General features: G+C 42.1%; 2 long non-coding RNA genes across 5 annotated transcripts; one reads left to right on the forward strand and one right to left on the reverse strand.

Annotated features, from left to right (window-relative positions):
• Positions 1-27,745: 27,745 nt before the first annotated feature.
• Positions 27,746-116,078, reverse strand: LOC310707551. 2 transcript variants are annotated; one of them, XR_014526571.1, is made up of 4 exons: positions 74,159-74,233; positions 69,262-69,304; positions 39,138-39,209; positions 27,746-28,140 (listed from the first exon to the last, which is right to left on the reverse strand). It is a non-coding gene; the product is annotated as an uncharacterized lncRNA (long non-coding RNA). The 2 variants fall into 2 exon arrangements; XR_014526570.1 differs by lacking the exons at positions 69,262-69,304; positions 74,159-74,233 and adding an exon at positions 115,969-116,078.
• Positions 94,462-108,855, forward strand: LOC310707615. 3 transcript variants are annotated; one of them, XR_014526618.1, is made up of 5 exons: positions 94,462-94,508; positions 94,603-94,681; positions 95,117-95,161; positions 108,110-108,202; positions 108,775-108,855. It is a non-coding gene; the product is annotated as an uncharacterized lncRNA (long non-coding RNA). The 3 variants fall into 3 exon arrangements; XR_014526620.1 differs by lacking the exon at positions 95,117-95,161 and having other exon boundaries at positions 94,470-94,508; XR_014526619.1 differs by lacking the exons at positions 108,110-108,202; positions 108,775-108,855 and having other exon boundaries at positions 95,117-95,279.
• Positions 116,079-144,179: the final 28,101 nt, after the last annotated feature.

Here is a 144,179-nt window from a genome sequence, read left to right on the forward strand (position 1 = left end):
AAGATATATTACTACTTATTTGTCATTTATAGATGTAACAATATATAGCTCTTTGTCCTCCATATAAGGACAGGAGGATATGGGTGTATCTTTTGTGATTGGTTCTAGCAATCAGCCAATAGGAAATCCAACCAGGCTGATTGGACAAAGGCAGCCACAGGAGGAGCAAAGGGGGCTGGATTAAGGGAATATAAGGGCTGGCCATAATGGCAGGAGGCCAGGCCAGAGCTTGGTAACCATGTACCACTGTGCCTCTCATTTATTTGTCTGACAAATAAATAATTATTTTAATTTCTCTATTGCTGCGTTGAATATTTCATTCCAGCTAAGCGTTAACCACAAGCAGGGTGCTACATTTTATGGTGCGCCTGTGACTCGGATAAGTGGTCTGCTGGAACGCAGCCCCTTCGCCCTATTGGGCAGGGTACAAGAGAGAGGATCTCTAAACTGCTTACCCAGCGCGCACTGGGAAAAATTTTTCCAGGGGGAACGCAGAAGTCTCGTCTGTCTGATACCCTGCTCACTGGCGGCGACGGACCGGGGGGAAACGGAACCAACCAAGGGTAAGTGCACAAAGGGATTTTTGGCCCTCCAATTAATTGGGAGGAAGAGAAGTCTTGATCAAACTTCTGCGTCTCAGTAAGTGGGAACTGAGTACGCTAGGTGGTTGGATACATCAGATGGTGGTCTGGTGGGGGAAAAGGAAAGTTGGGAGGTAGAGTGTGTGGTGAAGTATCTAGCGCATTGTATGTGTGAGAAAGTACAGAGCAATCTGTAGCTGACCTGAGTGTGGAGTGGGCAGTACTTCGGTTCCTAGTAAGGCGACTTCACTAGGCAAGGAAACCCACGAAGCGTGTGTGTGAGTGACTGAGTGGATACTTCACAGGGCCATACAATGGGAGTTGGGGGTTCAAAAAGGGAAAATACACCTCTTGAATGTATGTTAAATAATTTTAAGAAAGCCTTCTCAGGGGCGTATGGAGTCAAAATGACGCCAGAGCGCCTGAGAACGTTATGTGAATTAGAGTGGCCGAAGCAAAATACTGAATGGCCATCTCAGGGAACCTTTGATATAAATTTAGTAAGCAAACTTTGGTCTAACATCGCCAAAGAAACTGGAGGGTGCCCAGAACAATTTTCATATATAGATTCCTGGCTGAGCACATTAAATAAAAATCCTCCATGGATAAGGGAATGCAAAGTCCAACGATGCAAATTATTGGCTGTAAAAGCCGAAGCTAGGAAAGGAATCTTGCCAAATAAACTCAAACCCATTTTTGAGGGACCAGAGGAAGAGCTGCTTCCACCTCCACCCTATGCTCCACATCGAAGGGAGCCTAATCCAAACACTCCACCAGTTGTAACCCCAAGGCAAGAAAGTGGAATGAATAATGGGGCTGGAGTCACAGAACTTGATTCCTTGATAGATTATGAAAAATATCTTCAGGAGGCATTGGAGTCCTATAATAAAGCCCAAGCAGAAGTGGTTATTCCATCTGTGAGTCCCAGTAGAACTCCATCTACAGTCTCTTTTAGTGAAACAACTGATTGCCTACCCCAAACTCCTGTACATCCAAATCCTAGAGAATTATTACAGAAGTTACAGGGAGACCTTAATCGGTCAGCAAGCAATACAGCCAGGCGTATAAGGCTGCTAAAAGAACGCCTTGGGACAAATACCATCCCCTATGATTTGAGGCCCCTAGAGCAAAGCGAAGAGAAAGATCACGTAGTAGCCCCTCTCAGAAGAGTATTTGATGCACTTGAGGAGCCTGTGCTGGTTAACGGGCAACTCGGACCACGGCCACCTCGAACTTCGACCCTCCAGTACATTCCATTCACAACTACGGATCTGATGAATTGGAAAACACACACCCCATCTTTTGCAGAAAAACCTCAGGCTATGATGGACTTGGTGACTTCAATAATAAATACTCATAGTCCTACTTGGACAGATTGCCGCCAGCTCCTGAATACTCTGTTCACCACTGAGGAAAGGAGAGACATAATTGAAAAGGCACAGATATATTTGTGTGAGCAGGCCAGAGTGGGAAATATTTTTAATATTGACCGTCATCTCCAAGACAACTTTCCCTTGGAAGATCCTAATTGGGATCCAAACAATGCAATTCACCTGGCCAGGCTTACCACCTATCGCCAGACGCTTGTGCAAGGTATCCGCAGGGCATGCCAGAAGCCCACTAATATGTCTAAAGTCTCAGAAGTAGAACAGAAACCAAATGAGAGTCCAGGAGACTTTTTAGAGAGGCTGCAAGAAGCCTATCGTATATGGACTCCTTTTGACCCTGAAGCCCCTGAAAACAGCAGAATGATTACTGCTACATTTGTGGCCCAGTGCGCTTCTGACATTCGTAAGAAAATTCAGAAATCAGAAGGATGGGAAGGGATGCTGATGAGCCAAATTATGGCCATTGCACGCCGAGTTTATCGGAATAGGGATGAGGCTGAGAAACAAGAGAAGAAGAAGTGGCAGAAGGAAAAGATGGTAATGCTAGCCACAGCAGTGAAGCAAGACTACCGCCCCTTAAATGGAGGAAGAGGGCGGGGAAGGAATCCACCACTGGGAAGGAATCAATGTGCGAATTGCAAGAAGGAGGGTCATTGGAAGCGGGAGTGTCCTGAACCCCTGAGGTTGGAAGAAGTACGCCCAGGCCCAGGCCCAGGCTCCGGCCCAAGAAACCAGGGACGGGGACGGGGAATGATCCGAGATGGAAGATATCAGAGACCTGGACAAGGACGGAGTAGGGACAATGTCATTGGACTGGCAGAGGAGGATTTTACCCAAGACTAGGAAAGACCGGACTCCATAAAGTTAGGCTTCCAGGAGCCCACGGTCACGATTCAATTAGGAAGCCATTTAATAGACTTTATGATTGATACTGGGGCTGAATACTCAGTACTCCCAGAACTATTGCAGAAAAAGGCATCCAAAAGTGTAGTCATTAAAAGTGCCACTGGTCAGTCAGCTAAGAGGTCTTTCCTCCAACCTTTGGAATGCCAGATTGGGGGACATCGTTTAACCCATCAGTTTTTGTATATACCTGAGTGTCCAATACCTCTCTTAGGTAGAGATATGCTGTCCAAATTGCAGGCCCAAATCACCTTCACTCCTCGAGGTCCAGAAATGAAACTGCCATCAAAGGCAGCAGGAATAATTTCCCTCTCAGTACCTAAGGAACAATCATGGCGCCTAATGTCAGCCCTGCAAGTCCAACCCACATTGGATACAGAGTTAAACAAGCTCCTCCGAACTCTACAGGTGCCACCAGGAGTATGGGCCGAAAATAGCCCACCAGGAATGGCCAAGAATATAGCTCCAATTGTAGTAACCTTAAAACCTATGGCTACCCCTGTATCTGTAAAGCAATATCCTTTACCCCGGCGAGCAGCAGAGGGCATCCAGAAACATTTGGACCGCCTATTAAAATATGGTCTGCTTAAGCCCTGCCAATCAGAATGGAACACACCCCTTTTGCCTGTTCGAAAACCTGGGACAGATGAATACAGGCCAGTGCAGGACTTGAGGCTCGTAAACCAGGCTATCGAGACCTTGCACCCAAATGTACCAAACCCATACACCCTGCTGAGTTTGATCCCACCAGAAGCAACATTTTTTACTGTATTGGACTTGAAAGATGCATTCTTCTGTTGCCGGCTGGCACCACAGAGCCAACCTATATTTGCCTTCCAGTGGGAAGACCCTTTGACAGGAACAAAAGGCCAGCTAACCTGGACGAGATTGCCCCAGGGATTCAAAAATTCCCCAACTTTATTTGGCACTGCCTTGGCGAAGGATCTAACAAGTTACCCCTCAATACCTGGAGAAAAGGTGGTTCTGCAATATGTAGATGACCTTATACTAGCAGCAAAGGATTTTGAGACCTGTAAAGAAGGTACAGAGGAACTGCTCCACTTGCTCTGGGAAGCTGGCTACCGAGTTTCCCAGAAAAAGGCACAGTTATGTTTAGAAAAGGTCAAATATTTGGGCTTTGACATCTCACACCAACAACGAGCATTGAGGCCAGAGAGGAAAGAAGCTATTTGCCTTATCAAGGAACCTACCACAAGGAAACAACTCAGAGGATTCCTGGGAACAGCAGGGTTTTGTAGACTATGGATACCTGATTTCAGCAGTCTGGCCAAACCCTTACATGAAAGCACTCGAGGTGCAGAAAAGGACCCATTCGTATGGGGACCTGAGCAGCAACAAGCCTTTTTAGTTATCAAACAACGACTTATGGAGGCCCCAGCCCTTGGACTGCCTAATTCGGAAAAACCCTTTCAGCTGTATGTACATGAACAGAATGGGATTGCAGCGGCAGTCCTGACCCAGAGATTAGGAAGTTGGAACCGTCCAGTAGCTTATTTGTCAAAACAGTTGGACTCAGTAGCAAAAGGATGGCCTCCATGCCTAAGGGCAGTAGCGGCCACTGCAAGCCTTGTCAAAGAAGCTGATAAATTTACCTTCGGCCAGACAATGTATGTGAATGTACCTCATGCTGTTCTGACACTCATGGAATATAAGGGTAGTTATTGGCTAACGAACCCAAGGATGGCTAGGTACCAAGGCCTATTGTGTGAAAATCCCAGGATTCATCTACGAGTAGTGAATATGCTCAATCCAGCGACTTTGCTGCCCCTACCAGAGGTAGATGATGAAGAATCACATGATTGTCTCCAAATAATGGATGAAGTTTATTCCAGTAGACCCGATCTGAAAGATGAACCATTGAAAAATCCAGATGTTGTATATTATACTGATGGTAGCAGTTACCTGCATGAAGGTGCCAGACGAGCAGGATATGCTGTGGTCACCAATGAGGAAGTTGTGGAAGCTGAAGCTTTGCCTGCTGGCACCTCAGCACAAAAAGCTGAACTTATAGGTTTAACTAGAGCTCTGCAATTGGCAGCCGGATGTAAGGCAAACATCTATACTGATTCTAAATATGCCTTCTTAACCCTGCATGCACATGGTGCTCTATGGAAAGAAAGAGGTCTAATAGGAGCCCACGGGAAGGCCTTGAAATATGGACCTGAAGTAGAAATCCTGTTAGAAGCAGTATGGGCTCCAGAACAGATTGCTGTAATGCACTGCAAAGGTCATGGACGAGGAAGGGATCCAATAACCAGAGGAAATCATGCTGCTGACAAAGCAGCCCGAGAGGCAGCCCAAAAGCCTGTGGGAGGATTTATAGCAGCCCTCATACCAGAGGTAGTTCCAGAAGAAGTTAAACCTCACTATACCCCAGAAGAGAGGAAGTGGGCTGAACTGGAAGGAGCAGTTGTGAAGGACGGTTGGATGATCCTGCCAGACAATAGGATTTATGTACCTCATCATCTAGCAGGCACAATTGTAAGAAATTATCATGAATCTACTCACCTTGGCGGTACTGCAACCAGAGAGAGTCTCAGTCGGAAGTTGTATATTATTAACCTATCACAATTAGCAACTTGCATTTCACAGAAATGTGTTCTTTGTGCTAAAAACAATCCCAGGCAGGGACCGGTACAACCTCCTGGAATCCAACATGTGGGATATGTCCCCATGGAAAGCCTAATTGTGGACTTCACAGAGCTGGTCCCTTCTAAGGGATTCAAGTATCTCCTTGTGTTTGTAGATACTCTTACCGGATGGGTTGAAGCTTTTCCCACCCGAACTGAAAAGGCACGAGAGGTAACTAAGAGACTCCTCACTGAATTGATCCCGAGGTTTGGATTACCTAGATGCATTGGAAGTGATAATGGGCCAGCGTTCATTGATCAAGTAGTACAAGAAGTATGTCGAGTCCTACAAGTGAAATGGAGACTGCATGCAGCCTATAGGCCTCAGAGTTCAGGGAAAACTGAAAGAATGAATCGGACTCTGAAAACCCAATTGGCAAAATTAACCCAGGAAACGGGATTGGGATGGGTAGATGTGTTACCCATAACACTGTTTCGTGTTCGGTGTGCACCCACAAAAAGACTTAAGTTGTCACCTTTTGAGCTCCTGTATGGGAGACCGCCCTCCTTTGTTCAGGATATTCCAGCTGATCTTAAACAAATAGGAGACCATGTGACACAGGGACAAGTGCAATCTCTCTCCCGTGTTTTTGTTTCTCTTAACAGGTGGGCCCTCGAGCGCACGCCGTGCAGCATTGCCGAGCCGATTCATCAGTTCCAGGCTGGCGATAGCGTATGGGTGAAAGAGTGGAAACGTGATCCACTTGCACCTAAGTGGCGTGGACCTTACACCGTCTTGCTCTCTACTCCAACAGCGGTGAAGGTAGCTGAGGTGACCCCCTGGATTCATCACTCCCGTTTGAAGAAGTCCGAAGGCAGTTGGACGTGCAAAGGTGACCCCTCTAATCCTCTTAAACTGACTCTCTCCAAAAACCCCTGTATCTAGCCCTACCGGGAACGGGCTAGGTCACGGGCAACATTAGACGACCGGCCTGCTGCAGCCACAACCTGGAAGCTGGCTGACCTGCGCACGCCTGAAGCTTGAGGAGCATCTGAACCAGCGATTGTGAAAGGAAAGATTCTCTTATACAATTAATTGAATGCCCCCCCCCCTTGTGGAACAATTATCAGAGATATTACTCATTGGGGATCCTCGGGATATATGTTTTGGTCTTGGTGGTTCCCCATTCCTGTCATTGGGGGAATTATATTGGGACTAATATTTATTTGCTATCACAATAAGGTAATCTTTTGTGGAAGGAATGCATATGCTAGACATCAACATGATTTTATTATTAATCCTGATCCCTTGGGAAGGGGAAGGGTCCTTGAATCTGGCCAAATTGACTAAATATGGATTCCGCCATGACCACAATATGTGGGTAGGTTTAGCTGAAATGGTAGCCAATGTTGCAAATAGGACCAATTGCCTTGTTTGCTCTCTTGGGCCAGATGATTCAGAGGGAGGTATGCCCTTATTACCGATACCATTAGATGCCATTGGTATGGTAAGCGAAATACCACACCAAACAGAAATACAGAATTTCCCCGGATGGAACTCAACTAAACCATTACGAGTTATACCTGTACAAGGGGAATTCTGTGTACATAAATCATCAGATGCAGCTGATTCTACCATGATAGGCTCTTCTCATTGTCACTATACTTGGGATAATATTAAGAATACCTGGGCACACGATACTACCTATCGAACTCGGAATGCCTTGCCCTGTGCACCTCCTTTTATTCATGCATGGAAAGTGGTATGGAACATAACTGTGACAGAAAAAGGCAATCTAACATACTGCACTGTGAACTCTCTACCTCTTCTGATATTTCGCCTTCTGTACTCCACATACCAAAAACCTCAGACCCGATGGTTGTGGTGGATATGTGGAGAATGGGCATACAAGAAACTCCCCTCCAAATGGAGTGGGACTTGTTTCCTGGGATGGGTATTACCACCAATGTGGATTATGCCTACTAATTTGGCCAAGCGTACACGAAGAAACACTGATATTTCTCATATAGCAGGAGGAAGTACCCAAAGTTGGAGCGGTACTGATGATTGGCCACCAGAGCGCATTATAGCCTATTATGATCCTGCCTCCTGGAATCCTGGTGAGCTCATACAAGGGGCACGGGATCCTATCTATAATCTAAACAGAATAATTCGATTGCAAGCAGTAGTGGAACTTGTAACCAATGCAACGGCCCAGAGTTTGAGACTTATTGCACAACAGTTGGATGAAAGTAGAGCCGCCATTTTGCAGCTGAAAATGGGAATGGATTATGTACTTGCCAAGCAGGGAGGCCTATGTGGAGTCTTGAACTTAACAGGGAATGCCTGTTGCTTTAACATTTCAGATAATGGTGAGGCAATCCGTGTGTTGGCCACAAAGATGGAGAATATAGCACATGTCCCAGTACAAACATGGGAAGGATGGGATATGGGATGGCTCACCAATTGGTTACCTAATGTCACAGGACTCAAAGGGATATTATTGTCTTGCTTGTTTTTCTTGACAGTAGTGGTAATGGTTTTATGTATGATGCCATGTATCATTTCATGTTTTAGAAGTACAATTAGCAAGATGGTTTCAAATGAAACTCTACCTCATATCATGGCCCTATACAGAGCTTTACCTCAGGAATATGATGAAGGTCAAGCTATCAAGGACACTTGGGACGAAGGTCCTTGAGCTTGAAAGGGGGGAATGAGGCATCAGGCATAAGCCTGCATTTTATTAATGTTTGATCAGGACTTGTATATTAAAGAGGGCTTAGACTTTCAAAAGTTTCATGCCAGGCAAGAAGGCTAGCTGCTTAAGAAAACACTGGCAATGTTTTTCCTAGACAAAGGGGCCCCTTGATTGATAGCAGAAAACAATTCTCAAAGTCGTAAAAGCTGAAATTACAGACTGAGTAAGGACACTGACCCTACATGTTATAGAAGATAAAAAAGGCAGAGATAAACATGATTAGGAATGAGTAAATAGTAAAATAATGCCAATGTGCCTCCCAGTAAAATGAGCCAGATCTTCTAAGGTTAAAAAGGCCAAGACCAAATGGAGAAGCATCTAGCTGGGAAGTCTTTTTAAAGCTGAGGGCAATAAATGTTGGGAAGAGCTAAGGGGAAAGCAGCTGGCTGAAGGGGGGGGATGTAAACTAAAGAGGTTTCTTCTGAAACTGCTTTAAACTGAGTTCCCTTTTCTACTTCTACTTTACAAAGGCCTTATTCCTTTTAAGAGGCTACCTGTGTTGTGTATTAAATATATTGTCTTAAATGTAATTATGCAAAGGATTTAAGAAATGCTAGATTTCATATAGTTGTAAGAGTTGTATTTTGAAATTAAGTCAGCTACCAGTCTAAGCCCCCCTGCTAGACAGGAAGACGCCATCCAAGCGGTCCTGATATATGGCTGTCAGACATTTGTTTGGAAACCTTCAAATGAAGGAGATCTTTCAATGTTGATGTGAAACTCAAGATCCTTGACATATGTTTAAGATAAAAATTTAAGATTAACCATTTGTTTTAGAAGGCAATAGGGCAAGGAGGGCAAGAGGTGAGCTGGTAATTAAGATTCCTTGTTGAGACACATGTAAGATATATTACTACTTATTTGTCATTTATAGATGTAACAATATATAGCTCTTTGTCCTCCATATAAGGACAGGAGGATATGGGTGTATCTTTTGTGATTGGTTCTAGCAATCAGCCAATAGGAAATCCAACCAGGCTGATTGGACAAAGGCAGCCACAGGAGGAGCAAAGGGGGCTGGATTAAGGGAATATAAGGGCTGGCCATAATGGCAGGAGGCCAGGCCAGAGCTTGGTAACCATATACCACTGTGCCTCTCATTTATTTGTCTGACAAATAAATAATTATTTTAATTTCTCTATTGCTGCGTTGAATATTTCATTCCAGCTAAGCGTTAACCACAAGCAGGGTGCTACACAACCAATGGATTTCCTTAGTGCTGCTCTTCTCAGGTCAAGTTACTGGAAACCATTTTGAGAGCTGCTGCGCTCATTAGGGTTTTTGTAGCCACATACCTTCCTGAGAAATGAAGCACGTGCTATACATTTAGGAATGAAATATTTGAATTTCTTTGAGTAAGGCTTGTAAATTGTGCAATAAACCCTGACAGGTATATAAGTACAATAATTCATATGGAGGTTTAGATTGTTGAAAAATGTCTGGCTGTGGTGATTCAGAGACGAAATACATAAAACAGATTAATACAGAGAATGTAAACGAGCTCAAGTTATGTGGTTTGATCAAACTACAAACACATACATATAAGCTTTTTGGAAGCAATCAGGGCAGAGAATGCAATTTTGAGAATCAGATATCTGGGCATTGATGGAAAAGAAACCAAGTTTGATTATCTGTGGGAGGCTTGCATGCAGGTGCCTCTAGAAAGGCCAATAGTTGTGTGGTATAGTGTGTATTAGAAGATCCAGACATCTTTGCCTAACTTGGTTCATCTTCTGTTAAAACATGAAATTTAATCCCTATGTCATTATATCCTTAGAGCACATGTATGCTTGTCTGTTGCATTATCAATAAAGAGGGAATATATGTCAAGAGTGGAGAGCCTCTCCAGATGTTGTTGGACACCATCTCCCATCAGCCCCAGTCAATATGACCAATGGTAAAGGGTTCCATTAAACCCTGTATGTAAGTGGTCCTCTTGGCCCTTTCTATCGGCCCATATGAGACCAGCATGGGTGACCAGCCTGGTGAATATTTAATATTCCTAACTTCATGGCTGTGATTTGTGGGTTGGCCACTTAATTTTATTCTGGTTTTATTGTGATTTTGAGCTGTGTTTTCATCAATTGTTTGATTTTGTGTTTTTAATGTATTATATATTTGGTGTTAGCCGCCCTGAGCCCAGCCTTGGCTGGGGAGGGTGGGGTATAAATCAAATTTATTATCTATTATTATTATTATTACTATTATTATTATTATTATTATTATTAGAGATATAGTTCAAGAATCTTTGGAGGGCCATAGGTGTTCCATCCTTGACATATGCACTATTAGGGTTTGGAGTTAATATTAATTATTTTCTCATTATTTGCATGCTAGGCAACATGACATTTTGAAACATGAATTTCCTCTGCCATTTTTCATTGTCCTTTCCTATTTATACATCAGTGCATCAGGATTCTCTAATAAATGCTGGCTTTCGCCATTTCAGAAGTCTTCACATACAATTTCAAACAATCAGGTTAAAATTGATTTTTAGCTATCCCCCCACCCCCTTTGAGATTTACGTACTTTCATCATGTGCTATGGGTCATTCAGTTTTGAGAGGAATAATTTAAAAGTTCTATTGAATGCCAATGTTAAAAATAAGTTTTGCCCTGATATCTGTTTATTCAATGTTTGAGAGCTGCATATTTATTTTTGCACAGCATTATGTGAACCTTAACAAGTGAGCCTGCAGTTCTAGAGGAAGAATCCCCCAACCATTTTCTTTGGGGTTTTGATATTTAAGACTTCCAGTTCAAGGTTACTGGGGAGAAAGGTAAAATATTTGTCTATGCTCTTTTTGTACAGTTGGTTCAGGTTAAGAATTTCAGTTGCCAAGTCAAATCTTCAGTGATCTCTGCATGAAAAATTATTGCCTAGAGGTGTCTATGAGCTGTGCTGAGTTTTTTTCCCTGCTAAACATGCAGGTTTCATTTTTAATTTTTTAAAAAAGAATGCAACTTGGGAATACAACATTAAGGCACCAAATATTCTGCTCTTTTCTGATTCACTGCCAGGGTTTGGTAGTTGACTCATTGTTGGAAAATATAACAAATCTTGTGGCGAGAGAGAGAGAGTTGTAATGGCTAAAATGCTGCCAGAGAAATGGCAACATTCATCTCCATAGAACAGAGATATGACAATTATTCCTTCTTTTCTTCCCAACTGCACATGGCTGCCTGTAAAAAACAACAACAAAACGTCCTAGCTTTGAGCAGCATCAAGCTTTTGTGGCCTCAGCTGGGTGAAAGAATAATAGCTTTTGATCAGCCCTAACAACCTTCAAACTCCAATAGATAAAGGATACCAGGATACATTGGTCAAACCACAACAAGTCCAAGAGACCCAATCCTCTTTACAGTCCACTTTCTCTGCTGCTCTATATGCTCAGGGCAGCTTTGGGGGCTGATGGAAGCCCTGCCACAAATCCTTGTTTCTGTCACCAAGTCAATTTTGGAAAGAGGAGAGTAGCAGGGAAGTTTCTCTTGGCCACAATATGCTTCTGAGTACATCTCTAGGAATACAAGGGGCTTAGGTTCAGAACACACATGCATTTAAATGATTTAATTCTTCACATCCAACAAACGCAAGGCAAATTAAATACTTCTACCCATCCCATCCCAAATTGGATGGTGGGACTTTGTAAATCACTACCCTCAAGATCCACCAACACCAGCCACAACATTTGAACCAACTTTGCAGAGCGGAAGACAGCAGATGCAAGCTGTGTGGGCAGTGAGAACTTCAGAAACAGGAATTTCATAGAAGATACATATAATTAGAATCTTTGCCAGGAATGCTAGAAAGGCACTGCTGGTCTGTGTAGATGAATGACGGGAAAACTGTATGAATCTCTAGATGTTGTCAAATGCCAATATCCGTGACCACTGGCTATGCTGCCTGAGGCTGATGGGATATGGAGACCAACAACATCTGAGGGGGTTACAAATTCTTCATGCCAGAGACAATACTGAGCTAGATGGACTAAAGGTCAAATTTGGTACAAGGCAGCCTCTCATTTTCCTAACAGAGCTGTCGTATGGCAGTAATTAATAAATTCTTGAAGTGTTTTCCCTCATATATTCAAACTCACCTTCAGTTCTTCAAGAGGATTGTTTGTGACAATTTCTTTTGCTCAAACTTCCACCCACAAGTAGCAAATATCTGAAACTGAAGCCTACGAAGTATGACTATACCAACTATACCAACTAATGATATCATCATTCCTCTACTAAACATTGTCAGGTGCAAACAGAAAAGGTCCTTATATTCAAGAATCTTCTCCCTTGCAAGGCCGGGTCTTTTAAGGGGGGGGGGGATCTCAATTGAGTGAAGAATGAGCTTACATTATTTGCTATACAACTTGTCTGTTGACTCTATTGAATGATAATTACTTCTATAAACTCCCCAGCTGTTTTCTAGTTAATAGCTGCATGTGAAATTCAGGTGGTTCTCAATATGTTTGCTTGGCTGACTCCACTCCACCTGGCTAATGAAAGAGCTCTTGTGTAGGAGAGATAACTCAGCTAGAATATGAAAAAATTGATCATTTCAATAGCAATTAGATTTGCCACAGAGACTCCTACGACACAAATTCACAGTACAGTACTTCTTAGGCTGAAACGCTTTCAAAGGGGAAATAGTGAGTAATTGTGAATTTATGCTCCATTAATGCAATCAGAAATATTGTACCAAACCACAATCTCAAATATTCTGTACCGGGAGAGGGTGAAGAAGGTACAACATCTACAAACACTGAATGTTGGAGCTGGTTTCTAAAGAGGACGTCATGATGAAATTGAGATTTTCATCTGTATACCCCCCTCCATCTTATTTTGTTCTTGAAGTTCATTTTACATAGCACAAGATCACACTATTATATTCAGAGATGAAGGTTGAATCAACAGGTCTAAAATAAATCCAAAACTTCTAAATAAGTCAACTTTCCCCCTTGTTCTTAGCAGGAGATTTTAATTGTTGTGCAATAGATGAGTTTAAACCAGGCATAGGCAAGCTCAGCCCTCCAGATGTATTTGGACTTCAACTCCCATCATCCCTGACCACTGGTCCTGTTAGCTAGGGATGATGGGAATTGTAGTCCCAAAAATCTGGAGGGCCAGAGTTTGCCTATGCCTGAGCTGGACACACACGCACACACTTTGTGGCAAATTAGATGAGAAATATTGTGCATAGTTTGGCCTTCAAGGTGGCAGTGTTGAAGCCAAATCTGTGATTGGCACAAAAAAGAAGTGTGTATACAAACAAACGCCAAACCCCAAATTAAGCTTGATGTGGACCTAATGAAAATTCCATTATCTGCTGTCCATTTTCGTGCAATTTTCTGAAGATTGCAAGAGCTTGCCAGGAGGCGATAGCATTTTCATCCCAAGTGCACAACTTCCCAAGAGTTGAGTCTCAGCAGTTTGTGAAACATCCACACATGAGTGTGTAAGACCAAGACTGCCCTTTCTACCTCCGCATATTTCCCAGTAATTTATTAGTATACAAGGGGCAATGGACGGCTGCAGACTCAGATGGATTTTGAAACGTATTTTAGCAGGAGAGGGGCAAAATGCAAAGCAGAATGTGCTGGTGGAAGATAGTAAAATAAATTGAAGTCACTGAGGTACAAAACCTCAGTGAAGTATTTAATTTCACACTATAAAAGGCTGTGCTTAAGTGTTACCACTAAGCTAAATTAGCTGAAATGTACAATCTGCCTTTTTTGTGCTGATGAAACATTTAGCTTTCCTCTGACACTCTCATCAGTCTACATATAGAAGAGCAACTTGCCTCATTGTTGATCATAATAAAAGACCAATGTTGCTCCTTTACGATGGAAAATCACTTCCTTTATATAAGGAGTGTTTGCAATTAGGGACTGGAAGGTGTTTTTTATATTATCAAAAGAGCCAAGTTTCAACAAGCTGCACAAATAAGGAATGGTATTTGATGGTGTTCATTCCAGTAACGGAAGATCTCTGTCAGAAAAACTAAGAGGGAAGTGACTTTGGGTGAGTCTCTCTGCCCTGCAGGCACCATCTGCTCCAAGGTTGTGAGGAGCTCTCCAGAGCAGATTTTGGTGGGCAACATTGGGCAGAGGAATTGCTGGAAACTGTCTACCTGTTCTGCTTTCCATCAGTGGAAGTAACAGCATTGGGCACAAAACATTTCTCGTGGAAGTGGTAAACGTACATAGGATTTTAGGTTGCAGACTGAGATGGCTGCATGGTCCACCAGTGGCAATAACACCATTAGATATTTCCCATTTCTCACTGAAGTTATCAAGCTGTATACCAATGTAGGCTTTGAGGACTTATACATACAGTGGTACCTTGGGTTACAGCCGCTTCAGGTTACAGATGCTTCAGGTTACAGACTCCGCTGACCCAGAAATAGTACCTCAGGTTAAGAACTTTGCTTCAGGATAAGAACAGAAATCATGAGGCGGCAGCACGGCGGCAGCGCAGCGGCAGCGGGAGGCCCCATTAGCTAAAGTGGTACCTCAGGTTAAGAACAGTTTCAGGTTAAGAACGGACCTCCAGAATGAATTAAGTTCTTAACCCGAGGTACCATTGTATACATTCAAGCTGTTTCATTTTGCCAGCAACTACCCCTCTTCTCTGAGATCTGTAACTGATAAAAACAATTCTTGCTTATTTTAGCGCTTGTGGAAATTTTGGAAGATACCATTTGAAAAAGTTCATTAATGTATTTTCATGTGCGCCAGAACACACTCATTCCTTTTCTTTATACTCCCCATGACTAGATAGCACATGCTGAAGAATGTTTTTGAATTTCAGCTCTTCTATAGCAAGTACAACCAGATTCATTGTGATAGTAAACATCCTAATGTTATATGAAGACTGAGGTCTCTTTTTCAGTGCCATTTATCTCCTAAATGTGTGTGTATGGAGAGATATTCAGAGGCTTTCATGGGGTGGGTGCATATAAAGACATTTCTTCTTACCTTTTTAAATATGAGGTGGCCAAGGATTTTTCTCCATTTGTTTTGTTTTGTTTTTTTGTCACACTGCATTACTATTCCTGGGACAGAATGCCTCTGGCAACTCTGCTAATTCAGATTACTGAGCAGGTTGTTGCAGCATTAATGAATAAGTATATTGCAGGCAGAAGGACAACTTCAGCCATGTGTAATGTGTGTGGCAGCGAGGCTCTGATAGTGATTGTTAGTGTGAAAAACAGGAGTGTAGAATGCTGGCAGATGTTCACGATATAGAAGAGTTTCTCCACATCAAATACTAGATGTCAGGAAGAATTGTTCTAGCGTAGATTTCTCCCTGATATGCTATTCTTCCAAGCACAAGAATTTCACTGGTGTGCATAAACTAGTGTGCCTTGGACAGCAAAATTGGTTCAGCTTCTCTGTATCCTTGTTTAAAGGACTTAACTCACCTTCATTGGCAAATATTTCTCCATACTTGACATGTGCTTGCTTCTGAATATGGAAACCACCCCTTAAGACAGTATATTCCCCCCTTCATCTGTTAAAGGTCCATAACAAATTCCAGTTTCATATAACTTTTAATAGATGCTGCTGGTGGTGTGTTTATTTTTAAAGGAGAAGTTTATAGTTGGGTATTCACATGGGCAGTCTTTAAATGTCATGGAGAAAAACAAAATAATGTTTTTCTACTATGAGAAGCAAGCAATGCAACTTGATTTTTTTGGTTTAATTCAAAAATATACTTTGTATGGTCTTTCTTTAAAGATTAACACACAGAGAGAGACAAAAGGTTGGCTCTTGTCACAACATGATCTGCATTGTTAAGTAGTGCAGCTGATTTCGATGCTCTGTAAGTATTAGTTCCTATTTGGATCATAGAAATATAGCCACGTTTTCATTTTACGGGAAACTTTATTTGACACTGACATCCGCCAGATAAAAGGGAAATCGAGAGTGCACATTTTAAATCTGTTTAAAATGATATGTCTTTCAAGGAGATCTAGGGAAACTGTCCTGCAATAGAATTTTTATAAAGATATTTTCACCAAAGTGATATGGAAGGCAAGCGGGAGTGGAAATTAGCATTTAGATTGAGACATATTGAGGAATAGGGAATATAGCAATCCTGGAGCACTCTTCTTTGTCATTGTGTAGATGCAGAGACTTCCCTGATGAAGGTATGACGGCTGCCTCTTTAGACATAAGCAAGACAAAGTAAGCAAAGTGAAACATTTTATAGGGTGTGCATCTTTTAGCAGGTGTCGGCAAGCCTCTTGAGACTCTCCTTTAAAGAGGTATAAAGGGGGAATTGAACTTAATGTTGGCTAGACATATCTTATGAATCCAGGAATAACACAAACAGGGGAAAGACTAATATTCAGTGCCAAGGATATAGGAAAATGGGGGCTAGAGAACATTTTTTGGTACTTCTTAAGAAGAATTAACCCAGGATCTTGTAGCAACTTAAATACCTACGATGTTTTGGAAGACGATAATCAGGACCTACGGTGTTTTTGTGGTATATTTTCATAGGTTAGAGTTTATTTTGGCAGATATATGAAATGATAGCCAGTGGCGGACTTTGGGCTCTGAAATTTCAGCGGCAACCTGTGTGACGCTAAAATTTGATTCTTCCCTGCGACTTGTGCTTCGTTCTACAGCATTGTTGTGGCAACCCCTGCAATGCAGTGACCCACTGCAACCACACTGGTCATGCTACCTTAAAATCATCACTGTGATTGCCTCAGTTGTCAGAATAATAAATAATAATAATAAATTTTATTTATATCCCGCCCTCCCCAGCCGAAGCCGGGCTCAGGGCGGCTAACAACGATCAAAATAGTTTAACATTCTAAAACATTCATTATAAAATTAATTAAATCAAATTAAAATCAAATTAATGGCAACCATCAAGCAAAATTTTGTGCAGATTGCCAGAGGAGGGGGTCAGGCTGTGCCCTGACAGAAGGCCTGGTGGAACAGCTCTGTCTTGCAGGCCCTGCGGAAGGATGTCAGGTCCTGCAGGGCCCTAGTCTCTTGTGACAGAGCGTTCCACCAGATTGGAGCCGCGGCCGAGAAGGCCCTGGCTCTAGTTGAGGCCAGCCTAACCTCTCTGAGGCCTGGGATCTTTAGGGTGTTTTTATTTGCAGACCATAAATTTCTCTGTGGGACATACCAGGAGAGGCGGTCCCGTAGGTACGAGGGTCCTAGGCCGTATAGGGCTTTAAAGGTTAAAACCAGCACCTTAAACCTGATCCTGTACTCCACCGGGAGCCAGTGCAGCTGGTACAGCACCGGATGGATATGATCTCGCAGCGAAGACCCCGTAAGGAGTCTCGCCGCGGCATTCTGCACCCGCTGGAGTTTCTGGGTCAGTCTCAAGGGCAGCCCCACGTAGAGCGAGTTACAATAATCCAGTCTGGAGGTGACCGTCGCATGGATCACAGTGGCTAGGTCAGGGCGAGAGAGATAAGGAGCCAACTGCTTAGCTTGGCGGAGATGAAAAAATGCCGCCTTTGTTATAGCTGTAATCTGCGCCTCCATAGAGAGGGAGGTATCGAAGATTACACCCAAACTCTTCACGGACGATGCTGGCACTAATTGCACCCCCGCAAGAGATGGGAGTTGCCCCCTCAATCCCATATCGCTCCGTCCCAGCCAGAGGACCTCTGTCTTCGAAGGATTTAACTTCAACCGGCTCCCACGTAACCATCCAGCCACAGCTTCCAGACATCTGGTCAGTGTATCTGGGGCCGAGTCAGGATGGCCATCCATCAACAGATAGAGTTGGGTGTCATCAGCATACTGATGGCAACCCAGCCCAAAACTCCGGACAAGCTGGGCGAGGGGGCGCATAAAGATGTTAAAAAGCATTGGGGAGAGAATCGCACCCTGAGGCACTCCACACACCAAGGAGTGGCGCGATGACAATTCCCCCCCAAGCGCCACCCTGGAGAATGTTGACATGTAATAGTGTTGAGCAACATGTGGCCTTTCAGATGTTGTTGGACTCCAATTCCAATCAAGCCCTGGCCAGCACAGCCAAGAGTTGAGGATGGTGGGAGTTTCAGTCAAGCAACATTTGGGTGGCCACAGGTTCCCTACTCCTGAAATATATGTTAATTGGATGAGTGACAGCTGGGAACAGTGGAGTCTGAAGGAAATGAAATACAAAAGTTAGCAGTAAGTGTGTGACCTTAGAAAGCTTATTTCTGGAATTCAGGCATATTTAGTCTCCAATAGTTTTATATATGATTAGCACAATCCAAAACTTCAACCCTCTTGCCACTGTATTGGCAAGAACTCTTTTGCTTCATAACAAGAAGGTGGCTGAGATACCTGACCTTTGCATAAATCAATGAGATAATGCTTTGTACAAAGAAACTCTCTCCCCAAGGTTACATTTCGTAAAGTTTCCTCCATGAACAAGGCAACCCCCCCTATTTTTAATAAAGTTTTTGATATCACACAGCTTGCGTTGTGCATTTTTTTCAAAGGCAGAGGGTAATTTTAGCAACTGTAAGCTATCTTTCTTTTCTTTTACTTTCAGAAGAGTAGTTCATAACTGAGGTTTCATGCACATTAGTTGAGAAGAGCTATCTGCATTTGCTCTGAAACCATCCAGATACTTGTATGCAGGTGTTACACTCCTCTTGTTTGTCAATTTGTTGGCACACATAATGAAATTATATCAGACTGCAGTGGAAATGTCCGTGTGCTTCTCCCCCTCCCCACCTTTTTTCAATACCCTGAACTTCTCTGTCAGTGCAATTTGCCATAATTTGGCTTAAGGCATTTTTTTCAAAACCATCATTATTCTGTGTACCACCTGCTAAACTTGAGAAACTCAAGAGTCCTATTTGACTGGATTCTGCCTTTTCTCCATGCCAACCTCTCCCCCAGATTACAACATGAAATGCCTCATTTTGAAAATGTTTTTGTCTTTGTTTGATCTGGTGAGGCTTTGCTGTAGCCTGCCAGGAGCTCATGCTGTTTGTCCGCAAAAGAAGGGTTGCACTCTCATCTATAAGTAAATGAAATGGTTTTTAGGCAATGTACCCAGTATGTTAGTAAGAAAATATAGGTTTACTAGGGGCTGTGTCCACCCCCTCACTAAAGCCACCCCTCCCTTTACACCTCACCAAAACCACACTCTTACCTTTCCCCTTGTTGTTTAGTCATCTTAGTCGGGTTCGACTCTCCGTGACCCCATGAACCAGAGCATGCCTTGGAAACTCTCACTTTCTTCTCAAAGCTTCTCCTTTTTTATGTCCATGGAGTTTTTCTTGGCAAAATACTGGCATGGATTGCCAGTTCCTTCTTCAGGTGGATCACATTTAGTCTAAACTCCCAGCTATGACCTGTCCATCTTGGATGGCCCTGCAAGGCATAACTCATAGCTTCTCTGAGTTATTCAACCCCTTTGCCATGACAAGGCAGTGATCCATGAAGGGGACTTCTCCCCTTAGACCTCACCAAACCTCTGCTTGCTTATGTGCTTGGGCCACGCACTCACTCACTGATGTCAACTACCTGCCTGCCTCTGTCTCCAGTTCTTTCCTCTTCACTCTCTGCCATTGCTGTCACACTGTAGTTTATAGCGCCACATGCTGGTGGCCATGTGAACTGTGGTATGATGACATCCTTAGGAAAATATATATTAGGAGATAATCTGATTTCAGTGCCACTACTATTTCTGATGTTGCTTTTGAATCATTAATCAATCTTAAATCAAAAACCTGGGTTTAAGTAACAAGCCTTTAATTGAATGATTTCACCCGTGCTTCCTGTTTTGCCTTATGCAACTGCTAGGGGGTCTGCCTCTCTCTCTTTTAAATTTCTATTATCTGTATCTGCTCATGTATAAATTACATGAGAACTCTCAGTGGGCCAACCTCAAAAGGAAGGCAGAAGCTAAAGAGCCAGTATGTCACAGTGTAAAAAAGGAAAATGTCCTTGGTGGCTTGTCCTTCCATTTTATTGTTTAATCAAGTCCCATATAAAATCACTATATAACTTTTTAAGTCATAGCCTCACATGTTCACTCTCTGCCTTTTTTTTCCATTTTTCAACTCTTTAAATCTTTCATTTGATGTAGTGTATTCCATCTTTGTAGGTTACTTTCCAGACAAAGTGTTTTGCTACAAATAGTATTAGCAGTAGTACTAGTACAGAATACTTCAAATATTGTGAGTTGTGGATACACAATAATTATAAATATGCCCAAACCTTTTGAATTACATTTGGAAATCTCAAACTAAAATGCAACCTGCCTGAAATTCTTTCACACTATTACTTTTTCATTCTGGATACAAGATGCTCTGTATATTTTATATAGGAGCTATGAAATGCCATTCTAGGAGCATTATTTGGGGAAAGGCACAATATAAATGTAAATTGAGGTTATTCTGACTTTTCAGAAGTCTGTTAGGCCTTCATTAAAAGGTCTACTGTGGTAATCCTTCATAAATTGCTTGATTTTCTTTCCCGAATCCTTAGTTTCATTGATCTGAATCTTTGTCCTCTGTGTGGTTTAGTTAATAATAACCCTTCTAAACTGAGTTTTCAAAGGCTCAGTTATATTAGCAGGGCATATATTTTGACAGTTGATAGAGAAGGGGGAAAGCAAATCAGTTCATTTCCAATTTGTTGTAAAGACTTAGGCTGATTCTTCAAAAAGTCTGGTTTAGAGTAGAACACAGAATACAGGGATATGACATATTCAGAAATGTTTACGCTTTGCCACTCTACCTCCAGCCTGATACCAGTGGTAAAATGATGCACGCTAAGGGGCTGTACCTGCACAAGAGAGTCATGTGCATGTATTCTGGGATCTCCAAGTAGGACTGGAAATGACTCTCATCTGAAAGCCTGGAAAGTCGCTGCCAGTTATTATAGTATAAGCAATACTGAGCTAGATGGACCAATGGGCTCAGTATAAGGTAGCTTTCTGTGCCATCCTACCACCGTGATGGTTACTATATTTATTTTATTTCATTAAATATATATGTATCCCACCATTCACCATATAGGTTCCAAAGTGGCTTGTAACAGTAAAATATACAAACAGTAAAACATAAATTAAAACTCCTGAAATAAAAGTACCTGTCTAACTTTCTAGAGAAGGGAGTTCCATAGAGTTGGGCCCCCAACACTGAAAGCTCTGCTCCTTGTCATTGAGTTGTGCTTCTGGGCCATAAGGAGCCACGAACAGTTCTCCCTCAGTGACCTCAGCATGACCTGCACAGGGTAAAGCAGTCCTTAGGGTGTTCCAGACTTCCAAGTGTCCCTCTCTTTCAGGGACAGTCCTGGATTTACAGAATCCACCCTGGTTTCTGATTTGATCCTGGAATGCCCTGCTTTTCCTTAGGACGTCCCTATTGTCAATGAACGGTATGGAGTTATGGGGCCCCTGGGTCAAGTAGATAAGTAGCCATACAACCTTTAGAAGACATCTGAAGGCAGCCTTGTATAGGGAAGTTTTTCAATGTATTGCTAGTTTTCTGTTTTCAGTCTAGCTTCAGCATTCTGCGCTAGCTGAAGCTTCCAGCCAAGATTTAAGGACAGGCCCACCTAGTACACATTATAATAATCTTGTCATGAGATTACCAGTGCATGGAATACAGGGCTCAGGTTATCTCTGTCCACAAATGGTCATAACTGATGTACTAGCCAAAGCCAACAAAAGGCAGTTTTAGCCACAGAGGCCACCTGAGCCTCAAGGGACAATGATGGTTCAAGGAGTATACCCAAGTTATCTGTCTGTTTCTTCAGGAAGACCACAACTCCATCCAGGGCAGGCAACTGACCTATCTCTTGGGTCAGAGAACCACCCACCCACAAGGCCTCTGCTTTCTCATGGTCCAGTGGTGGACTGACCCTCATCCAGTCCACCACTGCATCCAAGCACTAATCCTGGTCTTTTACAGACTCTCCTGAATCAGATGTAATGGAGAACTAGAGCCAGCTATCATCAGTATACTAATGACATCTTGCCCCCAATCTGCTCCAAACAGCGTCATGTTGGGGCAAAATAGTTCCCTGCAAGACCCCATTACATAATTGCCATGGTCCCAAGAAACAGTCTCCCAGTGCTACTCTGTGGACATGACCCTGCAAATAGGAAAAGAACCACTGTAAAACAGTGCTCCCAATACCCATTCCACAGAGCTGGTCCAGCAGGATACATTGGTCAATGGTCTCAAAAGCTGCCAATAAATCAAGGAAGAGATGTAGGGTAACACTTCCCATGCCTGTTCCCCCAATAAAGGTTATCCATCAGGGTGACCAAGTCTCATTTAGTCTCAAAGCCGTGTCTGAAAGCAGATGGAAATGGATCTAGATAATCCATCTCTTCCAGAAACACCTTTATTACCTTCCTCCAAAATGGTGTGTTAGCAACTAATCGCTGTAGGCCAGACATGTTCGACATGGTCGACCGTGATCGACAGTTAGATTCCCAGGTGATCCTGGTTGATCGTGTGATCCTTATTGATCGTGCAATTAAAAAAACGGGGGAATGAATGTCTCTGCTCCTCCCCCCTCTCTCTGTTCCCCTGTCGTGTCAAGTGGGTGGTCGTTTGGCATTTGTTGATGTCGCTTGGGGATACGATGGTTGGCTTTAGCGCTGTGTGCGTTTGTTAGCTGTGGATTTTTCGGTGAGCGATGTATGGCATTTCCCCTTAAAAAAAGCTCAGGAACCCAGTTCTATCTCCCCTAAAAAGCTCAACAACTCTGGTCAGTCCTCCCCAAAGAAAACTAAACAACTCTGGTCAGTCCTACCCTTCCACACACACACCCCACACATGCTCCTCCTTCCTCCAATGACAATGGGTAGATCACTGCCAGGTTTTTTTTAATACTGGGAGTAGATTGCAGTCTCTCAGGAGTTGGACATGTCTGTTGTAGGGCATTGGGTTCATGGTTGGCTTTTGGGGGAGTGGACACATTACCACCTCTTCTAGGATAGAAAGCACCACCCCATCCCACAATGAAGGGTCTACCATACCCTGAACCCAACTAGTCACACCAACCCACTGGTTTTCACCAGCCATGATGGGCAGGGATCAAGGGGGCTTATGGTCAGACACAAAGCCACAAGTATCCTGTCCAGATCATCAGGCCGCATAAATTGAAAATGATCCCACAAGACAGAGGGAGTGCTTCAATTTTCTTCACATTGCCACTGCCTGACACACAGCATGAGTCTGTCCCAGAGAAGCAAGCTTCTTATTTCTTGCACATAAATTCATAATGTATAAAGGAGAACTCTTTTCTTATGAAAAGAAAGTATATCTGTAGACGAATGGAAAGAGTAGCTGCTGAAGAGAAGCAATGCATTTTGGCTACAGCTTGACGTCTTTTCAAAGCTGGAACAGTGAGCTTAAAACGATCCCAAGATTGAGTTGAAATTTCAAGCAGTTCCTGAGATATTGGCATTTAAGGAGACATCAGCATTTTTTGAAGAAAGGGAAATTGAGTTACAGATGGCATACTTTGAAATGCGCTAAGCTGGGAGAGATGGAGATTACTGAGGACCCATGCAAGCAAATTGAAAACTATAAAATCTTTAAAGAGCCTAAGATCCCCTTTCACTCTGGAGAGAATGTGTGAGATTACTCTGAATGTGTCACAGAGTTTTGTGTATAATTCACACTGCATACATGACCACTTACTTTCAAGTGGGATTCATTCTGCACCTGCAAAATAAAATGAATGCCAAGGAGCCAGTTAAAGAGGTGGTGAACCTTCTTTATGAGCGTGAGCCCATAAGACACTCTTTGTGCAAGCTGAAGGATTTAATTGACCATTTAAATGTTTCGTGAAAAGGAAAGGAAAAAGACAGAAAAAGTTAGCATTTGGTCAAATGTAAATTATTGCCGTTCCTTTATGAAAACACTGTGGAGATTTGGGTTTGTTTATATAACTCAGGAAACAATATATAATAGAGAGCAAAATAACCAATATTCATCTTCTTATATGTATTTGAAGATTGGACTTCTCTGATGCATTATCTGGTTATTTGCCCTTGAAAAGCACATGGACATTTTATACTTTATATCTATTTATTATTTTATTTTATTAGAAGATTTATGACGTGTACAAATGAAATTGGACATAAAGCACAGCTAAAATCCATGGCCCAATTAAAAACAAATATACAGAATACCATCACCATTAAATAAAAATAAAAATTGCTCCTTGGGCTGTGAGCAGTGTAAGTGTGGGGTTTGGTGCCGGCCACAAAATTCACCATCCTGAAAATAGAAGCATGTCTACAGCCCTTATGACTCATCATATAGGCTTGAAAGTATGTGGGTGATGTCTGCAATTATAAGCCGATATCTCTAGCAGAATTCTTTAGGCATATATCTTATGGGAACTATTCAAGTGATATATATCCTGGATAATGTAGCTACCTCTTGATCATTGTAAAGCTCTGACTTTTCTTTTCTTTGGTGGATAAATTGAATTGTAAGCCTCTTCCTACAGACAAAAGCCTTGAAAGTATAAACCTATTAGCTATGATGAAAAGAAAATGTACAGCTTGATTTCCAGGCTAACAACAGAGAACTAAAAAGCCTTCTTATTCTTTAAAAAGAATCCCTTCACCCAGTAATTTTCCTTAAACTATTTAGCACAACATATTTCCTAATATTACCAATATAAATATCTTCATATGCCAATGCTTTCATCATCGGGTTAGGCCCAATATCATCCAAAATGTGCATCTGGATACATTGCACTCAAAACACAGGATGAAAATATCAAATCACCTCGATTTCAATGCATTCTTCCCTTTGACCGCACTAATAATACATATGGAATCATTTTGTTCAGCAATATGACAGAGTTGTTGAGGTTCCACCACAGAGCAATCCATCAGTGGAATGATACATGATACTGCATTGGTTGGTTTGTATTGGTCTGTTGTGGAACTTCATAAGCCAATAAGAGGAATCATTGGAGGATGCAGCAAAGTTACTGTGCAACCCAGCCAATGTCTGCTGCCATAAATTTCCACATCATGTCTGAGATTTCTCCAAAACACCTTCCTTCATGACATGACAGTCATTAGTGATCTCCTAGGGTTCCTACAGAGTTCTTCAGAGAAGTATGGCTTTTTTGTAATACGAGTACATTTGCAAGTATATACAGATCAAAGAGAAGAGATAAAGCAGACACTACTAATATTTAAGGTAGCATTACTTCATTCTTTTTAATGTATGGTTGGAGCATGCCAAGCAAACTCTGCTGCCCTCTAGCAGAAGTTCATGAGATCAGGCCTTTTATGTGGTGGCCCCCCATTTGTGGAATGCTCTCTCCAAGGAGGCTCACTTGACACCTTTGTTACATATCTTTAGGTGCCAGGGAAAATATTCCTCTTTAACTTCATCTGGAGAGCCAGTGTGGTGTAGTGGTTAAGAGCAGTAGTCTCATAATCTGGGGAACCGGGTTCGCGTCTCCGCTCCTCCACATGCAGCTGCTGGGTGACCTTGGGCCAGTCACACTTCTTTGAAGTCTCTCAGCCCCACTCACCTCACAGAGTGTTTGTTGTGGGGGAGGAAGGGAAAGGAGAATGTTAGCCGCTTTGAGACTCCTGAAGAGGAGTGAAAGGCGGGATATCAAATCCAAACTCCTCCTCCTCTTCTTCTTCTTCTTCTTCTTCTTCTTCTTCTTCTTCTTCTTCTTTTACAGGGGGTTGGCAAATTAAGCAATCTGTGGCCTTTTAAACAGGGGGGGGGGAAAGTATTGCTTTATGATAACACTCGTGGCCACCTCAGAAACACCAGGTTAGTTGGACCCCACATCCACCAAAATTCTAAATAAATTCTAAAGCAAATGAGACAGCAAAATGGAAACCTCTTTCACAATGAAAGAAAACCTCTGAGTACAGTGGTACCTCGGGTTAAGTACTTAATTCGTTCTGGAGGTCCATTCTTAACCTGAAACTGTTCTTAACCTGAAGCACCACTTTAGCTAATGGGGCCTCCCGCTGCCGCCGCGTCGCCGGAGCACGAATTCTGTTCTCATCCTGAAGCAAAGTTCTTAACCCGAGGTACTATTTCTGGCTTAGTGGACTCTGTAACCTGAAGCGTATGTAACCTGAAGCGTATGTAACCGAGGTACCACTGTATTGCTCACCGAAAAATCCACAGCTAACAAATGCACGCAGCGCTAAAGCCAATCATCATATCCCCAAGCGACATCAACAAACGGCAAACGACCACACACTATTTCTGGGTTAGTGCAGTCTGTAACCTGAAGTGTCTGTAACCTGAAGCGTATGTAACCCGAGGTACCACTGTATAGGTTTTGGCACAAACCTCTCCAAAGCCATGGGGCAGTGGAGGGAAAGGGGCTGCCATCTCACTCTGGGAAACAATTCATTATTTGTTCTTGCTTAATTACATGTCCTTGAATGGTGTGACTAAGGCCTCAATCCAAGGCACAAGCTTCAGCGCACTAAACTGAAAGCAGTGGACTTTACTTCTGAGTAAACATGCTAAAGTTTGTGATGAGCAACTTCTTCTTTTGTAACTAAAACAGATGAAGTTAATGTAGCACTCAAAAGTGAACAAGGGGTTTTATTACTTTTATTGACTTTGTGGAAAGCGTTACTTTATTTCAAAGAAATAACATGATATCCACTTGATCAAACTACAGGGAAATTCTTCTTGGCTAATTTTAATTGCAATGATCATTATAGCAATCTTAACAGGACACCTTCTACCTGTAAATCAGAATTTGAAAGTCAGTTTTTTTAATAAAGGGCACTTCAGAAACCCTAAACCTGAGAAGCGTTCTGCGAAATTAACTTTTGTCTGCTTGCATTGACACAGCTTCTATAAAGGGGCTGAAGCCCACAGAAGACAATTAAGGCAAATCCCTTTCTTCAGAATAAACATGGTTCAGTTGTTTTTCTGCCCTGTTGAAAGTGAGTGGGATGGAAGCAAATGGATGTAAATCTGAACTCCAGTTTTCTTGCATTGGACTGCTCTTTTATTCTCCGTCTTGGACTGGGGTTATTTCCATTTCAAGCATTAGCAATAACAGAAGGCAGTATGGGGTGGTGGTGCTCACTTGACCTCTAGTCATCTGCATCACTGCTGCATTCAAGGACAGAGGTAGGAGGGGCAAGGTCGTTGTTACATCAGTGTGGTGCAAACCTTCTACATGTGTGGCGATTTCCTGCTTAGGTATAAAGCCTGAGTAGCACTCAGCTGAGCTGACTGAAAAACATTGTGTTTGAAGTAATGCTTGAAGTAATGATTGAGGTCTTATCTTTGTGATAGTTCATGCACTCAACTATCACCCCATGTTGCAGTCATCAAGCACTGGAAATGTATGTGTGCATGGATGATCAGCCTGTTTTTCTGGTCTGCGTCAAGTTCTCCATATGTTCAGTCCTAAATCCATTCCATCCTGATTCTTCATTAAACTGCTTTTACTTTTCTTTTTACAAAATAAAAATAAAAGTACCTCCCCCCCCAAATTGTGTATAAATATGTATTGTTGAACATATTGCTATAAAATATGCATATCTAGATGCATTTTATCCTGAAATATTTATTTATTCATTCACTTTAGATACTATTAATCAACAAAAAAAACCTCTAAGCTGTTCACATAAAGCGATATAAAATATTCATCAAAAACACTGATAAAATCAAATTTAAGCCATGCATTTCAAAATGCACATATCAGTGAACAACCACATCACAAAATTCAGAGTGGTGTAGGATAGCTGTGCATTGATCTGCACTTGAGTTCAGGAGGTGCCGATTGGGTCAGTTCATATTGGAATTTGCAAAGAATGACTTTTTTTCAAGCATCCCTACTGTGAACCAGCTCTGAGAAATCAGGAGATGTGCATTCATATGTGAACCAGTCACTAGAAGTGACACAAAGTCATACCAATATACCTTCAAAGTAAGATACAGCCTGTAAAAACAAAAACAAAAAAAAAGATCAGTCACTTGTACACCCGGGATTCATCCTTTCATCCCTGAAGCATATTGTACAAAATACCAAGGAGAAAAACAAATGTCTGCTACATACAATATATCCACATTTTTGGTACATGAGTTTATCCTTGAATTACTTGCACATTTTACTTATATTTATCATGCCCAAAAGGAATCCATTTAAGACAATTTCCCCCTGATAATGTGGTCAATGTGGGTTGACTTATCAGCCATGCAACCATGGCCACATGCCTCTTTCAATAAATACTGAACTGTGTATGAATCAGGTTGGCAGTGCACCATTTTGATCCTGCCCATTTGCCTGAATCAAGCCAATGTGAGTAGCACATGTAGTTTGGATGGGCCCCTTTAAGCTTGAGCATGGGTCTATTTGGGGTAGGGAGTGATGTGGCTCTCAGCTGCAGCTTCTAAGAACATGCACGGTGTGTGGTGGATCAGAATTTTGGGCTCTTAATTTTTCATCTCATACACAGTGCTCAGTACACTATAAACCATCAGTATTCCTTTCATGTTATTGGTTGCACAATATGGTCCTGAGCACACTAAAGAAAACATGGTTTTCTAACTACCTCAGGAAAGATGTGACCTTTATGGTTATTTTACAAGTTTGGTTTATTGATGCTTCCTTTTGCACATTGAAAAGTTTACTCACTTGTTGCAAGTCATTTCTTCCTTTATTTTTAAATCTACCATTATTAAGCAAGATGATCTAGCTGAATTGTTAATTATTAACAAATGAACATTGGATCTAAAGTTTGTGCCTAAAATTCTCCATCCAATTTGTAGGTGAAGATGGAATGGAGGAACACTTTACTGGACATTCTACTGGGGAGATGAAATGCACCATTGGTTTGGGGATTGCAGTTATAATTCCCAGAAACTGGGATACATATTGTCTACAACACTGGAGTTGGTAGATAGCCTTCATGACTAGCAGACATTGAGGGTGTTAGCCTCCAAGACTGTGTTGAATCCATTTTTAAAGTCATCCACGTTGATGGTCATTGCTACATATTATTTGCTCTGTCTGAAGAAGTTTTTTCTTTTGCCTGCCTTGAATCTTCCAACATTCAGCTTCACAGGTGTTTCAAAAGCACCCACCTCGAAACCTTTCTCAGGAGGAAATGGATAAACAGAGATCTGACCATCTGTGGACATTCTTTTACATGCTATAGACCAGGCATAGGCAAACTCGGCGCTCCAGATGTTTTGGGACTACAACTCCCATCATCCCTAGCTAACAGGACCAGTGGTCAGGGGTGATGGGAGTTGTAGTCCCAAAACATCTGGAGCACCGAGTTTGCCTATGTCTGCTATAGGCACCCTCTCTCTTTGGTGCCTATACTAAGCTGGGGGCAGTGGACAAGGATGCTAGGAGAAATGGGGGTACTGTCCCTGTGGACCTAGCACCACTCTCTTCACTGATCATTTCCATTTTGGTTCCTGTTTAAATGGCAGCAAGTTGCTTTGGTTTCTTTTAAAAAGTAATCACTTGCATTAAATGAGTAAGCTCTGCAATGTGCAAAAGGAAAACATCAATAAACTATACTTGTAAAGTAGCCATAAAGGTCACACTTTCCCTGGGGAACTTAGAAAACAATGTTTCCTTTAGTAAGCTCAAGAGAGCCATGTCTACGTGCCTGTGGTGTGTGCGGTTGCTAACCAATAAAGTGAAAGGAAATGCTGACGGTTTCAAGTTTGTGGTCCTGAGCACTGGCCCATAAAGTATAATGAAAAACCAAGGGAACATGAGCACAGAATTATTCAGTGAATCATAGATGACAAGTAAAACAACTAAATTGCTTTTATGAGGAGGGGGGAGGCTGGTAAAATATATTCCAATGCTTCTCAACCCCCCACCCTAATTAAAAGAAATCACTTTGGGGGTTTTCTTGTCTTGTCTTTCTACGTGGATATGTGCACTTGTGAATGATCACAAAATAGAACATTGCAGAATATGGCATTGTTATATTTTGTCTGTAATACTGAGCCCTAAGAATTATACTTCAGAGGAATAATAATAATAATAATAACAATAATAATAATAATAGTAATTTTTATTTGTACCCCGCCCTCCCCAGCCAAGGCCGGGCTCAGAGCGGCTTACAAGCAATAATAATAATATAATAATAATAATTTATTATTTATACCCCGCCCATCTGGCTGGATTTCCCCAGCCACTCTGGGCGGCTTCCAAAAGTATTCTTTTTAAAATACTGTGATACATCAAACATTAAAAGCTTCCCTAAACAGGGCTGCCTTCAGATGTCTTCTAAAAGTCTGGTAGTTGTTGTTCTCTTTGACATCTGGTGGGAGGGTGTTCCACAGGGAAGGCGCCACTACCGAGAAGGCCCTCTGCCTGGTTCCCTGTAACTTGGCTTCTCGCAGTGAGGGAACCACCAGAAGGCCCTCGGTGCTGGATAATAAAACAAGTTGAATGATTACAACTTAAAAACAAAATTAAAATACAACATTAAAATATTGAAACATTAAAATATTAAAATGTAGCCTCCTCGCAGGAGGAGAAGGAAAAGAAAAAAGAAAGAGAGGGAGGGAATCAAATTGGCTCCAAGCCAAAGGCCAGGCGGAACAACTCTGTCTTACAGGCCCTGAGGAAAGAAATCAGATCCTGCAGGGCCCTGGACTCATGAGGCAGAGCGTTCCACCAGGCCGGAGCCAGAGTTGAAAAGGCCCTGGCTCTGGTTGAAGCCAATCTAATGTCCACGAACTTGTTTCAAAACGGTTTGCATGGACCACAGAAGAAGAAAAATGTTGCAGGCCAATGTAGATGGGTGTCACTGGATCTTTCCCTTGTCTCCCCAAATGCTAGGGGCAGTAGAAGCTGGTCTATTGGGGCAAATGGGGCTCTGCTCAACCAACCTCAGTCTGCCATCAGTTAGAACCCACCTTCCTGACATCTGCCTGCCATTGGCTCTGGCTCCACCTATTGCTGGTCTCCCTGCCTTCTGCCTTACTGGTTGGGCAAGCCAACTCCTGCAAGACCAGGTTCCCGCTCTCTATCCAATCCATTTGCACCAGACCTGGGAGGGTGAGGCACAGACTGGCTCCAGGTAAAATGGCTGCTTCTGCTGCTCGGGGTGCTTAGAGACTATCAAGGTGAGGTACTGTTTTGGGGTATTTGAAAAGGTTATGGAGGTGGGCATTTAAAGATGAGCGTACCTAATTTGCATGTCCTGAAATGATACACATACTGAAATGTAGACATCCTTTTATATTCTTACATATCTGAATTTTACAATACAGTAATCCGGCCATGTAATATGTACAAAATGCATATACAGTGCATTTGGGTTACGAACTTAATTTGCTCCGGAGGTCCGTTCTTAACCCAAAACTGTTCTTAACCTAAGCTGCGCTTTCGCTAAGGGGGCCTCCCGCTGCCACAGAGCCGCTGCGCGATTTCCGTTCTCATCCTGGGCAAAGTTCTCAAGCTGATGTAGTACTTCCAGGTTAGCGGAGTTTGTAACCCGAAGCGTTTGTAACTGGAGGTACCACTGTATTAGCGTAAAATTGCATTAGAATACATATATTAGTGAAATTAATATACACAAATTAATTATATTAGGGAAATATGCAGCAGCAGCAGCAGCAGCAGCAACAACAACAACTTATTATTGTTATGATATTAGCTGCTCTGAGCCCGGCCTTGGCCAGGAAGGGCAGGATACAAATAAAATATGTTGTTGTTGTTGTTGTTACTATTTGCACCCTGCTCATCTAACTGGGTTATGTATGTATTAGGCAAAATTGCATGCAAAAGTATGCATATGAGAATTTCACACTAAAATACTGAAAATACTAAAATGAAAACTGTTGTGGAAATGTGGAGAACTGAATTTAAGATTGAAAAATAAGAAACTGATAAAATCTAAAACTGACTGATTCACCCACCCCTATGTAGAAGTATGGGTCAAGATATACTGTTGTCTGGATAATATTCTTGCCTTTGTATTCTTAAACCCTTTTATGAATAATCAGTGGGTTGTTTAAATTTATTGCACATTTACAAGTATGAAATAAGATGATTATCCTGTTGTTTATATGACTATTCAAATTCTGTATTGCCTTGCAATTCTTAGTGAGTTATCTTATGAAAACCCTTTGATGCTGTGAGCTGCTTTGGTAACAGTTTACCATGGAAAAATACCATACAGCAGTGATTATCATGTATTTATTTCTCATTTATTACATTTATGTCCTGCCCTTCATCCCAAAGGAGTCCTGAGGGGATCGTGATAATACCAAGGTGGCAGTGAGTCCTAGCAACTGCTCCTAACTCCCCACAGATACAATAGTCAGTTGGGGAGGGTCCCACTCTGCAAGGGAAGGGAAGCTTGCAATGCAGTGATGGTAGGATAGAGCCAGCCTTTAGAGGAGAATTACTAACAGGAAAAGAAGGAGAACCCAAGCTTAGCCTAGTCTGAGACCTGGGCCAGACAAAGAGCAGCAAAGAAGGTGAGCCCCCTTAACTCCTAAAAGGGATTGATATTATTTAATCCCATTTCACAGGTAGGAGGTGAAGGCCAGGAAACCCTGGGGTTAAGCAGCTGCCCCTTTCCAGGAAAACAAAATAGCAGTCACTTACTCAGTCCCTACACTTATCCAATCAGTCCCAGCAGTAAATCACCTTTCACTGCTAGGGGAACTGTCATCTTGCTCCGCGATATCTCAAGGATCAAATGGAATTTCAGCAGTGTCCTGTCTGCAGACCAAACCAGCAGACAAAGTCTGTAGTATGAGGCATTCAAAGCAAGAAAGCAAGAGAAGTAGCCTCAGTAAAGATGGATATCAGGAATCCAAAGGAAGAGGCCAAACTGAGCACCTGCAGGACCTTGGAGAGCTCCTAGGGCTCTGTTGGAACAGCTATACAGCTTCTTCAGTTTCTCATTTTCCCAACTTTAAATCCAGTTCTTTGCATTTCCACATCATCAGCATTTTATACCAATTTCTCCTAACACACACATTTATGGGTGCAGTTTTCCTTAATATATGTATTTTCCTCAATACAATGCATCATGTAGCTTATGTTCACTACTTGTTCTTGTTTAGTCGTTTAGTCGTATCCGACTCTTCGTGGCCCCATGGACCAGAGCACGCCAGGCACTCCTGTCTTCCACTGCCTCCCGCAGTTTGGTCAGACTCATGTTTTTAGCTTTGAGGACACTGTCCAACCATCTTGTCCTCTGTCGTCCCCTTCTCCTTGTGCCCTCAATCTTTCCCAACATCAGGGTCTTTTCCAGGGAGTCTTCTCTTCTCATGAGGTGGCCAAAGTATTGGAGCCTCAGCTTCATGGTCTATCCTTCCAGTGAGCACTCAGGGCTGATTTCCTTCAGGATGGATGCGTTTGATCTTCTTGCAGTCCATGGGACTCTCAAGTGTCTCCTCCAGCACCATAATTCAAAAGCATCAATTCTTCGGCGATCAGCCTTCTTTATGGTCCAGCTCTCATTTCCATACATCAATACCGGGAAAACCATGGCTTTAACTATACGGACCTTTGTTAGCAAGGTGATGTCTCTGCTTTTTAAGATGCTGTCTAGGTTTGCCATCGCCTTTCTCCCAAGGAGCAGGCATATTTTAATTCGTGACTGCTGTCACCATCTGCAGTGAGTTCACTACTTATATTTGCATATTTATGCACAGTTTACCCTAATATGTGCATTTTTGTACACATTACTTAGTTGGAGAACTGCACTGCAGAATTAGGAGAAGTGCAAATTCCAAAGCATGTCTCTCTTTTGGCTTGCATGTTTCAGAAAGTGCAAAGGAGGTAGGTTCACCTTTAATTGCAAACTTAATCAAAAATTATTCCCCCACCCACCTACTTAGTTCAGACTATAGGCATATAGAAGGACAGTGCCAGAGCCATACTCTAAACTGGGTCATCACTACAAGCCTTGGATAAATAACTAATATTTAGCGTGTCCCCACTGTATGGAATATTCCACAGACTTCTTTCATGTACGAAAGCCTGTTTCTGCATATGCAGCAGCTTTGATTGTGATCATTACGCTAATGCCATGCACAACATGCTCAGAAATTATTTTAAACCTCTACACCTTTGAAATAGCTGACAGATTCTGATAGGAGCAAATATAAATGATTAAGTCTTCAAGGCATTTTCCTCAATTTGTCATATCAGCAAGTGTCTTAAAGCTCTTCACATTTTCCAGACCACTGAGCAGCAATAATCCGTTTATTCCAAGTAGGCATATTCCATATGAAACAATCAGTGGTAACAACTACTGATATAGGCTGGAAATGATTGCAAAGAGGAGAAAATGGGACCTGCTTAATTCTCAGATTGAAATAAATGGGACATTGAAGTATTTCTGGTTGGTTGGATCATGCACAAGAATTTTCACATGAATGCAAGACTTTTTTAAAAGGCAGCCTTGCCCAACCTGGTGCATTCAAGTTGATTTTGATTATAATTCCCATCTTCTCCAACCAGCATGGGCTGCAGTTTGAAACATCTGGTGGGTACTAGGTTGGGGAAGACAATGTAGGGGTATAGCTATAGGGTGATATCCATCTAAATCATGTCCAGAGGAGACCCATTAAAATGAGTGGTAGTATTCAATTAAACTGTCCCATCATCACAAGCAATACGGATAACGCAACATGACTTCACCCCTTTCCTCCCTCTGCACACGTTTGTGATAATGTATTCACACATACAACAAAGCCCAACCATTACATACATTAATAATCCATACATTCAGTTTATTTCCCCCCAAAAAATCCTCAAGAACATTCATCTGCATTTTTATCTGCTGTTTCGACCAATGTACACATTTTTGCAAGTGATTTTTCCTAATACAATGCCCTCTGTATGTTATTTTCACTATCTTCATTTTTCTGCATAATTTCCATTAATATGTGAATTTATGTAAACATTGATTGGGAAACAGCACAACAAAATTTGGATAATTGTGATTTCTGAAGGATAGCTGTGTGTCGGTTCACATATTGTTTGGGGAATTGTGAATGAGATAGATTCCATTTTAAATGCAAATGGAATTGAATTTTTCCTCCATCCTTAGACTCAACAGATTTGGATTTCAAACTGTCTCTGTCCAAGCTGTGTTTTCTATGGCCAGATTCTCAACTCCAGTGTTCTGCCATACTTTCTTTCCATATCTACCACTGACTTTTGTAAAACACAGCCTATTTATTTCCTTCTCAATTCCTTGAATGTCCAAGTCTTCTGCTTGTTTTATTTTATTAATTGTATCTTCTATAAAAATGCAGAGCAGGAAAGGAGACAGTGAGCACCCTTGACAGACTCCATGACTAATTTTAGCTCTTGGATCAATGCAATTTGCTCTAATTGTGCTTTCCTGGGTTTTGTAATTTTGTGAGTTCATTATCTGATTACTGTGACTTCAGCTATCGCTTTGGATTTTCCTTGCAACAATGCTGGATCACAGTTTGGAACAGGGCAAAGTGCTAAACTTTGAGTATCACCAGGGCCAGACATACGTTTTGCAGGGCATCTTCCATTGCAAGGAGCCCATTCTCAACCCCCAGAGCCTTTTGGCCCTGCTTCTTCTCCTTTCTGTGACTTCCTGTACAGTTGTCCTCTCTGGGCATGCAAGCATTGGCAAGAGTGAGAAAATGGAGCAGAACATCTCACTTGCTTTCTGGTGTCCCTCTAGACCAGCTTTTCCTAACCTTGGATCTCCAGTTGTTCTTGGACTACATCTCCCATCATCCACAGCCAGCAGGCACAGCAGTCAGGGACGATGTGAGTTGTAGTATGACAACATCTAGGAACCCAAGATTGAGAAAGGTTGATCTTGACAGTTGAGTCCAGAGGAGAGGGCTATGAAATGGGCAGCAGTGGTACTGACAAAAAGCATGGGACCCCACTGAAGGCATCTTGTCCAAGTCCCACAAACCCTGAAACCAGTATTGTATGTGACCTCTGGCTCCAATTTGAGATTTCTCCAGGGAATCTAATGTTGGGATAGCAGAATGACAGTCCTGCAAGGAGTAGTCTGCCTCTTTCATTATTCTATACCTTTATTTGCACATAAATTAAATTCCTCACCAGCTAGGGAAGAAGAGAGCACTGAACAGCACAAACTATATATTTCTCTATCTAATGTAAGGGGCTATTGTGTGATGGTAACTTATTTTGATTTTGCCTTCTCAGAAGCCTGGCCTGACAGTGCTTGCTTAGTCCACATTGTTTTGGCTTGCAGATAGATTTGTGCAGAAAGGTGCGCAATGGGGAACATTTTTCAATCTTCTACATTTAAGTTTACTAGCACCTGTATGGCACTTTAAATGAAAAGCCCAGTACTTAATTGAACTTTGAATAAGGACACCCTGCTCTATGATGACATCTACAAAGCCAGGATCACTCAAGGAAATATAAATGTATTTATTTATAACATTTTAACAGTCTTACTAACTTCGTGTGTGTGTGAGAGAGAGATGAAATCCTGTGATTATGGACTGAGAATTATAAAGATCTGAAAAAGAAGAGTTGCAGCAAAATATGTGCACTTTGAAATGAAGTTCCAATTAGATACTATTTTTCAAAGATTTTCTCTCCTTTCTGAATTGGTATCCACTGCTTTTATGCTTTTGCACTCCTTGCGGTACAACCTCATTCATGCAGAAAATCCTTTCAGGGCATGAATATATGTGCTGAGCTCTGTTTTACGGAAACCACCATGCTAATTTAGCAAACCTGCATAAAACCGTGTGTGTGTGTGTGTGTGTGTGTGTGTGTGTGTGTGTGTGGTTTCTGTCTGTTTTCCTAATTAAATTCAGCTGACCCTAGGAATAAAAAGTCCCATTTGCATGTAAACACAAGGCTTTGGACATGCATACATGAAGATAGCTATGAGTGAAATTAGTTCTGGGGAAGCAGTGTGACTTTGCGGTTACTGTCAACACATTTACTGACATCATTATTTATCACTTAAGCTGAAATCCTCTTGTCACCTGGCAGCACTTTATGGAGCTGAGGAGTCATCGCAGCATCTGCAGGCCTGGCATAATGGGCAAGATGGAAGGTGGGGCAGGGGGCTAGAGATGGAGAAGCCCTGGTGCTGTCATGTGATGGCAGATTGACTGACTTAGGATCTGATGGATCCCAAGATGTGTGGGAATGTTCAGGGTGGCAGGGGAGGATATATTGTTTATTAATATCCTTCCTAACTTGCACTAGCAAGTTAGTAGAGTTATGTAGCAGAGTTACATTCCCCTTCTCAAGCACAGCAGAAAGCTGGTTGCAGGCTCGTTAGAACCTCTTACTATTATGCAATTCCATCTGCCTCAGATTGAATTGTACGTTCCTGGTAAGTTCCCTTGAATCCCTCTTAAAAGAATAAAGACGGAAGGAGATGGGGGGGAGGGAGGGAGGGAGTGCTGTGTGACTTGTCCTTTTGTTACCTGGATAGGTAAGGTCATGCCCATCTCTGGTCATATGCAAAAGGAAGGATGCTCCAGGCCAGAAGGAACAGGAAGTTTCGACTGGCTGGACCAAACATTCCCTTGCATGTCCACTCTAGCATTGCAAGGAATGTTGTACTTGACTGCTACCCGTGGATCACATCCCACAAGCTGGCTCAGCCATGCCCCTTCCCTGCTCCCAGAAAGCTCCATTTGGAAGGTGGATGCCTCTGGCAGGGGTTCCATTGATGACACCAGCCTGCACATTCAGGACATAAGAATTTATGAAGAGCGGCTGGATCAGGTCAATTGACCATTCTGTTCTCACAAGAGCACTCTCCTCTCAGCACTCTCCCTTCCTGTGGTTTCCAGCAAATGGAATTCAAAAGCATTTCTGCCTTAGACCATGGAGGCAGAACATAGCTATGATGGCTACTAGCCACTGATAACCTTTACCTCCATGAGTTAATCTAATCCCCTTTCAAAGCCATCCACCCTGATGGCCATCACTGTCTTCATTGGGAGCAAACTCCATAGTTTTGCTTTCTCTTGTCTGTCCTGAATCCTCTAACCCATAGGTAGGCAAACTAACACCTGGGGGCTGGATCCAGCCCAATGGCCTTCTAAATCCTGCCCATGGATGGTCCGGGAATCTGTGTGTTCTTACAGAAGAAGAAGAGGAGTAGCAGTGGAGGAGGAGGAGGAATTTGGATTTGATATACCGCTTTACCACTACCCTAAGGAGTCTCAAAGTGGCTAGCAATCTCCTTTCCCTTCCTCCCCCACAGCAAACACTCTGTGAGGTGAGTGAGGCTGAGAGACTTCAGAGAAGTGTGACTAGCCCAAGGGCATCCAGCAACTGCATGTGGAGGAGCGGGGACGCGAACCCGGTTCACCAGATTACGAGTCTATCGCTCTTAACCACTACACCACACTGGCTCTCAAGAATGTGTCCTTTTATTTAAAATGCATCTCTGGGTTATTTGTGGGGCATAGGCATTCGTTCATCCCCCCCCCCCAAAAAAATAGTCTGGCCCCCTACAAGGTCTGAGGGACAGTGGACCGGCCCCCTGCTGAAAAAGTTTGCTGACCCCTGCTCTAACTTTCAGTGTGTGGAAGAGGGAGCTCTACATCAGCATCTTAAAACATGTTTATGTAATCCAAGAACTAAAACAGAACATTTAGGAAGTGTGCAAGCCAGTGGGTAATGATGTTCTGATCTTCACATCAGTCTAGGAGCTATACATCAGGTCAGTTGGTATTAGTTATTACAGAGAAATCCAAAACCCTTTGCTGGGTTGGAATATTCAGTGCTCTCTCTTGGTCACTTTGTATGTAGAGAGTCAGATGCACACAGCAGAAAAAATGTACTTGGTGACCATATTGGAATATCTGAAGTAATACCTTATTTTCTATTGCATTCACATTTTAATTAATTTTGCAGAACTTGTATTTCAGAATAAAACAGGGACAAAATTACAGAGCCCAGTGATTTTCAAGCAAAAAAAAAAAATGCCTCACCAGCTGGTATTCAATGTTCACCCCATCAAGAGTGTCGAAGCAGTTCTTCGGGACACTGTTTCTATCATCATCCTGGAACAAATACAGGTAGATAACAACCAGCATTATCTGGAAGGTCAGGAACAGATGAAGTAAAAGATTGAGGCTGTCAGTAGTATAGATTATGCTCCAGAAAAGAACACAGTTGTGTAAAATATTATATTGATTTAAGGATATTATTGTCAAAGTCTTGTAGGTGAGATGAGATCCATTTACATGCTAATGACAGCATGTTGTCTTTTGTATTCAGGAGTGAGTAAATCATAGCCTCTAGAGATCTCCCATCCAGCAAAGTAGATAGTTATCATTCTGCAATGTTGTTCCATTATTATTTTTATCTATGAAAAAATACCAGTTTTGTGCACTAGCATCAAGGGCAAGAGTGGCAACTTTGTCCAGTCCTCTCCTCCATGACAGAGCAGGTTACACGTGCAATTCATGGTTCCAGTCAATTAAACATTATCTGTGACTAGGCCCCATTAAAAACAATAGGACTTAATATTAGTTTCAAGTCCAATTGTTTTGAATGGGCAAAATAGACTAAATTTAGATAACTGGGAGAATTACTCTCAGCAGAGAATTGAAAGTTAAATCTATCAATGGCTACTACTCATGGACTTCAGACAGGAAAGATGAGAAAGTGAGAGTAGCAAAAATCACTAGATAAACCAGATATTGAACCTGGAAATTTTGCTTACAAACCATGGACTCTACAAGCAAGCAATGGTATTGGTGGCAAGGGAAAAAAATAAGTCTAAAAAAAGAATTCCTGGGTGCAAAAATTTGGTGAGAGACCCCTAGCTGAGATTTAAAATCACAAAATATGCAGCAAAGCAAAATATACAAATATAGACTGTTAGACCTTTAAAACATGCCCTTCTGAGTTCCTTCTAAAAGTTCCCTCTTCCCCTAGCATAGAAAAAAGAACTTTCCCAGGGAGGTAGTTCCAAGGTCTTGGAGCAGCCACTGGAAAGGCCCTCTTTCATGTCCCAACCAAGCATGCCTGTGAGGGTGACAAGACCAAGAGAAGGGCCAAAGATCTCAGAATCTGGGCAGACTTGTATGAGGAATAGTCTTTCATAGTCTGGGCACCACAGTTCAAGAAGCACACTGACAAACTGGAACGTGTCCAGAGGAGGGCAACCAAAATGGTCAAAGGCCTGGAAACGATGCCTTATGAGGAACAGCTAAGGGAGTTGGGCATGTTTAGCCTGGAGAAGAGGAGGTTAAGGGGTGATATGATAGCCATGTTCAAATATATAAAAGGATGTCACATAGAGGAGGGAGAAAGGTTGTTTTCTGCTGCTCCAGAGAAGTGGACACGGAGCAATGGATCCAAACTACAAGAAAGAAGATTCCACCTAAACATTAGGAAGAACTTCCTGACAGTAAGAGCTGTTCGACAGTGGAATTTGCTGCCAAGGAGTGTGGCGGAGTCTCCTACTTTGGAGGTCTTTAAGCAGAGGCTTGACATCCATATGTCAGGAGTGCTCTGATGGTGTTTCCTGCTTGGCAGGGGGTTGGACTCGATGGACCTTGTGGTCTCTTCCAACTCTATGATTCTATGATTCTATGATATAACTTGGACCTAAGTTGTCTATATATATTTATTCATGCAACATTCAGCACCCCATTCATGAGCAGAATGGTCCTTCAGCATGTTGAAGGATTCTTTTTTATGCAAACCTTTATGGGTATATGGCAAATGAAGGAGACCCCAAGTTGGTTTAGACGGATATAAATAATTGCATAATCCAAAACATCTAATCTAAGGAAGTGGGGAAAGAAGAAAAGTCATCCATGTTTCTCATTAAAATGGAGAAAAGTGGATCAGAAAGAGGAAACTTTGTCACCTTGAATTTGTTCAAAAAAAGTTGAAAGGCAGCCTTCACAGATGGTAAGCTGTCATTAATACACGCAGTGCACTCTCCACCACCACCAAAAGAGTGGTGATTTCAGCAATCCCTAAGTCTTTCTCAGGAGATGCTGCTCTGTGAGCTTTGATCATTTGAACATCTAAAGAGGAAAGTAAAGGATGATATCCCTGGAGCATGGAAAATTAAGAATGATTGAAACAAGTATTTTATTAAGATGATTTTTTTCTCCCTTTGTCCTCTAAGATATTTTATATATATATATATATATATATATATATATATATATATATATATACACATACACACAATTTTCTCTCTCAGAAAAGAATAACTTTATCAGGGCTGTATGTCAAATACATGCTTATGGTTTAGCAACTGCCACTTCATAATGTATTATCAAATGCCAGCAGTGCCCTTCAGCTCTCTATATTGGCCAAACCCTACACCAAAGGATAAAGTTACCCTGCCCGTACAGGCCAGTCGTGTCTGACTCTAGGGTTGTGCGCCCATCTCACTTAAGAGGCCGGGGGCCAGCGCTGTCCGAAGACACTTCCAGGTCACATGGCCAGCGTGACGAAGCTGCTCTGGCGAGCCAGCACCAGCACAGCACACGGAAACACCGTTTAACCTTCCCGCTATAAAGCGGTACCTATTTATCTACTTGCATTTAAGAGTGCTTTCGAACTGCTAGGTGGGCAGGAGCTGGGACCAAAAGACAGGAGCTCACCCCGCCGCAGGGATTCGAACCGCCGACCATGGGATCGGCATGGTCCTAGGCACTGAGGTTTTACCCACAGCGCCACCCGCGCCCCTCAGGATAAATGGACCAAAGGATAAATGGACCTAAATCTGACACCAGGAATCACAAGACAGAGAAGCCAGTAGGAGAACACTTCAGTCTCCTAGGACATTCAACACAGGATCTCAAAGCAGCTGTCTTATTACAAAAGAATTTCAGAAACAGACTTGAAAGAGAAGTTGCTGAATTTACGGCATGTAATGCCTTAAGAGAGAATATTATGAAAATGATTTACAGGTGGTACATGACCCCAGTCAAGCTTGCAAAGATCTATCATTTGCCCGATAATAAATGTTGGAAATGTAAAGAAACTGAAGGTACTTTCTTTCACCTTTGGTGGACGTGCCCGAAGATTAAAGCCTTCTGGGAAATGATATATAATGAAATGAAAAAGGTACTTAAATGTACCTTCCCTAAGAAACCAGAGGCCTTTCTCTTGGGCATTGTCGGCCAATTGGTGTCAAAGAGGGACAGAACATTCTTTATGTATGCTACAACAGCAGCAAGAATACTCATAGCAAAGTATTGGAAGACACAAGACCTACCCACCTTGGAAGAGTGGCAGATGAAGGTGATTGACTACATGGGACTGGCTGAAATGACTGACAGAATCTGAGACCAGGGGAAAGAGACGGCGGAAGAAGATTGGAAGAAATTTAAAATTTATCTTAAGAAATATTGCAAAATTAATGAATGCTAAAATGTTGTGGTTATATAAAGCAAGGGATTACAGCTGTTAAAGATTAAGTAAAAGTAAAGAAAAGGAAAAAAATGGATAAAATCAAGGGGAAGGATTTGCTGATATAATTTTGGGAACTGGAATGCAGAAAAGGGAGGTATGGGAAAGTCGATGAAGTAAGTTTAAGGGGGAAAAAAGGAGTGGAAATTATACGTGTTTGTTTGTTATTGTATGTACCGTATTTTTCGCTCTATAGGACGCACCAGACCATAAGACGCACCTAGTTTTTGGAGGAGGAAAACAAGAAAAAAAAATATTCTGAATCTCAGAAGCCAGAGCAGCAAGAGGGATCTCTGCGCAGTGAAAGCAGCAATCCGTCTTGCTGTTCTGGCTTCTGGGATAGCTGCGCAGCCACCATTTGCGCCATAAGACGCACACACATTTCCCCTTACTTTTTAGGAGGGAAAAAGTGAGTCTTATAGAGCAAAAAATACAGTATATTTTTGTATTGTGTGTATTGTATGTCTTTTTAAAATTTGTGAAAACTTAATAAATATTTATAGAAAAAAAGAAAAAAAGAGAAGTTGCTGAATTACAACTTATCACTAAATATTGGATTCCTGTCTCATTACATATGCTAATCATCTGCATACTATCCCTTGCTTTTTTCTGTAGGACTAATTGCAGCCGTTAACAGTCATCAACAGGTTTACCATACCCAATGAGTCAATCACCCATCCCCTACTACCCTTCTGAGAAAAACCCCACTCTACCCTCCCACTATATATAAGGGTTTGGTGACTTCTGTTTCAGTGTATCTGAAGAAGTGTGCATGCATATGAAAGCTTATACCAAGAACAAACTTAGTTGGTCTCTAAGGTGCTACACACACACACACACACACACACACACACACACACACACCTTTTCAGAGGGAGGATAGATTCTTTTCCCATAGGTCAAGCAACAGAATGTAACAGTTAACCCTATTACTGATCTGAACATTGTTCCAGAAATGAAGTGGAGCAAGACACGAGGAGGCTGCCCTAACAGGGAACCGATTTTACTGGACTCACCAAGGCTGACAATGGAGTTCAAAATGCCACCAGGACTTGGACATGTTAGGCTTCTTGGCACAAGTGAAAGAGGCAAAACCTAAGAGTATGAGTTAGAGCACACATTCATGCTCCTGTATATATAGCATCAAGTGATCGTCTGCATGGTCAACCAACATGGAATGTCTCGGTCACTCAAGGTCAATTCAGATAAAACTCTTTACAATGGTTGAAAGTCATCAATCATCAAAACATCAAGTGATGCATGAATCAGTTATCAGACTGTGACAGGGGCTCAGTTTAAAAGAAGGGAAATTGACAGGATGGGAGGGGAGAATCTTGAAACTGCTAACCAATCAGAAGCCCAAACACTACCAGAAAAAACCACTAAGAGCTGATAAGACCATCAACCTCTTGCAGCACCTAGAACATTCTGCACAGTCCTTGTAGTCTTTACCTAGTCATAGAGCCAATGGAGGGCCTGATCTAGAGCTGAAGAGGCTGTGTCTTCTTTTGGTGACCCAACCCAAGAAGCTCCATGTCTGCCTGTGGGCCATATGATACATAATGAATGCTGCAGTCCTGCAGTACCCAATGGGTGAAAGGCGTAAGTAGATATAATCTGGCAAGTTTTTGTTGTCTATCAACACAGTTGTGATGTAATTATTGATGATATTGTGATGCAATTTCTTGCAATATCAAGGAATGGCAACAACACTGGGACAAAAGGAATTGCTTGGATGAATATGTGGGTAAATTGTGCAAGGACTCTGGCCCCCCAAAGTCTGGATGCTCACAATCCCATCCCACATGCAGCAATATGCCCCTGATGTTGCAATCCCTGCAGAACATGGACAAGAAAGGTCTATTAATTTAATGTGATGCTTCCCAGCAGCAGTGAGGATGGAGATCAGCCAGCAATGGAAAAACAAAAATATATCGTGGTAATCAAGAATATAGAGCATTGGCTCATTGGAACAATGTATACAAGGAGCTTAGCTAATGAGGACAATTTCTTGACATTTACATTCCATTCCTGTTTTTGTTAAGAAGAGTGGGGCGAAAATGAGATTGCCACTGGCTTATGGTTAGAACTATGGGTAACCACCTTCTGCATGTCTGTCTTTGACTGCATTTGAATGTTAGACATTTGCTCTAGACTTTTTATTGCTGTGCCACTGAACCATCAAGAATCTTCTCTTTGGGATCCACATAGAATATGCTTTTTTATTTTTCAGTTGCTGACTGTAAAAGCAACCGGTAATGCAATTACATTTCAGTGCCAAGGTAGACCACTCTCCTCAAAAGAGCCATCTGTTTCCAGTTTCCACTTCTTGCATCTGATATGCATCCTGTCACTGATTTGGAGAAAAAAACACCCTTATTTTCTTGACACCAGTCTTGTTACATTTTCGCCCAAGGCCAGCTCAAGGGTTTTTTATAAACACATACAAGATGGACCGCATCCAAAGGTCTCCTTGCTACCTTTGGGGCTGGCCTTAACCAAACCAAATGCTCAGTAGAAATCTTGAGTAGATTTCTTACATCACTGAACCACTGTTGTTTTACTGGCACAGTTTTCAATCAGTGTAATAATTGAAAGCACAGGGAGAGGAGACCAAACACTGATGTTCTTTTACTAAGTTCTATAGAGTTTGTTGATTTTTTTATTTTAAATAAAGTGGGCTCATTTCAGTATTTTGTAGCACGCATTTTTGTTTCTTTTCCAAGTTCTTGTCATCTGCAAGGACACCGAAGGTGCCTATCAAAGGGCAGAAGCAGTAGTTACTTAGCTGTAAGTTTTGGATCGATATGATCTAAATTATAATGCATTCTGCTATTGCAGTGCTGAAACAGTTGGAGGCATGCCAGCTTTAAATTTATTATACTTTTGCCATGTCCACTATAATCTTAATGATTGGAGGGCCTGGAAAGAAGCATGCCCACATGTTATGATCTGAGCACAAGCCAACATTCAAATGCATATAGGGCTGGTTCTACACAGCTGCTGCTTCTGTATGCCATAACCCCCTTCCACGTTCTCTTTGTTCAAATGTTATCAGAAGAGAATGGATGGCAGCTGGATTTCCTCCAGGTTTCAGGAGGCCTCTAGCAAAGGACCATCTTATGGGCTTCCTTCAGTATCCAATCCAATGGATGCCCCTAACTTTCAAAGGTACCCATTGACTAGCGCTGCCATATGTCCAGATTTTCCCAGACGTTACCAGGATTTCAAAGGCGAAATTGACATCCAGAGGGAATTTCTGAAATGTGGTGCTTTGTCCTGGATCTCAGGCAAGTCAATTGAAAAATCACACTCTTTGGGTGTTTAAAAAAACTCAACAACTTTGGGGCTTTTCTAAAAAAAAGCTCCCCAACAAAAGTGTCCCGAAATATAGCAATCCTAGGCCCAAGAAGCTGGTGTAAAGCAACTTGATGTAAGTTAAGCCAGTGTAAAGTTACAGCAGATTCAATCCCTATTCAGCAGTAAGGCTGCTGCTGCTCTGTCCAAGCCTAGCAGATTGAAACATAAGTCTTGGAGGCTTTTAAACAGAGGTTGGATGGTCGTCTCTCATGGACGCTTTAGCTGAAATTTCTGCATAGCAGGGGGTTGGACTTGGGATCCCTTCCAATTCTACAATTCTATGTTTCTACGATTCTATGTTCTGTGCCGGGTTGCCAGGTCGGGTGACCAAACTGAATTGGCTTCAGGTAAAGCCTAAGCCCCCATTTCCTTGTCATAGAATCATAGAATCATAGAATCATAGAGTTGGAAGAGACCACAAGGGCCATCGAGTCCAACCCCCTGCCAAACAGGAAACACCTTGTCTTGCCCAGCCATGCCCCCATCTCCCCTCAGCCAGTTTTCTACACCTTCCTCCTCCTGTGGTGACCCATGGGAGAGTTTTCTCCCATGGGCCTATGCAGGGATCATGAGGTCTCCATTTGCTTCTCATTGGCCCATGCACCACCAGGCAAATGCATCAAAGGGCCTAATTTGGCCCAGAATGAGGCTTGTCAGTTAAGCAACTATTGCAATAGCAGCAGCTGCACCATCGCTTTCCCATCCAGTTCACAGCATCCCTGTTTCATTAAAACCTTTGTGTTATTAATCTATTCTTTGTCCCCTAAACTGCTCTGCAAATCCATCTAGTCATGGAAGAACTAGATTATACATTCAGATTTCTTGGTTGGCTGTAACTTACTAGTAAACCCACAGGTCCCTTGTTGACTATGCATCTAAAGAAATCTCTTGTGTATTGTTTATGCCCCAAAGTGTGTGAAATATCATATACTGTGGGGGAAATTCATCACAGCTTCTGGTATAAAAGTTTCTAATAGCTTTCTAATGCAAATGTTGTGTTTCTGACGCAAACGACCAAACACCCTGAATTCATCTGGGGCACATAGGAATTTCCAGGGTATAACTAATAATAAAATTGAATATTATGTAACCCCCAAATGCATATGTTATATGTAATAAAAAGCAAATTAGGAATGAACAGCGTTCTGTTTGGATAAAATAAGTATGAATCAAACGCCTGTTCCGAAGTTCCCTTGTTTCATTTGTCAGTACATGAAATCTCTCACATCTATAAAAGCTCAAGGTTTCTTTTTTGCTTTTGGCTACTGTAACATTTATCTGCAACCAAAGTAAAAATCAGTTCACACTGTAGAAAGGTGTTTGTTGCGTATGCACAAATGTTAGAAGCTGGAAACAACACAAAGGGCGAAGTAGAAAAGTGTGTTGATAAGCGTGCAATAATCTTATGTGTAGGAACCACAGTCAAGCAGAATATTTCTCATGCAGAAGATTTCCATGCGTTTACAAACACACTTTTCTAACTTTTATGGAAAGGGCCTGAGACATTTTGGTGACTGGGACAGAAACCCCAAATCCCACCCCCACCCCCGAGTGTGAAACAATCTTTATTTCTGTTTCTGATGTTCAGGCTAGGAGGGCCTTTGCTTATGCAGCCAAACAGCGCCCAGAACACACATGAGGGAGGTATTAGCATGCAAAACTAGATAGGGGAGAGTGGAATAGTGTAGCTGAAATCCGGAACTGCAGAACTCTGCGCTGCACCATTTTGTTGCAGTTCCCCCTTGTCTTTCATAAAAGTCAGTATGGTGCAGTGCTTAGAGTGTCATGCTAGACCCTGGGAAATCAAGCTACAAACACCCACCCAGGCATGAACCTGACTGAGTGACCTTGGGCCTGTCACTATCTCTTAGCTTAATGTGCCTCAATGTGAGGAAAAAAAATGGGTGGGGGGGGGAGCCTGTGCACCAACTTGAGCTCATTGGAAGAACTGTAGGATAGATGTTTGCCAACAATTAGATTCACTTGCTCCTCGGGACTATGAGGGAATCTTGCCTGTGGCAGGGCTATTTATAACAACACTGCTTCCTGCCTCCAGCATGTGTTTCCTAGCACAGACCTTTGCTATTAGAGGAAGAAAGGAACCAACAGCATAATCCCGGCCCCCACCAAACATCTCGCTGCAAAACCTGCCCATCCGAATACTTCCAAGCCAGAGCACGCTATCCATCTCTGTGAATTGCTCTCAGTCCCTAAGGTTTATCCAGTGAATTATGTAGGCTCCCTTCGTGTAGAACTTTATTAATAGCTTTCTGACAATTCAAATAAATTAAATCATGTGAACTGTCATTATCACTCTTATCCATAACCTCCTCAAAATGTCAAGGAGGTTAGCCAGGTATGCTCTTCCTCCAATTTAAATGGTTTCAAATTACATTATCACCACTCCATCCCATATCGCCCTTCACTGTGGGCTTCATTATTTTACATGTCATAAGACCAGAACTGGCTAGTCCAGGTATTGTTTTAAGCTATATCATTAAGACTAGGCAGGTTGAGACTGCCAGTTCCTTTGTAAATCCATTTTTTTAAAACCCCATAAGTTTCTTTCCTTAACTTGTAAACCACTTAGAAGCTGCTTCAGCCATTAAGCCACATATGCATTTAGTAATAGTAATGCTAACAATAGTTTCTTGTTTCTTTTTTAAAGCCTCTTTCTATAACAATAAAAATGGCTCCCATTTATGCAGAAAAATAAATCAAATTTGCTATTGCAAGATGTAGTGATGTGCAGTATCTGAGACAGCTTAAAAAGATTGGACAAAATTCATGGTTGATAAGTTTATCGATAACTATGGCCAATGTTTTGTTGTAATGTACAATGTGCTTTCACCAGTTTTTTGCCTATGGTAGCCATTTTGTGCTGGCATCCATTGCAGTTTTATCAAGTTGATCACTGACATGTCAGTTTTTACCAACAAGCACTGGCTCTATGAAACCTCCATCTTCAGGGACAGTATTCTGTCTTTAATACCTACATGTGACCTTCCTAGAGTCATGTGACTAGCCACTTGAGAAGTGTGTTGCCAGACTACATGGGTCTGATTCAGTACAGTTGTCCCAATCCATATTGAAAACACATAGGGTCTCTTTCTTTTGATGCGCACAAAAGCTCGCAATGCCACAATGAATGTGTTTCTAAGGTGCCGCAAGTCTATTTCTGCAACAAATTTAACTCACCTATATTCTTCTAGATATAGGTATTTGAAGTTCAGAACAGTAGAACTCATTTCATGTTGTTTACACTCAACAGATAGGAGTTGTTGAATAGGATGTAAATAGAATTCCATCTGCAAACTGAAAGGATTTACATTTGGAAGCAGTTCAGAAAAATTGCACAAACAATTGCTCCATGTTCAGTATAGTTGAGTATCTGCAAAGCCTATAGACTTTTCTCTTTAGATTGCAGTTGAGCAATCAAATGTGAATGCTATCAGCAACCAGGCATACTTCCTTTCTCAATCCAGCATAAGTGGTGGTGAGTCAAAGCAAAACACTGCGTTTAGGAACATGCAAGGCAATTTAAAGAAAGGTTTGGATGCCCTGACCACAAACTCATGTAGAAGTTTTTAGAACATAATTTGTGTGGCGTCTGAATTGCTCCCCTCACATGTGCAGCCATGTTTTGATGGATGAGACCAAAAAAGGATTCTTGGCCTCACGTCTGACACAGTTGGATGGGGGTTTCTCCTTAGATCTTAGCAAATATTAGCATATTTAAACCCTGCAGAATCTGGACTGTGAATATTTCTCTAGCTTTGATCCCAGAGCAGTTTGAATGTGCACAGAGATTCTATGTCACTACATCCACTTAGTCACTACTTTTTAGATGTGCAACTGTCATGTGTGCAAAATGGCATAGATTTGATTTTTTTTTCTGCAAGCAAATTTGATTCCTCCTCAAATTAATTTCTGTTCCTCACACACAAGAAATACCTTTAAACTTATTGAAACTTTGCTTTTCTCCTAATTCCTTCATATTTCCCAAATCAGATAATCTAGAGATATATGGAGGACCATTTCCCATCACCTCAAGACATTGTACTACCCCTTTAAATTATTTGGGATTTCTTTCCTATATATATTTAAAGAACAACAATGGTTTTTTTTTCAAGATAGCAAAGGTGAAAATCAACAATTTCAATAGGTAAACACAGCTGACTACCACCTACACAACTGAATGCCCAGGCCCTGGAAGGAGAATTCCGGAAAAACTTTGGAAATGGAACTGTGTAGTTATTGCTAACAGAATGCTTATTTCTTTTAAGAACTCACATCCAACTCTCCCTCCCCCCCCCATAATCACTTTACAAAAGTTAATAAAGGCTGGATTAAGCTACAGCTTTGAAGAACTCATCTCAAAAGGAACCCTGAAACACTGTCTAAAAGCAATATTATCGGTATTAGAAGCTGAAAAATTATGCCAAAAGATCTAGGTCAGTGCTTTATATATATTCAAAACAATAGTACTGATGCCAAAAATATCCAGTGTCCGAAAGAAGCCTCAGATAGTCTGAGGGTCTTTCAGTCTCCAAGATTTATGTAAATGTTCATCCTTCTATGTGAGGTTTGATTCACAAGGACTGCTGTCTTAGCAGTTTGCAGTGAGGATTCAGTGCTAGATAAAACCTGTAAGAATCAGGAAATGTATTTTCCTTTGTCTGTATTAGGGGTGTGTACCAGTCACAAGATTTGACTTGTGTCTGTGGGCTTTGGGAGGGAGCTCATTGTTTTTTGGAGCTGCTTTGTTTCTTTCCAGTTTGTCTCATTATTCAGGACCAAATTAGGTAAATTTAATGTAAATCTCCCTCCTCCACATACAAACCCTTCACTCTAAAAGGAAATCTAAAAATGGTGACATTTTTCTCCTTTTCACAGAAGTAAATGAAATTTGCAGGCATTTGAGTATCTCCAGAGTTGAATAAGCTTGCCAAACTATAGGCCGATGCTTCCACACTTTCTTATTCTTATTTATTTTCTGCCAGGCAGTTTACAATGTGTATTTGTAGTTGCCTCCATGTGCGGGCATGAAAACTGCTAAATTTCAGGATGATAGCTATAGTAGTTCTTTGGCAACAACAGACATTACCATTCTGAGGCAGGGTAGATATAATAGGATTCATAGGGAGCATTTAAGCTATAGATATCTGGGAAAGACTGGGATGTGGAACATGCCATTCTGCTAGCAAGAACCCAATACCTCAAGAGTCGTGGGGTGAGGCTTCTTCTCCCCACTACAGATATTTTGGAGGTATTTTTCCTGCTCCTCAATTGACTTGCACAGGAGAAAGAGTAGTAGTGGGAGAAAAAAAGCATAGAACACCATGAAAAACAAACTCAAATTTTAAACCTTTCCCCAAATCACTGTGACTGGAGAGGCCACTTGGAAAATAATTCACTTTCATTTGCACAGTACAAAATGAGAGGCTTTTTACCTTTAAAGATGGTACAGAATATGCTAAATAAATAAATAAATAAAATATTGGGGCGGGGCATAAGAAGGGAAGAGCCAAAAAACAACAGTCCAGTTTGATTTCAGCAACCTATCTAGCCATGGAATGCTGATCATCTGTTGGTGGGCAGAATCAGAAATCAGCAGGGGACTAAAATGGCTCAAATCCTGAACATAAGCATTCACCCTAAATGGTCCCATACAAATATTGAACTCCATATATACCAGGAGGGCAATTAGATAAAGTAGAGGATTTTGCTAGTCCTGAAGTTAAGTAGCCCTGCATTTTGTGGCCCTGTTAGAAGCACAGCACAGTTGTTAGAATAAGATCAACACCGTAAACTGAACTGTTTAAATCCTCCTTGTGTTGCATTCTAGGTTCCTGAACACCATATGAAAAAGAGGGACAGCATGGCAGTGATGGCAATGTATATGCTTTAGGCCAATATATGTTAATGAATAATTGACCTGCCATGATATGCAATTACAGCAAAACTCCATGCACCATTGTATAATGGCTCTTCCATTAAAACGTCTCTGTCTTTTCTGAATGATGCATTGCATTGCTTCAGACACCACTTGTCTTAGAATCTTTGCAAACTGTTCTGCTGATGATACCAATTTGTGTCCTGAATTCTTTGTGGGTTGGGGTTATCATTAATGCATGACCAACCAGTGATGACCGAGGAAGGGCTTGGAATCCAATTCAGCACATGACAAACAAGCACTTTGCCTACCAGGTTTCCTAGATGCCTTCATTGTGTATAGTGCTATACACAATGCGTCATTGTGCTATAGTGAAGATTAACAAATTATTTCTGTCAGAAATCTTCTAAAGGAAAAACTAAAAGTGCTATCGTAGACATGTTGACTCAGAAGTAATATCCACAGAGTTCAGTGAGGCTTCCTTCAAGAAAAGTGTACATAACATCGCAGCCCAAGTCATCTTCCCACAAGTATAACACATTAATACATGCTAATGGAGGAGTGTGCAACCTCCAACCTGTGAGCAGAATGAGGCCCTCAAAGCATTTCTGTCTGGTTCTTAGGACTCTCCCCAGGTCACGACTCTCAGTGAACAGCTGTGGGATCTTTCTGAGTGATGTTATCTGGCTAGAATGTGTCCTTGTGGTGTGGTAATGCATCTTAGATTCCTAGATGAAGGACAGAATCATAGAATCATAGAATCATAGAATCATAGAGTTGGAAGAGACCACAAGGGCCATCGAGTCCAACCCCCTGCCAAGCAGGAAACACCATCAGAGCACTCCTGACATATGGTTGTCATGCCTCTGCTTAAAGACCTCCAAAGAAGGAGACTCCACCACACTCCTTGGCAGCAAATTCCACTGTCGAACAGCTCTTACTGTCAGGAAGTTCTTCCTAATGTTTAGGTGGAATCTTCTTTCTTGTAGTTTGGATCCATTGCTCCGTGTCCGCTTCTCTGGAGCAGCAGAAAACAACCTTTCTCCCTCCTCTATGTGACATCCTTTTATATATTTGAACATGGCTATCATATCACCCCTTAACCTCCTCTTCTCCAGGCTAAACATGCCCAGCTCCCTTAACCGTTCCTCATAAGGCATCGTTTCCAGGCCTTTGACCATTTTGGTTGCCCTCCTCTGGACACGTTCCAGTTTGTCAGTGTCCTTCTTGAATTGTGGTGCCCAGAACTGGACACAGTACTCCAGGTGAGGTCTGACCAGAGCAGAACACAGTGGCACTATTACTTCCCTTGATCTAGATGCTATACTCCTATTGATGCAGCCCAGAATTGCATTGGCTGTTTTAGCTGCCGCGTCACACTGTTGGCTCATGTCAAGTTTGTGGTCAACCAAGACTCCTAGATCCTTTTCACATGTACTGCTCTCAAGCCAGGTGTCACCCATCTTGTATTTGTGCCTCTCATTTTTTTTTTGCCCAAGTGCAATACTTTACATTTCTCCCTGTTAAAATTCATCTTGTTTGTTTTTGCCTAGTTCTCTAATCTGTCAAGGTCGTTTTGAAGTGTGATTCTGTCCTCTGGGGTGTTAGCCATCCCTCCCAGTTTGGTGTCATCTGCAAATTTGATCAGGATGCCCTTGAGTCCAGAGAGGTGTGGAGAGGTGTGGAGGGGGAGTACAGAAAGCCTTGACATTTGGGTGGATGGACTATTGTCTAATCATGCAGGGGTCAGCAAACTTTTTCAGCAGGGGGCCGGTCAACTGTCCCTCAGACCTTGTGGGGGGCCGGACTATATTTTGAAGGGGGAAAAAATAATTCCTACGGCCCACAAATAACCCAGAGATGCATTTAAAATAAAAGGACACATTCTACTCATGTAAAAACACGCTGATTCCTGGACTGCCTATGGGCTGGATTTAGAAGGCGATTAGGCCGGATCTGGGCCCTGGGCCTTAGTTTGCCTACCCATGGTCTAATGCATACCAGACAAGTGTCCTGGAAAAACTGAGACATCCCGTTTCCCCCCACAAAAGCACGGCAGCCATTGGGGATGCTGTGATATTGTGCAATTTCATGCCAAGAAATTGCCCTGAAAAATAGTGCCCCCCCCCCCAAGGCCACAATCTCACAGTTCCCCCAAACACACATTTAGGGGTGCTGTGAGAGAATGCCCTCCCCAAAAGCACATCTTCAGGGCTCTGTGATCTTGCATGGGTCATGTGACAGACGTGGGAGCATGAAGAGGAAGATGTGCACCCCAGTTTTGGGACTCAACATGTTGGAAGGTTTGCTAATGTAACAAGGTGAAAATTGCATTTCTGCTTGCAAAATGTGAAAAACTGGATTTAGGATTGGAAAAATGAGAAACTAATATAATTAAAATTGATAGATCCTTCCACCCTTATTTGAGATGTACAAGAATGAGAGATGGGATGGGAAAAAGGAGGGAGAAAAGAAGAGAGTAAGGCAATGGGTAGAAACACTAAAACAGAGATACCCTCTGAAATAAGAGAAACTTCAGAATTTAGGAGTTTATTTTCATCCCTTCTACAGCACACTTAACATTGCTTATTTTTCCTTTAAAAATAGCACACAAAAAGAACAATGACCAGAAGCTAATCCATTCATTTTAAAATACCCTCAAGAAATATATTTTCTGCAGCTTTACATTTGCCTCTTTTTCTTTTTGCTAAGGGAAGCAATTTCTAAAAGAAGGAGAAATGCTTAGCAGGAGAACAACAGTGCCTTGAAAAGCTTATACAGAGATAAGTATTTATTATGCCTGTGGCAAGATGATGTATCATTTTGGACTAATGTCTAATTTCATAAAGAATAAAAATGCATAGACTGATACTAATCCGAAGACTGATGGCAGGTATTTGGACATCTGACCATGTAAGCAAAACTCATGGTATAAAGAAAATAGCATGAGAAGATGGTTGTATGTCAGGCTTGCCTATAAGGATGGTTGGATGGATGTGTAGAGCTGCCTTCTACTGGAGACATTCTGTTAGCCTTGGTGAAGATCCCCCACCCCCGGCCAGTGTGGTATAGTGGTTAAGAGCGGTAGACTTGTAATCTGGTGAACCAGGTTCACTTCCCCGCTCCTCCACATGCAGCTGCTGGGTGACCTTGGGCCAGTCACACTTCTTTGAAGTCTCTCAGCCTCACTCACCTCACAGAGTGTTTGTTGTGGGGGAGGAAGGGAAAGGAGAATGTTAGCCGCTTTAAGACTCCTTAAAGGGAGTGAAAGGTGGGATATCAAATCCAAACTCTTCCTCCACATGCAGCTGCTGGGTGACCTTGGGCCAGTCACACTTCTCTGAAGTCTCTCAGCCTCACTCACCTCACAGAGTGTTTGTTGTGGGGAAGGAAGGGAAAGGAGATTGTTAGCCGCTTTGAGACTCCTTAGGGTAGTGATAAAGCGGGATGTCAAATTCAAACTCTTCTTCTTCTTAGTCATTCTCCCAAGCAGGGAGCTCAAAATTAATTTTGGAAATTCTGACAGTGAGTGGGGCTGGACCTACCAGTAGGCAAAGTGGTGAGACTGTTTCAAAGTCATCATCATTACTTGTAGGAAGTTTCCAATAATAATTATCATTGGAAACGTCCTCCAAATAAGGGGATTGGTTAAAAGGAAGTTAAAAGGCAATGTCAAGAGAGTCAACTCACTCCAAAATGCTTGTAGGTTGTTGGAATAAAAAATATTGGAAGCTCAACAGCTGTGTGTAGCACAGATCAGAAAAAAATACCACAAGGGTCAAGAGGATGCCAGCATGGTTAATCAGCATGGTTAATGAGTCAAAAAGTCCCAAGCTAAATTGGGGCCTGAGCTTTGAGTTGGGTTGTGACATCTCTTGGTTTCCCCTGGTCATGTTTGACTGACCAGGGTGATCTGGGGCTGTGAGGTGTGGGGGGTAGATTGGTGGCAAAGTTCCCAAAGTTTCCCCCCTCCTCTGCATGGTTACATGCTCTGGCTGCATCTACACAGCTAGAAGAAAACTCTCTGAAAACAACCGTTGTAAAGCTCACAATGGAAAATTTCATCGAGTTCCCATTTCAGCTCTATAGCACCATCTGCTGACACAATGAGTCCTGAGAGCCAGTGTGGTGTAGTGGTTAAGAGCGGTAGTCTCGTAATCTGGTGAACCGGGTTCGCTTCCCCGCTCCTCCACATGCAGCTGCTGGGTGACCTTGGGCCAGTCACACTTCTTTGAAGTCTCTCAGCCCCACTCACCTCACAGAGTGTTTGTTGTGGGGGAGGAAGGGAAAGGAGAATGTTAGCCACTTTGAGACTCCTTCGGGTAGTGATAAAGCGGGATATCAAATCCAAACTCTTCAATCAAAGTTTCAAATCTCCTGCGGGCTGTGTGTGTGGAGATGCTCCCTCTCCAGTCCTTAAGAAGATACAGCAGCTGTCTCTTAGCAGAGAAATTATACAAATGGTAGCTGACAAGGGTTTTTCCTCGGGTGCTGTCTGAGCTTTTACCTTTCCACAAGGATTCAGCATGGAATTCAGAATGGATGGCTAGAGTTCATTCTTCCCATTGTGAGCAAAACAGACAGTTAATCCTATCAGGAGAAAAGAGGTTCTTGTTTTTAATGGTCTTCAGAGGGATTTGGTGTCTGACATCTCGGCAGAGCTTTGCTTTGTAATGGCTGTCTTAGTTCATTGCAAAGTTGGACGTTTGCAAGACTGTGACAAATTAGCTCAGTGTACACAGAACTTTGATCATTTTCTGTACGGTACAGCAGGAAAGACCAGAATAGGGTCATTCTAAGTTCTTCTGATCCAAGAAGGAGAACAAAACACACTGGGGGTGTTTTTAGTGGCAGGATGGATTTTGTCAGTTCAGAAATGCATCTCACTTATTTCTTCATTGCTCTCAACCATAGCTGCCATGGGAGGTCAACTAAGTCACACCAGAGGGCATCTTTTATCATATGATGATATGATATTTCTGCAAATTGGGCAATTTACGGTTGCTTGTGAAAATGGTCATGTGGTGTACATACTGTCCACAACAGTGGAAGCAGAGTATAACCCTAGGGCTAGTAACCATGGATAGGCCTATACTCCATGATTTCCCATGCTCCTCTTTTAAAGTCATCCAAGTTTGTGGCTGTCACTCTATCTTGTGGGAGCAAAACTGGGGATTTGTGTGGTCAAGTTTGCACTTTTCGAACACAAAGTCCTGGATGTTTCATTCACATTCAGTTGAATCATAGCTGCCAAATTTAAAGAATCCCTCATCTGAATTCAGGCTATTCTAACTTGACATGATACTACAGTGGTACCTCTGGTTACGAACTTAATTCGTTCCAGAGGTCCGTTCTTAACCTGAAACAGTTCTTAACCTGAGGTACCACTTTAGCTAATGGGGCCTCCTGCTGCCGCCGCCACACAATTTTTGTTCTCATTCTGAGGTAAAGTGCTTAACCCAAGGTACTACTAACCCAGAGTGTTTGTAACCCAAGGTGTTTGTAGCCCAAGGTACCACTGTATAAGCATCTGTGAGAATATGAGACAAAATCCCAGTTTCCCCACCCTAATCAGCAGGTTTCCATGATAAATCTGCCTACTTACTTCAGTTTTAGCCAGTTTCCAATAAATGTTTTCACATCTGATTGTTTCACAATGGGTCCCTATGGTTCTGCTGCACTGCATGAGTTGTATAGCTGTAAGGCTAACGAAACATTTTTCTTGTGGGTACAGTTTTTACTTATTGCATTTGACATGGGTTAATAGGAGACTCTTGAGAGTCCCATGGACTGCAAACCTATCCATTCTTAAGGAAATCAGCCCTGAGTGCTCACTGGAAGGACAAATTCTGAAGCTGAGGCTCCAATACTTTGGCCACCTCATGAGAAGAGAAGACTCCCTGGAAAAGACCCTGATGTTGGGAAAGATGGAGGGCACAAGGAGAAGGGGACAACAGAGGATGAGATAATAATAATAATAATAATAATAATAATAATAATAATAATAATAATAATAATTTATTATTTGTACCCCACCCATCTGGCTGGGTTTCCCCAGGCACTCTGGGCGGCTTCCAACAAAGATGAAAAATACACTAAAATGTCACATATTAAAAACTTCCCTGAACAGGGCTGCCTTCAGATGTCTTCTGAATGTCAGGTAGTTGTTTATCACTTTGACATCTGATGGGAGGGCATTCCACAGGGCGGGCGCCACTACCGAGAAGGCCCTCTGCCTGGTTCCCTGTAACTTGGCCTCTCGCAGTGAGGGAACCGCCAGAAGGCCCTCGGAGCTGGACCTCAGTGTCCAGGCAGAACGATGGGGGTGGAGACGCTCCTTCAGATATACTGGAGATGGTTGGATAGTGTTCTCGAAGCTACCAGCATGAGTTTGACCAAACTGCGGTAGGCAGTGGAAGACAGAAGTGCCTGGCGTGCTCTGGTCCATGGGGTCACGAAGAGTCGGACACGACTAAACGACTAAACAACAACAACAATAAAGAGGATGCTAAACAATTAAACAACAACAACAATATGAAATGATTACCATCAGAGATGCTACAGAATAAAACACAACTCTGCTCGCCACCCTCCATGGCGGGTTTCGTTGTGCTGCCAGTGTGGCAGACAGGAGGAAGGCAATGAAAGCTGCAGGATCAGTGGTGCTGCATCATGAACTGGCTGTACCAGCAACAGGTGATGGGGTGGTGCCCAGGTCTGGAACTCTCCTCTACAGTGAACTGTGGGCATACATAAATTTCAAGTGAAGCCACGGTGCAGCCTCAGTGTTTGCTGTGACTTCCCTTCCTCCTCCTTCTGTTAGAAACATCCTTGCAGTGGGCAATGGACAGCTGCTGGTTCACAAGGATGGATAATTTTTTAAAACCATGATAACTGTCAAACACGTGTTAAGGTTTTTGCCTTCCTCAAAGCGGCATGCATAATTCTGCTGGAATTGTTCCTGTGTCAAGTTCTATCACAGCTTCAGGAGTTGGCAGGGAATGGAATTGGGCATAATCTATAGAGGCCAGAGGTAAGGATTCCCCAAGGCCTTGGCTCCATCTCAAGGGACTAAGGCTGGTGGCATTATACCCAGGTTGTGAGTGGGGGCTCACCAGAATGGCCTGGGCCAAAGTGGACCCCTTCCAGACACCCAGCTTCTCCTTTCTGGTCCCCAGCTGGGGGTTAGGAAAATAGGTTTGCTTACCCTAAATGAATCCACGTGATGAATGACAAACCTTATCTACCCTTCATTAAAACAGTCTAAGAATGCAAACAATTGGGTGCAAAAATGATAACATATTACACTGCTGATGGTTCAGCACGAGATATTTGGAATACTATGAAGATGCTAGTTAGAAGAGAAAGCTTGTCAGAGTCCTGAACACCATTGAATTTATGCCTTCTCAATTTCAAAATGGAAACATCAGGGAACATTCTCTTCTGCTAATTTAATAATCTGGAGGCTCGGTTTAGCTAGAGAGCAGCAGAAGAGAGGCTTGGGAGGGGGGAACACACTGATAAATAATGCTAATAAGCTTGTCCATTGCTCTAAGAAGGTCATGTTACTCTTGATATGCACAAATCAAGTTACTCATCTCAGATTTAAATTGAAGATGGAAATAATCAGATATGTTCTATTTTGTGTCCACCGGTAGACTTGTAATGCCATTGGAAAGACAATACAAGGTGACAGAAATACATATTCCGTTTAGATTAGGTCATTATTTTATCTAAGTATTCACAGCACAGGTCATGTGAAATGAGATTTTGCAGGGTCAAGGGGACTGAGAGTAAAATCAAGAAAATTACAGGAGACTGGGAGATTAGTGGGCAAAATTGCATTGCTAAGAACTATGATCAAAGTTTCTGACAAAAAGGAAGTGTGGGAACAGTACATAAAATGATTGCTCGGGGAGCGTAATGGCAGGCTGTGCAAATTTCTTCATCCAAATGTCATTTTTAACATAGTGTAATAAAGGCAGCAATCCTATGGCAAGATCCACCAGGATGAGCTGCTCAGAATGCAGCAGAACTCTGGCTCAGACAGCTGATTCCCGGCTCAGCCAGCACTGAGTCCCCAACCCTGGCTCAGCCCCCCCAAAATATGCTGGTGTAATTTGCTCCTCCTGGCTCAGCTTGGGCTCAGCCTACTAAACTGAAGCTGGCTGAGCTGAGGTCTGTGCTAGTACCAAAAAGAGGGGGGGTTGGGGTGTGGCAGAGGTGGGAGAAGCGCGTGTGGGGTTATGCTGAATCCTTAACCCATTCAGCTCAGTCACGTAACCTTGCAATCTGACATAAAACACTATTTTAAAGGCTTGTTCTCCCTCTGCCAGGTTTATGCAGCCTAGCAGCAGTTAGCTCCATTACTGAACAGGTTTTCAATCTGGTTTAACTGTACGCTGGCTTGACATACAAGAGCATCCTTTATACCAGCTACCTGTGCATAGTATTGCTAACTTAGTGGCACCACTAAAATATAATTCAGTCCCTTAAATGTGTTTTCCAGGAAATCCAGCTGATGGGTAGTGTTGGGGGAGAGGCAGACTCTGGTGGCTGTTAGAGACTCATGAAAACAAATGAGATGGGTGGAATTAAATTTGAAGGAACACTTGTATGCTTTCTGTCCTACCTTGCTCATAACTGAGATCCAGTGCCAAGGGCCTTCTGGTGGTTCCCTCATTGCGAGAAGTGAGGCTACAGGGAACCAGACAGAGGGCCTTCTCGGTAGTGGCACCCGCCCTGTGGAACGCCCTCCCAATTAAATGTCAAAGAGATAAACAACTACCTGACATTCAGAAGACATCTTAAGGCAGCCCTGTTCAGGGAAGTTTTTAATATTTAACGCTGTACTGTTTTTAACACTTGATTGGGAGCCGCCCAGAGTGGCTGGGGAAACTCAGCCAGATGGGCGGGGTATAAATAAATTATTATTATTATTATTATTATTATTATTATTATTATTATTATTATTAGAGAGAATAGCTGACATCCTGTCTCCAACAAAAGTAGAGAGAGCCGCAGCAATAATTTTGCAGAATTGAAAGGAAAGGTCTCTTTATCAGTTTCCTGAAGAGAAACTTTGACTCCAAACAGAACAATGACACTCAATTTTTGGATACATTTATGACTTGGGAACAACAGTTGGGTTGTAAGCAAGCCCCTTCCCTTTCCACATAGGAGTCAGTAAAACTCCAAATATCTTTAAACTATAGATTTTGCCCAAGCAAATTGGCACATGTGCCCCATCTTCCTTCACATCACCCTCAAGGTTCATCCCTACCCCTTGCTGGATGGGAACAGGTAAGAGATCTCTGTTGCTTGGCGGGTATAAGATACTTGGGGAATTCCACTTTCTATATCTCTCCATTCAGAGAACCGTCCTTATAATTTTGGTTTCAATTAATACTGTTCAGTTCATCAATCAACTAGATCTCATATGATTAATTGACTTAAATGATTAGACTCAACAGGCCACTACCCTCGGCATTAAATGCATTATGCGAAGACACAACTTTATCTACATTTCTATCCGTGTCTCGCCAAAAGTTGTGAATTAATAATTGGTTTAAATTTCTGTTTTCAAGTATTTTGCAAATATGCATTTTCTTTGGTGGGGGAGACATTATTACTCATAAAAGCTTATATACAATGAAATGTGAAACTCATTTATATATGTCATCCATAAATTTAATGATTTTCTTTGCCTTTTCAAGCAATTCAGTAGATGCCTTAAGGTTACCTTGTCCTTCTGGGAGGCTCAGAATTTCCTCTAACTTATAATTGCTCATGATAATAAAATATAGCAGCTGAAATATGGAGCAAGCTCCTAATCTGAAATATCAAAAAGTGATGCAATATTGTTCCTGAAAAGGGATGGATGATTACAGGTATTGGTAAGATGGTATATATTTAGTCCTCTCTGGACCCACATGTGTGGGTTAGTGAACAGAAGAAAAATGACTGGTGCCTGTTTTTGAAAACCATGGCTTGCACATAAAGAGCCCCAGTAGCAGAGTTTAAATCCCACTGTTAGGCGGATTTAGGAAGCACAGGAGTAGGCCTTTAAACCTTCTTTTAACATTTTCCAGCTACTTGAGGCAAGTGGCCCCCTTTTCCTCTGATGCAGAGAAACAGGCTACACGCTGAAGTACATTTAAAATATACTTTCCTTACATTGTGCTTAACAGCAACAAAAAAATGCAAGTAAATGTTCTTAGCTGAAAAATATAGCAAAGGCAGAGTGATCTGTTGAGGCATGTCTAACCCTGTCATTTACAGCATGAAGGGAGAGGGAGGGAGAGGGAGAGAGAGAGAGAGAGAGAGAGAAACTGGAACAGTGGCCATGCCACTGAGGCAGTGAGCAAAATCAAGAAGACAAGACTATCAAGGGGAAAGTTATTTTGAAAGTAATATGCTATAACTGTGAACTGCCCTGAGACCTTATGATGAAGGGTGGTTTATAAGGAAAGAAAGAAAGAAAGAAAGAAAGAAAGAAAGAAAGAAAGAAAGAAAGAAAGAAAATGAGGTGAATTATGTTCAAAAGTTTATAAAATTGCCACTAAAGATAATATGATGGTTTCAGAGAAGGTAAATTTTATACTGAGTATCCTATTGGCTTTATTAACTAGAAGTTTTGGCCCAAGTGTTTGTGATAGGCAAGCTCAAACCAAGGGTGCACTGAGGTGAGATGAAAGAAAACTGTATGGTACCTGGAGGGTTTGCTCCACAGGTCAAAGAACAGCTCCAGGGTAGGGGGAATACTAAGGTAAGGCCATGCATGAGAGTTCTACCTTCACTGTCTATGACAGGTATAGGCAAACTCAGCCCTCCAGATGTTTTGGTACTACAACTCCCATCATCCCTAGCTAACAGGACCAGCGGTCAGGGATGATGGGAGTTGTAGTCTCAAAACATCTGGAGGGCCTAGTTTGGCCATGCCTGGTCTATGAACAACTGGGAATCACAGGTGAGCAGACTTATTTTGCACTCATATCCAGTGGCTGGGAAAACCCAGCCAGATGGGCAAGGTGTCATAATACCCAATAGACATTTGTAAGGATGCTGGACTAGATGGGCCATTGGCCTGATCTAGAAGGCCCACCTTCTTATGTACTTAAATTATTAAACCATAATTCTTCAACCTTCTTCAACCTTGGCTCTCCAGACACTACTGGGATTCAACTCCCATCCCTGAGTCATGCTGGCTGGAGGTGATGGAGGTTATTGAGCAGCAACATTTGGAGACCCAAATATGGGGAAGCATAAGTTAAATTCCTAGTGTCACAGCAATTTCTGCTGTTGCCCCTGTACCTTGGGCTTCCCTTCCCTCTACCCTATGTGAAGCAGCAGTCATCAGACTGGACCACACTTTACTTGTTTGAATCCTCTGGTTTTCCATTTTTATCCACTTACATATACTTTTCTCTGTTTTTCTCTGTTACTGCGTAATTGGTTTTAGGAATTGCTTGTTTATTTTAGATTGTATGCCACTTAGATTTTTTTTTAAAAAAAATATTAAGTGGTTTATAAATGTTTTTAAATACTTAAAATATACCTGCCCTAGATGCACTGACTATTACAACACCCACAGGTGTACAGGGTGTCTGAGCTTAATATCTCATCATCTCATCAAATTCAACCCAAATAAAATTTCGCCCTCTCTCTCTCTCTCTCTCTCTCTCTCTCTCTCTCTCTCCACACACACACACACACACACACACACACACTATCAGGGTCTGGAAGACTATCACCTTTATCCCTGTACTGGTTTTGCAACCAATATTGATACACAAAGCATAGTGTTACATGTACAATAAAACAACATCATAGCTTGCAGACCAAACTTTCCACCAGAAAGTAGCTGTAGAAATGTGTGTTCCCCACACCTTGTTTGTGCATGATAAAAAGCAAAGGTTTCTTGTCTACTTCTCTTGGACACAAAGATAATCAAACATCCCAATTCTTCTTTGAGAATGCTCTCTCTACAGTATGCAGGAATCAGCTGCACCTCCAGGGATAGCAGCCGTGATTTATATTTATGAAAGAGCAAAGAACCAAAAAGGAAGGAAGGAAGGCAAGAAAAAGTAATCCAAATACAGAGGAATCCCACATTGGGAAGCCTATAACTATTCAGGGGTGTATAATGTACACAGCTTGCATCCAGTAACAGATGCCGCTGCACTTACAATTACACCATTGCGCCAATTTATTGGATTTCACAATACATACAAAATATAAGATTACCCGCAGTTCTGCAACCACTGAGCACAACGGAAAGAGTTATGTTCGAGGCAGAAACCCTAACAATCCGGATTTCCTTCCTGAAGGCCCTTTAAATCAAGTCCTTCCTATCAACATCCTTCATGGGCTCTAATTTGTTTATTTATTTAATATATATTTCTTTGCTGAGGGAAGAGACAAATGAGCTCAAGTAATGACTCCCTTACACGGAGGAGCCTCTTTGCAGAGGGAGGGAGGAGGGAAAGCTCTTCAGCTGCTCTCTTTATTGATCAGCGGCTAGAAACCTAATGTATTTAATGTATGCCTTGGAGAAATCATGTGTCTGGGAAGCAAAAGAATGAGGCTCAACATCTGCTTAAAGTCTTTAAGAAATGCTCCAAGTGAAGCGGCGAGATGCTTTGGAGGAGAAGGGGGAACAGAGGCATGCTTGCTCATCCACAAAGGGGGCAAATTGAAGTAGCCTTGAGAAATGATGCAAAAAGTGCCTGGTCCTTCTAGCAATTTTAACAATGTGATGAATGTAGCCCCTAAGCCTGGTATAGCTGGTGTAGTGCTTCCATCAGCCCCAGCCAGCATGGCAAATGATCAATAATGATGGGAGATGTAGGCCAACAATATCTGGAGGACACAAGGTTGGATAGCCTTGCCCTAAACACAGGACCAAGCAGGAAAAAACCTCACAGAGTGAGAGTGAAAAGGATAGCCCTATCAGAGTCAAGCTGGGCTGAAATGCACCCCTATTTTCTGTAGGAGCAACAGGGGTTAGGGGACATTCTGAGACTTTCAGGGCAGGCAGATTTTTTACAATTTTCAGGGGGAGTGATTTTTCTTTTCAATATAAAGATTATAGGAAACTGCCTATAGGAAGTCCATCGAGTCCTTCCATGTTGCAGTTATTAATATTGTGCAGCTTAAAGCAATTGGATGCATTAAAAATGGCTCCTTTTAGGATAAAAATTGCCCAGACCCATAAATATTATTCAAAGCTTTACTAACCAGAACTTCTTCAAAAACACAGGTACAAAACAATCAAGATACTCCCAGAAATTTGTATAAAGCTTATGCTTATCCAAGCATAGGTTCTTCTTAAATATATTTAACATAATTATGATCAGAGTAAAAATCAAATTTCTGTCCCTTCCATCTCTTGTGTGCATCCAGCCTAAGGCTATGCAGCTCCAGGAGAGAGCTTCATTATCACATCCTTTGTTGTCTCTGTGGCGTCCAAAGAAAGATTAACAGGCAACTTCCTTCATGATGGCAAATTTGCAATTGAATACCTTATTCATATGGTCTAAGGTTAAACACTAAGTAGACCTACTGAAATTAGAAGACCTAACATCATCAAGTTCATTCATTTCAATAGTTCCACTCTAAGTAAAACCACCCAATATTTTAGAAGTTCTTAACTGTATTTAGAATACCTTTTTTAAAAAATGTAAATTATTGATGTGCTTGCTGTGATGGGCTCCTTTGGGAGGAAGGGCGGAATGTCAACAACAATAACAGTACTAATAAACTGAGTTCAACATGTTATGTACAAAGCAGCCATTTTCATTTAAAATTCTTCTTTTGAATATTTTTGGAAATCTGGTTACATAATGAGCATCATTTGAATCATCATTTTTCTGCTTTGTGTAAAGAACTGTTGTACGTTTTATCACAGAGGAACACTCAGACCCCTCCTCCTGAGAACATGGCTTTTTCCACATGAGATATTATGGGTACAATATTTTTAAGAGAACACAATCTAGAGATCTGTCAAAGCCTCTTGAGATATGCTGCATTTTGTGGCACTGAGCATTTTTTTGACTTCCTGAAGGATTCCTACAGAAGTTTTACCTCAGCAGAAAGACTTGCCTCAAATTAGCTTTAGGCAAAATATTGTTTCAACACTTGCAAAAGAAAACAAATCAGATTTTTTGGGATGTGTGTTGTATGAAGTTATGTTAAAGAGCTGTGGGAAGTTTTATTCAAGGGCTCCCTAAACATCTAGAACATACAAACAGCCTGATGAACCAGACTGATGGACCATCTAATCTGGCATGATGTTCTCACAGTGACCAACCAGATGTTTCAGTGAAGCCCATAAGCAGGAGCTGGGCACAACAGCACACTACTTATGATTCTCAGCTACTGGTTTTCAGAGACATACTTCCTTCAATGTCGGAGGTAGGGCAGGCGTATTCTAGATATTATTGGATGGCCATCATCTCTGACCACTGGCCATGTTGGCTGGGGCTGATGGGAAGTGGATTCCAATGATAGGTTCCACAGTCTTGACCTAGGGTCACCCATAACTGCATCAATGCTGAAACAACAACAACACCCACTTTGTGGCATCATGGGGGGCTACACTGGGCAATTGCCACAGCAATTTTAGAGGCTATGGTGCTAGAAACAGCCAGCTGAATTACCCTGCAGTGCCCAGCATCCCATTACACGAGATAAAACCAGGCAGTGGACTGTCAACATCTCTGGCCAGCACACAACCATTTTCCTAAGTGCATCAGGCTATCCATTAAATAAATGGGACAGCAGGCAAAGCTTTGTGAAGGTCAGTATGACTATGTTCATGGTGCTATATTTATTTGTGTGTGGTACAAGCAGCAGGAGCACACTGATCTTGACCAAAGATAATAAGCTATTGATTAGTGTAGGCACAAAAAGCCTAACAGAAAAAAAGGAAAAAACTTCATTCCAGAGAATTAAAATGAAAAGGCTTTCTTTAAAGATAGTTGTCCTTTCCTGTTGTTCAATTTAAGGCATTTTTGCTTCTTGTTGTTGTTCTTTTAACTCCTGGTGACATTTAGATGGATGTAAGATCAAAACTAATTTTAAAAAGTGGGCACGTTACCTGCTCATTTATCCAAAACAATGTGTGTGTTAGCACTTTTGTAACTCAAGGGTCAAAATATAGTTTTGCCCTGTTTTTCAGTCCACTATGTGCATGGAATAATAAATTATAACAAATTCCATTTTGGTCCCTGTACGTAATGCTTATGCACTTCACACCCACATTGTTTCTTGGGTGTCTGTTATTAAAGAGCCTCATATATCTCTGCAAGCGAATCCTGATCCATTTGGAGTAGTGATGGGGAAAGTTTCCAACCTGGGGGGCAGATTGTTATCTCCCTACCTTTTGTGGCCAAGGCTTGATAGGTGGGCAGAGCTACCCGCCTGTCAATCACCTGATGCCACAATGATATCAGATAACCTTTTTTAGTGTGCCTGTGGAGTCTTCAGAAACTCCTCCCAAAAAAATTGTTTGGCTCAGTACTTTGAACAGGTTTTCAGAAGACCTGATAACCAGCTGATTCTGATAAATCAAAATTTTAGAGAAACAATGCTGTTTCTCTATGTTATCTTGGTGGGCACCTCATGGGCCTCTGTTTGGCTACTGTAGAAAGAAAATGGACTAGGTGGATCTGTGGTCCAAACCAGCAGGGATCTTCTTATGTTCTTAATTCTGCTCAAAGGGGAATTTGACTGATTTGAGGTACCACACACCACAAAACCATCAACCACAAACTGCATTTACCAGAATCTGGCAAATTAGATTGCAGGTCCAAAAAGCATTGACCTATAGGACAATGACACCATGTCATGTCGAACACAAAAAACCTATTTGCGCGGCCTACAAAATCCAGAAAATCTCCTGCCTGGGAAGTTTGTCAATGAAATGGGTGGATTTGGAATTCATAGCAAATTTCAGAATAGTGGGGTGGGGAGCTTTATTTAAGAGTTGGAAAATAAGCCTATAACATTGATTTTCATGGATCTGCTTTGAGTATTGACTAACATTGAATATCACGCCATGCCTCCTGAACCTTTTTTTCTGAATGGAAATACTGGGTATCTCCATTCATTTCTACTGGAGAAGTCGTGGGAAATGTGGCTGAATTAGCCACTGGACTTCTTCCCATGAGTTCAGGTAAAAGGATAATCAGCATTGTTTTTTTAAAAAATGCAAATGCTAAGGTGCTTTATTGAACTTAGGGTAGCCTGGATGTTGTGGGCATAAACATGTACATTGTAAGAGGAAAATGCTGAGTATCACTCAGCAACAAGACTACGTTTGGATTCCAGCACTGGTTTAAGGGGATGAATTGGTCACTTAAACTGATTTCAGGAGACTTACATTGCATTCTATAAGCCTTTGTCTGAGCACAGTAATTCAGCAGCCCATGTAGCGTTTAAAGTCTTGGACTAAGGCACGCGAGAGTAATCTGATCCAGCAAAGCAGTTGTTATGGGGGTTTATTTCAGGGAAATTTGCTTCCAGTGTGCTTAGGATTGTATCCATATAGGGAGAACTTTAATACTCCTTTTCTGTTCAGAAAACTGGAACATCTGTTTCACCCATGATGGTTTTGGTTGGGCTGAGCATATCTCCACTTTAGCAATTTCCCCTCTGCAGAAACAAGGCTGACTTCGAAGCATTTGGAAAGATTATATTCTGTTTTTATGATTTCAGGCTTTTTTATTTCTGCTGTCCTCGATAGAAGATGAACAAATATTACAGTGGCAGATGGACTACATCTGTGTATGCTTGGCGTTGGGAAACAAAGTCTACATTTCCCCCTCAAGTGAACTTTTTTTTGCCCTCTGTTGGAAATTGGGTGGGTTGACTCTTTGTCCCCAAATAAAAAGCTGATGGTGGCTCAGGAAGCAGAATTGTAAAACTGTAGCTTTTAAAGTTGTCTTTCAGCTTATGTTGTAGATATAAATTTAGCTGAGTGAAATATAATGGATGATCCATTTGAATAAGTTCTGCAACAGAAGATTTTTAGATTTGCATTTTAAATACTTGCTGGCTCAATCACTAATTGTGTCACGAACATGTGTAATAAAAGATAGTGTGGTAGGGTGGAGATGCTTACCTGAGCAGGGGAAAAAAGCCTGAAATCATAAAAACCTGACCTCCGAGTAGGTAAGTCACTACTGGAAGCAAGGTTAGGACCATCCAAACGCACTGACAGAAGTGCTGGATTGACTCTACTGCTGTATTATCACCCCCACCAACCTCACCACTGCCCCAATCCTTCCCCTCTGGGTTAGCAGCAGCATTTTTTAAAGAAGCAAAACCAAACTACAAGGCCCTGGAGCAACATTACATTATTATGCAGCATCAAACGGAGTGTCATTGAATTTAATCTAATTTTTACTTACTGTATTTGTATTCCGGCTTTCTGCCCCATGGTGCTGAAGGCAGCTAATGACAATAATACAAATATAATAAAATATAAGTTTACAATAAAAGTAGAAACATAAGACAGACAAACATCAAAAACAACAGTCAGCTAAAACCAATCACAACATATTTTGAAGTGTACATCTGTTGTTTCCCTGGTTCTTTATTCTAAATAATGGCAGCAGCAACAACAACCATTGCTATACCATTTAATTCCCAAAACTGGCTTTTAAGTAGTCTGCAGGTATAAAAACCAATAAAACAATCATTAAAATTGTATGCCAAATAATTCCACCAAGTCCTTTTTTAGCCTTACTCTCCATTTTGCAGAGGAAGTAAATTAGATATCATATAAAAACTTGGTTCTGTTCGTTTTGGTAGTGGCCATAGCCCAGCACTGGAATATTACACTGAATGATATGAAGTCTGGATTCCTGTGTTGCAAGAAAAACTGACCCAACAAAGGAGACTTGGAGGGCAATCCTCGGGCAAGACCTGCTGGGACAAGCAGCTTAGGATGCAGCAGATTTTTGACTCAGCTCAGCCGGGGTCAACCATGTTTCAGCCAGAGATACACTGACATAACTTGTTCACCCCAGCTCAGCCAGGGCTCGGCCAGCTCAGCCAAAGCTGGCTGAGCCAGAACCAGTGTAAGTCCCCAAAAACGAGGCATGGAGGAGGCGGGATCAGAAATCAGGGACCTGCATCCTAAGCCTGTACAGCTGTATAGCCTGTTCTTGATGCAAAGTGCAATTTCAGCAACATTTCGGCTGAATCTGAATTCCAATGGGCTTTGAAATGCAAGTACTCATCCATCACACCTCAATGCACAAAAGGTCCTGAATTCTGAACCCTTCAGTCCACACTTGGTTCTCTAGCCTCTCTTGAACTGCTGTAACTGCATCTTGTGCAGAAATGGTGAGATAACATCATCCTTCCATTTGAACTTGTTACCCTCTTCAGTGCAGCAAGTCAAGCAGGCAATATGTGAGACAGGAAGCACGTTTGAACTTGACCTCGCGATGGAAGTTCTGCAGGCTTCTGCCAAACTGTGCTTCAAACGTCATTGTAAGAAAGCCATTTAAAAAAAAAAACAAAAAACCTCATTCATGTTGATCTAGAGGAAGACTATTGGTAAAAACTGTGGAACGCACACATCTGGGAAGGATGTTTATATGTTGCATGATGTGCAATCACACACTGATGAGCCGTTGCAGCTTAGAGTTGTGCATGTCTAAAGCTCTGTTCAAGCTTTTGGCTGAATGTGTAAGGGCAGAATGTGTGAGGATATGGGACTTTATGCTCCTGAGTCACCTGTTCTAAGCTTCCTGCATTAAGCAGAAAGGTAAAAGATAAAGGTAAATGTAAAGGACCCTTGGATGGTTAAATCCAGTCCAAGGCGACTATGGGGTTGTGGGACTCATCTCGCTTTCAGGCCGAGGGAGCCAGCATTTGTCCAGAGACAGCTTTCCAGGTCACGTGGCCAGCGTGACTAAACCGCTTCTGGCGCAACGTAACACAGTGATGGAAGCCAGAGTGCATGGAAATGCCGTTTACCTTCCTGCTGCAGTGGTACCTATTTATCTACTTGCACTGGCGTGCTTTCAAACTGCTAGGTTCACAGGAGCTGGGACAGAGCAACAGGAGCTCACTCCGTCCTGTCATGGAGATTCAAACCGCTGACCTTCTGATTGGCAGGCCCCAAAGGCTCAGTGGAGTTAGGGAAATTCAGGCCGAGGAGCCATATGCAACCTTCCAGGCCTCTCCCGCTGGCCCTCAGAACACTTCCAAGTGTTCACATCCCTCAGTGGCACCTCTTTGCCCCCTGAGTGCTTTATGCCTGGCTGAAATGTATCCTTGAATTCTTAACAACATCTCTTCCTTACCTAGATGGAAAACAGAGAGGTGTGTGGAAGGGTATGTAGAAGCTAACCTGTTGTACAAACGTAAAAATGTACATTTGTTGTTTTGTCCACTTATGCTTCTGACCACCATTGGCAGCTGAACCTCAGAAGTTTGGCCAGCAATGAATGAAGCCCTCAGGCTGAAAATGTTTCCCTACCCTTGAGCTACACAATGACCTGATTCAGGGCAATGTCAATGAGCAAGCGTACCTTTTCAGGAGGAGTTGGGAAAGTGTTATTCAGCACTGCCGAAAATGTTCACAGAACGACTGAGTAATTTCAGCATCAGCTTTCGTGATTATACACGTACCTGATTAACTTAACTAAGTGCAGCCGAATGTTCACTGTGAATTGCAGACTACATTTATTTCCAAATGTCTCGGATGATAGATGTTTAAAGTTACAGCAATCACGTTAAACACAGCCATTGTTTTTCTTTTAACACTAGCTGTGAAAGAACACATATTGTTCTTTTTGCAGTTATTATACCATCTCCAGGGAGTTTTGTCACACATTGCAACCAAATAAACAAAAAAGTGCACATTACTTAAGCAGCCACAAAAACTTTCTTCAATCCATTATACCACTTGTTTAACCAATGCATGGCCCATCTAGGCAGGTGCCTGTAAGCATTAATTCAGTAAGTATTCTTCAGAAGAAGGACACGGGTGGCGCTGTGGTCTAAACCACAGAGCCTAGGACTTGCCTATCAGAAGGTCGGCATTTCGAATCCCCGTAACAGGGTGAGTTCCCGTTGCTCGGCCCCTGCTCCTGCCAACCTAGCAGTTCGAAAGCATGTCAAAGTGCAAGTAGATAAATAGGTTTCCGTGCACTGGTCTGGTTCGCCAGGAGCGGCTTAGTCATGCTGGCCACATGACCTGGAAGCTGTACGCTGGCTCCCTTGGCCGATAAAGCGAGATGAGCTCCGCAACCCCAGAGTCAGTCATAACTGGATGGACCTAATGGTCAGGGGTCCCTTTACCTTTATTCTTCAGAAGTTTATTCTTCTCCTTTAGCTGTCAGCAGCTGGAGTCAGGAGTAGGTCAGCAATAAAGGACACTGGTGTCAATGAAATTAACTCTTTATTCAAAGAAACCAAAACAGTTCAGGTGTAGTCATCACAGCAACTCTTGCCCCACTTGTGAGGACCAAAGGTCCCTGCCTTCCCACCACTTCCTTCCCCAGCAGCCTAAGGCTTTGTTGTCTTGTCTCTCTTTACGCCTCCCATTTCATTTCTCTCTGTGTTTGGGGAGAGCAGGGGGAAGGGGAGCTGGCCACAGCAGGAGAGGGAGATTCCCTGGATTCTTCAGCAGCCTGCCTACACTCTTGCCTCCTCACTCCCCTCCACTGCTGCCTCTGAGTCTGGACTGCCCTCTGCCACACCCTCTTCCTGCTCACGAAACCCTGTTGCCTCTTCAGCTTCCAACACGTCCTCCTCCCAGTCTGCTCCCTCTTCTCCCTCTGATCACAAACGTCATCCCACCACCAATCTCCTGGCTCTGAGCCAGGTTCCCTTGGGGGTTCCCCAACTGCTGCCTCCTACCACTCTTCTGCATCCAGCCAGTCCATGGCATTAGCCGTGTGTGCGTGCGTGTGTGTGCGTGTGTGTGTTTAAATTTAAGTGCCAAGCCAACTCTGTCCTTATTACAGTTGCAGGAAACCTTAATATAATTCAAAAGACATTGTAAATGTCTGGGTCTAATTAATTTCGTAAATGTGTGTACATCTGCATGTACACACACACACACACTTTGAAGAAGTAGCAAATTGGTTCCTAAACCATATTAAGCTGAGTAAATCAGATCCCCATCTGTGATAGAAAGCATATTGAATAATACAGATTAAATGTAAACCATATTGAGCTGCAGAAAAGATGCCATATAGCAGATTTACAGTCTACAATGTGCGCAGAGAGCCTGTTAATATAGATCACTGCTGTCACACATCACAGTTTGCTTGTCTTCCCACACCTCGTCCCCTTTCAACAAGAGCATAAAGAGCACACCACACCATTTTTTGATTCATTTGGCAAACTCTGCTCCCCACAGGTCCTAATTTCATGTGGCGAGGATTAAGGATGAGAATGAGAACTCTCTCACAGACATTTTGCCATTGCAATCCATCTAATAGCAGTGATCAATTTTAAGTCTTCACATAAAGGGAACTTACAGCAAACAAAAGGCTGCAGGTTTATGGGGATAGACTGGAGTTTCCCACAGGAAAATATGTTTGCGTGACAGTTAGGAATTGAGACTGGAGTAGGTCGCTGACTGGATGCCTGGGGGATGCAATTTAGTTAGCCAGGGTGGGATTTAGCCTGTGTGTAACCATCCACCCCTAGCCAAATGGCAGGCATTCAAGGAAAGGAGTCATATCATTCAAGGTCTGGCACAAAAATGCCAGAGTAGGCCAGTTAATTCTCCATGTGTTATATAAAGACATCCAGGGTTCCTTGCTGGTCTGACCAATGAGACCTTATTGCCTCGCTCACCCATTACTGCATGGATGAGGATCCTGTGAATTTACTGAGAATGTCGTTAGCATGTTCTGATTGGTTCCGATGTGCAACTGAAAGTAAACAAACAAGAAAGGAGATTCTGACTAAACATCAGGAAGAACGTTCTGGCAGTAAAAGCTGTTTGACAGTGCAAGAGACTCCCTCGAAAGGTGGTGGACTCTCCTCCACTGGAGGTTTTTAAGCAGAGGTCAGATGGCCATCTGTCATGGATGCTTTAGTTCAGATTCCTGCATTGCAGGGGGTTGGACTAGATGACCCTTGGGTCCCTTCCGACCCTACAAATCTATGCTTCTATCAAAATATATCATTGTTTCTGGAATACATAACCTTAACATCTGTAGGGTCAATGAACACTAATATTTAACTCTTATTGGAGCACTGAACATTGATAAAACGACTTCCCTTCCTTTCACATATACTAATGCCACTGAGGTCATATTTATGTACACCCACAAGTGGTGTTGAAATCATTCCACAGGAAAGTGGTTCCCAATGCTTCCAGTCCTCACTCACAACTGACTTTAGGACAATGGCAGGTGGGCAGTGACATTCGGTTTCATGATGACAGGGGTGCTAAGAATGTTCACCATTGTGAGTAATGTCAGTATAAGCAACACAAGTGATATCCAGTACCGGTTCTTATTTGTTCATGGCTTCATTTCCACCAAATTACAAAAGAGGAGTGGCTTGTGGTATGTGAATAGGACAGGAAGAAGAAGAAGAAGAAGAAGAAGAAGAAGAAGAGGAGGAGGAGGAGGAGGAGGAGGAGGAGGAGGAGGAGTTTGGATTTGATACCCCGCCTTTCACTCCCTTTAAGGAGTCTCAAAGCAGCTAACATTCTCCTTTCCCTTCCTCCCCCACAACAAACACTCTGGGAGGTGAGTGAGGCTGAGAGACTTCAAAGAAGTGTGACTGGCCCAAGGTCACCCAGCAGCTGCATGTGGAAGAGCGGAGACACGAACCCGGTTCCCCAGATTACGAGACTACCGCTCTTAACCACTACACCACACTGGCTCCCAGCTGAGGGACCCTGAGCTGAGGGACCCTGTTCACCACCCTTTCTGTTGCCCTAGCCCTACCTTGTTCCTGTCACTTACTCATTGCCATGGGCTATTGAGTTTGGTAGGGCATGCTGGCATCATCTTATCAAGCACACCAGCAAACAGAACATCGCTTTATGGTGTTCATGTATTTTATATAGGGCCAGGAAAGGGCAGAGAGGTAGTTCATGCCAACAGATCCACTACTGATTGGCAATGTAAACTGAAGTCCCTTGGGAGTTGTCCCTGCTGCCCAGCCAAGTCCACTGATTGAGCAATTGTTACAACCTGCACTGGAACAACTCCAGATTGTGGTATGTTGAAGCAACCACAGAACATGAAAGCAGGAATCTTGTAGCAGGTTCATAAACCACAATGGGATGTCTTAGAGAGGCCACATGTACATCTGTGTGTTCTCACATTAACATCAAAACCTCAGTGCTGATGTCAACTGGCGGGCATCACAAATGGTAGGAGAGGCAGCTGGCGGCAGCTGGTGCCCAGAGAACTCCAAACTTGCAACGGGAGCAGGTTTAGAAAGCTCTGAGCCAAAACCCACAGCAGCACAAGCAGTCCTAATTTATGTGTTCCAGATTCAATAAACCTATGAGTATCAGGCATGATAGCAAACTGTGCAGGCTATTCACTGTGCTATAAATAAAAGGGGCATGCTGTCGCCGTTCAGTGAGTGACAAATAGTATCCAAAAATCTCCAGTTTGGAAAATGATATGCCATCTGCTTGTCATTCATTTCTAAAGGCTTTTCTCCCTTCTCCCCCCACACTGGGAGGGGAAGAGATCTGATATAAATGATTATGGCCCCGTGAGCGGAAAAATACAGAGTTTATCCTTTTTAGACAGACAGGTGACAAGCTTCCATCTTTGATCTTAACCAATGCATACAGATTTCAAATTCTAAATAAATGCACTCTTCTCTTTTCGGTTGCTGATAGCTGTCAACGGTCAAAAGACAAGCCATCCTTTGAGGAGTCTTTCAGGCTCATCAGCGCCATCGTGCTAACCAAGATGATTGCTGATGACCAGGCACTTTGGGGTTCTGACGGCATGGTGGTGATTGATTAAAAGGCAGGCTAAGGGACAGGGAGCTTAACTGCTAAACAATGGAGTGCCTGTGCCCTTTCCATTCAGATTCCTTTCTGGAATAATCCATCCTTAAGTCTGTTTTGTTCCAAAACACAGGAGATATGAATATTGCATCGAACTGTTCAACCATTTAGAGAAGGCATTGGGAACCTCAGATATATCTGGACCTCAAAACTCCAGATCACACCTCAGGTTACACCTATCTTTGCACCTGGGTGTTGTTGTTTTTCCAGGGTGAGGACTGAACTGAGTCCTTGAACTCTTGTTTGTCTGGATGAAGGTTAGGGGTGTGTGTAAATATGAGTAGAAACTAGCCCACTGTACAAAGGTAACCTTTACATCCACTCCCCCAGCTCTGGTCTCACCCAGGTGATTCATATACCACTTCATATTGGGGGGAGGATATCTAAGCTGTTTACTGCAAATGAATGTCAAATGCAAGAAAAAATACAGTAAATAATAAAAAAACTAAAACATTCTGTAGTTTAGAGCAGCACAGTTAAGAATTAGTTATACTCTTAAAGAGCAATATAAATGCAACCAACTAACATATGTGGACCATAATAATTACCAGCGTATCCTAAATACAGACAGTCAGCCATACCCAACAGATATACAAGCATGCATGCATAGAGGTAACTGTCGCGAATTCCTCGCGGCACTTTAGCAGAATGCTCAGAGTCCCAGGTTCTTTAGTGCAGTATTTATTATTGTGAGCTAAATATATATACAAATATCTACAGAAGCAGTTCATATAATCAGACAGAGTACCTGCACCTTGAGGCAAAAGAAGACTCCACACTCATCTACACAACCATTACTATTGGACAGGCTTTACTTTTAAACTGGTCACAGCCAATCACATTACTGCTGAGTCATTCTGACCCAGCACTTCCACAGAGAGTATTGCATCAGCCTGTTGCAAACTGAAGCCTGCAGACTTACTTACACAGCATCCTATGAATCCCAACAGTAACAGCAGTACTCTGACCTCTGCTGCTATCCTATGCCATATTGACATCCTAAAAGTAAACATATAGGGAGGGTGACTGAAGGACTAAGGCTAATCTCTTGCCATAAGTTGGTCCTATGAAAAGGACCAATGTATATGTAATTAATTCACACCAATCAGTTCAATACCGGATCATATTGCCATGTTGTGGTCCTTTACACCACCCACTGTCCCACGCATTTTCAAGTTCATTTCTGCAATCATGTAGAATAAAAAAAAGTTTCCATTTATTTATTTATTTATTTAACGGCAGAATATAAGAAAGGCTTTATAACAGTATGTCCACTCTTCAGTTTTCAGAAATCTGTGTTGTTTCCATGAAAATAGCAAAGCATTAGTAAATGATATTGTTTTTTTTGGGGGGGGGGTTACTTTCAAGGGGATCAAGGCAGAAATGAAACTTTGGAAGCTTGCGATTCACCCAGATTTATACACAAGGATATTGTTGCCTCCAGGTGCAGCACATTTATTAGAAAAGTTGAACTGCATTTTGTGCTGACAGTGAAAACATTTGCTTATGAATTTTGGGACGCAGAGAGAGGAGGAGGATGTTGTATCCAAACAAATTGATTAATGTTGTATCCAGAAAGTAAATGAGATGATGGAGGAATGTAGATGGCAGGTGGCATTGTTGTAATGATAATAATGATAATGATAATGATAATAATGCTTTTATTATTTATTCCCCTACCCATCTGGCTGGGTTTCCCCATTCACTCTGGGCAGTTCCCAGCAGAATAGTGAAAACACGATAAAACATCAAACATTAAAAACTTCCCTAAGAAGGGCTGGCTTCAGATGTTTCCTAAATGTTATATAATTACTCATCTCCTTAACATTTCATGGGAGGGCATTCCACAGGGTGGATGCCACTACCAAGAAGGCCCTCTGCCTGGTTCCCTGTAACTTTGCTTCTCACAGTGAGGGAAGCAGCAGAAGGCCCTCAGAAGAGGACCTCGGTGTCTGGGCTGAAAGATGCGGGTGGAGGCACTCCTTCAGGTGTACTGGGCTGAGGCCATTTAGGGCTTTAAAGGTCAGCACCAACACTTTGAATTGTGCTTGGAAACACTCTGGGAGCCAATGAAGATCCTTTAGGACCGGTGTCTCTGAGGTGAAAGACAGCACATCAGTAATTAGGAAGGATGGAGAGATCAGTCTACTCCTGGTTCATGTAAGTTTTGCATGTGTTTGTTCATAAATCATTTGAGTGAATCCAAAGTGAATCCTCCTTAAAAGAGATCCACTGAAATCAATGGGCATGACTAACTTAGAACCATTATTTTCAACATGTCTAACCTGGACATAACTTAGTTCAATATAATCTGTGAAATTGATTGATTGTTTGGCGTAACCCTCGCTAATTGATTTACGATCCCCAATTAGCTCTTTATGGCAGATCCGGCAGGTCCGGCACACTTCCTCTGCGCGCCTCTGCTCCTTCTGCTGCTCCAGTCACGCCGTAGCAGAGTTTACACAGCAGGAAAAGCTATCACGTCCTTTTGACAAACACACAGAGTACAGGTTTGTCTATTTACAGTTGTTTATTCCAACAAATCTCCGGAAAATCCAGGACTACTTGCAGCCATGCCATGACAAAGCTGCTTCCTTTCCCCTCACAGCACAGAGAGAGAACTGAAAAACTCCTCCCAGCTTCGAAAGCTGACGTCAGAATGTTGTGGCATCATGGGAACAACTTAACCTGTTAAGTTCCAAACCCAACACCCCCTCTTGCCGCAAATTCTGACAAGACCTTTTTGAGTTCAACACCTTTCCCTTTGCCTTGTGCCTCTTTCCGGCATTGTTCCCCGGCACTTGTTGAACCCCTTCAACATTCCCAGAATCACACTGTGTGAATTTTGCCCACGCACTTGTGGCTTGGTACCTTTCAGGTGGAACGCCCTTTGTTGTGCGACTAGACCTTCTGGTCACAAACTCAGATGTTACCTCTGTCTCACCGCCACCAGAAAATGTGTCCTCAGCATCACGGGATTCCCCCTCTGACTTAAAGCGTTTTCGAATCCTCTCCATTACACTCACAGGAGAACTGGGCTCGCTTTTGGGTGTTCCCTTAACATCTTGTGGAGAAACTACAGATACCTCCTCCTGTTCCTGACTTTGGTCAGTTACCTGATCATCATCATTGGATTCTGAATCCTGATCTTGGACCTGGCCCTCATCACCGGGATCAGTCTCTGCCTCCCTTTCCTCCTCAGAATCAGATAAACATTCTGAGAGCACATCACGCATGACAGCAGGTTTTGACCTTTTATCCTGCTCATAGAACTCAGCGTGTTTACTGATCAGTAACTTACTCTGATCACCTGATGGAAATGCGAACCTCCATGCACGTGCTTCTGGCTCATACCCGCAGAAGATCATTTTCCGGAACTTGGATCCATCTGGCCCCTGCAAAGCAGTAGGTACTGGCACAGATGCACCTGACCCAAACATACGCAAAAAATGAATCTGGGGTTTCCTGCCATGCAACAACCTAAACGGTGTGTCACCTACCATGGAATTGTAGGTACGATTCCAGGTGAAGCTCACATACTTGATTGCCTCCAGCCAAAACCTTGGAGGTAACCCAGAATCTTTCAGCAACACCTGTGCAGTTTTAACCAGAGCCTGACACCTGAGCTCTGACACCCCCCTCTGATTGGGTGAAGTCACTGTGTGACGTATCCCTTTCTTGTGAAAGAATTTCTGCAAAGCAGACCCTGTAAACTGAGCTCCTCTGTCACTTGTGACAGCTTGCACTCTGGTGGAAAACCTTTGTTCCACCCCCTCAATCCAACCTTTGATCAGCTGTGCTGCATCATCCTTGGATTTGAGACCATGGGTCCATGTATTCTGCGTAAAATTATCCTGCAGCGTCAGCAGAAACCTGGCACCTCCCAGACTTGGTTCCTTTACGGGACCCCACAAATCTATGTGAACCAGTTCAAAAGGTCTTGTGGTTACCCTCTCCACTTTTGGATAACTGCATCCTTTTACCTTTGCCAGTTTGCAAGTTTCACAATTCACAGCATATCCACATTCTGAAATTTGACAACCTTTGGAAAACTCAGACAGCACCTGTAGTTCTTCTAGAGAACCATGAGCTGTTCGTGCATGCCACGCATGGGCACATGACACATGATTGTTGACTTCAGCACGTAGAGCCTGTGCTTTCCCAACCTTCCCCTCACCCTCCAGAGGTGATTTAAGAATAAATAGTTCATTCTGCCCCTTTTTAACCTTGGCAAGCATCCTCCCTCCTTTGGAGATTGTGCAGACAGCATCTTCGAAACAAACCTTAAACCCCTTTTTCAACAAATAAGGCACAGATAAAAGACAGTGGTGCATCCCAGGAACGGTACAACACTCCAACGTCTCCTGTAAAATAGAAAAATGCACATGTACAGAATTAGTTACATTCTTTTTCTGCCCATTTGCAAAGAGAACAGTTTTCCCAGCCGGGATTGCCTTGCAAGTCCACCTCTCGACAGCAGGAGTCTCTGGAATCAAATTGCAGTTTGCTGCAGAGTCAATTACAAAACAAAGCTCTGAGCCTGTCCCACAGCTGTCTTCAGACAAAGCCAGACTAGCTGTGATCTGATACGTCCCCTCACGTTGTTTTCCACGTCCTTCTCTTGCGTTCCCACGCTGGCCTCCTCTTCCAGACTGGTTCCCATGGAAACCCGACTGATTCCCATGGAAGGTGTCCTTGAAGCCTTCCTGTGCAGCTGCCCTCGCTTTCTGTGGGCAGTCTCGACGTACGTGGTCAGCTGACTTGCAAATGTAGCAACGACGAACTTCAGTGGAAAAACACTGCCCGGGGCTCTTTTCAACTGGCCTGGCCCTCCTTCTTCCGGAAAAACACTCCTTGCCAGATCCGCCCCCTCTGAACTCCACTCCAGCACGCACAGTGGAAAACTCTTTAAACTTGCCTTTGGAACCCTTCGCCCCCCCAACTTGCTCACTAGCACTCCTTGAGGCTAAACCATCAGGAACAGGGGCTCCAGCCATCTCTCGGCTTTCAGCTTTCCTCTGCCCTTGGCCTCCTGCTGAGTCTTCACACAGACGTTTCAGCACTCGCCAGGCCTCACACGCAGATTCAACACTTTTCAGGTGATGTTGCAACTTAGCATGAACACCTGCCTTCAACATGCAGATCTCAGCTCTCACAGCTTTCTCTCTCTGCATTTTCTCCTCCAGAGAAACAGATTGCAGCGTCTCTGCATCTCTGTCATCTCTGTCCACCAGTTCCACTGGTTATCTCTGGGAAATGTCCCAAATTTCCGTGGCTAAAAACCACGCTCTCACCCTTCTTGCCCAGGTATTCCACGCTTGGGCGGTGAGTTCTTCAAGCTGTTCAAACGGAGCTTGAAACACCTCCTGGCTATCTGCCATGGTCTCCCGTTCTCCCCAGGCGCCCCAAGCTGTACTCACAAATCACCAGCTCCCCTGGCTCCTGTCCATGGAGAAACGATTCCTTGCTGCTCTCAGCTCTCAGCTCCGCAGCAACACAGGCAAATCTCTGCGTCTTTCAGCTAGCCGCTTGCCTCCGCCTCCTGCCGTGCTTCTCTGCTATAAACCGCAGACTTCAAAGCTCCCGGCATATCTTTAGTGATAGCTTTACGATCGGTGATTAAGCATCCATAACCTGTGAAATTGATTGATTGTTTGGCGTAACCCTCGCTAATTGATTTACGATCCCCAATTAGCTCTTTATGGCAGATCCGGCAGGTCCGGCACACTTCCTCTGCGCGCCTCTGCTCCTTCTGCTGCTCCAGTCACGCCGTAGCAGAGTTTACACAGCGGGAAAAGCTATCACGTCCTTTTGACAAACACACAGAGTACAGGTTTGTCTATTTACAGTTGTTTATTCCAACAAATCTCCGGAAAATCCAGGACTACTTGCAGCCATGACAAAGCTGCTTCCTTTCCCCTCACAGCACAGAGAGAGAACTGAAAAACTCCTCCCAAACTCCTCCCAGCTTCGAAAGCTGACGTCAGAATGTTGTGGCATCATGGGAACAACTTAACCTGTTAAGTTCCAAACCCAACATAATCTGTTCTGCCCCATTCCCTTATTTAAAAAGAACACCATGTGAACATTGGTATTTAAATATTGGCATTTAAATGCATAACCTTGAAATAGAGTCTCTCATTTCAAAATGTATTATATCCTTTAAAAAAACAAAAAACCTTTCTGGTGTATTTTGGTACATTTTTGAGCTGTGAGCTTTTCACAAAGTTCATAAAGTGCCAAATCGGAAGACTAATTTCATTCTGATTTGCACATTAGTTCAGAAGGTGTGGAACAAGTCAGCTCCCATCAGAATTTGCAAGGAACAAATTATTCAAGCATCCCTATTAGAGAGACTCAATAATTTCTATGTCCCCATCAAACTCTAGTCACTTCATACAGGCTATTTCCATTAGGCACTACAGAAATATTCATATTCCCAAATTATCCACATTTTGTCCAGTTCCTTCCGCCAACCCGGACCGCACTTCTATCCAAATGTCCAGTTTGGAACACTGCAAATTTTGTATCTGAATGTAAGGGAATCCTTCTATCAATGAGCAAATAGCACAGGGGCTCATCCAAAAATCAAAAATCGGATTGTACTCCTAGGGGCATGTTGTATTACCAAGTAATAAAGAAACCAGAAGAAAGAAATCCTTCTGAGCTCGTAGAATAGTTGGATGTATTTAGATAAAAAGAGGAATCACATGTGTATACAACTTGTTTTCAAAGCTGGGATGATCCACTAGGGTTGTTAATCAGCTTCTTGTGGCAAACCAATGATGTTTAACCCTGTGAAGATCAGATGGGCTCATGTATTTTAATGTATTTTCAGAAGAAAATGCTTCCTGCTGTGCACTACAAATTCAAAATAGCATGGATCTAGCAATGTACACCTGCTTTTGGAAAAGTATTCACTTTGCACTGATGGAAAGAGTTCATTTTAAAACCTCAGTGCTGGGTGCAGCTCCTGTAAATCACTAACAATTTTCCTTAAAATGTAGTTACTGTGCTTGAAAGAAACAGAGAGTTGGAGTGGCATTGTGGCTAAGAGACTCATTTACAAATCAAGGCATCTGTGGGTTAAGCCTTGCTTCTGCAACAAATCCAAGAGCAGTTCTTAGACAACCCACTCACTCTCAGCTTCAGCCCACCATCTGCAACGTGGGGATAATAATACTCACTTGCTTTACAGGATTGTTCTATATATATAGATTTGTACATTTGCAATGTGTTCTGCCTGAATTGTGAGGTGAAGGGTGCTTTGGGTGAGGTGTTCATATACCTGAGTCAAATTGCACCATTAATCAGGTGTTTCAAGTCATACCAGGGACTCCCTGAAATGGCAAGTCACTCTGTGCAAAAGCCCCACTGAATTTTGTCATCTGAAGCAGAATGGCAATTGCCTTTTTTTAACAGCAAAACAGAGCTGACTAGGCAAATACCCTGAGCAAAACTGGGGAGGAAAAGAAGAGATGGAGAAATAGAGGCTCTTTTGTTTCTGTGGACTGGCCGAGCATTCGGTTACAACAAATTATGTTCCCAGGGCACTCCAATCACAGTGTTTTCTGAGACGGATCTTTCCAAGCTTCCATCAGAGCTCACTCCCCCCTCCCTCGATTCAGTTGTAGGAATTTTCACATGACTCCTTTGTTTGTTTATATTCTAACCCCTTTCTCATTTTCAATAAGTAACACCTACTTTAATTGTTTATCATTCTGTTTATTTTTTCTTAGGTTTGTGCAAACAGCTCCGAGGGTCTGCTTGTCCATTAAGGAAACTCCCAGGTGTGTTCATTACCAGCCTATTATTATCCTTCTGCAGGGAACAGCACAGAAAGAAGCACAATGGCACACCTGCGTCAGCACAACTGGATGCCTTCATCTGCCCCAGCTGCAATGAAGCATATCTCTCCTGTATTGGTCTCTACAGCCACACCATGCCCTGTAACTCTCCAATGGTTTAACTACACCCCTAAAGGTGCACTCTTCCACTGATTCCCAATACAGATGGATGCAGACAACAACAACTTTTATTGCCCACTTATCCAGGGGCACATTCTCCAGACCACTGTCCACAAAGCACTAGGGGAGGTTAACCCATCCCCACTGGCAGAGCTTCATGCTCCAGCACTGGGCGGGTGGGGAGGAGAGCAGGCGGGGCATGGCTGGCACGCATCCTGGGAGTGTGGTGCACCACCTGCAGGGGCATGGTGTGCGTCCTGGGGCTGTGACGTATCACCTGCAGGGGCGTGGAGCCCAGCGCAGGCAGGGGGCAGCCGTGATGGCACCCCACCGGTATCACGCTGCCAGTGCCCATCCCCAAATGGTTAGCTACTGTAACTCAAATAAAACAGCATCCTTAAATGTTCAGATACCGTATTTTTTGCTCTATAAGATTCACTTTTTCCCTCCTAAAAAGTAAGGGGAAATGTGTGTGCGTCTTATGGAGCGAATGCAGGCTGCGCAGCTATCCCAGAAGCCAGAACAGCAAGAGGGATCGCTGCTTTTGCTGCACAGCGATCCCTTTTGCTCTTCTGGCTTTTGGGATTCAGAATTTTTTTTTTTCTTGTTTTGCTCCTCCAAAAACTAGGTGCGTCTTATGGTCTGGTGCATCTTATAGAGCAAAAAATACGGTATTCATTTAGGAAAACACCAGAAGGTTTTCTATTGGGAACAGTACCACGAAGTCTAAAGGAAGAAGACAAGAGTGGCTTGCCAAATTATTGGAGTATTACAATATATCCAAAACAATGGGAGGAATGGGAAGGATCTCAAAAGAGAAGATAGACAGGGACTGGAAGGTGTTTAAAGGATACTTGCAAAACCATATTGAAAAATCAGAACTCCTATTAGAATAAACAAGTTCTGTTTTAAATACTGAAATACTAAATAAGATGGATAACAATGTGTAACAGAAAAAGGAGCATGAAATTAGGTTAAAGGTGTGTGAAAGAAAGTAATAGAAGTGGAAAGAAATTGCAATTGAGTAGATTGGAAGTCTAACACAAAGGTGTGGTGAGGGGTGGTGGATGGTGATGGGAAAAAGGAATTATCTGTGGGATTGGGTGTAGGTATGTTTGAACATTTTTAAGAACTGTATGAAATGTATGTTTGTATGCTTGTATATTCGCAATATATGTGTACTGATGCTGAATTATTTTAATAATAAAAACTTTTTAATTTTGTTTTAAAAAAAACCCAGCATCCTTAGCTGATAAAATGATGGGGCAAGTTCATTCTTTTTACATTTAGCGACTCAGGTAAAGGATGAATAGGCAAAAAGGGAATTCATTTATCCAGGTCATGTGTGCATTTAAAGTAAAGGACTGGGTGCTTGAGACATATCCTGCTTACTCCCATTTCTCCTAATTTTATTGCATTATTGGTTTGTGTTTCAATACTCTTGTGATTGAAATTTGCTTGCCTGCTGCCATGAAATCCAATTTGGGATGAAGGGCATTTTATACATCAATAATTGGCTTCTGGGCACATTTCTTAAATTTGTAAGATTTAAAGGAAGCGGAGGCTTAGCCTTGGGCCTTTCATCTCAGTTGCGTTGCAACTCCTGCCATCATCATTACCTGTATCCATTGAACAGAACATAGACTTCAGGTCAATTGGTTTTCTGAAATACATTAAGTCAACCTTTGGCTGACTATTGCATCTAGTTTTAGGTTGGGCTTTTGCGGTGCAAAACGAAAGTCCTCATCTCTGTCTGTGACTAGATGCCAATACATAATGAAAACCACCTGTTTACACCTTAAATGTGCAGTCGACTCTAGAGAGAGAATACTACTATAAAGGATGTGGTCATTTCAGTATATCTGAGATGGGGAGGAAGGCATAATAAAAGATAGATTCATAAATTATGCATTTTTTGACATTTGGATACATCACAGACACTATCAATGTGCCTCTCTTCGATATTGCAGAGCATAGCTTTCAAAACTGGCTGGGTTTATTTGACAAAGTTTATATATTTCTTAACCCAGACTACCCTAGCCAATCTCATTAAAAGCTCCAAATTAGCTAACTTTCCCAAAATGTACTTAATCTAATTCAACTTTTATTCAGCAGCCTTTGGATTAGAGATATCCATGTTATTATGGCATTACAGTTGAACCTACCTGCTAATATTTCATTGAAACTGGAACTCCCACAGTGCCTTTGATTTTTAGGAGTTTGGCAGTGGTTCACAAAGTGAAAAGGTTAAAACAACCTTTATTAAGCAAGCAAACAAACTGGGGGTTTTCTGAGCTAGAGTTGGGAGGCTGGTTGATTTGCATGTAAAATACTAGCAACTATTTGACCACACTGGAATATTCTCTGAACCAAAAATAACTTATGTAGTTGGTGTGTTTAAACACATACAAAGCTCACTATGCCCTGCGGTACTATAACCATAACTGCCTTGAACAATCTTTTTTTTTATCAACTGATATATATGTGTTCTCTGTTCAGTTTCACTGTAAAAGAAATTTATTTTGGCAATCAATGGCATTCAACGTATAGGTCTAGAAGAACTGTTCAATTTCTCAAATGTTGTTCACATATATTTGCATAAATACTAATTGTGACAATAGTACAAAATTACTAATGCAATAGCAAGTGTCCAAGTGTCTCTATTTTCCAGGGACATCCCTGATTTAGAGAAGCCATCCCAGTTTCTGATTTGATCCCAGAATGTCCCGCTTTTCCTTAGGATGTCCCTATTTTCATTGGAGAAATGTTGGAGGGTATGGAGTTATCCAACCCCGAGCCGTCTGAAGGCAATCCTGTATAGGAAAGGTGTGGTTTTTTTTAATGTTTAATGTTTTGTTATGCTTTTACTACCCAGAGTGCTGGGGCAACCGAATAAGATGTGTGGGGTATAAATAGTAAAATTATCATTATGGAATGGGACGTCACTATTGTCATCAAAGAAATGTTGGAGGGTATGCAATAGTATGCAATTGGACTAGTGACTATAACAGTTAACTAAATTGGATTTGTGTGTGTGTGGCTTTTTTGTGTGTGACAGTAGCAACTGGTACATATTTTTCGTGCCAATAGCAGCCATTTTGTCATATTTCAATATGTGCCTCCCGGCACCTCACTGTTTACTCCAGAATGCACCACATGCACCCTTGACTGTTATTTGACAGTATTTGTCTCATATTCCATATTTGGATCAAGATAATCTGGCCACTCTAGTCCCTGCATTGCTAAACCTGAGAATGGATTACCCGGCCGGGGTCAGCAAACTTTTTCAGCAGGGGGCTGGTCCCCTGTCCCTCAGACCTTGTGGGGGGCAGACTATTTTTTTTGGGGGGGGGGAATGAACGAATTCCTATGCCCCTAACCCAGAGATGCATTTTAAATAGAAGGACACATTCTACTCATGTAAAAACATGCTGATTCCCGGACAATCCACGGGTCAGATTTAGAAGGCGATTGGGCCGGATCCGGCCCCCGGGCCTTAGTTTGCCTACCCATGGATTACTGCAATGAGCTGCATGTGGGGCTGTCCTGGTCATGAAGTTCCAGGTAGTGCATCTAATGTAGTGACTAGATTGCTGATGGGGGCAGATAGCCAACATCATATTTAACATTGCACTACCAGGGTTGAGGGAGAAATTCAATTCAGTTTTCATTTAAAGGCAGGCCTAACTAATGCCATGCTTTCCAAAACAATACATGGACCAAAAGCCTGCCATTTGCATTTCTCCGAATTTTGCAGTATCGTTCTCCAGCTCAAGTTTGCATGAAAATACATCTGCAAATGTACAAAAATGTGTATATTAGGGGAAATTGCATAAAATGTATACATATTAGAAGAAATTCACATTTACCGTACTTTTCCATGTATAAGTCTAGGTTTTTTTTAAATAAAAAAAATGTTGAAAGGGGGGGTAAACTTATACATGGGGGCAATCTCCCCACATTTTCTTAATTTTGAGTCCCCCCAAATATCTTATACACGTGGGTGTGCTATACACAGAAAAATACGGTATATGCTGGTGAATTTTCATGAGAACTTAAAAAAAAAAATTGCAAACTGATAAGGACATGTCTAGATCTGAACTTTTTGGGGGAAAGTGAGATTTGCCCATCGCTAAGCACTAGTTCCTAAGACTTATTAAAGCATCCAGAAAATATGGGGAACTATAGACTGCACAGTCCCAGAATCCTCTGAGCATGTTCAGCAGCAGCCAGGGACACTACATTTCATATTGGTCCCCAACTCCCTGGACTCTCCAGCACTTATCAAGTCATAATTATACCCAGAGAAAATGTAGAGCCTTCAAGTTTGCCAACCTTACTGTTTTATGAGAACAGAGGAGTGAAACAATGCTTCATAACTTTATAGATTGCCTCGTCCATAGTCTACATATGCTGCTCCAAACTTCCTTTAATGTATGACAACACAAGAGAACGGAAAGAAGGCTGCTGTTATTGTCACCCATTCACAATAAGTGCAATATATTAGCTTAAACCTGTTGTTACAAACTTCTTGAAAATCCTTTGTGTGATGAAGCACAGCAGCCACAAAAAGTGTCCTTAGACTTTGCCATCATTTTTCCTCCTGTGACTCCAGAACATGTTTGATCTTCAATTTAGGTCCCTATTTTTCTTCCCAACAGAGATTTAATGACTACCGCATGCCGGTTAACAACCTTTATGTATTGTGTTCCTTGCAATGTCACTTGTGCTGTTAAATTCCCGATGATGGCTTGAACAGCAAGCAGTAACCTTGAGTGGAAAACCTGTATTCCGTTACACACAAAATGGTGAATATGTAAGGAAAACAGAATAACAACTGGGCTGCCTGGAGTGTTTTTTTTCCAGACAAGAAAAACAATAACAATCCATAATTAGGGAGAAGGTCAGGTTCAGAGTGGGACAAGAAAAACTTATTTGAAACTTTTAGTTTTGGGGTAGAGTTCTACTTACCTTAAGTCTGAAATGAGGTGACAATATTTATTTCATCTCATTTTTGTTTTAGGTACAAAATATCAAAGCAATAGAGAGGATCTTAAAATAGATACATCTTCATCATGCAGCAAAAAAATAGTGTATGTAAGCAGTGGCGTAGCGTGGGGGGTGCAGGGGGGGGCGGCCACACCGAGCGCAACATCTGGGGGTTAGGGTTAGGGGGCGCAAATCCATGGGTTAGGGGGCGCAAATCCACGGGTTAGGGGGCGCAAATTACTTGCCTTGCCCCGGGTACTGACAACCCATGCTACGCCACTGTATGTAAGGAAGGTGCCAGATATAGCTCTGCAAAGCGGGTGTTTCAGAGCTTAGAGCTGCCACTGAGAATGGCCTCCTCTCCCAAACTTCTGAGGGTGGTGGAACTACCAAGAAGGTCCCCTCTACTGCTCTTAACATCTGAGATGGTCTGTAGGGAAGGAAGCAGTCTTTCAGATATTTGGGGCCTTAGTTATTAATAGCCATTCCATAGTTATCTTACGTTGATAAAATTAGCAAAATTTCTTGGCCATTCTCCAGATGCAAGCAGTCTGCAAAGCATGCACAATCCCAGTGTATGTTTGCTGTTATATCAGAAAACCTTATTATTATTTTTATAAAATCATACAGTGTAAGAAAACACGGAAACCATTTGAGCAAAACAAAAATCAATTAAAGAAGTACACCATCACTTCTGAAGTGTGGTTTATTTTTTGCTCAAGGACACAGATAAAAGGATTTGTAATCATATTATTATTATTATTTTAAAAAAATCCCTTTGAATGGAAGCTCCAAAATGATGGTTCTGAATTTTCTACCCTCAACCCCATCTTGCCACCCTATAATCCTAACTTTAATCGCATCTATTGTGTGCTTTCCACTTATTTCAGTCGTGGGAGTGATGAGGCATTTTGTCCTGCTTGTGATCATGAAGATTAATAACATTAAGAAAGCTGGCTGTTAATATTTGCACTCATTTAATTATTTTTCTAGAATTGTAGAAATCCCATTATAATTAGGAAAGGGCATGAGGGAATATACACCAGGGAATAATCTGCCGCTGACAACAAAATGAGTTCAGTGACCCAATTAGGTCATTTCCATTGCTAATTCCACTGATTCTGAACATTATGGGGGAAATTTCTTCAGCGACAATCTATTAAAAACAAGATCACCCTCACAGGGTGAGTATGGCCTAATATTGATTAATTTTCTCTTGCAGAAAGGCGAAGTTGTGGCATCATATCATAAAACAATTAAACACAGTGGCAGCAAACGCCTTTCTTACTGTTTCATGTCAACTGAACCAGGAAAAAAAAGTTGCAATAAAATTAGAGATGTGTTCAATTATCCATAGGAGATTCCAGGACATTATTAGCCTATTCACCCTAACACTTATCTTCAGTTGCACACAGCAGCAAGAGAAAGGATTTAGGTTACATTTTAGTAATCCTAAATCTTTTGCGTAGTGGGTTTTATCAAAAACTGGAGCACTTGTTACTATAATTTAGCTACAAAAATATACAGCGTTTTTTAACCTGACTTCAATGCAGAAAAGCAGCTTTTAAGCAGTATGAGGAAGTTTGGGTTGTCAGATGAGATTTCCAGCCTCGGTTGTGAGTTTCACTGATTTTGGGTGGATTTGTCAAATATTAACGTTGCTTAAGTCCCCAACACCGCCCTTTTCTCTTTTTCTTTTTTCTTTACAAAAATAGCATCTTAGGCTGCAGCCTTAACTACGACTGCTCAGAAGGTACTTCTTATGCAGTTCCTTGGTGCTTACTTACAGGCAAACAGAGTTAGAATTGTAGCCTAATGCATATATAAGAATTTCACACTGGTGAGAGACAGTGTGGTGTAATGGTTAATGTGTTAGGAGACCAGGCCTCCTAAGGTAACTGCCACCCAAACACTGGGATAGTTCAGTCACTAGAGTAAGGACTCAGCTACATTAGGAAGAAAAAAACCCAAAACAAACAGTGCTTTGAATGTGTTATAAAGATGCAACACCAGATGGCGATGGAGAGCAAAAGAAAAATCTTTGCGGTTTTACATAGAGCTTTCCCCCCTTTTGTTATAACAATTTATGACTTTATAGCACCCCCCCTCCCCCCGGGTGTGTAGATTCATCCCAAGAGACTCTTAATCTCAGGATCATTGGAGGTTTTTAAACAAAGGTTAGACGGCCATCTGTCAGGGATTCTGTAGCTATGATTACTGTATTGTAGGGGGTTGGAATAGAAAATCAGGGGTTAGCAAACTTTTTCAGCAGGGGGCCGGTCCACTGTCCCTCAGAACTTGTGGGGGACCAGACTTTTTTTTGTGGGGGGGAGGAACAAATTCCCATGCCCCACAAATAACCCAGAGATGCATTTTAAATAAAAGCACACATTCTACTCATGTAAAAACATGCTGATTCCTGGACCGTCCACAGGCCAGATTTAGAAGGTGATTGGGCTGGATCCAGGCCCCAGGCCTTAGTTTGCCTACCCATGGAATAGATGGATTCCTACTCAATAATTATATGACTCAGTATATGAACAAGACAGGATATTGCTGTTTTACATGTTTCCCTTTGCACTCAGCCTTTGCTGTGAGTCTTTTCAGAGATCTGAATAAGGAGCTCTGTTTTTGAAAATATATAAAAGCAGAGTAAAATTCCACAAAGGGTTCCACTTTTACATGAAAAGGAAGCGCTGTACTGCTGAGCTGAACCCACTCCCCAAACCCGCAACATGGATGCACCACTTTATGAAAACCTAACGCAGAGCCCAGCGTTTATACCAAGCACCCTGGAGCCTCTTTTCCATTTCTGTATGACGAGTCTTCTCAATTTCCTCATTTCAATGTAAATTTTGTGTGAAGCATCACTTTGTAAAACCAGGTGAAAGATCTGGTGGTTTGTTGTTTTCTTGTCACGGGGATGGTTGCAGTCTATTACTTCCCGTTCCGAAGCAAAATAACATGTTTTTTTAGGAAACTGTGCTTTCAGATTTGCCAGCTGCTCAAAAAGCATGTCAGTTCTGATACAACTCCAGGAATGCATACATGGTTTGGGGGGGAAATTTATTCCATTGTAAACAGAATGCTAAAGACAAAAATCTATGAACCTTGAGACTGTCTGTTATGCACCTGCAGCTAGGGAAGCTGACTTCAAATGTTAAGGCTGGGCTAAAATCTCCCAACCCAGTTTCATGGGTGAAAATATTCTTCCTCTGTGAAAATGGGGCCAGGGCAGTAATTTTCTAGGGATTTCCTGGAATTTTTTGGGTGGCATTAGTTGCTTGTCTGTACTTTGCATGTACTTTACATGTATTCATGAGTAATCAGGATAACCAGGGTGGCTATCTAAAGAACTTTTAACTGAGTTAAGATTAAAAAAGGATGTGTACAAAAAATGGAAAAGGGGGGAAACCACCAAAGAGGAATTCAAACAAATAGCCAGCACATGTTGACACAAAGTCAAAAAAGCTAAAGCACAGAATGATCTCAGGCTTGCTAGAGAGGTTAAAAGCAACAAAAAAGGCTTTTATGGGTATGTTCGTAGGAAAAGGAAGAACAAAGAAACAGTGGGGTCACTCAGAGGAGAAGATGGTGAAATGCAAACAGGGGACACAGAAAGGGCTGAACTCCTCAATGCCTTCTTTGCCTCAGTCTTCTCCGATAAAGAAAACAATGCCCGACCTGAAGAATTTGGAGCAAATGATTCAGCAGAGGAAACACAGCCCAGAATAACTAAGGAGATAGTACAAGAATATTTGGCTAGTTTAGATGTATTCAAGTCTCCAGGGCCAGACGAACTGCATCCAAGAGTATTAAAAGAACTGGCAGATGTGATCTCAGAACCACTGGCAGTCATCTTTGAGAATTCCTGGAGAACAGGCGAAGTCCCGGCAGACTGGAGGAGGGCAAATGTCCCTATTTTCAAAAAGGGGAAAAGAGAGGACCCAAATAATTACCACCCACTCAGTCTGACATCAATACCAGGGAAGATTCTGGAGCAGATCATTAAGCAAACAGTCTGTGAGACCTAGAAAGGAATGCTGTGATACCAATAGTTAGCATGGATTTCTGAAGAACAAGTCATGTCAGACTAACCGTTTTTTGACAGAATTACAAGCCTGGTAGATGAAGGGAACGCAGTGGATGTAGCCTACCTTGATTTCAGCAAGGCATTTGACAAGGTGCCCCATGATATTCTTGTAAAGAAGCTGGTAAAATGCGGTCTTGACTATGCTACCACTCAGTGGATTTGTAACTGGCTGACTGACCGAACCCAAAGGGTCTTCATCAATGGTTCCTCTTCATCCTGGAGAAGAGTGACTAGTGGGGTGCCACAGGGTTCTGTCTTGGGCCCGGTCTTATTCAACATCTTTATCAACGACTTGGATGATGGACTCAAGGGCATCCTGATCAAATTTGCAGATGACACCAAACTGGGAGGGGTGGCTAACACCCCAGAGGACAGGATCACACTTCAAAACGAACTTGACAGATTAGAGAACTGGGCCAAAACAAACAAGATGAACTTTAACAGGGAGAAATGTAAAGTATTGCACTTGGGCAAAAAAAATGAGAGGCACAAATACAAGATGGGTGACACCTGGCTTGAGAGCAGTACATGTGAAAAGGATCTAGGAGTCTTGGTTGACCACAAACTTGACATGAGCCAACAATGTGACGCGGCAGCTAAAAAAGCCAATGCAATTCTGGGCTGCATCAATAGGAGTATAGCATCTAGATCAAGGGAAGTAATAGTGCCACTGTATTCTGCTCTGGTCAGACCTCACCTGGAGTACTGTGTCCAGTTCTGGGCACCACATTTCAAGAAGGACACTGACAAACTGGAACGTGTCCAGAGGAGGGCAACCAGAATGGTCAAAGGCCTGGAAACAATGCCTTATGAGGAACGGCTAAGGGAGCTGGGCATGTTTAGCCTGGAGAAGAGGAGGTTAAGAGGTGATATGATAGCCATGTTCAAATATATAAAAGGATGTCATATAGTGGAGGGAGAAAGGTTGTTTTCTGCTGCTCCAGAGAAGCGGACACGGAGCAATGGATCCAAACTACAAGAAAGAAGATTCCACCTAAACATTAGGAAGAACTTCCTGACAGTAAGAGCTGTTCGACAGTGGAATTTGCTGCCAAGGAGTGTGGTGGAGTCTCCTTCTTTGGAGGTCTTTAAGCAGAGGCTTGACAACCATATGTCAGGAGTGCTCTGATGGTGTTTCCTGCTTAGCAGGGGGTTGGAATCGATGGCCCTTGTGGTCTATTCCAACTCTATGATTCTATGATTCTATGATTCTATTCTATGTAATCACTATTGCCACATTAAACTGCCATAGCTCTCTCCCCAGTTCTTGAGAACTGTTAAGGGTGTTGAGAGTTGTTAAAAGACCTCTGTTCTCCTCACAGAGCTGAATTTTCAAGAGTGGTTTCCTGGGAACTCTGGGAATTGTAGGTGTATGGTGGTGGTGGGGATTGAACGGGGTCTCCTAACAATTCTCAACATCCTTAACTCAATGCACTTTCCAGCATTCTTTGGCAGAAGCCACAATTGTTGCATCATAGTGCTTGAAATGTGTCACACAGATGGGCCTTCCAATCTAGTCTATCAATTGTGCATGGGATTAGACTGATTGCACCTATCAGTACGCATAGGTTTATCCTAGGGATGGAGGTGAATTTCATTTCATTTCACATTTTTTAAAGGAAACAGACCTAATGTCCACCTCCCAAATTAATACACAAATTGTTGTGTGATTATTCTTCAGATTTCACATGCCTCTGAATTTTGTAATCCACTTCCCATCCGAAAAAGCTTTTGGAAATGCATTTAAAATGCATTTGAAGGTAAAAATGCATGTAGAATGTGCACATTATAATACATATTTTAATGCATATTTTAATATGAATTTGTAAGTTCTTGCATTGTTGTTGGGTTTGTTTGTTTGTTTGTTTTTTAAAAATAATATGTAGAAATGTATGATGCAAAATTGATAGTGGCTGTTTTCTTATGTTTTTATATATAATGGAAACCACCTAGAGTAGCTGGGGCAACCCAGTCAGATAGGCAGAGTATAATAATAATAATAATAATAATAATAATAATAATAATAATATTGACCTTGGGAATGGTACAGCATTTCTCAATTGAATTTCCTGAAACCTATTTCCATAAAGAACAATTGAAGAGTTCCAGTGAAAATGAGCAAATTATATATTCAAAAAGGATGCCTGGAAATGATGCCACTGTATTCCTAGTTGTACTTTCTCTCCTCTCCACAGCGTTCTAACAGTCTCCTCCCTAATTATTGCTGAAGAGAAGTTACAGTAAGGATCTCTCAATTAATAGGAAACCCAGAGAATGAGTGGACTGGCTGCCAAGCAAGGCCATGTCTTCCAGAGCTTGCATTCATTAATTGGCACCACCTTTGATTTGAGCCATGTATTATCACCTCACTTCTGTCTTTCAAGCTTGCCAGAGTTTGCTAATTTAATGCCGTCATGCTGAAGTTAATTAGGATTTGATGGCATCTCAGTTGGGTAACATTGCCTGAATTCGGGGAAATCAGAAATGACATCGTACGTTAACCATAAAGTGAAATTCAGAGTTGGCGCTATCCCCAGTCTCAGCTGACAAAGGAAATGATCCAAAAAGAGGTTTGGTACCTATGCAAACCTATTTATTCAGAAATAAGCTTCACTGAAGTCAGGGACATATAGCAGTAACAAGAGGGCACAGCAGAGCATTGCAGTCTTGGGACACAACCTGATCCACTGCTAGGCCTTTATTAGGTGACCTAACAGAATACTACAATTTAAAATTAAGAATTAAAAACAAACCACAGAGCCTAGGGCTTGCCGATCGGAAGGTTGGCAGTTCGAATCCCCACGATGGGGTGAGCTCCTGTTGCTCAGTCCCTGCTCCTGTCAACCTAGCAGTTTGAAAGCACGTCAAAGTGCAAGTAGATAAATAGGTACTGCTCCAGCGGGAAGGTAAACAGCGTTTCTGTGCGCTGCTCTGGTTTGCCAGAAGCGGCTTAGTCATGCTGGCCACATGACCCAAAAGCTGTACGCTGGCTCCCTCGGCCAGTAAAGCGAGGTGAGCGCCGCAACCCCAGAGTCGTCCGCGACTCGACCTAATGGTCAGGGGTCCCTTTACCTTTACCTTTACAGTAACAGGCATAGGGCATAGCTGTCAACTTTTCCCTTTTCTTGCAAGGAATCCTATTTGGAATAAGGGAATTTCCTTTAAAAAAGGGAAAATGTTGACAGCTATGGCATAGGGTGAGCCATATATGTATGTTGCACACACATACATCACCCCAGCTTTCTATGTACATATATTTCTCAAGGTGGCTTAATAATTGAGATCACAACAATAAAATAAAACATCTAAAAACATTAGGTAAGGTAGAAAAGTTAAAGGGCCCCTGGACAGTGAAGTCCAGTCACAGGTGACCATGGGGTTGCGGCGCTCATCTCGCTTTTCATGCCGAGGGAGCTGGCATTTGTCCACGGACAGCTTTCCGGGTCATGTGACCAGTAGGACAAAACCGCTTCCGGTGCAATGGAACACTGTGACAGAAGCCAGAGCGCTCATAAATGCCGTTTACCTTCCCGCCGCAGTGGTACCTACAGTATTTATCTACTTGCACTGGCATGCTTTCGAACTGCTAGGTTGACAGGAGCTGGGACAGAGCAACAGGAGCTCATTCCGTCATGGGGATTCAAACAGCCAACCTTCTGATCAGCAAAGCCCAAGTGGCTCAGTGGTTTAGACCACAGTGCCACCCGCATCCCCCTTAAAAAAATAAATAACAGAGGTATGGCAGATCAAGAAAGAGTCTTCAACAACTTCTTTCTAGCCAGGCAAATGAAAACCCTGCCAATTTTTTTTAAAAAATAAATTTACTGGTATATTAACCTATAGTTAAGAGATGCAGAACTGAGTCATGTAATGTTGTATCATCACAGACAGAGGGGCAGCCAATAGTGTATATTTACTTTGAACAAAGATTGGGCAACGAATAGGAAAAAATTGAACTGTAGGAAAGATATTAGATGATATAATTGGTTGTCCTCCATCCCTAACTTTTTTCACTCCATCCTAATTCAGAGTGCTATGTGATAGTAGTGATCTATTCCAAAGAAAAATAGACTCGAAACAGATTAATGAAGGTTCGAGACACATTAATGAAAAGCTGTATTGCTGATGTATAGCCTAGTTACTGATTTATCTCGTCAGCTGAAGATCTTTGAGTCTTTCCGACATCTGGTAGACGATTGTCATGGTATCAATAAATGAAATAAATTCTGTCAAGTAAAACTTTTTGGACGAAAATATAGCCCGAGTTAAATGTACACTTTTCAACAGAAGCTTTGCAAAATGAGCAGGAAATATTACAAATATAATGAAAATGATGTATAGATGGTATTTGACACCATCTAAACTGGCCAAAATGTACAGGACAAGTGACAAACTATGTTGGAAATGTAAGGAACAGGAGGAGTTTTTCTATCATATGTGGTGGGCTTGCACCAAAGTTAAAGCTTATTGGGACATGATATACAATGAACAAAAAAAAAATGCTTAAAAATACATTTCTGAAAAAATCAGAGGCCTTCTTATTAGGTATTATTGGGGATGAAATCCCCAAAAAGGACCACAATTTATTCCTTTACATCACAACGGCAGCAAGAATCCTCTTATCCCAGAAATGAAAGCAACAAGAAACACCAACATTAAGTGAACGGCAGAGTAAGATGATTGAATACGCAGACCTGGCAAGATTGTCCGGGAAGATCTGAAACCAGTGAGACCAACTGTTTGAAAGAGACTGGAGTAAATTTATAATATATTTAAAAGATCATTGTAAAAATCTGGCAACGCTAACAGGATTGATTTAAAAGTTTTTGCAAATAGAATTTGTAACTTATTTACAATTGCATAGTATGTGGATTTAAGTAAGATAAAGTAAATAAGAGGAAATAGAAATTCGAAGAAGATAGGAAATGTAATAAGAAAGCTATCTAGGCGGAAGGGGTGAAGGAGTGGACTCGAGAAAGTCAGAATATATGTGAGGATAAGGAATGTTAATGTTCTTTGTATTGAAATGGAAAACTAATAAATATTATTGAAGGGGGGGGAGAGCAGGAAATATTACTAGGTTGTATCCAATGTAGTGCTTTGGAGATTGTTTCATTGGTGAAAGCATTTCTGCTTGCCTGATGGAAAGATTCCCTTTTCTTCCCCCACAAAGTGTGTTCTCCTTCATGGAGAGCACGTGTTGTGGTGGGGACCGACAGGACACTCCAAAGTTGTGGGGTGGGCTAATTGATCATGGCCACTGTTGTGATTGGGCTTCCCTTGTTATTGGGAAGAAGTTAATGTTGCCATTTGTTGATTAACAGGCAGAAATGCTAAAACTCCTTGCACGAGGCTGGGGCTTCCTCTTTTCACCAGTGCATCGGATTGCCTGTCCCCCCCCCCTCCCTAGAGTTAGGGTTGTTTGCTTTGACCTTGCTATGCCTGTCATGGGGTCATCTGGCTGATTGGCTGGGGCCATTTGGTTTTTGCCTACTGCATAGCAAATCGTCACAACTTGTAAGGTTGCGGTTAGGCATTGGTTCTATGGTTTGGTTGGTTGAGGGGCATGGATTGGCTGTGCCTGCCCCTCTAATGCTGCTGCTGCAAGGGATTCCATTAAAGGAATACTGGGGCTCACTATTGCTTTCCTCCAACCCTGTCAAGGGGCTAGGGCCACGCAAGAGCCCCTGGTTGCATTTGGGGAGGGCTGAGGGCAGGTTCCCTGCTCCGTCGCTACCCCCAAGTGTATTCCCCTTCTCTGACTTTCTCAGGCGTGTGGAATGTCAGTCTGTCCCCAATGGTGGGGGCAGATAGTCGCAACCAATGCCTAAGCAACCACTCACATTTTTGTATTTTAATAAAGTTGTGGCCAAAATTATGCCAAAAACCTTAAACAAAATTTCTGTGTGATGTGTGAGTTATTGGGGTGGCCCTGGGGACCTCGACACACAACATGTGGTTCTCATGACCTCCCAGAGCACATCTGGGGATGGTGCAGGAAGCACACAATGGGAGAAGAGGGAGTAAATCCTGTTGCACTAGCAGGAATCATTGGGTTGGCTTCCACTACTGCAACGATTTAGTTGAATATGGCCTAAGTATTCTGGCTGTGCATATACTGTACAGACTGGAACTTTCATAGAGTCCAATGCCCTGCAATGCAGAAATCTCAGCTAACGCATCCATGACAGATGGCCAACCAACCTCCACTTTAAAAACTCTCCAAGGAAGGAGAATCCACAACCTCCCCAGGGAGACTGTTCCACTTGCACCGTTGCATGTACTTTGCATGCAATTTGTCAAATGGAAAAATTCCTACACAGCCCCATTTTTTTTAATGTATTTTTTCTTTAAAAAATCCTTTACTGAAGTTCATAGATATCATACAGTATCTTAAATCCACACATACAAAGAAAAAAATAACCTTACATAAATTTACCGTTAAATATTAAATTACTCTTTCCACATATTTTCTAACTAAACTAAGATAAAGTAAATAAAATAAAATAGACTTCCCATCATTTCCCAATGTAATTAACATTTGTAATATTGAATGTACTTATAATTATTACCTTCCTATTAATATATTTTCTAATGCTTTCTTACAACGTGTCGTACCATTTCCCCTTATTTCTTAATATTTACTTTACACAAGGGTCATTCAAACGCTGTCATAGATGTTATATCAGTTACATTGTTACCCAGCCCCATCAATATTGTGGCCGACATATGTCCATACCAAGGTCGCTGTCATAACAATGCATAAAAAGAGGGTGGGTTGGCTGGGAGATCTGGCAAGGATCCCCACCCCCTACTTGCCAAGTAGAGGGTTTTGATTTGGCTGTTTAATTTTATTGGCATTCAGGGTAGGCAAGAAAGCTGAATTGAGTATTGGTAGGCACACAAAGGTGTGTTTGGGTGGAGAGCCACTTCCTAGTGTCATCTGCCTTCAGGAGCTACTTGCTGTGGTGGTCTTATAGCCTAACTGGTGTCACCTGTTGAATGGTGAAGCATGGGGGTGGCTGGCACTGGTCATGTCAGGTACAACCAGTGCTTCCATTTAAGGGAGATCAAAATTTTGCTGCCCATCATGCCAGCTTGGGTGATAGAATCTGATCTGGGGTTGGTCTTGCCTTTTTCTGCTGTCAGGAGATAATTCCTCATTGCCTGCGCAGGTTACACCTGCCCATACTTGTTTTGTCTAATTGGCATAAGTTCATTTTTGTTATGTTTAATAATAATAATAATAATAATAATAATAATAATAATAATATACTTTATTATTTATACCCTGCCCATCTGGCTGGATTTCCCCAGCCACTCTGGGTGGCTTCCAACAGAATATTAAAATAATCTATTAAACATTGAAAGCTTCCCCAAACAGGGCTACCTTCATATAACCTCCACCCAGCTCCTGTTGAGTCTTCACTTTGGCTGTGGGACAAATAAAGGAATTTATTGATTCCATTGAAATTCCCCAGATAGTTTATGTGAAGGTGAACTGCAACAATTTTAGAAGATGGCAGCTTCCTAAAAGATATCTGTGTCCTGTCCTAATTGCAAAAAATCTGTCTGAAAGCTGTGCTTTAAGATTGGTCTCTTACCTCATTTCAGGACATGCCTGAATTAGCAAATGTGATTCCAGTTCAAAATCATTGCTCTCCACTCTTGAGCAATATGCAGTCCATTAATAACACAAATGTCAGACTTCTTCGGTCTGCCACATACTATCCTCGCATCCCACTCCCAAGCAAGAATTTAATAAGCAATTAATTGCTGAAATGATGCATAGCTATCTGCAAGAACCAATTCTAGAAACTGCAAGGACTTCAATTCTATTAGAAAATAAAATGGAGTTTGTGTGCTATTTTTGAATGTGTGAGAGAGCACAGAAGTCAAGGGAATCTAGTGAGTGATGTTATTATTGTAGGGTTTCAAATAAGAGAAATGACCAAAGTTAACTTTTGCTAAACAAACTTTAGGATTTATGAATGAACCCATAGGTACAAGTCTTTCCAAAGATGGCTTCCAGCAATCTTCAAGAAAATACGATTTTGTGAGACTGGTGTTGTATTTTTTTAGCACATTTATGCAAAAGTAACTCTGAGTTCAGTGGGACTCATTCTCTAGTAATTGTGTCTGTTTGGGATAAATTCTGATTGAACTCAGGGGGACATTTGTCATACATTCAATCTACTGGGGTTATTGCCTAGTAGAAGTTATTCTGAGATTTTGTTGTTGGCATTCATCTGTGGAAGAGTGCGCCTTCAGGGCTGATGTCAAACTGTTGGAGAGTTGCAGTACTTGCTGTGGCTATAGAGAGATAATACTATATGTTCACACAAATTGAGAAATCCTTTGTATTCCAGCCACACAGCTACTGACTATCTGAGAACTTTGTTAGAAATGGGCCAAAAGTCCAAAACTTTGGCATTGCCAAAAAGGAATGGGGGTGGGGGTGGGGGGGTGGGATGCGTATTCAGGAGGCATTGTCCTCACTATGAATTGGATTCATTGGCTCTCAGTTCCATTGACATATGACCAAATTTGATTGGCAGTGTAGCAAAATGACATTATCCTGTTCACTTCAAGATATCTGATTGGTTGAGATTGTTCATGGGGTTATTCCAGCAATAAGATCATTTGATAATACTTTAAAAAAAAGCATTGGCTTGAAGAACAGCAACAGCAACAGCAACTGGTAAAGGATATAATGGTAGTGATCAGAAACTACAAAGCTGAACATTTATGCAAGTTGCTTACAGAAAACCTGCTTATTCAGCATTCAGCTTGATTCCTTTGCAGAAACCACTTTGGGTATTTATTGAACATTCATTCTGAATTGTTTGTGGGGAGATTATAGAATGTTACAGCAAACAATTGTTATTTCACACTTCAAAGTACATTTTCCCAACACTTTCTAGATCACAGAAAGCATGTTCTTTGGGGGAAAGCAGGTTTGTTGTGCAAGAGTGTTCTATCAGTTTTAGTTGTACAACCTGAATTTGGTGGTGTGTGATTTAACTGCACCTGGAAATAGCAGCAGTTTGGAATCACGCTCACTGTAGAGCAGGAGTCAGCAATCTTTTTCAGCAGGGGGCTGGTCCACTGTCCCTCAGACCTTGTGGGGGGCCAGACTATATTTTGAAGGGGGGGTGATGCAAGAGCACTGGTGGCTGCTCAGGGGCTGGCGGTGGCGATGGAGGGACGGTGTGCGGTGTGCAAAAGGGCTCCAGAGAGGGCTGCTTTAAATGGCGGCCACTCAAGCACTGCTGCTGGCGCTAACAAAGCCCAGCCCCCTTCCTCCTCTAGGCAGGGCAGGGAGAAGCCAGGAAGAGGGACAGAGGAGGCGGCGGCAGCAGCAGCGCTGTGTAAGGGAGAAGGAGGGAGAGGGAAATAACAAGTGCACCAGCGATCCACGTGGTGGTTCCCAGACCGTCCACGGGTCGGATCCAGAAGGCAATTGGGCCTGATCTGGCCCGCGGCCTTTAGTTTGCCTACCCATGCTCTAGAGTTTTGTTTGGAAATATTTATTAGGTCAATTCCTACTGAAAGCACTGGTTTCAACAAGAAGAATGAACCTGAAGGGCATTCCACCCTAGACATTATGGGTCTGGAACCTCCAAACATCCAACACAACAGATCTGCTATTGTTTATGCTAGTAATTCCCAAACTACAGTGTCGTAAGAAGACTGCCAATATGGTTCAAGAAACAATTTAAGGATTATTAAGGATTAAGTATTTATTACTTTGCCCTCTTTTCTCCAGTGTAATTTCATAAGAACCCGGTAAGTTGGCAAGGCTGAGAGGTAATGATTGGCCCACGGCCTAGTCAGCTTCATGGCAGTGGAGATTTCAACCTGGGACGCTCTAACCACTACAGGCATACCTCGGAGATATTGTGGGTTCAGTTCCAGACCACCACAAGAAAGCTAATATCACAATAAAGCATGCCTTAAAAAAACGACAACAACAACTCTAAAGTTTGTTGTTGTTGTTTTTTACTATAGTCTATTAAGCCAGCCCCACTCCCCACCTGATTTAAGGGGCAGGAGAGGGGAAACTCAACTCCAGCTCCAGACCAACCAGCTCCACTCCTGTGGCCAGAAGAGGGGGAACTTTATCCCCACTCCAAACCACAAATTAATAGAAGAAAGCAATGTCATTGGAGAGTAATACACCTCAGGCCACCTTCATAAGTGCGCAAAGAGGGTCCTGTGATTATTTCAAATGCAGCTGTGAGCACAAAGTAGCCACCCACAGATTCATTTTGAAATATACAGGCATAACTTGTTTTATTGTGCTTTGCTTTACAGTGGTACCTCGGGTTAAGAACTTAATTCATTCTGGAGGTCCGTTCCTAAACTAAAACTGTTCTTAACCTGAGGTGCCACTTTAGCTAATGGGGCCTCCCACTGCTGCCACACCGCTGCCATGCAATTTCTGTTCTCATCCTGAAGCAAAGTTCTTAACCCGAGGTACTATTTCTGGGTTAGCGCTGTTACCTGAAGCGTCTGCAACCTGAAGCGTCTGTAACCCGAGGTACCACTGTATTGCCCTTCACATCGCTTTACAAGCTGCAGGCAACCTAGCTGCTTCCTTCACTGGAGGTTTTCAAGTAGAGGTTGGACGGCCATCTACCATTAATGCTTCAGTTGAGATTCTTGCATTGTAGGGGGTTGGACTTGATTATCATCAGGGCCCCTTCCATGAGTCTATGATTCTATGACACTTGTATGGAAAAGTTTTGAGTGTATGTGTGCTGGTGAGGAACACCATCCTACTTCAGAATAAATTACATGGCAATTGTGGGAACCAGTATTTAAAAAAAAAAACCAGGCTATTGATTTCCGTGAAATATGAGGTGCTGCTGTTTTTTAGTTGGTGTAGGGATGGGAGAATATGGTGGAGATAAATCAATTTCCTTGATTTAGCTAGATCATTCAGTTATCATACAGCAGTAAAACTAAGTTAGCCAAAAGTTATATAATCTATGAAGGAAATTCCCAAGGTTAATATTTTTTCCACACACAAAAAAATGATAATTAAAACCACTAAAGGAGTTTCTCCCCTCCCCCAGCAGCAGCCTAAAAATGTAAAGTATAATCAGTCAAATATTATATATATATGCAGACATACCTCTGCTAAAGGGGAAGCTCTTAGCACAAAGCTGCGCTGTATTGATTTCCTTTTAAACAAGAAAAGGGAAGTGCCATGGGCTTAAAACTGAATACTCCAGCACAATTCTGCTTCACTGTTCAATACATGGAAATAAAGAAAGATATTAGAAGTTCTATTTCCATCTTCTGAGGCTGGATGGAAAATTAACTGATCAACAGGGAGGAAAATGAAATAAAAGTAGAACCAGATAACTTACAGTGAAAAGCAGTACGCCATATTACAAATGGCAAAATAAACTGAGTTGCTAGTTCACAATACTTGCCCTTCATTCAGGAGTTACAACCTATCTGCATATTACAGTTGAATGGATTTAACAAAATGCACAGATTGGGTGGCATCCAGAATTTATGTGCGCAGAACTTTGGTAAGGGGACTTTCCAAGCAGAGAGGATGAGGGTGAAAATTTTGCTGAAATTTGCACCCTATGAAGCCCACATTTCTGAATTCTTTAATTTGGTTCTCCAACCAAGAAATGTGTACAACAAATGCTTCAGCTAGGGCAAATTGTGTATAAAATGCATGCTAGTGAAAAGATTATATAGAAATGCATTGTGTATATTGGGCAAAAATGAATGCTAACATGCACATTTAGGAGAAATTAGCCCCAAAATGTTGGTGAATTTTCATAAGGATTTTCAAAAAAATGCACAATGCTGTGGAACTGTAGAGAACTAAAGTTAAAATGGGAAAATATGACAGAATTGCCCACCCATAGCCTGCCGTGAACAATCTCGCCTGATGACAAGACTCCACCCCTTTGAACTGTATTTATTCGTTGTATGTTAACTTCCATTGTGCTCCACACTTATGTATTATGTTTTAGATTGTTTCTTTGCAATACTGAATTTATTCATTGTTGCCTTTGTCCTATTTGTTTTGAATTTTTTACTTTTTATTTAATAGTAAGTATATGTTTGTTTTAAGCTGCTTTGCTCATTGTGGCAAATCAGCATATAATAATAGTACTGAAAGTAGTCGGGAACATGCTACCCAAAAGATCCTGGATAACATGCTGGGCAATCTGAGAGGGTGCACCAAATGTGAAAATTACCCTCCAGCATCACAATAAAAGATTATGGGCTAACTGCACGCTTTCTTTATTTTTGATTGGTTAAATGTGTGCTCCCCCCATTTAAAGGGCCTGTCTCACCAGGTACTGATGGAGCCTTTGTCATTTCCTTCTAAATAGACCCTCAAGAAACATCCAGAGCTACTGCAGTTCTCCTTACTACTCTGAGCGCTTGCTTAAGGACGTATTATTCTGCCTGCTGGTTGCCACATCTCTTTGAAAACTATTGTATTAACTTGGTCATTTCACTGCTCTTTTTCTGCCAGAAAGGTTCTCAAAATGACACTCCATTACATACCCTCCAACATGTTTCCAATGAAAATATGGACCTCCCATTCCATAATGATAATTTTACTATTTATACCCCACACATCTTACTGGGTTGCCCCAGCCAGTCACTCTGTGCAGCTACCAACATATATTAAAACATAATAAAACATTAAAAAAAACACACTTCCCTATACAGGATTGTCTTCAGACAGCTCAGGGGTCAGATAACTCCATACTGTCCAACATTTATCCAGTGAAAATAGGGACATCCTAAGGAAAAGTGGGACATTCTGGGATCAAGTCAGAAACTGAGACGGCTTCTCTAAATCAGGGAGGTCCCTGGAAAATAGGGACACTTGGAGGGTCTAACATTATGACTGCTTCTCATTTTGTTAAATTGTGGTTCCAATTACAAACAATTCAATGAGCATCATCAGTCCATGAAGATCTACAGTTTTACACATTCCGAATTGGCTGACAACAATGGGCAGAACTAAATTAGATTTTATTTCAATGTCTCCTTAGTTGTTATGGGATTAGCACATGATATAAATGTTCTGTAACCAGTATCAGACAAATGACTAGAAGAACTGGGCTAACTCTTCACAAGTTGATTGCAAACAACTTCTTCTTTCTGAGTCTTCATAGGAGACTTCATAGGAGAAGCTTTCTTCATAGGAGACTTCATAGGAGAAGCTTGGTTTTTTCCTGAGAATTTTCTGAAATTTCATAAAGATCTGGCCCTTCCAGTTGTTTCGCTGCCAGCTTAATTGTTCCCTGTTGCGGTGTGTAGGACAGTTCTGTAAAATAGTATTGCTGTCCATTTTAAAGAATTATTTCTGGTTGTTGGGTCTATAGTAGGGTTGCCACCTTTGGTCGGAGAAAATGGAACAGGTGGGGAGAAATGGGGGGGCTAAAAATTAACTTTACTTGGTGTAGAAATGACAAAAGCAATCCATTACAATGGCATGCAGGGTTTATAGTGGTTTATTCCATGGCTGCACAGCAACTCTCTTTGTACCCCCAGCTCTCTGCCAGAGCAAAATCAAGTCAATACAGACTGAGAGCAAAACTTCTCAGGGAAGTCACACAGATACTAGCACCATAGTAATGTTCAGCTAATCAGATTGACTGGAGGGCAAATTTCAGAAAGAAAGCCAAAGAAAGCAATGAAAAGGAATAAGCGAGCACTTCTAAAGAACTTGCAAATGAAGAAGAAGAAGAAGAGGAAGAAGAGGAGGAGGAGGAGGAGGAGGAGGAGGAGGAGGAGGAAGTTGCTTTTACACTGCTGAAAATATTCCTGGAGACTGAGTATTGTCACCTTCCCCATAATATTCATACCAATGCCAAATGGATATTATCATGATCTTGAAACTAAGACCAAAAAAGAAAAGTGTTGAACTGTCACAAGCTTCTCTGCACAGTGCTGTAACCAAATTGATCTGCCAGCTGCTCTTGTCTTGCCTTTTAATCTGTCTGGGAAGTAGACTTGTTTGATAGCTTATCAAGCACCAAGTGGTTAGCATTTGAAAACATTTGAGAAAGAACCTGATAAGGAAAACAGCACCTTTCCAATAGTGTCAATTAGGGAATGACATTTAGGGGTGAAAGATGCATTAAAATTTGATCTGTGCTTCAGTTAGCTATATAGTGACTGAATCGACTTTGTAGTCTGTCTCAGCTGTAGTCCACAATTTCCCCAAGTTTCTTTTTTGGAATTAAGTTTGATTAGGAAACATCAAAAACCCAGTCCTAGCTTAGGTCATATTATGCTATGGAAAACATAGCACATTGTCTTCTTATTGTTCTGTGCTTTAGGAACATTATGATATTTTTGACCACTGGCTGGGTAGATGATCTAATTAGTGCAAATACTGCTGCTAGGCCAAATGCCCAAACAAGAGGCTAATGAATAATATATTTATTGCAATTGAAGCTTACCAAAGAATTCTTTTTTAAAGGAAGAAATAAAGAAAGCCACCACTTGGTTTGGGTGCTCTAGAAGGATTATGAAACACTGAAGAGTATAAGAATTTTACAAATTTAGATTCACACTCGGGTTTTAAAAAAAGAATATGTTGCCCCCACCAAGGGGATTAAGTTGCAGGTCCAAAAGGAAGACCATCATTGAAGTATGCCTGCAGAATGTCACTATTTGCCTTGCATCTGTGGTCTCCCCCCCAAACCCCCCCCCACACACAAACACAAACACATACACACAAAAAACAACAACCTGTTTTTGAGTCGCTCAGTCCTCTCTCTGCTTCTGTGATTTGGGTATCTGAGACACTGTAGAACATGAAAGTCTGCACACTTTCTTAAAGGGAATCTAAAAATAACTGTAGGGTTGGCAGAAGCAGATGAAATTTTCAGGCAAATGATCCCCTAGAGACTTGATTAAGCCAATCAAATTGAACCCTAATCACACAAGATTTCCAGTCACACAAAGGACTGCAACAATGTTCAGCTGAACACGCTTGCCTCCCTTCTGATTTTGAAAGAAGGCCATAGTGGGGGTGTGGGCTCTATGTAAAAAAAACAACTCTCAGGCCCCTCCACCTATTTTAGAATGCTAGAATCAGGCTATTTTGCCTACTTGGCCTATTCCCTCATACCAGTCCTATTGGGATGAATATCCCTTTGTAATGTAATCCTTCCCATTTTCAGATAAAGCATGAATTCTCAAGGAAAGGCAATGCTTACAAGTGATTTCTTGTTGAACACTACTGATCTAAGTGCTATCCTAAAATTGAAAGTTATGTAAGTATGTCTTGCATTTTAACAGTTTACAGGCTTCTAACATGCTCATTAAAATAAGGTCATTGCTTGAGTTTGAAAGTCAATTAACTCAGAAGGTGGAATGAAAAGTTCATGTTAATCCACTAATGTGCATCTCAGTGGCAATTAATTCAGATCTTTGTAGTGGTTCCAAGAAAGTAATTTACTCTTCTATAGGAAACGTCTACAGATCCCCCCCCCAATACTGGGGCATTCCATTATAATGAATAAATAATTGCTGCAGATTCATTTTACAAAATTAGTATGTAAGCTTAGAATAACTCTGATCGATTTGTATCAATATTGATATTGTACCAAGCCAAGTAATGCATAAGGATCAGGTCTTTTCTTTCTTTTTTCCTATTAGATTTTGATTAAGATGCTTCGATATTTCACCTACATTTACTGGTTTTGTAAGAAAGCAGACATTATAAAGTAACCATCAGGCTTATGATTGCCAATAGTACAAAGGAACTCAAGGCATTCAACTTACTATTATGTATATTCTGATGAATTTTTGCTTTGCCATGCTTGAAAACCCCATTACCTTCCAGGCGTTGCAAGTCACCTAAGAGCTCATCAATGTATATGCCTTCAGGCTGAACATGGACCATTTATTACAAGAGTGCATGGACGCCAAGGCTCACCTTGTGTATTAAAACAAAACAACAAAACACAACTGCTGGTAACTGTTCTTTGCACATTCTGCTTCAGTCAGTTCCCATTCACTGTAATGGAGAACCTAAAAATTGCTTTTATTTCCCTTTGAGGCCAAAGTGAATGAAATTTACAGGAACATAATCCTTTCTAAAGTGGGGTAAGCCTGCCAGACTATTTTGAATAATTCAGTAGTTTGAATGGAGGAGACACCTACATTTTACACTGGCAAAAAGGGTGGTGTAAGTCAAACTCTATTTTGAAGCTTGATACTGTAAACGTATTACAGTCTGTGTGTGTGTGTGTGTGTGTGTGTGTGTGTGTGTGTATTTAGATAGATCTAGATACGATGGCTAGGTTGCATGTAGGGGCAAACTACTGCCAGCATATAACACCCTACTTGCAGGATTATCATTGGCTGCTAATTTACTACCAGGCCAAGAGCAAGGGGTTGGTACAAAGATATGTCCATATACATCTTGGGACTATACCTTATACACCTAGTAGATCACTGCAGTCTACAGTTTCTCCTGCAAGTTCCAAAGTTCTAAGAAGCTGTAGTAACTAAGAGCAGAGCTTTCAGTGTGGCTGCCCTTTTTCTGTGGAACAGCTTTCCTATTGAGATACAACAGGTGCCCCCTACCTGCACTTTCCAGAAATGATTGAAGACACTTTTTTTCCTAGGAAGCCTAGTCTCGTTTTAAATGTATTTGTTGTATTTGTGGTCAGGATAAAAACAACAACATTGCTTACATTATCTTATGTGCAAATTGCTTTGAGACAGTGGTTTAGATCAGGGGTGGCCACCTCCCAAGAGTCTGTGATCTACTCACAGAGTTAAAAACTGGCAGTGATCTACCCCCTTTTGGGGGGTGCAGGGCAAAGATGTTGAGCTTTTGTAGGGACCAAAGTTGTTGAGCTTCTTTGGGGGGAGCCAGTGATCTATCAGTGATCTACCACAGACGGCCAGTGATTTCTAAATCATATAACACACACACACACTCCAAATGTTGTTGGACTACTACTCCCATTAGCACCAGCCAGTGTCCTGGGCCAGGAGTCAGCTTCCTCTGCTGAACAGCAGCCTGAAGGGAGAGAAGGCAAAGTGACTCCACCTGCAGCTGGTCAGACATCAAGGACAGCACCAATGAGAACCAGCTGGCTTCAGCCATCTTAAATTGGGCTTTTGGCAGCAGTCAGATGCTGGAAACAATCCTGTGGTTCCCGATTCTCCCTTGCTGCTTCCTGATCTCCGTCTGGACCCTTGGTTTTGTAACCACTTAGATTCTGTGAGTCCTGGATTGTCTGACTATGTGGATTGCTGTTTGCTCAGAATGGACTGGACCTTGCATGTGGATTCAGCTTTGTGGCAAGCATTTCTCAGAGACTCTTACCTCCTGTCTGTCTGGCCTCACATTCCACCCAGCTCTGCATTCTGTTGCTCAGCAATGGGACTTGGGATAAGACTACAACAGTCAGCATGGTCAGTGGTTAGAATTGATGCAAATTGGAGTCCAATGAAGTCTGAAGGGCACAACATCGGCTACTCCTGATTATATTCAGTGCTGACTTGAGCTAACAGACCCACTTCCTCAAAAGAAGGCACCTGATTTATGTTGATCTCTCCTCTGCAATACAGTCCCATGCCACCCACTTCTCTTGAAGTTGGAAGAGTCTCTGGAATACTCTGGAATACAGCATAGAGGGGAGATTGGTGAAAATGGGGGTGCTTCTCCTTACGCCAGTGGAATAATTTCCATGAATGCAAAACCACCATTGGATCCAACGCATAATTTCTAGAACTGCATATCAAAAAACCCCCAATTTTTTAACATGCATAATTCTAAACTTACGGCATAAAGACCCTTTGCTGAATCAGCAAAGTCTTAAGTCCACAAGCCAAAAAATAAATAAAAATGGAATAAAAGCCATTCATTATGGCTCACTGCCAACGAACTAGAATCTTGGCTCCTTATGAACCTCACAGGATTATAATACTAATTGACTCTATCTTTTAAAAAAGAAAGCAGTAATTTCCATTCATTTTTAATTGCTATCCAGACTAAGTTTCCATTCAGTTGTTGCTGAGTTTTAGGTTTAAGTAACAAGGAACACTAATTTCTACTTTGGTCTGGAGGCAGGATAGGGCACCTATTTAAATCAGGAGGTTGAATGCCAAGGTGTCTCTGATTCCCTGGCTAATTACTGATGTTCAATTAACGTGTGCATACAATACAGCAGAATCTTCTTCCAAGCCTTGGGGACCTTTGGTTCACTAATTAGCAAAATAATAGAAACTGGAAAAGGCCTCTTTGACCCCTTAATCAGTGGAGATACCTTTGGGGGCAGTGGACTGTGAAGATGTTCATGAATGGAGATTTGAAAGACCTTTCAGACTTATATCTGAGGATTTCCAGTACTCTGAGGTTTACTGTACATAAATATGGCATACTATGCTCCGCTCTGCTCAGTTGCTGGGTTGGCCTGTAACATGAATGAGGAAGCTGCGGCCCTCCAGATATGGTTTGGCTCCAACTTCCATCAACCTCAGTCATACCTGATCATCCATGAGAATGAAAAACCAAGGGAGGAGAGTCATCCTTTAAGAAATGCTCACCTGTGTCGCTGGCAACACCAACCTCTTGTTGGGAATTCCATTCCACCCTTTGCTGCAGACATGGCATTGTTGCATGTCACATGTCTGTTTACATTCCAGCACAGATTGCTGGCGTGAATGGAACTTCCATTCTGTATTACTTTTGTTTTTAATCTCCAAGAAGACGGCAAGGAGAGATGCCATGTTTTCTTTGTCCTGATTTATGTATAATAAATGTGTAGCTTTAGTATTGTATCTACAGCCTCAAGCCTCTTCTGTTGTGCAGTTTACACTGCTGAGTAGTGCGTGCTGAAGCCTGCAAGCTTGAGTCGCTGATAAACATCGGAGGAGCAGAGGTCGATGGATCTCCACAGTGGCAAAGGTGAGGTGGGGAGATGCTCCAGCTGGGGCTGAGCCAGCTGGCTTTTCGACCCCCGATTCCAACACCTCTTAGGCAAGGCTTAAGTCCAGTGTGACCTCCTTTCACTTGTGTTTGTGTAGGGGACAAACCCACTTCAATGGCAAGCTGGAAATTCATCCTATGTGTAAATTTAATTGACAAAGTGCATGTTGCTTGTCTTAGTGAATACCCCCATCAACAACCAGTGATCTCAAGTGTATCAGAAATCCAAGAGAATGTCAGTTACATGAGGTATCTCATCCCATCCCATTGATACTGCATCCCCAACAAGGTATCTAGATCACAAAGCAAGTTTGGACATATGGAAGTACAGATGGCCTCTTCTAAGAATGGCTCAGGGAATAGACTATTGCCACTGAGCAATTTCCAAATATGGTCAGCATTTTATTGATTGATTGATTGATTGATTCACAAAAATAGGCTTGCAGCATGCTGAGTTTTTCTCAGTAGGTCTGAATGTGAGACTATGCAGTGCCACACACAGTTCAATCATTGGCACGTCTCCTTACAAATAAAGCCAACTGAGTTTACTGAAACTTCCTAGGGAAGCATGTATAGGACTGTAACCAGAGTGAGATAACAGCCTTGACATCACCATGTCCTCCTCGCTTATTAGCTGGTTTTGCCAGCCAGTCTGGTTTGTGAATTGATAGGTGGCAGTATCAGACGAAGTGAGCAAAGCAGTATAATTCATAAATACGGATGGTGTTTTACTACAGTCCTAGGGTTAGATCCAGGCGTTAATGGCCTGGGGAATTTTCTATTTATAGTATAGTGCTTTAAGGAAAGCAATGGATGAATCCATCAGTTTTAGTTTCTCACAGTTTCAGGTGGTTCCAGTCTTAAGCTCAGTTGGCCACATTTCAGTTTGCAAGGGTTAACCCTACGCACCCACCCAAAATGGAGCAGCATTTTTACTGCATTTGTGTGGGCTTGTTCCCATCAGAAAAGAGGTGAGGATGCCTTCACCCAACACACACGACCCTGTTTGTTTCCCCACCTCTGCAAGCTCCCTGGCAAAAGAGCCAACTCCCAGGAGCCAAGGTCCCTTTGCCCCCCCCCCCATAAAATAGTTGAGGGGGCTGCCCCTCCCACAAGTTGAGGGACATTGCAATTCAAATGCTGTGTGTGCACCACATCTTGTAATTGACTATGCAGGGTGGGACTTCCCTGCCCCCCATGTTTTATTCAATTTGGGACCTCTGCTTTCCCTGGAATTCCTACTCATGGAGCTGCGCTCTGCGCATGCATGATGGCTGTTAAGGTATATGTTTACATTACTGCTTAATGTGTATCCACTTTCCAAGTTGGACTAAAGCTGGTGGGAATGCATCAAATAGTGGTATTTGTCGTTATTTCTATGCCACCTGATGGGGCTTCATTTCATATACTTCTGATTCAGATCTACTAAACACTTTGCCTCCCTCATGTTGCAAACAATGGTTGCCTTGAAAAACTCGATATAATTAATGCTTTGTAAGTAAATGTGAGAAGTTGCTCTGGTCTCTGTTTCTTTGGACGTTATCTTTGATGTGTTTTCTGTTTTCTTCATAATAAATTTGAAAATGGAAAAGAAAAAAGAAGAAGCAGTATTTATTAAGACACTATAGGATCAATGTGGATTGTGGCTAACGTGTGAATATTAGTAGGAACACACTGGATGTGGAGTAATCAGCAATATGAACATATTTTGAATTCTGCTTTTATCTTCTTCTTTTGTGTGGTAAGCCAGACTGTAATTATTACTGAATGGCAGGAACAAATTAACGCAGGAGACTGAAGCAAAGTGTTCTGACATAATTATGTTTTCATATTTTCACACCTTTCAAGGTGTTCATAAAAGGACACCATTCTATCTTAAGGCTGATGGAAAACAAGCGACAAAGCAACAGCAAAGCTTTATATATACTTTTCACAGATGCCATGTTTAAAATCAAAATGTCAATAATATGCTGTGGCAACTGATGCGACAAAATTTCTTTCCTGATTAAGCAGAAATAACCGTGCCAAAGTCACCTTCAATATTCCTCCTTTCCTATGATCCAATTTTGCTGTGGTCCTGTTTGTAAAGGACTGTGGCTCAGTGGGAGAGCGTCCGTCTTGCATGCAGAAGGTCTCAGGTTTGATCCCCAGCATCGCCAGGTAGGTCTGGGAATGTATACCTGCTTGAAAGCCTAGAGCGTTGTTTCCCAAACCTGGGTCTCCAGCTGTTTTTGGACTCCCATCATCCCTGAACTTAGCTAGCTAGTCTTGCTAGCTAGGGCTGATGGGAGTTGCAGTTCAAAAACAGCTGGAGACCCAGGTTTGGGAAAGAATGCCCTAGAGAGATGCTACTAGTCAGTGTAAATAGTACTGAATTACATGGACTAATGGTCTAAAGCAGTTTATTATGATTAGCAAAGATGACTAATTGCTAGTCCAACGTGGCAATGATTTCCCAATATACTGGGATCCTTTGGGAAGAAGGGTGAGGTGTCAATTTAATAAGAAACAAATATTTGGTAGCAATGTTTAAGCTGGGTGGCGTTCATGGTGTAAAAGAGTGGTGTTTATATATATATTTCACTTATAAAGAGAGAGAGAGAGGCAGCGCTTTGGTTTTAATGTGGAAATAAAAATTTAAAACTGCTGAATGCGTAGTTGCAAGTTTCAATAATATCAATAAAAATTACTTTATCCAGTTTATGGTTTGTTTGGGGTTTCTATCATGGTGATCAGCTATCAAAGAGCAGTACTCATTGCTAGTATTGCATTGACATAAAACCGTGTTAAATATTTACAGAGGTGGAGTTTTTAAAACAGTAAAAATGAGGACTTGCAGCGAATATAGCGCAAATAATTGGCTTGGGAAGGTGGGAGCTGTGTAGGCGGGTCATCAACCTTTTGATTTTGCTCAGTATGGGATTAATTTTTTAAAACCACATAATTAATAAAGCTACCATTCTTTTACATTTATTATTCAAAAATCTTCTGGGTTTTAATAGTACCCTTATGTACAGTGCCTAACATATAAGTCATTTAAGAGCTTCAGTGCAGAAACCATCAAATGTATGCCATAATATCTATAGAGGATAAGCATCTCTGGGCTAACCTCAGGCCTCTGTGACATTAATGGCCTGTTTCAAACAGTTGCTGTGCTGGCAAATAGGAGCTTAGTTTGGGAGTGGGGTGCACCCAATGTTGCATTAGCACAAAGTTCGTAAGCCTGACATCACACAGACACTGCAGGAATATGGTTATTATTAACACATCAAATGAAAAGCCTGTCTGTCCTGCTAATCAGTTCAGTCTAATGGTCCCGATTTAGCTGTAGTCAGGAAACAACTGGTGACCCTTAGCTGCATAGAAAGCTGCATCTAGCTAGTTTGAAAGGGCTTGGATAAGCATTGCAATTTAGTTAGGCATATACACCCAGAAGCAAATATTCATACCTACTCCCCTATGAAGAAAGGTTGGAGTCCTCATATTTACGGGACCACCTCTCCTGGTATGCCCCGCGGAGGACCCTAAGGTCCATGAATAATCATAGTTTAGAGGTCCCAGGCCCTAAGGAAGTCAGATTATCCTGCACCAGGGCCAGGGCCTTCTTAGTGATGGCTCTGACCTGGTGGAATGCTCTGTCCCATAAGTCCCATGAGACCAGTGCCCTGCAGGATTTAACTTCCTTCTGCAGGGCCTGTAAGACAGAGCTATTCTGCCTGGCCTTCAATTTGAACTTAGCCTGATCTTTTATTCCCCTTCCTTCCCTCCCCCTCCCCCTTTTTATGAAGATTACCCGCTCTGGGATCCCACAGCTAATTCTCCCCTGGTCTCCTCACTGGCCCAAATAGGACTAATTTAGCCAGCTAGCCCTGGTGATCATCTAATGTTTATTGGATGGATTTCCCCCCTTAAATTGATTTTTGAATTCTGAATTTATTGTTATTCAGGTTTTATACTGTATTTTATGCTGTTTTTTTGTTGCATCAATTAAGTGTTTTAAATTTGTTGTTAGCCACCCTGAGCCCTGTTTTCTGAACTGGGAAGGGCGGGGTATAAATAAAAAATTATTATTATTATTATTAGTCTAAATACCTGACCAATATTCATGCTGGCTGGAGTTGATGAGTTGAGTGTCCCTGTGTGCCTCTGCTCCATACATTCTTCCATTGGACCTTTTGCCCATTCAGTGACCTGTTCTGGCCCTCTGTCTCTTGTGCTGTCCATCTGGCATGTCCCTGGAATGCTCTGCTCACGCCATTACACGGAATGGAATGTTATTTTTTTACTCTCACGCTTTCAGCATGGAAGCGCAGGACTGTCAGCCTAAAACGGTCCTTTGAGATGAGTTAAATGGTGATTGCATTGCACTTTTGAAAAAAGGGGGGGCAGTGGAAATGACTGGCACCACAATAACGGCACCACGGTGAAGTATTGTCCTCGCCGGAGCAAATGTTGTTTTCCTCCCTCCTGCCTTTCAGACAAGTGTGAGGGTGACAGTCTCGTTCAGCTGTTTGACTAGACCCTGACCAATGTTGTTATATGCTGAGAAATGTACACCACTCCAGAGTGAAAATTCTTCATGCTTTCCAGATCAATTTGATGGATGGAGGCAAACTGATAGCCTTTGCTGTCTATCGGTTGCTGTTCATGTGTCAGTGAACATTTGAATATTGTTCCCAAAAGAAAATTGTTTCTTAAAAAAAGGGGGGGGGGGAAGCAGCACAGAATTGTGGCTTGCTCCCAACTAAAATGTGGAACTGGGGATTGGACTTCCCTCCTTTGCCACATCCTATCCATATTTAGTTCGTGTAATACACTGTTTTGTATTATCATTATCATCTCATATATGATGGTGTCTTGCATGAGTGCAAAAGCCACTTCCTTTTATATGCTTTCACAAATCTGCTATTCCTCCACAGTGCAACCCCACACCATTCCACACGGTCAGGGGAACTTTTTTGTGGGGGTGCAGGGTCTGAGAGAGGCAATATGACAAAGAGGAGGGCAGAGGCGTTCTACTCATGTGTAAACATGCAATCAGGGGGAACAAGAACACTGAGCTCCTCTTATCATCATCCCTCCCCTCCTCACCAATAGGTCTTAAGTGACGAGCATCCTCTGGTCAAGACTTCACCCGCCCCAATTTGGAGGCTGATTGGACATATGGGGCAGAATTTGCCCGAAATATGAGAAGCCGCTGTGGCGATCACACAGGTCCCCTGGACGTTTCATCATCTATTGATCTCTGTGCCACCACCCAGGCCCTACCTGATACAATACTGAGTCCAGTCAGGGTTAAATTAGAACATAAACTTTTGTTTATGAAACCACACACTTGTTAAACTGCAATAAATAAATGGTATCAGTCAATTACAATCATGGGGTGTCTATCCAGACCTATAACTTCCACTACCTGTTCTCACTCACTAAACTACCTCTCAGATATTTACTTGTCTTCCTAGCCCTTAACTATTCCTGACTCAGCTTATTTCGCTACACTAACTCAACCTACCCACAAACTCTATCCCAATTCACTCCCACTCCAACCAACCACCCAACTCCCAATGAACTCCTCCCTTTGCCCCTCCCAGAGCTGGTTTTATAGTCCCTCTGACTCCACCCCCCTGGGTCCTGATTGGGTAACCTGTTTAACTATTTCACCTCCAGCACTCTCATATGTTAACGTCACAGCCGCATTAGTTCTGACATTTCACTGCTCTCTCAACCTGTTTTAATTGCTGTGTTGTTTTAATGGGATTTCTTTTATTGCATGTTTTATTATGGATGTTTACATTTTGGGGAAGTATTGGTGTGTAGTCAGCTTGCACCAGACACTGATGTGTCTGCATGAGAAAGAGTAGATGAAGAGAGGAGCCTCCAAGTTTCTCAAAGTCTCTTTTTCTGAACTAGCCTGAGTTGACCTTCATCCTTGCCTTGGGGGAAGGAGACACCGAGTATATATTTCCTGTAATAAACATAGCTTTCTTGTTTTCCTAAATTCAGTATGATTTTACCCTACGTAAAGTGAGCTCCTCTAAGAAGGATACTGTGTTAAGTTCAGCTTCTGTAAAGCAATTTAACTTCAAACGTCAATGACATTTTAATGAGATCATCTTATTGTATTTTTAAAGATGGCGTTCATTTTACTATTTGTGCAAGTGGTTTTTATATTTTGCAAACTGTTTATAACCCTATTTTGGCATTGAGTGAATTAATAATAATAATAATAATAATAATAATAATAATAATACACTCATCCCTTCTCTCCCTACTCACATTTAGGTTATAAGCACCAGCAGGACACCCACATATGACTATAAGGAGTCTCTCATCATTTCACTCCAGAGCTAAATACAATTTCATTTTTCATTTCTTGGTAGCAATAAAAGAGATGTCTGCACCTCTTCCATCGTATTTCCAAAGGGGGAACAGCAGCATCCCATTATTTCGATTTCTCTTCTTCAGATTGCAGTGCGGCAGCACCTATTTACAATAAACAAGAGCCACTTCTATCACTGGTATTGTTTTTCCTTTCCCATCTGAACCTGGGTCAGCAAAAGTCCAAAGGTTCCTGAACAAATCTATCCTCCTTACCAGGCTCAGTCAACAATTGCTTTGCTGTAATGAGGAAAGAGTGGCTAAGGATATTCATCTGTTTCCATGATTACTGATCTCTCCAAGCAAGCTAACAATAATAGCACCCTTTGGAGCATAATAGCATAGATCAGAATATACTCAAGGCGTCGTTCTCTTATATTGTTTCTGTAATTGAAGTATTGAGCTGGAAGCTTCAGTAAGCACACCATTGTAAAAGTATTTAGAACAAATGTTCTGGGGAACAGTTATTGCACATTCAAATAAGTCTTCGTTGTAGGGGACAATTCTTTCCCCCTGCTCTCCTCCCCCCGCTTGAAAAAAACATGTCGCAGGCTTCAAATCTGTGCTACTACTTTATTTTATAACCTTGAAGCTGTAGGATGTCAGTGAAGCTCTCTCTGTCTGATCAGACGGTATATTTACACTCACTTCAAACCAAGCTGTAAAGGGAAGTAAAGCAGGAACACTCAAAAGAGGGTATAAAGCAACTGTCAAAGCCTATAATGAAAGAGCGAAAGTGGAAACTTCTGCACACATTGCGAAGAGCTGAAACAGTCCAGTGGACTTAATACACTGGCAAGGCAGAGGAAATATAAAAGATGGGGGTGAGGAGAACAGATTTGAAGCTTTCATTCCTGAGCCCTTGAGGGCAGGGATATATTTCTTTACTTAAGAATCTTGATGGCAATCCAGTCAATGATCCAGCAAGACTGTCAAACAAATACGTCAGGGACAACTTGCTAGTTTATTTATCAGTTTTTTAAAAAATCTGTATCACCAACATTAAGAAATTATGAATGAACAACATAAAATTTCATTCATAAATCAGTACGAAATACATAATAAATCATTAGATCCACCCAGGGGACAATCCTGTGGCAAGGGCCCCTTGGGAGGAGTAACTTAGGAGGCAACTTATCTCCAACTATGATTTCTGGTTCAACTGGGCTCATCCCAGTTCATTTGACGCCCCTCCCCACCACTGCCTTCTCACTGTATCTGGTGTCAGTGTCAATATTTTCCTCAGCTGGGGGCGGGAAGGATATTTTTGACATCAGGATGCTAATATTTTATGAAACTGTTTACACACACTGACAAACTATATTCAGAATTTTTTTAAAAAAAAATCACCTCATCTTTTCCCTCCTACTTTTCTTTTCAGCAAGTTCAGAACTGACATTATCAAAAGAGATCCCAAACTTTTTCCAGATTGAAACTCCCTTGAATCCATGAGTTAGTCTTTGGGCTGTGCCCTGAATTGTCATCCCCATGTTCTGCAGCTGATAAAGGCTCTGCTCAACTGCATAAATTTATTTCATTGTGTTTTAGTCTCCATGTTTGATTTCCATTTAATGACATGGTACTCTGGGCAGAGTTTTCTGTTAAAATGAGTCAAGTATATAAATAAAGCATGTGCTGGAAGGATGGGCCAAAGAGATCTTCTCCAATGACATGGAAACCACATGGGAAGACATGTAGCCACCCAACAGATCACCACATGACTGTGAGAACTGACATGAAGGTCAAAGAGGATTAAGACTTCTCTGTGTAACAAGAATCATTGCTCTTCTTGGATAAAATTACTAGACACCATTGAGTTTAATTTTAACCTATCCTACCATTTGAGACAGGAAAATCCACATGCAAATAGATTTAGTTGTGCTAAACCATGTGCCAAAAGGCTATGTATCATTGCTTTACAACTGTCTAGGGTCAAAGGGGCTTGTGAAGTAATATGCTAAGTGACAGGAGATGAGAGACATGCTGTTGGCCAAGGGAAATGAATGGCTATTTAGTACCGAACAAATGAAGTATAATATATACTTGATCGGAAGCCATTTTCTTTTAAAGGACTAAAGAATCCAGACGTCAGAGCACCTGAGATCTCCTTGCCAATGGATGCGCAGCTTTCCATTTTCCCAAGTCAACTGGGGAAACATTATAGGAGGAAAAAAATGCTACTGGGCAAGAATACGCTGCCCTGAGTCTCAAACTCAAAATGGTGGTGTTGGTCCCTACTGTTCAGTTACAGTTGTTGCATGATCCATTGTGTCACCAGCAAACTGGGCTGGAGAGAACTTTTGCAGTGAATTTGGAAGTTCCTAGTCTGGCAAATCGCCATTAGAATTCTTCGCTGATCACCGAAGAACTGATGCTTTTGAATTATGGTGCTGGAGGAGACTCTTGAGAGTCCCATGGACTGCAAGAAGATCAAACCTATCCATTTTTAAGGAAATCCGCCCTGAGTGCTCACTGGAAGGACAGATCGTGAAGCTGAGGCTCCAATACTTTGGCCACCTCATGAGAAGAGAAGACTCCCTGGAAAAGACCCTGATGTTGGGAAAGATTGAGAGCACAAGGAGAAGGGGACGACAGAGGATGAGATGCTTGGGCAGTGTTCTTGAAGCTACAACCATGAGTCTGACCAAACTGCGGGAGGCAGTGGAAGACAGGAGGGCCTGGCGTGCTCTGGTCTATGGGGTCATGAAGAGTCGGAAACGACTAAACAACAACAATACCCACTTTTCTTTTGCAATTTTGCCTGACATACACATTTTTTTGCAAACCACATTTCCCCTGTGTATCTTATCTTCAGTAATGGGTGCATTTATTATGCACGCTTTATCCCGGTATATGCATTTTTGTATACATTACTTATCTGGAGAACTGCACTGCAAAATTTAGAAAAATGTGCATTTCAAAGAATGGCCAAGTTTCAGTTCATGTATCCTTTTGGGAAATGCAAACAGAATCAAATTTCTCCCTGCCATTTCACCTACACCATTTCTGTACTAAAAACCATCATCTGGAATCAGCCCTAACTGGAAATAGACTTCCCTGCATGCATTGTAAGCAGGTTTCAGTCGTATACCCCGTGTCCGCTGTCCCCACCTGAGCTTAGCTCTTGCGGAGCAAGGTGTAATTCTGCCAATGTCCTGGTTACTCAGGAAGGTTTTATGAGCTACCGCTGCACACTTTTGCAGCTGACAAATCAGAAACGAACAAGCTGTTATGAAAAAATAATATCTTAAATCTCGGTGGAGTACATTACAATGTGAAGAAGAAAGAATGCAGATTAACCACTTTGAAAAGCATCTGACAGTGACCATTTCATTTGAACCCCTCTCTTTGCCAGGGATGTTTTACAGTTGCAATTTTACTTGATGCACATTTTTTAAAAAAAAGATATTTAGCAAATGCTGCTCGCCAATAAAGAGATACGTTTTCACTCCATAAACCTCCAGGATGACAAATCTGCAATAAGCCTGGATGCTATCACCTGCCTTGGGACGCAGCAGAGAAACGCACATTTTTAAACACTTGAGATTTTGACAGTATAAATCAGCCCCATAAAGAAAATACTGACAGCTCTTCGGCTGAATGCACTGCCCATGCATCCCTAGTAATGAGACAGACTGATATCTCCTCCATGCGCTAAATAACTAAACAACCCTAATGCAAACCTGATTTCATATGACTGCAGCACTGTTTATGTAGCAGACGGAGAAATAAACTTAATGGCATGCAAACATTTTGGGGGGTTAGATCAGCTGACTGAGGAGGCACATCACGAATGCTAACGACATGTAACTGTCAATTTTCACGACGATATGTGCCTGTGTATGTTTAGATTGATTGATAAATCTATATTGATAGATCACTTCAGGCCTCCCTACCTGGTCCTTGGAACACTTCCCTAGTCACACACATGTCAAAGTAAGAGTAGCAAAATTGCAGCTAAGAAGTTCAAATCATATATATGACTGACACCCTTCTTTGGAAATTAAGCCAATGTCCAATGTCTAAAAACTTTACTTGCAGAAACTTATAGATGAATTAGAACATAAAATTCACATGCTTATTCTGATTTATAATGAAATGATTTTAGAATGTTGTATTATTTTACTGTTGTTAGCTGCTGAGCCTGGTTTCGGCTGGGGAGGGCAGGATATAAATAAAATTTAACAACAACAACAACAACAACAACAACAACAACAACAATAATAATAATTTATTTATACCCCCCCATCTGGCTGGGTCCTCCCAGCCACTCTGGGTGGCTTCCAACAAAACACTAAAATACAATAACCTATTAAACATTAAAAGCTTCCCTAAACAGGGCTGCCTTTAGATGTCTTCTAAAAGTTTGATAGTTATTTTTCTATTATTATTATTATCATCAATCATCATCATCATCCAAGCATGGGCTTACAGTATCTTCTTCTAACTTCCAAACTACTGTATTTTCCTTTCTTTCCAGAGCTCAGCACTTTCAGCCTCCTGTATCTCAATTAGGCCATGCCTTGCAGCTTCTATGAGAGAGTACCACTCTCACTTTCTCCTGCAGCCTGGCTCACGTTCTTTCAAGCACAGAAGAAACATTCCAACACTCGACTCAAATTAGCAGTGTTCACAGTGGATTCCAAAACACAGTCATCTTGCTTTACATAAAATGGAGTCTCTTCCTCACCAGATACCTCCCATGTGACCAACATTAGCCAAGTCATATGAGAACTACTAGAGAACTCTCTAGAATTCAGTTACCAACCAATCAGATTTAAGCACATAGTAATGCACACAAGCATTTACAATTTCAGTGAATTAAATTGCTATACTTAACAACCTGAGGCACAGCTGTATTGCTTTGCAGTCTCCTTGTGTGCTTTTTTTGCTAGCTGGACTGTGTCCTTGAAGTCTAGAATTGCTTCGAAAGAGAAGAGCATGTATATAGAAAGTAGTGCACAAACATTTCTTGCTCTGCCCACTTTGGTCTCCGGAAATGCCCGACACTGGAATGTGAACCCTGGAAGGAAGTGTGGCCCTTGGGCTGAAAAAGCTTCCCCTTCCCTGAGACGGATAGAGAAAGATTTGCTCAATCTAAGGGAAAAGTCAGGTTCAGTGAAGTAGTGTCTGCCCAGTTCGTACCAACACCTGCCCTGTCTTGACATAAATAATCATCAGAAGAAGAGCCTTCTGGATCATGCAAGCCAATGGTCCATTTAGTCCAGCATCTTGTTCTCCCAATGGCCAACCAGTTGCTTGTGGAAAGCCTGCAAGCTGGGCATGAAGACAACAGGACTCTGCCCACCTGTGATTCCCAGAAACTGACATTGTCAATACAGGAGCATGTTGTGGTTTTTATATCACCTGGGCTAGGAGGGAGGAGGAAACACTAGAAAAATTAGCTGCTTCAAAAGATAGGTAAAAAGGTATGAAAAAGGACCCCTGGACAGTTACCTTCCCGCCACAGTGGTACCTATTTATCTACTTGCACTGGCATGCTTTCGAACTGCTAGGTTGACAGGAGCAGGGACTGAGCAACGGGAGCTCACCCCGTCGCGGGGATTCAAACCACCAACCTTCTGATTAGCAAGCCCAAGACGCTCAGTGGTTAAGACCACAGTGCCCCCCGTGTGGTCAAATCGGTATCACCTGTTGTCCACCAGAGCTTTCCAAATTAATATCATCTCTTTGCTATGAGTGACTTGAACTTCATTCCTTAATAGCTCTGGAACAAATTACCGTATTGGCCCAAATATAAGCCGCACCTTCAAAATTTGGTAGGGGAGAGGAAGACAATACCCGAATATAAGCCACTCCCTTAAAATTCCGCAGGCACTCACACCCATTCTGTTTTACTGTATGTCTGTTTCAGCAGCAATATTGTAGAAGCCAATTCTTGTAAGGTTGTGAATCTAAGCCACACTTTAACTTTTCACAGTCAGAATTTGGAAAAAAAAGTGAAGCTTGTATTCAGGCCAATACGGTATACTGCACTGTATAAAGAAGTACTTTATTTCATCTGCCCTGAGTATCCCAATGTTCAGCTTTATTGGATGTCTGTATAGCTGAAGGAGCGTCTCCACCCCCATCGTTCAGCCCAGACACTGAGATCCAGCACCGAGGGCCTTCTGGCGCTTCCCTCATTGTGAGAAGTGAGGTTACAGGGAACCAGACAGAGGGCCTTCTTGGTAGTGGCGCCCGCCCTGTGGAACGCCCTCCCTTCAGATGTGAAGGAAATAAGCAGCTATCTTCTCTTTAAAAGACATCTGACGGCAGCCCTCTTTAGGGAAGTTTTTAATATTTAATGCTGTATTGTTTTTAACACTCGATTGGAAGCCGCCCAGAGTGGCTGGGGAAACTCAGTCAGATGGACAGGGTATAAATAATAAATTATTATTATTATTATTATTATTATTATTATTATTATTATTATACACCTGTTGCGTGTAAATGTGCAAACACCCACAATCCCTTGTACAATCAGGGAGAGTAGTGTCGACATTACAGAGAGCAGTGCCGGCATTAATCAGAACTGTATTTGAATCTGTGTGTCTTTTAACGGTAATTGGTTTAATTCACACAGATATGGAAAATGCCTGTGTATTAATGAAGGTTTAAAGTGTAAAATGGTCAAATGTGTATTGCTAACATTGGGTTTTTCCATGGTAGTTTTCTGATCTCCTTAATGGGTTGATAATTAGCTAACTGTTGTTTTCTCTAGCAGCTAACATATGAGTGAGTAAGCTTAGATCAGGTGATTAAGGTATTGAATTACAAATTGCTATTTCGAAGGGAGATGCCTTCGGCTCTTTGTTCCCAGGCTATAGTGGAGTAAAGATGTAAATGAAGTTCTCCAGGAAAACAGCCTAAGGCAGAATGCAGGCTGTGGGGAGGGACAGAGCTCTGCTTCTCAGTATGTTTGAATTATTTCATATTTTCTAAGATGCTAAGCTTATGTTGGATGTATCATTTACTGTTTTTTGTTATGTTTTAAAATAAAGTTCTGCAAGAAAAAAAAAGAATTAAACTTAAGGTCCTTGACAATGCTTCCATTCCAAAAGGAGTCAGTTTTCATGCATCGAGGTGGAATCTAGACACATAAAAAAACCGTTCTGAAAATGCTTTTGTTTAAAGCATTTTAAGAAATACATTGAATTTTCCATAAAGCTCACCATTGCCATCTAGTGTCACATTGTATATTGCACTTAAAACGCACTTGAAACATTTTATTTGCAGCTGTATAGCTGAGTCCCGAGTCACTTCAAACTGTACAATATTAATATCTGCAATAATGTCAACTTTCTACGTTGCAGAATGAGATGCACATACCAATACGCATTCCATTGCCCGTTGCCATCCACAGATGGGCAAAATTATTTCCACGTAAATTGCACATGGCTAGTGGCGCTGTGGGTTAAACCACAGAGCCTAGGACTTGCTGATCAGAAGGTCAGCGGTTCGAATCCCCGCGACGGGGTGAGCGCCCGTTGCTTGGTCCCTGCTCCTGCCAACCTAGCAGTTCAAAAGCACATCAAAGTGCAAGTAGATAAATAGGTACCGCTCCGGCGGGAAGGTAAACGGCGTTTCCGTGTGCTGCTCTGGTTCTCCAGAAGCGGCTTAGTCATGCTCGCCACATGACCCGGAAGCTGTACGCCGGCTCCCTCAGCCAATAAAGCGAGATGAGCGCCGCAACCCCAGAGTCGGTCACGACTGGACCTAATGGTCAGGGATACCTTTACCTTTTTAGAGGCGGATTGAGGCACAAGTATTTTTCCTCCCATTAAATGCCTTCCTCTTTCACTTGTCATGCTTTATCTAGTTTGATCTTATCATGCCTTAATATTATTCATGGTAACCTTGCCAGACCGAGTTTGTAAAAACTTTTTTTGCTATTGATCTCTACTGGTTCCATCACATCTTCCACAGCAGATTGCGTCCTGACGATATATTGAGCGAATGCTGATTAGAGAGACCTGTTAACTGTAAGACAGGTGGAGAATGGTAATGAGCCTCTCTGAAGAAATGCTTCACTGCCCTTCTGAAGGATCAAGGCGGCATGATCAGCTGAGGTTAAATACAGGTAAATAGACAGATAAATTTGTTTATGCATAAATAATTTAAGTGGGAATTATAATAATATAATTCTGGATGCAATTTTTTGCATTCTTGTCATACCAAGATGCTCCAGCAAAAGTAGGCAGAGGAAACAAAAATACTTTGCAGTCAACCTCTCCAGGTATTGCTGGAACACCAGATATTGCTGTGACTCTCCAGATATTGCTGGAACACCAAAAAAAACCCATCATTCCTGACCACTACGCATGCTGGCTGGGGTTGATGGGAACTGTAGTCCAGCAAAGTTGTAGTTCTCCCTGGTGTAGTCAATCACATTCGCCGGACCAACCAATGCAATCAAAATGTGTTTTTGATTGTATTGGCTGGTCTGGAAAACATGTGGATGTGCTTGAACCACAATTGTGGGAGAGCTACAGCCAAAGGACTTGTTGAATTTATGGACTGTTTAATTGTAGATACCATTTACAATGGCTTCAGAGAACATAGGAACTGCAGGAGAATGAGGGCAACCTATTGTTATTCAGCTGAGGGTGAGTTAATCCTGTCTGCATTCACTGTCCAGTGCAGACGCTGAGTGGTGACTAAAGACAGCCTTGTTATCACCAGGATGTGTTGTTTGGCAGCAGAGGCTGGGAGAAGGATGGGGCTGCATGGGGCAAACTCTGCTCCTGGAGAGTGGCTAGCACTGCCCTGCATGGCAGAAACCCAATGATGTTACTGGTGTTTTAGCCATTCCCAGGTTTGCACTCAGCATCTCTGGCCTGCCCTGGACCCTTACCTCCATTGCCAAGCAATGTCTTAATGCAAGGTTGGAGAACCTGCAGCTCTCCAGACATTGCTGAACTACATGGCCAGGCTGGCTAGGGTTGATGTATGGAGCTTGACCATAAAGAAGGCTGATCGCTGAAGAATTGATGCTTTTGAATTATGGTGCTGGAGGAGACTCTTGAGAGTCCCATGAACTGCAAGAAGATCAGACCATTCTGAAGGAAAGACTGAGGGCACAAGGAGAAGGGGACGACAGAGGATGAGATGGTTGGACAGTGTTCTCAAAGCTACAAACATGAGTTTGACCAAACTGCGGGAGGCAGTGGGAGACAGGAGTGCCTGGCATGCTCTGGTCCATGGGGTCACGAAGAGCCGGACACGACTAAATGACTAAACAACAACAAAGAGTCCAACAACTAGAGAGCAACAGGCTTCCCAGTTCTGCCTGCAGTGGCAGGTCCCTTCTCCCAGAGGCACTTGTCAATGCCATCAGAAGTGTATTTGGCACCCTCCTCACATGCCACATATGTGGGATAAGATGGCAGGGAAGCAGATACGAGAGGCCAGGGGAGTTGTGCCTCTGCTCCTGCCTCTAATATAGATTCCATAATGAGACACTGGAGAGTGCTATGAATCAAACTGTAGAATCTGCTTGCATTTCCAGATTTGCTTTGCTCGGTTTTAAAACAGAAGGGGAAAAAATCGGCCCAAGTGCACAAGCAAGATCGCCAGAATGCTCTCCATCTTTCTTTCCAGGATGCGAACCGCACAGGCCAAACGCAGCAAATTATTCTCCAAGCAAATTACCCTTACGTAACATTACTGCAGAACGCTTCCAACACTATTTCATAGTTCACTTGCTTGAGTGTCCATTCCCGTGGAGTCCACTGACCTTTGCCCTCTGGCATTTTGTTACCATGCAGTTCTGTGTAGGCAAGCAACCTTCTGAAACACTGCCATCGTGTGGCACAACATTGCTACAGCAATGTTGATGAGGCAAAGCTGATGAGGCAAAGTCTTCAGAAGATGGGCTGTGACGTGATGAGTCACACACTTCATGCTTCCTCTTGGCAACTGTGAAGGAACAAGACGATCTGATGTGCCAAACCAGTTGGGAAACCTGAAGACATGAAGTTCAATTATGCATGAATTATGGATTTCTTTTATTTATCTATTTTTTTATTCAATTATTATTATTTTTCTTTTCGGACCATCCTTCTCAGTACGTAGATTCTTGAAGAGGTTTACAAGATTATAATAAATGAATAAATATGAAAACAATTTAAAACGAAGCATACCAACGATTTAAATAAGTAAAATAAATAAATAAAAGGCCCATTTTTCCCGGTGGCAAAGCCAATCAGGACAACGACAACAACAAAATACATTCACTTGTTTCCAGGAAGCACAGGTAGTGGGTGTCTGTCATTTGTCGACAGAAATGCTATTGCACACAAATGAGTAGAACTTATTATAATGTCCTGAGCTTCCTGACATTGTATACTTCATTCAGCAAACTTGCTGTTCTGAGGCTGTGGAACACTTTATTCCCATCATATAAAGTCTTTAAAACTTTCTGCTCTCAGGGAAGAGATAGCTGATTTATTTGCCAAGAAAGTCAACCGCAGATCTCCAGTGCAATGCAAAGGCTTCCGAGTGTGTTCTAGGCCACATAACCCATTTCAAGTAATGAACTGGTCAGGCCTCTTGGAATATCATCATTGTTCCATTTGACTCTTCCCTGTGGTATATTACATTACAGGAGAAGACAGTGATGGGCAGACTGTCCTTCAGAGAACCTTGTCTGCTACTATTCATCTTTTTAGTGCAGAACCCCATAGCATAATTGTTCATTGACATACGTTATTCAAAACAGAGCTATAACAACAACAAAATTATATGCCACCAGGGTTGCCCCAGCCACTCTGGGTGGCTTCCAACAATTCATAAAACCACAGTAAAACATCAAATATTAAAAACTTCCCTATACGAGGCTGCCTTCAGGTGTCTTCTAAAAGTCAGTTGTTTATTTCCTTGACATTTGATGGGAGGGCGTTCCACAGGGCGGGTGCGACTACTGAGAAGATCCTCTGGCTGGTTCCCTTTAACCTCACTTCTCGCAGTGAGGGTACCGCTAGAAGGTCCTCAGAACTGGATCTCAGTGCCTGGGCTGAACGAAGTGGGGTGGTGTCACTCCTTCAAGGATACAGGGCTGAATTGCCAGTTATTCTGAAGCCCAGGAAGTTACTCTGAGAACCCTTCATCCTCACGTAGGTGGCCAGAGATTCTGCAAGGCTGCAAAATAAGAAAGACTAGCTATGCAAAAATTCCATGGCTTGAAAATGCATTCCAGGAAGAATAGCAACAGAGGGAAAGCAAAGTCTATACAAATTCATTCCCAAGCTCATGTTGTTTGGAAGTGGCAGATCCCAGGCTCAAAATGTGTATTTGGTAAGCACTGCCTTGCCACCTCTAACTTTAACCAACCCTCCAGGAGCCTGCTGCATAAGACTTTTGGGAACCGAAACGTTTAGTACCTTTCATTTTCTCTCCTCCTCTCTTTGTTGCAATCAGCACTTAGGTATCTAAAGAGAGAAAACAAAGGATTTGGGATTCCATGGGAATACTGCCAACCTGGAGCTGAGCCTACACTACATTATAATGTTGGATGCCAGCAGATCCATTTGCTGCTGTTTGCAAACACCACTATGCTAATGCAAAATCAGACTTAGACTAAGAACTTAATTAAGGGGGAAAGATGGTGTGCTGGCTGGCGGTAGCAAAGGGAACAATTGGGCTTTGCACCTTCTGTGATGGCAGCACCAGGGATGTGTTTCTTGTCATGAGCACCATCAGTGAAGTTGGAGGCGTGAGATTCTTAAATTGTAGGGCGTTTGATTAGGTGACTCTTGGGGTTCCTTCCAACTCTACAATTCTATGACTTTCAGGAAATGTGGTTTGCTGGCTGTAATGGCATCCAGATGTTTGGGTAAATGTGCTTTTTTAAAAAAAACCAAAGTACTCATAGACGAAGAGCCCCATTTTTAAAGGAATCGTGCGTTCTCCTTTGTGCAACACCAGCATAGTCATACAAAACTGCTCCTGGTTTTCTACCCAGCTTTCTTTGTTTTACCCTTTCTTTGTTTTACTAGGACTCAGCTACATTAGTAAAAACAGCAGCAGCGTTTTGAATACATTATAAACATGCAACACCAGATGGCACTAGAGAGCAAAAAATATTTCTTTACGATTTTCCATAGCGTTTCCCCCCCCCCCCTTTTGGTATAATGATTTAATTTCTGACTTATTTATAGTGCTTTCCCTCCTGTGTGTAGATCCATCCCTAGTGGGTTTAATGATCTTGCCATATGGTTATGTATGTTCTCCTCTCACAATTCCTGTGTTTTAAACTTCATTTCAAAATATAATTCCCTGAGGAATTAAAATTGAAATCGACATTCTCCTCTGGGATTTTGTGACTCCCATCACACACTTCAGCCAGTTCTCAAGAGAAATCGGCATAATGCCAAAACATCCTTCTCAGTTTCTCACTAGTTATGGAAAAGATAGAAAGAACATCATTCCAGAATGTTTTTACTTTCCAGGCAGTCTCCTTAGCTTAAGCCAAATCAATTGTTGGTGGTTGTTCTTCTGATTATTATTTTTTTTACCCTAAATGCAGAGCAATTTGTTCTGCTGAGATTGCAAAAGTCCAATTTCAGTGAAGATTTTTTCCCCCCTTCCCCCATAAGCTAAGTTATAAACTGTGGAAAATAGGGATTTATAATAGAAAATTCTGACAGTCCCATAGGTATGGAGCTGTGAATGCTGGTGCTGCTTTAATATAGTCTGGACCCATTACTTTCAGACAGCTCATTCTTTTGCAGTAATACATTATTAGAGCAGCTTTCGTAAATGATATATCACTACAAGTGGGGTATTGTCCAGAAGTAAATTCTGAGTACTGGAGAGGGATCAATGCTTTCTCAGCATCAAACAAGAACAGTGGCATTAAATCATTTTCTCCATCACCATAACAGATGCAGAAATCAGAATTTGCTATAGAATATAAGAATCTGGCGCTGAAGGGTGATTTTGACCATACTGACGTCAATGGCAAAGCATTACAACTGCTGCTACTGCTGCTTGCTTGCATGAGAATTGTTAACAACAGCAGACCCAGTTAAGTACATTGAAGTTCCATTAATTCTTATGCAAGAAGTTTAAGCATATGTTCAACCAAATTTAAATATTGCTCATGAAGTACTGAAAATTAGAATAAATGTCCCCTGGACCTTTTGGGGACATTAGCTCAATCAGTTAGGCTCAACTAGCCAATGCTAGTGGGTGGAGTGGTTGTGTTTTATATCAGAAGAGGGAAGCTTCAGACATCAACCATTAAATGTATGGTTAAGAAATCACACAAAATCTGTCTGGTCAAATCATGTGGTCAGGCTCAAACCACAAAACCAAATGCCCAAAAGATTGCTTGGATGTGTAGGGGCTTCTTACCAAACCCCAGTGTTTAAGTTAACTGGCAGATAAAGGACTTCTTCATGCAGTGCCTAGTTAAACTTTGGAACTCTCTCCCACAAGACAGGGATGGCCATTAACGTAGATGGCTTTAAGAGAAAACTAGACAAATAAGGCTATCAGTGGCTATTACGCTGTGCTGCCACAGTCAGAGGCAGTAATGTTTCTGAATACCCGTTGTTAGAAACCATATGTTTGGAGAGTGCTCCAGTTTTTGGGTCCTGTTTGCTGGATTCCCACAGGCATCTGGTTGGCCACCATGAGAACACGATGCTGTACCAAATGGGCACTGTGGTCTAAACCACTGAGCTTCTTGGGCTTGCCGATTGGAAGGTCGGAGGTTCAAATCCCCATGACGGAATGAGTTCCCGTTGTTGTGTCCCAGCTCCTGCCAACCTAGCAGCTCAGAAGCACGCCAGTGCAAGTAGATCAATAGGTACCACTGCAGCAGGAAGATAAACAGTGTTTCCGTGTGCTCTGGCTTCTGTCACGGTGTCCCGTTGCACCAGAAGCGGTTTAGTCATGCTGGCCATATGACCCAGAAAGCTGCCTGTGGACAAACGCCGGCTCCCTCAGCTTGAAAGCAAGATGAGCGCCACAACCCCATAGTCGTCTTTGACTGAACGTAACCATCCAGGGGTCCTTTACCTTTACCTTTTTACCAGAAGGGCCATTGCCTTGATTCAGCAGTTCTTCTTTGGTTCTTATTGCAGCAATAGCCACAGTTCAGAAGCAGTGCACATGAGTTGCATACAGAAGATTACAAATTAAATCCCAATCATCTCCAGGTTTGTTTGTTTTAAGTTGGGAAGTAACCACGGGAAAAACTATTTTAAGAGAACCACTGCCAGCCACAGTGAAGGAGAAGTGCATATTTTGAAGAATGGCTGTGTTTCAGTTTGCATAGAAAGAAGTATGAATTGGGTATCTTTATCTTTAAATAGGGAATTAACTGAAATTTATCTCCCATCCCACTCCTATCATGTATCAGGCTATATTGCTCCCTTAGCTCCACGGCTAGCAATCTGAAAACCTCCAATACTTTCTTACCTTCACATTTCCTGTCAGCAGCACACAGTTTGGTTCATCTGTAGGCCTCATCCAGGGATGGCAGCTTCATCCACTTCCACAATACACCACAGACTTCTTACATTTTCCTGAAGTCCTCTTTGAACATTTGGGAGAAACTTGCATGGGTTTAAAGAGAGGAGGGAGAGTTCGGATCCTCCCTTAAAGAGGGCACATATTGCAGTGAGACCTGGACAACCAACACCCTGTGTTGTGGGTGGGTACGTTTGGACAGTCACAAAACCCGATTGGTAGCTCCCTCAAAGCTGGGTGCAATCTGGCCAATGGGACGCAGTCTAAACGGTTCGAGGGACCTATTTATGCCCATGCACGTGACCCAGAGCTTCCTCTTTTGGCATGTGCGTTCGGAACACCTGCCCACCTCTCCCTACTTTTAGGGGTTTGTGCTTGACCTTGCTATGCTGTCGTGTGTCACCTGTTGTTGGGACAGGGGCACGACAGGAATTTTCCCCACTTGGCTGATTGGCTGTTGTCATTTGGGTTTCGCCTGCCGCGTAGCAAATCGTCACAACTTGTAAGGCTCTGGTTCAGGTGATAGGGATGGGAGAACGCTCTCGCCATCCCTATGTGAAGGGTATTCCATTAAAGGAATCCAGGGACTCGATGGTTTGGTCAACCCATGAGAAGGGGTTGTGCCCGTGCCTGAGTCCAGGGGGACATTTGGGTGGTGGAGATAGCCCGTTCCCGGCTTTCCGCTTATCCAGGTGTTCACCCTCGGCATGACCTATGCTGGAACCCTGGGTCAGTGCTACCTGCATGGCAGTGAGCTAGTCGAACCAGAGCCTATGCAACCAGTCACTTTCTGTAATCAGTAAAGTTGTGGCCTAAATTCTGCCAAAAACCAAAACCAAAAATTTGAGTCTTGTGTGAATTTATTTAGGGGGGAGGTTTCTGGGTCTGAACACGCAAAAAGTGCAAGTTTCCCCATCACAGGGAAAATTATACATGTGTTCAGCTGGGCACACTTAGAATATCCAACCAGTTATAGCCTCTCAAGTAGTAGATATGTCCAGACTGCACCCTTATGCTCCAATCGGATTGAATGTTTGAGAAATAATTGCTCATGGGATCCTTCTTTTATTTTATTTTTACTCTGCTGGTGATTTAAGAAACAAGATGGAGAGAAAATACAGGCTCCAGCAGCATTTGTTTCATGGTCCCCGGTTGCTCAAGCACATTAACAGCAAAATGAGAAATGAAAGTAAAGGAGACAAACCAGGAAACCAAAACAAGGTAACCAAAGAAAAAAAAAAGGAAAAGGAAAAAGCCACAAATAAAAATATTTGAACCTACACAAAGACATTGTGTCTCACACATCCAGAAAGTGCCTCGGAAATAAATATCTGTGGCCTTTATCCCAAAGGATGTCCCTGATCTATTTTGACATATATGGGAAGACAGAACAATTCAATATGGGAGGACAAAACAATTCAAAGAGCTGTATCCTCTTTCCAAAGGGCCAGGTACGCTGACCTGGCAAGAGTAATAACATATTGATCTTATTTGCTGTTGAGGGTCAGAGTTCCACAGAGAACTGCAGGTTTATTACTAGTGTGCTTCCTTTTTTTTAATTCTGCAAATCCCTCTCTATTTCCCGTTGCAAAATGCTGTAATTTAAAGCTGACCGAAGGTAAGGAGCAAAATGACACACACACACACCTCACAAACACTTCACCTTGCCTACAATTTGCAATATATTCCCCAGTTTTGAGACTCTAAAAAAAGAAAGAAAAAAGAAAGAAAGAAGAAAGAAAGAAAGAAAGAAAGAAAGAAAGAAAGAAAGAAAGAAAGAAAGAAAGAAAAAACAGCAAGGGCTTTGTGATCTATGTCCATGGAATACTTTGACACATGGGATCAACTTTTGAGGCAACCAAGTAACTGTCATGGAATTCTACTCAATATTGATCCAGAGCAGAACTCCAATGTATAGTTGTTGTTGTTGTTGCAGGATTCCCCCAAAATAGATCAGAGGCAATTAATATTTCATCCAGCAAAGCTTTACTGCTACTGAAGGCAAATGAGCATAATGGTCACAAATCCAATACATTCAGGATTGGCACTACCCATAAGAAATCCAGTTGCAGTAGACTTAACTTAAACTTACAATAACTTATAAGTCTAAACTTTAACACTATATACAGAACACCACACCAGAAGGAAAAGAGATAGAAAGAGAAAGTGAAACCTTTCTGGCCTTACTTTTATAGTCAGCATGACTTTGACTGAAGAGATAACAGAACCAGTTTAAGCCAACTGTACTCAGCTTCTCTGAAGGAATAACCCAAACATCATGAACCTTCTGCTTGCTTCTTTCACACGGAGAAGCTTCCGGAACCCTCTTGAATTAAGTAGAATAGGATCAGATCAGATCAATACTTTCTGTTCTAAGAAATGCAAACTGACAGTAACATGGCACATGGTATGCTGAGCAGCAAAGAATGGAGAGCACACATAAGAAGCAGTTCAGGGATCAACAAGCTGATCCCTAGAGCAGGGGCAACCACACTGAAAGCCCTGCTCTGAGGGCCTGTGGATGTGGGCTTCTGGTATTTTTTAGGACATTAAGGAGAAACTCTTCTACAGAAAGCATCAATGATACAGTAAGCTCTTAAGCAACATGGTCCTGAGCTGAATAGGACCCTACACGATAGCACTGAAGCCTTTGGTAGCAGATTGGCAGTCAATGCAAACCCTGGTGTTATATTCTCCCAGTAGTTTGCTTCACCCCCAAAGCAGCCTAGTTTCTGTGTTCTGTACCAGCTGCAGCCTCCAGACCACCCTCAAGGGAAGAGTGACACTGAGTGCAGTGCAGTAATCCAACCCTGCGGTTACTAATGCTTGGGAAACAAGGATAGGTGACAATACAGAACCATGATAAGTAGTTTCTCAAGGAACATATAATGGGATAGAATGATAAGTAGCAGCCCAACACTGTGGGAAGTAGCTTAGTGGGCAGCTCTTAAAAGGGAGCATAAGAACACAACCCAGGTCTTGCTAGCCAAAGGGCCATCTAGTCCAGCATCGTGTTCCAACAGTGGCCAAGTCTGTGGGAAACCTGCAAGCAGCACTTGAGTGCAGCAGCCATCTGTGGAGGGTAGAACATAGCCATCATGGCTAGTAAAGGTAAAGGACTCCTGGACGGTTAAGTCCAGTCAAAGGTGACTGTGGGGTTGCGACGCTCATCTTGCTTTTCAGGCAGAGGGAGCCAGTGTTTGTCCACAGTCAGCTTTCTGGGTCATGCAGCCAGCAGGACTAAACCGCTTCTTGCGCAACGGGACACCATGACGGAAACCAGAGTGCACAGAAATGCCGTTTAGCTTCCCACCACAGCGTTATCTAATTATCTACTTGCACCGGTGTGTTTTCGAACTGCTAGGTAGGCAGGAGCTGGGACAGAGCAACAGGAGCTGACCCTGTTGCGGGGATTCGAACCACCAACCTTCCGATTAGCAAGCCCAAGAGGCTCGGTGGTTTAGACTACAGCACCACCCGCATCCTTTCCATGGCTTTACATGGTTAGTAGCCATTGATCGTCTTATTCTCCATGTATTTGTCAAATGAGCAATGATCAAACACCTCAAACATCATGATTAACAGCATAAGCCAGCACTCTGAATGCAAGAGTAGCTTATGCTAAGTTGACAACACATATAATTTTCCATTGTGAAAATTATATCTGCTTTTGTGGAATTTCCCGCAAAATCATAGGCATGGTTTCTTAGAGCCCAATGCTGGCTTGGCGACTTGAGAATGAAGTGTATTGGCTCCAGCAGCTAGTTTCAGCTGGGAGAGCAGTCTTCTTTTAGAAATACTTTCAAAACAATTTCATCATTATTAGTATAATCACTGCACAAGTGGGAAATCCTTTTTGAGAACGCCTAGTGCAGCTCTGGGAGATGGCAGTAGCAATGCTGCTCTGAAATTGATATTATCCGTCACTATTTTAGTCATTACGGCTCTGCAATATATCGCTGGACTACGTATAGTTGCCACTGAAGTACGAAATAATAATGATGATAATAAAATAGAAGTCACTAAGCTTTACAGGACAGCAGATTCATATAACGTTGCCTGCCTTCTCCATGGGTGCAATCCAGATCCATTAAGATTAATGGCAGCGGCTGCATTGGCTGCAGTGGATTCAGTTCTGTGAGAGCAGCAGTTCGTTAGGGTGCCTGATCGACTGAATTGCAAAAGCTGTGAAGGTCTGTAGGACAAGGCTGGAAGGCAGGCAGGCAGACACAGTACGTTGCATGTTAACAGTCCACAGGATTTTTGTTTTGGGGGAGAGTGATTCGGCTGATAAGCCTTTTTTTAGAAATGCAGGCACATTAGCTAGTAAAGCAGCAGACACACAGAGAGAGCTAATCATTTTGCCTCTTTTCTACAGATGGCATCACAAGACAACATATAACTGAGACTGAGCTGGAAAGACACTTCAAAACAAAACATTGTGCTTGGGGGATCTTGTGTATAGCAGAACATGAGGGCAATAGCCTTATTCTGCTGTTGCTCCTGGCAAGTGGTATTCAGAAGCATGTTGCCCCTCACCCTGGAGGGAGCATATAACCACCATCTTGACTACTAGTTGTTGTCACTGAGAGCCTCATTGTACATGAATTTGTATAAACTCTTTTACAGCATCTGTGTTGGTCAGCACCACCATGTCTTGAGGTAGCTAAGAATGGTTCACAATGGTTTAACAATGCACTGTGCTGGGATGGGCAAATCTATCATTTTCAGATTCTCATTTTTCCATTCTTAACTTCAGTTCTTGACATTTACACCTAAGTTTGTGATTTTTTAATATATATATATGCAGGTTTTGGTGTCTTCGGGTGTCTTCCCGTGTAAGAGTTGGGGTGTCTAGGCGACGTTTCGACGAGGTCTCACTCGTCATCTTCAGGCTGGTGCTTTCGGCTTCTTGTTACTGGAACAGAGCAGGATCTCAGTGTTTGAGTTCCTATAAATACTGTTGAGGGGGTGTGGTGTATAGCCTCCAACGTTCTGGGCAGAGGGGAAGTTCCCAGGTTAGTGTGTCTTTTCTTCTTTTGTTCCTTAATTACTTAAGTAATTAAGTAAGTAATTAAGAAACAAAAAGAAGAAAATACAACAGTATTTATAGGAACTCAAACACTGAGATCCTGCTCTGTTCCAGTAACAAGAAGCCGAAAGCACCAGCCTGAAGATGACGAGTGAGACCTCGTCGAAACGTCGCCTAGACACCCCAACTCTTACACGGGAAGACACCCGAAGACACCAAAACCTGCATTCCTGTACCCGTGAAAATCTACGAAAGCATATATATATATATATATATAGTCCTTCAGAAACTGCAGCAGCATTTTCATGCAAATTTATCCTAATACAAACGATTGTGTATGCACATTTTTGCAAGGCAATTGCCCCCAATGTAATGCATTTTGTCTGCTATTTTCCCTAATGTAGGCATTTTTATGCTCACTGTCCAATCATATTTGCAATTTTCCACACATTGATTGGTCAGTTGTAAAATTTGGAGCAGGAGAAATTTCAAAGGATGGCTGTGCTTTGGTTCGTATATTGTTTCAGAAAATGTGATTTAGGCAAGTGAGCCTTCAAATACAAACTGAACTGAATTTTTCATCCATCCCTAGCATGATGTGATGAATATGAACATAAGGCATATAATAACCATAATAAATTCTAATAAAAATAGATAGGTTTTTTAAATTAATACATATATATATTGGATATGTCCAAGAATAGAGCTTTAAATCTTGCCTACACAAACCAGTCTCCCCCCACCCCTACTAAAATGACACCAGGGTTTACAAAACAAAAAAACCAAAAACCCCACCAAGTATTTATTGCTTAATTCAACAACTGGAGGAATGACTCAAATTAATAATAGTTTAAGTGCACTGGAAACATATGGTGCTGACATCCTTATCTCTTGCTCCACTAAGAAAACCCCAGCCTGTTAATATCAAGGGTTGTCACCTGTTTGTAAGCACTGGCTGTGAAAAGACAGCAAGAAACTTTCCTGTCCACCTAACAGCATTCATCTGAATACTGATAAGAAGTGTAGCGTGGAACTCATTCTGGTGAATAAAAAGGTACACAAGAGACAGCTGCTGTCACCTTCTGCAATGCATTTGCTGTAAAAGATTACCTCTTGCTTGCCTCCACCTCACTTACACAAAGACTCATTTTCCCCTCCTATGTTCATCTGTGGAGCAGTCTTGGAATTTACTAGTCCCTAAGCCCGCAAAGCCATCTTTCCTGGGAGAAGCAACTCACACACAAGAAGACCAGAGGAGAAGACTTACCTGCTTCATGGCGCACCCCAGAACTGGCCTTCCTTTCAGGCAGTCTTATATGGTCTTCCTACCCTTCAGGTACATGTGGGGCTCTGAGCTGCCCCAAAGGTGTTTCTACAAACTTGGGATGCAGATGTGGTAGGAACCCTACCTAGATCCAACTGCTCTGCTGAGGTTTGCAGGCCTAATATGGTGGTCAACCGTAATCTCTTTTTAAAGACGTATAAGTCAACAGCTGCAATCACATGTTGGGACTATGGATTCCACAAGCATGTTGTGCGATGGTGTGCTTGCTTTTGTGGGTAGGTCCCAGATCCTTTCATACATCTTCCATGGTTTCACCTTTTTACCCGGTCCTTATCTCCCCAGAATGACACCAAGTCAAGACCCAGAGCAGACTGGAGGGAGTGGGGGAGACAATGGAGTCTGGATTGCCAACATAAGAAGGCTGCAAACTATGCTCCTTCTTCTGGTATCTGAAGAAGTGTGCATGGTATCTGAAGAAGTGGTATCTGAAGAAGTGTGCATGCACACGAAAGCTCATACCAAGAACTAACTTAGTTGGTCTTTAAGGTGCTACTGGAAGGAATTTTTTTATTATGCTCCTTCTTCTGTTAGCATCACACAAAACAAAGAAATAGCCAGGACAAAATAGGATGACCTCCTGCCCTACTTCTATTTTTTTTAAAGTAATATTTATTAAGTTTCCATTTTATATTGATAGAATGCAATCACATTTTTCACAGAGGCAAAAGTTGATAGAACAATGGATTTGACTTTTAGCATTGTAGTGTATGCTTCATTTGTTGTTGTTTAGTTGTTTAGTCGTGTCCAACTCTTCGTGACCCCATGGACCAGAGCACGCCAGGCACTCCTGTCTTCCAGTGCCTCCCGCAGTTTGGTCAAACTCACATTAGTAGCTTTGAGAACACTGTCCAGCCATCTTGTCCTTTGTCATCCCCTTCTCCTTGTGTCCTCAATCTTTCCCAACATCAGGGTCATTTCCAGGGAGTTTTCTCTTCTCATCTCCTCCTTCATGGATCACTATCTTGTCATTGTGAAGGGGCTTGAATAACTCAGAAAAGCTATGAGCTATGCCATGCAGGGCCACCCAAGACAGAAATGTCATAGTGGAGAGTTTTGACTAAATGTGATCCACCTGGAGCAGGAACCGGCAAGCCACTCCAGTATCCCTACCAAAAAAACCTCCATGGACAAAAACAACAGGCATGCTTCATTACACCCACAGAAAAATCTGCATTTTTACAAATGCTCACATCTCTGTACCCTCCACCCAAGCAAGAGGAATTGTTACATTCTGAGGACATTTCAGCCAAAAAACTCCTGTGAGGGGCAAGGAGCTGGGAGGGAGAAGGTGTGGTTTGTGAAAGATCCTAAGGGCCAGGCAAAGAGGAACAGAGGGTCGCATTTGGGCTCATGGGCCTGAAGTTCCCCAGCCCTGCTGTAAGGGGAGCTGACTTCCCCACACTGCTTGGGAACATAATTCACATGCCACGAGGGCCACCCAAATCATAATAGCAGCGATTCTGGTCCAATCCCTCATCACTGTGTATGACATTTGATCCCATGTGACAAGGTATTCAGATTTTCAACAAAGCAAATATGTGGTTTAATTTCTCCAATGAAATTGTGAAGAATAAAATTGCCCTGGTGAACATGCTATACTTAAGGAGAGGACAAATATTTATTTATATTCATAAGAACTGATGTGAAGCTATGGGTGACGTGTAAGCCCGGAATTTAGGAGATGAATTTTCATCACTGTGAGAGTCTTTCTGCAGGTTGCTGCCTTTCCGGTTCATTTCTTTGAATAGGTGGGGGAGAATTATTTAGTGACCTGACTCACTGGTCTGTTTTCAGGATTAATGAGATAATGATTTAAGCTACTTTCCGTGCAAGTTCCATGCTATATGAATGATAATGACCTACTATTTAAACATTTGCAATACTAATGTTAGGACTGAAGATGGTGGCTTCCAGCTGTGCTAATGAGTCAATGTTTATTCATAATTTACCAAAAGGCTTGTTTGTAGCATTGATTATATCCATTTTATGATCTTGAGTCAGCTGCTTACCCAAATCTACTGAATTTTGGAAAGCATGTAAACTAACACAGGAAAACTTTTGAAAACATATACTGGCAGAGCAACAACGCTCAATCTGATGATGTTTGAGGAGCAGGTAAGGTCTGTAGAGCATTTACACACACACACACACACACACAATGCTTTTTTCGGGGGGGGGCACAGGGATACGCATACCCCTAAACATTTTGTGAATCTTTATACTTTTGTCCATTTACTGTATTTATTTTTCCTGGTTTAAACTATAAAATGGTGATTTTCTTGAGTCAAAATGAGAGTAGAGTGGTACCTCAGGTTAAGAACTTAATTTGTTCCAGAGGTCTGTTCTTAACCTGAAACTGTTCTTAACCTGAAGCACCACTTTAGCTAATGGGGCCTCCTGCTGCTGCCGCACCGCTGGAGCCCAATTTCTGTTCTTATCCTGAAGCAAAGTTCTTAACCTGTGACCTGAAGCGTATGTAACCTGAAGCGTATGTAACCCGAGGTACCACTGTACCCCTAAACATTTTTTTAGGAAAGAAGAACTCTCTCTCTCTTTCTCTCTCTGTGTGTGTGTGTGTGTGTGTGTGTCTGTGTGATAAACTGCTCTTTCATAGGTTATATCAAGGTGGTATACAGCATATAGAATATAATAAAATCCATAAACAACAAAACTGAAAACATAAGTAAAACATCAATAGATATTGCTTTGTGAAAAAGAGAAATTAATATTGTGGAGTCCTGTCTAAACTGCTTGGCACTGCAGTGAAACGTCTTTGGAGGAGAAAAGTTTGAAGAATTAACCAGCCCTGGAAAATGTCAAAAGTGCCTCCCAACTTTTGCAGAGAATGGGGCTGTGGAGTCTGGGAGGTGCTTTTGGTCTAGCAATGATTTAAAACCAAAACAAACAAAACCATAGTGCTGAATCATGCATCAATCACTCTGAGGGTTTATACAAACATTTTCTTTTATTTACATGGATTCCAGACAGAAGAACAGTTTCCGAAGTTTGCACAGCATCCTTGCAGGCAGCGAAGCTGCAACAGTGACTTCCTTTATTTTTGCCCATGCTCATCTCCTTTAGATTCCTTCAGAGCTCTGCCTTCAATCAAGATGATGCAGTTAGTGAAGCAGTGAATACAATCCACATTTGTTTTTATCAGCGTGGCTCAGTCCTTTACCCTTCAAACCCAATAAATAATCTGCCTCCTGGATTATTGCTTCCACCAATCTATCAAGTTCCATGTCAGCAGACACGTTTCCACAGTCACTTTGGATAATCACCGTTGCCAGCAACTTTGACAAAAGAAATACAATTATGTCTACTAGAATAAAATAAAAACACATCCATAGTGGTGCAGCGACTCCCTCCACACACACACAAACTCAGTGAATTTACACTTGCTATGTCATGTATTCTTTCAGCAGATACTTCAAAGTAGGCATAGGCAAACTTGGCCCTCCAGGACTACAACTCCCATCATCCCTAGCTAACAGGACCAGTGGTCAGGGATGATGGGAATTGTAGTCCCAAAACATCTGGAGAGCCGAGTTTGCCTATGCCTGCTCCAAACCAACAGGTAGAGCAAATTTATTTAGGAAGCCTCCCTATCAGACACCCTGATCCAAATAAGTTTAGCTATGGGTGATAGCCACCAAAGTCAACCAAGTCCATTGAATTCAATGGGTCTATCGCCTCATGTTTCAGTCCCATTAAAATCAATGGGACTGTAAGAGAGATTTCATATTCAGTGCATACCAAGCAAGATGGGTTTGCTATTGACCACATACTTGTCAGGGATCTGCAACAAATTCCTGCACTCCGACCTGCATACCTATATTGCATACCTATTTCTGGGCACTTGTTTTTTCTACACCTTACATTGGTTGTTAGGTATACAGCTGAGAAAACGTTATGTGTAGACCTAAGAATATAAGGTATAAATAAGGTGTCAGTCATAAGCAATGGTGGCTTGAGTTGGGGTTCACTGGACAGTGACTAGATCCTTCCAGTGAGTGCTACTACCTGAGAGAGGATTGCATCCAGGTCAGAGGAGGCTTGCCCCGAAAATCACCCTGGGATGCCATCCCCACCCTGCCTTGCCCCCCACATCTCCTGCATCACCTCCTCACTCAGGGTGACTTTGGCAGCTGCTCTTTCCAAGTCTTGGGAAGAAGTCTTCTAAAGCCAACTGACCATTCTTTAATGGAAGGGATTGAACCTTAGACATGTAAAACATATACATCATCTCTTCCCAGAATAAAGGCTCAACAATAGGGTCTTCTTTTTTAAAATAAAATCCCACTCTTCCTCTGGTCATATGACAAATCAAGAGTCTCAGTTTTGTGTGAAGTACCCAATGTAGGAGACAAGAATAATCTGTTCACCATATCCTCTTCTTCTCTTCTCATTATTCTGTGCTAGTTTATCATTCCTTCTTTCAACTACAGTTCAATTAGCAGGACTATTGGGGGGGGGAGGGGGGAGGTGTCTGATCTATTGCTTTAATTTTCGAAGCTTCTTTTTATCATTATAACTCTGACCTATTGCTTCCAATTGAGCATTACCTTTGAATATCACTCTTCCCATCTGTATTTCAGATCATCAATAATGGTAGTAATTAAAATCTAGATTAACTGAGATCTCCAGAGCTTAGTACTGCAGATTTCTTTTTAGCTGCAGATACCTATGTGCAGCTACAAAGATGCACAGATTTATTTATTTTTTTAAAAAAGAAGAAATCAATAAGTGAATTTCAGGAGTCACAAATGTTCATAAGTCACTTTCTGCTGTCTGTTTTATACGGATTGCACAGCTCACAGTTGTAAAATTTCAGTATAGTGGTCAAATGCATAAATACAACAAGATCCCAAGCACTTACCAGGGTTTGTATTTCCTTTGGAATGACGCACAACAGAGACTGTGGTGTCTTTATGATATATGGTTTATTTACACATATGTATATACAACCTGAGCATACGATGGAGGGGCTCTCAGCCTTAAAACCCCAAGAAGGCCTTGCTTCTTCAACAGCTGCAGCCTTGGATTCAAACAGCCTGGTTGCTCTTT

Source organism: Podarcis liolepis, assembly GCF_965112155.1.
Source record: "Podarcis liolepis genome assembly, chromosome: 5".
Lineage (NCBI taxonomy): Eukaryota > Metazoa > Chordata > Lepidosauria > Squamata > Lacertidae > Podarcis > Podarcis liolepis.